The sequence below is a fragment of the Natrix helvetica genome, assembly GCF_964273705.1.
Source record: "Natrix helvetica genome assembly, chromosome: 1".
Taxonomy (NCBI): Eukaryota; Metazoa; Chordata; class Lepidosauria; order Squamata; family Natricidae; genus Natrix; species Natrix helvetica.
In genome coordinates this window covers 251,696,682-251,840,860 of record NC_138548.1, presented here as the reverse complement: position 1 = coordinate 251,840,860, position 144,179 = coordinate 251,696,682, and the positions used below count along the sequence as shown (strand labels likewise).

The following is a 144,179-nucleotide window of genomic DNA, read 5'->3' as shown; positions in this document are numbered from 1 at the left end:
GTACCAACCAGGAGGGGCACGGGTCCAATAAACATGTGGTGGCTCGCAGTCGCCCGCGCAACCTGTCCAAATCTTCGATGACAACAGGGTCAAACTCCTCCCAGCGTGGAATCTCAAGACTAGCCTCGGACGCCCCCCCTGGAGCACTGGAGTGGGTCCACCCCCTCCGGATCTGATCAATTTTATCCTGCAGGTATTCCCCAAACTCCTCTGCCCTGCCCTGCAATGGGGGGTCCAGTTGTCCCTGCGACAGCAGGGAGCGGGTCACCCAAAACAGGGCGGCAGGGCGGTTCTCTGCGGACGCTATAAGGGTGGCACAATATTGACGTTTGGCCACCCTTATTGCCACAAGGTAGGTCCTTAAGTAGGCTCTTACCTGTGTTCGATCGGATTCGGAGCGGGAGGATCTCCACTTGTTCTCTAGGCGTCTCCTGTGGTGTTTCATCGCCCTTAGCTCCCCGTTAAACCAGGGAGCCCGAGTCGATCGTTGCCATCGGAGAGGCCGCAAAGGCGCAACCCGGTCCAAGGCCCCGGCGGCCGCACTGTTCCACGCGGCCACCAGGTCCTCTGCCAGGGAGCGGGACAGGTCTGCAGGAGGTGGCCCAAGCTCCGCCTGGTACCTATCTGGTTCCATCAGACGCCTGGGGCGGAACCATCTGGGACCAACTGGTTTTGCCTCCCCGCGGCGGGGGGTAGCGCCAGGGAAGTCCAGTTGGAGAAGTGAGTGATCTGACCATGACAAGGGCGTGATGACTAAATTCCCTCTTCCCAGATCACTCGTCCACTGGTCGGAGACAAACACAAGATCCAGTATTTTATATAATAATAATAATAATAATAATAATAATAATAATAATAATAATAATAATAATAATAATAATAATAATAATAATAATAATAATAATAATAATAATAATAATAATAATAATAATAATAATAATAATAATAATAATAATAATAATAATAATAATAATAATAATAATAATAATAATAATAATAATAATAATAATACATTTGGTTGACTGTGCGATCAGCCACCACAAAGTCATTTCCTGCAACCATTAGGTTGCATTTGCAACTGTCTTCTGCGCCATTTATGAATTGCATTAGATTCCCCGGGTTGTTTTCTCAGCTCATTTTTCGCTTTGTGGGTTTGGGAGGCGCTGAACTGGAGAGGCTGTGTTTAGGAGGAAAGAAGTTTGATATAAGTAATAAGTTCGACTTTTTAAAATTGGAAACAAGCACTTCAAACTACAGTAGTCTGAAGACCGAGAAAGGAAAGATAGCATAGGTTAATTTGCGACCGGAGTAAGTAATAGAGAATCGAAAGCATTTCCATCGTGGTTCCATGGTGTAATGGTTAGCACTCTGGACTCTGAATCCAGCGATCCGAGTTCAAATCTCGGTGGAACCTGACGCGTAAATCTTTTTAAGATAATTCCGGATTTTATTTTATGGACGGATGGGGGGAAAAAGGAAGAATTAAGAAAAATATATCTGAAAAGTAAGATTACTTTAAAGGTCAATATTCTTTCATTATGACTTAATGATAGTCGAGAAATCATGTTGCAATCCGATTAAAAGGGCTTTTTTTTTTGAGTTACGCTTTTTAAAAGAACAGGGAATAGTTTTTACTGTAGTGTTTCAATTTTATATTGCTCAACAGAGGATTGTCAATCTGAGAAAAGCTTTCTTATATAAATGTTGCACATAGAAAGGCAATCTAGATTTCAAAGGGAAACCAGGAGGACGTGCTAATGGAGGACTTTTCCAAATAGACGCTCGTCTCGTGGTTCTATGGTGTAATGGTTAGCACTCTGGACTTTGAATCCAGCGATCCGAGTTCAAATCTCGGTAGAACCTAAATTTGAAACACAACGTTTTAAAGAGGCTGTTTTGTTTTTAGAAACAGCAATGTCTTGCTGAAGATGAAAATGTGCCTTTATTCGAAAATATCTCTGCAAAAAATGGGCTATCTTGTAAGGTTTGCTTACTTTGCTAGCCACCACTAACCCTACTCAATTAAATACGCAATTGTTTTGGGTGCAAAACGTATCAACTGTGAATTGCTATAGTTTATGAAAACTAACCAGCTGGGAAATTTTGCTGTGATAGTGATTCTAAAACGGCTTTTTGCCAGACAAAAATCTGAAGGGTTTCCTCCAGAGTTCTTAGCTGCTTGATTTTTAAGGACAGGGTTTTTCATAATAAAAGCAAGGACCTTCTGGCTGCGTAACTGTGCCTAAAAAAGCAAATTACAGGTAGTCCTCGATTTAGGACCACAATTAAGCCCAAAATTTCTGCTATTAAGTGGAACATTTGTTAAATGGGTTGTGCCTCATTTTACCACCTTTCTTGCCACAGTTGTTAAGTGAATCACTGCAGTTATTAAGATAGTAACACGGTTGTTAAGTGAATCTGGCGTCTCCATTGGCTTTGGCTTATCAGAAGGTCCAAAAAGTGATCACGTGACCCCAGGACACTGCAATGGTCATAAATATGAGTCAGTTGCCGAGTGTTTGAATTTTGATCATGTGACCGTGGGGATGCCACAATGGTCATAAGTGAAAAACAATCATAAGCCACTTTTTTCAGTGCTGTTGCAACTTCAAACGGTCACCAAACAAACTGTTGTAAGTTGAGGGCCTGTACTTGTATGCCTTAACTCTGGGTGTGTGAGGGCAAGTGGGTGGGTGAGGGCTCTCACTGCGCTAATCCTCAGGATGAAACCTGCGGCAGGGAAGTAAAAGTGTGTATGTTATTAAAAGAGATTTGGAAATCTTCTGGTATAACTGTAATTATTGGCAGGATTAGGGTGGATTTCTTTTTTTTGAAAACACATTTTCTTCTTAAAACGTTTCTTTAATGCAAGGAGAAACATTCTCTCTTTGCAAAAGTGATGACTGAGCAGAGACCACCCAGGAGCAAAAAAACTGGTCTCTAACTTTCTCTAGTGGCAATTCATGTATTTCAATTTAATTAAAGCTTCTGCAATTGGGAAGCCTGACTAAGCTTCTGCCTTTAACTACCAAAATCTGGGTTAGTTACTTATTCATACTACTTGCTTACTCATCAAGAACACCACAAATATGCATTGTAGCAGCCCAAACGGGGCCAGAATGCAGCACAGGTTCTTTTAGTTCAGGGGTGTCCAACCTTGGCAACTTTTAAGACTTGTGGATTGCAACTTCCAAAATTCCCAGAATTTATTTCAGAATTAAACCATGATTAAAACACTGGACTGCGAGTTCAAGTTCAGCCTTGGCCATGAATACCAGCTGGTCACTCACTCTTAGCCCAACTCATCTCACAGGGTTGTAGTTGTGGGAAAAGGAGGAGAAAGGTGTGTTGGATATGTTTTCTACCTTCGACAAAGAGGTCATTGCAGTGGTGGGTTGCAAGCGGTACGCCCCGGAGCTCCGGGTACCGTTCCGGGATGGTGCTTTTGAGGGCCCACCTGGCTGCCCCAGCTCACTGGTCTTTTAAGTCTTCGGCGCTTCCGTGCACGGCACATACAGCACCTGCGCGATGCTCCACTGAGCAGCTGGAGCGTTGCGGAGGCTCGCAGAGGTGGTAAGACGAGTGCACTCCCGCTGCACGCATCCATGTCGATGCTGTCGGGCCCGTTCCAACAGTACTGGTTGGAACGGGATCCGGAACCCACCACTGGGTCATCGCAACTAATTAAGACAGTGGACCTAATGGTTCAGGTGCACAGTTGACAAATGACTAAGATTTCTACAGCCTTGAATGTAAAAATATTTTGTTATAATGCAATGATCAATAAAAGAGCTACAGTCAAATAGGTCCATAAGTCCAATCTTCCAATGCTTCCACTCCAGATGCTTAATGTAAGAAGCTTTCCCTTTAAGGGTACTTGCTGACAATTTCATAGAATGTTATGATTAATAGGTTAATGGTGTAACAGATTTTGTAATGATGACCTCATGCAGCTCATATTTTGCACAACCACAGATCCAGCATTTTAACAACATTTCACACTTGTGGCTTTTTCATAAGTATAGATATCTTTCTGAGATGCAAAAAGGATGATACCATCCAGTTTTCCATCCTGGAAAGACATCAATGTACTGCAAAGGAATCAAGCTTTGCTTAACATACTGTAGACCACTTCCTATCAGGAAAAGCATGAATTGTTAGGAACTATGCTGTATTGTCTTTCATTGAGTAACTAGAGACCCTATAATGAGGACAAAAAGATCCAAGTAACCAAGGAGGCCAGCAGTTTTTAAATACATCTGTTGTTTCTGTGGTGCTTCATTAACCTGAGCGGGGACAAACCTGGGAAACTGTAGTACCATGGATGTGACATGCAATAAGAATTTGCTTGGGTCAGTGATATGACTTTTCCATAACCCTTGATTTACACTGAGCAGCTTCCATTTTTGGCACAAAAAAGCATTTTCCCCCAACCACAATATATGGGAATTTATATTGCAGAGTATTTTGAACACTGGACTTGTTTATTTAAAAATCTTTTACTGATATCTATATTTTCCAAAGCCTACCATGCACATACATTACAAGCAGTTAAAATATGTATAACATCAAGTTAAATTATATAAAAGAGGCTGCATATCCTTTGAAAATGATTCAGAAGACCTGCTAAAAAAGTAGCACCTCTTCGCTATTCATTAAAGCAGCCTGTCTTTATTCAGGTTTCTATATGAACCTGCAAAAAGATGAATTAAACCAAATGACTATTAAAGATCCACAAAATTCTTGTCTTTTGCATTAGTGATATCGCTACTTTAATGAACACCAGAAAAGGTGGATTTTCACACATTTCTTCTGAACTATTGTCAGTGTGTGTAAGCCCTAGTATTTAACATAGGATATGGCCCATTTGTATATACAAACACATTAGAACAGAATAAAAAAACCAGAATTGGGGGGAAAAAACATCCAGGGTAACTCAATGAATAACTCCCCCACCCACAATTAGAAATAAATTACATTGCCACCATAACTTGAAGGTATTAAAAACTGTGCTTCTATGCTTTTGCCTTGCTTCAGAAATTTAGGCAAGCTTGGGTACATTCATCCAAAATTCCTTTTCAATTGCATAACTGGTAAGTGTTGAAGGTATTCTTAGAAAACACCAGTATCTTTCAGTCCCAGAAGAATGTTCTTGTGATAAAAAGCAATCTATGTGTGTAATATGCAGGCCCATCTCTGATACCTTAATGGGCTGATGTACTTGAACACCAAATGCTATGAAAAAGTAGCATGAGAATGTCCTTTTATATTTTAATGTAGTACTATGCCTACACGTACTTCGCCTATTTTAAATTCTTTTCCTCCATGCAGATAAATTTTAGTGTGCATTTTCACTCTGGTATTTATTTTATGTTACTGTTTTCTTGTTTCAAAGATATTATGAATACAGGCATGCAGTTTTATAGCCCAATTCATATGTATAGTTAGTACATAAAATGCACCTCTTCTTCCCAACTTCTCTATGTCAAAAAGCAAATCACTTTATGATCGCTTGATTTCCTATGTCTTTTTCCTATTCAGCTAGTCCTGGGTAAAAATCGAATGACTGTTGGGATACCACTGAACCACCTCACATTTGAAGGTTACATTTTCACAACGTAAAAGTCATAATATCCCTATTTTATGAATTTATAAACTGGCAATTTAAGAACATCCAAGAATTTCCCAGTGAAATCACATCCAACCTTATGCATGTTGAGGTAAGAACATCTAACGAAAAAGAAAACATGGGGCAGGCCAAAGGCAGCAGGGTTTCAAAGGATCTCACAAAACAAAAGAACAGAAATGGAACAAAAGAATAATCTTTGTAGCATTTTTTTTCCTTCCTGAGCAGAGCATTCATGGGGGTAACTCTATATATATGATTGAGATATGCGATTCAGAATAGGGCAAAATGGATTCACATTACTATTTTGGAGCATAAGAACTGCTGATCATTCCTTTCAGTGAGCATGTACTTGAAAGTGCATCTCAATATTGTATAGGCAGCTCTTAAAATATAAACCTATCATATCTACTAAAAAAAATCTGGGTTTACTAGGACATCTCCCAGAGAGAGCAATCTTCTTGGTCAAGTGCTGCATGAACTTTGAGTGGTGTGACCACATGCTAATAAACAGTATTTACATATTCAGCATATGATCCATGGAAAGAAGTCTTACTCTTATTCTCCTTTTAGCAATTCTGCTCCAGAGTGTTAATTTATCCCAATGACTTTGGCAGTGTGATGCCGGGGTAAAATGAATGTTCAGGTTTTGCCTGCTTGTGCACAGTTCTGAATGGAATAGTCCATAATAGGGATAAATAGAACTACAACCTTCCTCCACATATTAATGCATCTCTCTTGGTATCTACTTTCTTTAGAAAGATTATCAGTGACTGATCTGCATGCACACTGCAATCACAATTAAAATTTTAACAAGTCCCAGAAAATCCAAAAACGTAATGGCGTTTCTAGGAAGAAGTCACTGAACCATATTCTCTTAAAACGCCCCTTAGAACTTCAGCATTAGGCAAGCTGAAAAGAATTATAGTGCATCTTAAATCAGGTGAGCCCTTTTCCCCCAAATATTCTGGTTTTATGATGTTCGCCTATTCTAGCTTGACCTTTGCCCATTTGATTTAATGATCTGCACTTACAGTACTCGTTGTCTACTCAGGATTCCCCAATCCATTCCAGCATTGTTGATGATGACACAAACCTCCCAAATATAGTTTTGAACGTCAAAAGAATTTACCAGGTTTGTCTTAAGATACCAGGATCCCAATATTCTCAAGAAGAAATCAATGCCAGTGAGAAGGAGCAAAGGGCCCTGTTCTCTGAACAGTTGAAGAAGCTAAATAAAGCTGACCAAATGAACATTCATTTCTAGCAGAGGTCAATGTTCCTACTGCTCTCTCAGACTAGTGTAAACACAGACATTCTTTTTTGCCATAATTAAAAAAATAGGCCTTACTTTCTGGACACTACATTAGTAGTAGGTGGTTTTTATCATATTTTGGCATCTTACTATGTTTGGTAATAATATGAAGTCTGTAATAAGTGAAACTTTAACCCGAAATCATTCTGAGCACATTCATGGTATTAGATTCTTGGCTCACAGGCCTTGAGTACCGAAGGGGTCAGCATTGAAGCACTTTGTAACACGCCCTGTTTTCCTTCCAATATACCTTAACAGGTATATTGATGATTGGGCTAGAGTTCTGGTTAAATAAAGATGCACCACATTTACACTGAGACAGTTGCATTTTGACTCTGCACAACCCCAATGAGGAAACAAATGCAGTTCCAGTTCCGAGCATGCTTTAACAAGGTTGTGCCGATTTCAGGTGCACAGCATAGTTGTGACAGTGCTGCAGGTCCATCAACCCTGATGCATGTCTTATAATTGGATCGGTCACCATTTGATGTCATAACTGTTGGCAGCTGGTTTTTCCATGCTGTATTTAGTATGCAAAGATTCCTGGGCTTTGTAGGACTCCATCCCTTCTAGCCATTCCTGATAAAGCTTCTGCACATGCCCGTTGGTTTCAGGAATCTGAACAGGAACTGTGGCATATACATCCTCCATCTGCTTCAGAAGGGCTTTATCTGGTTTTCCGTCTTCAGTCTGGGCCTGGCCATTCCCATTTAAGCAACCTACACACCGATGACCAAAACAAGAAGAGAAATTGGTTTACTCAAAAGCACTGAGTGGGTGTATCCACCATGATTCTGTACAGCCTATTTTCACGTGATCTTTACATCTCCATCTTCATTTACCCTGCCTGTGACATCCACAGATGTTCACATAAATACGCTGGACAAATACAGCCTCCCCACCTAAAATCTGCGAGGTGCAGTTTCAGACAGTACTGTCTTAACTAGAATCAGCTTCGGCAATATTAAAGAGTCTAATTAATGTATGTGTGCAGGGTTTTTTTTTTTTTTTTTTTTTTTAACTATATAGGGCGATGCAGAAGTCTCAGGTTTGGTGATTACCTCCAGGACAGGCTAAAACTTCAACAAAATGGTAGGAGCATTTCCCCTTTTTCAACTTCAGAATCATATTCTGGATATTTCGAAAGCCATAGGCTGCTGCGAAACGGAGCACTGTCTCACCATCCTTTTCTAGGGTAACCTCCTGAAAGTCCTTGTTTCTGAAAAGACAGGGGGAAAAGATTTCTGTTTTGGTCCCAAACAAAGCAAACAAGCGAAAGAATATGGGTAAGATTTCCTATTTCAGCCTCTATATCCGATGGCCACAAATGCTTTCTACTAATCCAATCTGCTCCACCTTTTGTTGCTCATTTTTGGAAGGAATATCATCACTCTTTCCAAACGGTTTCATTATTTTTTTCTGAAAGCGATTGCAAATGTAATAAATTTATACATATATGGTAAAGGGGAGTGTGTGTGTTTGTTTATTTAGGACTACATACTGATGACACATGCCCTTAGTAGCTCTCATATGCCCTTAGTAGCTCTCATATGCCCTTAGTAGCTCTCATATGCCCTTAGTAGCTCTCATATGCCCTTAGTAGCTCTCATATGCCCTTAGTAGCTCTCATATGCCCTTAGTAGCTCTCATATGCCCTTAGTAGCTCTCATATGCCCTTAGTAGCTCTCATATGCCCTTAGTAGCTCTCATATGCCCTTAGTAGCTCAGCAGGTAAAAAAAAAATGAGTAGGTGCTCTCCGTTGAAAAAAAAAAAAAAAGGAGAAATGCTGGCAGTGTGACGATACCAATTCTTTATTGTCTGGCCCTGCATTGGTTCTTTGTGTTCTTTTCAACTTAATCCAACATGTTGTTTTACACACTTTCTTATGTAAGTGAAATGCTCTACTATCCCCCCCCCCCAAAATATTTTTTCATTGTGGTTTTATTATGACTGATTTTACTATGATTAATTTTATTTGTATCAATCTAGTCTTCATAAAGAAAGGCTAATAACTGACCTTAAAGAGTTCAGGTCTTGGGATTTTTATAGCACGGGGCAGTCTTTGCCTCTCTAATTCAGAACAATTTTACCCTGCAGGCAAAGGGGCCAGGCTCTGAAGATTCAGAAAGTGGCCTTGTGGACAGACTTCCCCTTTGGAATTCTTGTGCCTAAAAGCAACTTCAGCTCAAGGGTCCCAGCCTTCCAAAGCTTATCGGATGTCTTAAACATTAATTTTTTTAAAAAAAAAACCCAGAAATAAACAATGGCTGCTAAGCAATTGCATGCTTTATTTACAGTGTTTTAGGAACAAATCTAATACTGACCCATGAAGTGAAGGTTTGTATACAAAACAAGTATGTAAATAAGGCTGGATCAAGGCCTTAAGTAAATATTATAGCCAACAAAGTAGCCTAGCCTTCATAAATCTGTGCTGCCTTCGTAAAGCTGCACTGCATTAGCTGTGCTGCCTTTCCAAAGGTGTTCTGAAGATTGCACAGCTTTACAAATAAGAGCTCAGTTTGATGAAGGTTCAGGAGTTCTGCATAGTAAAAGTTCGCCAGAGAAACTGGGTCCAAAAAGGAGGCAGCAAAGAGAGTGAAGCTGTCCTGTTTCGGCTGTGGCAGTTGGGTGCAAAAGGCAAAAGTCGGTGTGGGGAACTGGGAGAGAAGGCAGCTGGGTGAATGAATGCTTGCTGGGGCTTGCCAGGAGCTTGAGGTTTCCTGGGGTGTGGTAAGTAACCTCAGAACCATGAGGTTCTGGGGCTGCTTGCCACCCTGTAAGACAGGATGCAGGGTAGCCAAAATGGCACAGATGCATGGGGGAGATAGGCAGGTGGGGGAAGTTGGAAGCAGTCCTTTAACTAACTGAGGCTCACAGCTGGGAGGGACCAAGCCCAGAAAGGCTTGAAGTGAGTACTTAATGATCCACGATTCTCAGTTAATGACCGCAACAGAGAATGAATGCTGAAATTGGTGCACTCACATTAACATGCTTTATGATCACACTGACTTACAATGGCCATCCTGCTCCCGATTGTTGTATGTTGAGGACTACCTGCATGTGTGGCTTGAAAAGCAGTTCTTGTCTCTTTCTGCTTAACTCTTAGTTAAGCAACTTACTTTAATATTTTGTAGGTGAGCTCCTTCACTTCAGTGTTGAATAGCTCCTTGGCAGCATGTTTAAATATGTGCTCTAGGTAACCATCTGATCTTCCATCATGCCGATTTAACTCTTCTTTTATGCCACCAAACCTGTTAAGCAATAAGGGGGGAGTGAAGAAGTGGAAAACCAAGGTCGCTTTGTATAAATGGCAACTTTGACCCCTTAAACGTTCCTGATTATGTTATCATTCCCACAGGCATGAAATCCTCTTATCGCGCGGCACACCTGGGCATGCGCAGAAGGTCCGTGATGATGTCAGGGTGGGTGGACGGAGCCTTGCGCTGCCACCACTATCGGTTCGCCCAAACCGGTGTGAACCAGCAGAATATCACCTCTGCATTCCCAGGTAAAAGTCTGATGCTGGCTGAGAGTTATGGGAGCCATAGGGCAGCATATCTAGATTGGGGAAAGATGCACTGTAGACTTTAGTACATATTTGTGCATCAACGGTTGCAATATAGTACCTAACCATAAAAAGGTAAACCTTTCCCCTGTCCATTGTATCTGACTCTAAGGGATGATGCTCATCTCCATTTCCAAGCCATGGCAGCCAGCATTGTCCAAAATCCTTTCCATGGGCATGTAGCAAGCATGATTGTATGTTGAGGCACACAGAACACTGTTACTTCTCCACTGAGATGGTACCTACTTATCTATTCGCATATGCCTGTTTTTTAACTGTTAAGTGGGCAGGAACTGGAGCAAGTAACAATTGCTCACCCTGTTACGGGGCACTCAGATTCTCAAAGCCAGGCTGTCAACTTTCCGCTGGCAAGCTCAGTTTGTTTACCCGCTGAGCCATCACGCCCCCACTTAACCACAGTAAGGGAATCAAAAACTTCTGCCACCCATATTCATATTATGTGGATATGTGCATATGTGTGGCCCTTGGATTGGAATAAACAATTGTTATACGTGGATGACAAATCATAGTTTGGAAGAACAGCATACCAATGTTAAAAATAACAGATAACTGCAGCTGTGAATGGTGTTTGTGATCTTCCATTTGATCTTGTGAGCATGTATTTTCTTCCCTAGTTGTTTGGTTTCCTGTAGACTAAATGAAGTATTTATCCTGTAGACAAATATTGCTAAAGACAATGTTTCTAATAAAATGGGAAACAACTGCTCTTTCAGAAGACAAAAGGCTAAAAGTGGCATTTTTAAAGAACACTTAAGTGTTGCTTTAGAATCTAAGAATTATATTATGGTGAAAGTCTTTTAACACCTACAAGAGTTCCACCATAATATAATTCTTAGATTTTTAAAGCAACACTTAAATGTTTTTAAAATGCCACTTCTAGCAGTTTGCTTTTTGAAAGAACAGTTGTCACTGCTTGCAAACCATACAATGTTCGACAGTGAGGAGGCTTCCCACTTATGTATTATGCATCATCTTGTATTGTATTGTATTGTATTATGTGCTGTGATAAACATTCCAAGCTTCTACAGCAAGTGCATCTCAGGATAGGCATGTAGGTCCAATGTCAATTCCACAAAGCACAGCTTATGTGTCCCAGTACTGCATGCCGGGCATGCCACTCCATCATCTTTGCAAATAGCACAACAATAACACTCACTTCTGCACTACAATTCAGAGCATATGGTAGTGTTACTGTCAGGGGTTGTAGAAGCTCACATTAGCAGAAGTCAACCTATCTGGCAACATCAATATTTCACTTGGATAGGAACTGCTGAACACCCATCTGGCTCGTGTCATTTACTCATATGTTGGAGGGAGGGAAGGAGGGAGGAGCTGCTGGCTGCTTCATTGTTTTCTTCTTGTGTCTGATGGTAAATAAGATGAAGGGAACAAAGAAGCTGGTTGATACTTTGGTCCTGCAATGGACAGTTACAGGACAGCCAGCAAGAAAAGTGATGGGGATGGGGGAACAGTCCAATCCATTTACTCAAATATAACCAGGATCTCTGGATACACAAGTATTTTTTTGCAAGGATGACATGCTGAAACAAACCAATTTTTAACAGGATCGTCACTTTATGTAGCATAATGTGACGGCCATAATAATTCATATCTGTCCTTCTGAAATGCTTTCATCTGATGGAGATGCCTAAGGAGACAGCTTTTAGAGAAATCATGAAACAAAAAGCTCATAAAAGCTACTTACAAGGTATCAAAGGACACCTCAGTTATTTCTTTTAATGATATTTTTCTTTGCTCTATCATTTGGAAGACTTCACCTGTAGGGGGGAAAAACTTTGTTAAATATGTAACAAGGTTACTAAGCACAAATTCTCAAGAGAATTCTCTTCTTTTTCTAGAACAGATTTTTTTTTAGTCTCCCATCTGGAAAAAACCTTTCAAGGAGGGCTTCCATCCAAATATTAGCTAAGTCTGAACTTAGTTGGCTTCTAACTGGTTCTTCCCTCAGGTGAGGTAGCCAAAAACATTGTTGTTGTCACTCCGAAACTGAAAGTTATTCTCTCCTAACTCCCAATAACAAATGAAGATTCATTAGTACTCAAGGGCAATAAAGATATTTTGGCATTTGAGATAAAAATTATACAAGATCTCTGTGTTTGCTAAAATCAGAATAAGAATAAACTATGTCAGAAACCTTACATGCCCATGGGCATTCTCCCCAATGATAGGGCTGACTCTGTCATGTTTCAATTTAAAGAATATGAAACACAGAAACATGACAGTCTTCTCAATCACAGCTTACTTCACAGTGATACATTTGTCCCAGCCAGTCTCAGTTTGGGGTCATGGAAAAGTGGCACATGAGATTCTAGGAAGTTAAGTTCCCAGGGGAGAGTGAGTGGATGGGAGAGAAAATTCAGCATCTATATATCCTTTTGGTATTACAATTGCATTCCCCCATTGTCTGTTTTATATATAATCAGGGCAGATCTTAGCAGAAATATTTCCTATTACCAATATGCATATGTCCAACAGACACAAAAATAATGCAATATAATATCAAATATTAAAAATATGACTATTATCGCAATATTTCAAAACATAAACTACCCCGACTTCCACTCCTTCTCCTTTTCTCTTAAAATACCCAATCGTATCTACCCAGCCAACCTTACTGTTACATGACTGTAGGTCCTCATACAATGTCCTTGTTAAAAGAAATTTGAGTAAAAGAAAATGTAGTATATTGTAAAGAAGATATTACCTGATGTTAAAACACAATCTACATCTTGAGAGTTATACAAATGGGTATAAAAGTCTCCTCGTAATGCTTCTAACTTTTTGTCATAGCAAGGGGCCACCACAATATGGAAAATTTTATCAGGGGATAGATGCTAATAGGAAAAGAGAAAAAAAGAAAATACATTACACACACATATATACAGGGCAACATTTTTTCAGAAAGCTTTTCTTACAGAATTTGGATTTGTGGGTATTTTGATACTCTTGAGCTTGACTGTTTGCATACAGATGTTTCATGGCCTAATTAGGCAACATTATCCGTCTGCACTGATGATGTTACCTAGCCGGGTCATGAAACATCGGCAAGCAAATAACAGCTCAGAGAGCACCAAGCAGTCCACGGTTCAATCTTGAACTACAGATATTCTCTTCTATTGGAATATGGATTTTGTAAGATTGGAAATTAGACTCCCTTAGTCTATTCTGGTTGGCGTTCATATAGGTTTCCCCGGGCTCAATCTACAGCTTGCTTGGACAATCATCTACCTTGAAGGGACAGAGTATATATGGAAAAGTGTGAATAAATGAAAACCCTTACTGCAGTGGCTGGTGTACTGGACTGAAGCTCTTTTGATGCAGAATAATTTATGTCTTGTATTTTTAGGCATTTATTAAATGCATATGCTATCCATTCCCCAATAAAGCAGCTCTGGGCGGCTTACATATCGTAAAGTTTTATTATTGTTGTGAACTGTCTAGAGCTGTGCTCTGTTTATTTAAAGGTTATTTAAATATTTTAAATAATTGCAGTCTAAATTCCATTCTAAATTGAAGGGAGATTAGGAAGGTAATCAAGGAGATGTCTCCCTGCCCTGCAACCCAAGCCTTGGCATTACAGGATTTAATGTTAATTGTCTGGGCACCGTCCGGTCCACATTACAGTTCAATTTAGCACTAGCACTTAAACTTATACACCACAGATTACAGACATGGAAATGCTTTACAAGTTGACACACAGTAATTTACAACACTCACTTAGGGTGTCAACATATTGCTTCCAACAATCTGGGTCCTCATTTTACAGACGTCGGAAGAATGAAAAGCTGAGTCAACCTGGAGTCTGTCAGGATCGAACTCCTGGCTGTGGTCAGAGTCAGCTGCAATACTGCATTCTAACCTCTGCCACCAGGGCTCTTTATTTATCGGTGTTTGCTTATACAGGATGTGGGGATTCTGGAATGCTGGCACCAAAATCTTCCACGGAGCCAAAATAGAGCAGACAAGTAAATCACTCAAAACAGTGAATAAACTTACTGTGCTGCTCTTTATCAGGAAGATTTCATATGCACTCTCTAACGTTTCATTTAACGTCAAGATGACTTAGTAGAAGGGATGAGTGCTAGCAGAAGCCCACTTGCTCAGGAGTACAAGATGATGTTAGAGAAAGGTTCCAGGTTGGCTGAAGGCTTTGCAAAAGCTCATATTTACTAGAGCCAGATTCTAAATTCGCTAAATGGATAAAACCCTTTACAAAATGATCTCACGAAGGAGCATCTGACACGAGAATGAGAAAGTAACATTTTGCTCTCAAAACTGTTAGAAGCCCAAATTAGAAGCTGCAAACTCATACCTGTTGCCTGGCAAAATAATTCTTCACAAGGGAACCCATGATCTGCTGTGGTGACTTCGCAGTGCAAATATGTGGGATTACCATGCTGGGCAGGACTCTCTCTGCATACTGGATCCAACCTAGAAGGCACAAACAAAATTAGTAAAAGAGGTGAGTGCGATATTCCTAACCAAAGAAGTTAAAATGTAATCAAATTAAAAAGAGGAACCCAAAGCCATGTTTCAAAAATACTATATCACTATGATGATGAATTGATAATAAAGAAACTATTCCAGCAAGCCATGTGGATATAGTTAGTTTTGTTCTCTGACATCTCAACATCACATCACCGAGGGATCATCAGGCTGAATACAGTATGGATTTGGGGAAAGTTTCCAGACTTGGATTGTTACATGAGAATTGGACTAATGTGTTTGCTCTAGGAACTATTAGCTATAGAAACGATGAATGCCAGATTCCTAGGCAAATCTTACATTTGCACTATTATTCCCAGGCTTGGTGTTTAGAAAAATCCAAATTATTGCCATAGGTTTTCAGCAAAGATAACTTCTTCCTCTTCAATGACAGTAATTAGCATCCTGCAGTTCCTGAAATTACAGGGCGGAGGGTACCAAGCTAGGTGCCTGGATTTAGCAGCCTCAACTATACAAGGCCACACACAAAGCTATGCATGCATGAGAAAGGAAAATAGGCAGAAGGCAGGCTGTCGCTATCAGTGAGGCCATTGTCTTTTGCTTTTGCAGTACCAAATGTTTTCTGCAAATATTTCAGGGCTGCAAGAACATTTTCAAGACATACAATAATATTTCCCCAATTTTTTATAGCCCAGATCTGAAACTTCTGCAACACATTTTTAGATTTTTTTTTTCTCTTCCTACGGTAACACTCTCAATTTAGGGACTATATAATGAACCTAACGACGTGATGATGACACTACGTTTCCAATCATATTTGACTACCTTATGACTTCATAGGGAGTGAACATTGGCCACCACATGATTAGGTAAAGTGAAGCAAAGCATGAACCTCAGAATAATTGGATTGGAACTCGCTGCCTCCTTGAACAATGGTAATATCAATGAAACAGAATTTGGGCCTTCAATGTTAATATATCTTAACATTTGTTTGATTCAAATGTTTTAATTAAAAATCTATTGTTTCAATGGCAATTGCAGTATTTGATTTTAGATTGCTCCAAGGTTTCGTTTAATGAGAAATTGTTTCGAATAAGGGCATAAACAGCCGGGCAGAGCTCCATGCACTGACCTAGGGGGTATCCTGAATGTGCCAAGCCGCAGGAGCTGGGGAGCGGGCAGAGCGCCACGTGCCTTGGCACCTTAGGGATACCCCCTAGGTCAATGAATGGCACTCTGCCCGGCTGGAGAGGGGGTTTGCCGGGCGGTTGCTCGTGAGCGTGGCCACCTCATGGCTGCTTCGCCCCTGAGGCTGTGCCCGGCTCTTCAGGAGCCAGTTTGCAAGGGAGCAGCCGCCTGGCAACTCCCCCTTCCAGTCAGGCAGAACGCCACTCCCCAACCTAGTGGTATCCGAAGGTGCCAAACCATGTGAGAACCTTCCCCCCCAGCTCCCGTGGCTTGGCGGGATACTGCTAGGTCGGTGAGCGGTGCTCTGCCTGGCCAGAGGGGGGGGTTGTCCAGGGGGCTTATTTTTGGGGGTGGGCTTATATTTTTGCCTATGCGAAAAATGTGGCAAGGCGTTAGTTTCAGAACAGGTCGTATTTTCGGGGGAACACGGTAAGACCCTGTGGGAAAGCCAAATAGCTGCCGAATCTTGGTAAGGACTGAAGGATCACATTTTAACAGGGTTTTAAAAAAAAAAGTGGGGTGCAAGGGGCAAAAGCAACAAATTGATGGAGGGGCAAATATTATCCACTGCACTGAATGGCATTCCACTTAGAATTCCAGTTAGGGCATGACATGTAGGAAAAACTATATTGCAGTCTGGCTGAGTTTCCAGGAAGCAAAATTTCAACCGACTTTTCTCCCCCCCAGTCATCACAACCAAATAAGATTCATAGTGAATATGATTCGTTATTCAGTAAAGGCTCTACTTAAGGTTTGGGTGAGAAGAAGCCACGAAGATACTTTCAATCCATCTGGAAAAAACAAATGTCACTTTATTCTTCCCTATTTGCAAATCTTATTAGTTCCCTTCTGAAAACTTAGGGTAGGCCACAGCAGCTGTCTGACACCTCTGTCCAAGCTTATCTGAGCATGCACTTGCTTTTCCTTATCCTCTCTTGTCTTTCTTGGCTTCACCCCCGTCATATCTGCACATACATTAACTCCTGGTCCTGTCCCATTTGCAGATAGAACACAGAGAGTGAAAAAAATGTATTATGTATAATGACTTTGTTGTAATACACTGGTACTATTTTGAAACACGTACATGTTAACAAATTATGTAAACAAAATATAATGTGTAATGCAGCGGTGGCTCCCTGAAACAAAGATGGTGGTCCCCAAAATCATTTATAATAATTCATCACATCAAAGGTGAGCTTCCAGAGCCTCCAAGTCTTATACTTTCTGATCAAACAAGTCTCAGCAAAGTTTAATGAGCTGAGTCGAGAACCAGTTTATAGCATGAGTCACTCTGTAAATTGATTGACCTCCAAGTATCTGTTTTGATAAGAAGTAAAGCAGAGTTCAGGGTATTAAGTGTAGCTTTGCAATTTCACACATTTGTCATTGCATGATCACGCAGACCGCCTTGGTGTATAAAGAGCAGGCTCCTGAAGGTGTTTATCTTTACTGAAACGAGCACCCGGGCCGTTTCTGCAGAGTCAGCTCCAAGGCAGAACTCCAGAAATAGGATTATAGAAAAGCTGAAGACCAGACCCAGAGAACTTCCTGGTTACTGTATAGAAATACAGCCCTTCTGCTGCTCAAAGTCAATGTTTGCCATTCACAACCAGATGTCCTGTGTGCTTTCAACCAAAGCTGGCATTCTTCCCAGCCAGAACTGTTCCTCAGTCCAACTGGAGTGGAGAAAAGTTGGCTGAGAAACAGATGAGGACTCCCAGTGCTAGAGTAGGAGGGGAAGAAAGAAGAGGCTTGGCATAGAGACTTCAGCTATTCTGGTAACAGTCTTACAGCTAAAGTGCAAAATTCAATTGAAACCTCTGCTAGACAAACTGATAACAATCACAATTTGATTCTGTAGAGTGCCAAAAAGATGACTGTTTTGAGCAAATGCTTTATATATATATATATATATATATATATATATATATATATATATATATATATATATATATATATATATATCCAGTTGAAATTTCAAGATGCTTTGCAGTAGTGATGCCTGAAGCATCCATTTTCACCCATTCCAAGCTCAGCAACTATTTATTTCCCTGCCAGCCAAAATGTAAGGTAGAATACTAATTTTATTTTGCAACTAATTGCATGTGATGGTTGTTCTTTCTACACAGTGCACCACCCAGTCTTTCTAGGATTGTGTGGCCTTATAAAGTTCTATACTAAAATAAAACAAAATGTGGAACGGTCTATGAAGTTGAGTGTTATTGCCATATATATCTCATAAAATTGTTTGGCCCTCTTCGATCATTTTTGTCCATTCTGTCTTGGCTCAAAATTTACCTAGAATTTAGCTAGAATGGATATATGTTTTAAACTTCCTTCCTTCCTCCCTTCCCTTCCTTTCCCTTTCCTCCCTCCCTCCTCTTACTGTTTACGATATCCACATTCCTGAAAATTAGTATATAATAGTTTGCCTACATCTGGTTTCTGTCCATATGCTAAAAATATTTCTGTATTATTTTTCTATATAACAATTATGTATTCTGTTCTGTTCTATTTTTCGTTTGAATTGCTTTGGCAACATCAGTGATCTTTGAGGCAAATATAATGCAAATGATTGAAAAACAATGCTTTAAAAAATGGGAAGAAAACTATAGGAAAATGGCAGGAAATCAGCCTACTCATAACCACATTCATTAAATGCTCCATTACAAGAAAGCTAGGGAATGCTGACTTGCTATAAACTGTATTATAGTAACATGAAAGAGTAACATTACGAGAAAAAAAAAAAAGAATGGGCAAAACCCAAATCAAACAGGATGTCCCCTCTGTAAGAATTTGCTGTTTCTATTTGCTACCAGCTGACAAGCACAATTACAAAACTGAAACTGATACCAATCTTCTGAAGGGAAAAACAGAAGTTTCTTTGTTGCTATGTTTTTAAAATAAAAATTAATTTCCCAACACATAGATTCAACCCCAAGGCAAGCCAAATGAGAGAGGCACTTCAGGAAACCCACTGTCTCCATCATTTTCGAACGAACTCATCTCCCATTACAGCAAACTTTGGAAAAGCAAATTACAACATGTCTGGATTTAGATTTCTTACCTGGACAGGCAGAAGAAAACATTGGCAAAACATGTTCTTCCTGATTCTGCTGGCGGTACCGTTGCACAAATTCCTTCTGGCTCTCCAGAAGACTGAAATCAGCAGCTATTGCGGTGTCAAAGACATAATGCACTCCTAGAGAACAGATCAATTACAGAACTGAATTACTTTTTTTCTCCCAGGCAACACTGGCTTTTAGTATGTGTCCTCTGCATTCTCCAACTTTTATTTTCACGTGGAGAAGATTTAAATGGAACCTCTCCATCCACTTATTCAAGAAGCAGTCTCAAAGATAATCTTTAATTCTACAGAATATATATGTTAACAGACCTTCCTTCCCACTATGAAATTTGATCAAACTTTCAAATACATTGTTCCTGAAGCCTACCCCACTTCCTGCTGTTCTACTCTCCTTCCTACCATTCATTCCCTATGTGGATTTTTCATCATTCATTAGGGCAATGGAGGATGAAAAAAGACTCAAAGACAGAGAATATACTTAGTCACAAGATCAACTTTAAAGGGCATGGACAACTATTGTGGATAAATAAAAGCATTTTTCTAAAGTAAGCAAGAGATGCTATGCTCTGAAGGACAAACTGCAGGAAACATTTCGAAGCTGCCCTAGGACAAAGTATACACCATATATTATGCCTTTCGTGCCTAATATTATATTTTGCCTTACAGCAGCTCTTGAGCAAAAGTTTCCAATATTCTCCTAAGAGCCTTTTAAATGGAGATGTGCTTGTTGCTCTTCTCAGTTTAAATACTGAAGAAAATGGAAATCGTGTTGTATGGAAGCCCATTTTTGGATGCTGAAGCTTTTAACACATCTTCAGTTTCGTAACAAATTCCTCTTTTCCTGTGCCACAGCTTTCTAGGATACCAACTTATAGCTGAATTAACAATAGCTTTTGCCTCTTTTCCTTCAAGCTGTATACTAAATATTTTTTAAAGCTGAGGAGACTTTTGATTTATGTAAAAGAATGTCTGTGTATGACATCGGGATCACTTTTGTTCTTGCATTCAAATGATGTCCCTTCCATCCTGAATAGAGCAGGGGAGTCAAACTGGCCACGCCCACCCCCAGTTTAGCAAAAGCAGTGGGCAAGGACCATACAATCAAAGTGGAAGCATGCAGACCTCTTCCCAGGTGTCATCCCAAATGCCTAGAACTTCGGATAAAGACAGAGAGTAGACGCAGTCCTGGTCTTTCCCTTCAATCCTCTCCATGGCAGTTGACTATCTCCAGGGGATGTGCAATTCTTGGAAAGATTTAAAACTCTATACTAGACATTTTTATTTTGTGCAAACGTTTAGATGCCTTGATTATGGACAAAAACATAATGAAAAGATTTGAATGTGTTCTTGCCTTGTCTCTACTGCCTTAACTGCCTAATTATATCCCCATTTATAACACTTGTGGTCATATCCATAAACAGCTCACTTATCTCAACCATTTTGCAATCCTCGCCTGTACTCTGACACACATGCTATAAAAAAATGTCTAAGGAAGCAACAATGTTTTTTTTAAAGAAACAACAACCGTTTTTAATGCTGTCTTCAGCTTTCCTTTCTTTTTTCATCTAGTAGAAAAACTTACCAAGACTTTTGAGGAAGCCACAAAGCCTCCTAGCTGCTTCTGTTACTGAGAGATTGAATTTAGCAGCAAAATAAGGCAAAGACTGAGGACATATAGACACTGCCAATACTTTGTGTTTTGAGGTATCACACTTCTGGAAAGCAAAATAAAACACATGGGTGTGTTAAGTACAAACATTTAGAGACTAGCTTATATAAGAGATGGCTTTCTTACATCAAGCAGTGTTGCTTCATACAGAAATTAATTGGGCATATTACATCTGGTACCAATTCTTATTAAAGCAAGTTAACCTCTGAGTTAGAATGAGACAAAAACAAAACATCCCCATAATAATAAATAGCCAAATCAGGACAATATAACATATAATGCAACAAAAATAATAATAGAAAACAAATAAAATCCCAGCAATGGAAGGTGCGTATCATAAAACATTCAGAAGACACATTTGCATTCAGAAGATACATTTACTATTAAAAACCTGCTTACAAGTTCACATTTAAAGACAGAAAACCATAGCAGAGAGAGCAGAACAAAATGGGGTGAGGGTGGGGAATCAAAAAGTAAAGTAAGAATAGTTTTTGTTCCTTCCCTCAATCTTAAATAAACAATAATTTAACAAGGTTAATCAAATGAGCTTTCTGAATAGAGGTAGGGCCAAAGAAAAAAAATACATCCAATGTAGGGGAGGAAAGGAATTTTTGGGATTAGAAAAGGAAAGAGGGAGTAGGAGGTAGATCAGTGTTTCTCAAACTTGGCGACTTTAAGTCCTGTGGACTTCAACTCCCAGAATCCCCCAGCCAGCATAGCTGGCTGGGGAATTCTGGGAGTTGAAGTCCACAGGACTTAAAGTCGCCAAGTTTGAGAAACACTGAGGTAGATTAATAGAAGCATGTAAGCATGGGTGTGCTGAATGAAAGAAGGTAGGGCAGAGTACATAAATGAAAGGATTTGATTGGGTAAGGCCCTCCACACTGCATCCAGGAAGAAAAAAGGATGCAGGGTAAAGGCTAATAAGGAAAGCAAAATGGTGTGCAGTAACGCATAGAAAGAGAGGAAAAGATTTCAAATGAGATCAATTGCTCGTCTGTCCAATAACTCAGAAGGAAATAAGAGAAGCAGGATTTTGGCACTGAAATAAAAAGGTAGACTTTAGAATTATTCAAAATTTGATGCCAGGAGATTTAGTGGTAAACTGGATGGATAGTATTAAAAAAAAGAAGGGAATTTTTAAAATACCATCCAAATCGTATGCCTAGGGAAAGGATCAGTGGTGGGCTAAACCCAGAAGTACGGTCTTGCCCCGCCCCTGGCGACGCGACAACGCTTGCCTGCGCTCCACCAGCTCGGCTGGGAACGGAGACGTTTCCTCAGCGGAGCGGAGCGCCTGAAAGGGACGCAGGCTCAGCCTGCCAGGCTGCCACCACTCCACTGAAGACATTGCTGAGCAGAGAAATGTCTCCGTTCCCAGCCGAGCTGGTGGAGCGCAGGCAAGCATCGTCGTGTCGCCAGGGGCGGGGCAAGACCGTACTTCCGGGTTTAGCGCCGAAAGGGAGCGCGTGATCTGGGTTTAGCGCCGAAAGGGAGCGCGCGATCCGGGTTTAGCGCCGAAAGGGAGCGCGCATGATCCGGTGCGATCCGGCAGGAACCCACCACTGGAAAGGATGATTGTCATCGGCAACATTGGGTTTTTTTTAGCACTAAGAAATCACTAATTAGAAGCAATGGGTTTGAAGAATTTTTAATGTAAGGAACAAATAACAGATGTTTGGTTATAATATGAGTATGGAAAGAAGTATTGAAGAATTGAGAACAGCTTTTAAGGAAAGATCTCAGAGGATAAAATCTAAAAGTAGCAAACAGGGAAGGCAAAGTAAAGAAAACAAGAAGTTGGATGTGCGACAATGCTTTAGAGTGACATGTTAGGGCAGAAAACATCCTGGGCATGTATAAGCATAGAAACACCATCCCCCTTTACCTTATTAAGGTTCAGTACACGGAAGAACTCATTTGGATTCTGCTGGTAAACTTTGACTGCTTCCTCGGCTGTAATGCAACTGTCACAAGCTAGGCAGTCGCTAAGGAATATTTTAGCATTAGCCAACTTATGGAATTCACTTTTCTAGAAATGAACACATTTAAAAAAAAATTCCATTAAGAAAATGTAACAATGAAATAAAACAAGTAGTGTAGTTATTCTTGAAATAAGAAGTAATAAACGATTAAGTACCCACACAATGGGTAAGTGGTCTGTCTTGTAACACTTGGATTATGGGGAGGCAGGCACAGCCCTTAATTAAAACTGTAGGTTCTCCAATTTTACTCCCTCCACTTTAATCAAATTTAGGTTCCCCCCAGCTTTTGGGGAAAAAGTGACTGGTTGAGTGAAAAGCAAAGTGGAAAAGTTTCATCCTGCTTTCATCTCTGCAATTTGAATACTATTATTCAGATGAAGACAGCAGTGTATCCTATCTCAGTAAGGTTAGTTTCTTTTTCGAAGTAATTCTTTCTCTCTGCTGCATAATCAATGTCTGGTTTGAATAAAATCCTAGCAACTTTTCTCCAATGACAAGTTGAAAGATTCTCTTCCCCCAATCCTTGAATGGGTAGAAACCTTAAATTCATTTATTCAGTTCAGTTCAGTTCAATCAATTCATACTCCACTGGTATGCAATTGGCTATCTCTGTTACCAATCCCTACCCTGTCTCTGTGGGTTTTGTTCCCAGCCACTGCCAATCACCCGACTTCCTTCCAAAACTGCCAAGTTACACATGTTGAAGCTGACCTTGGAAAAAGACCACTTTAACCCTGATACAGCAAAGGAGGATTTAACATTAATCTCACAGTAGGCTAGGGAGAAGATCAAGGCCACATGCCAGAGCAAAGGGAGGCAAAAACTGTAGTTGGCATAAATTTGGGCCACTGCGAGAGGCAAGTGGGCAAAGGCAGCAAGAAAATATTTACTCAGCTCACCTGTCACATATTTCTCCACAACAGCAAATAGTTCTGTGAATGATATTTAGATTATGAAGGATCTTAACAGTGAGCTGAGACTAATTCCTGTGACTTTAAACATTCATTTACATTGAGAATTATGTGAAGTAATTAAGAAAGATTATTTGTACTGCATTAAATATTGCTACTGGATTCTGGGTATGCTTCAGAGGTGGGTTCTTACCGGTTTGGCTGACCTGGGTCACTGGAACCAGCAGCGACCCAGGGCTGCCACGCCTCCAAACCAATTCCCCCGGTAGGTGCAGCTTGTTTCCCCCCCCCCATTTTTTAATGTTCTGCGCATCCGCAGACCTATTTATGGGCAACTGTGCATGTATGCAGAGTGTATGTCTGGTGCGCGAGTGAAGTGAGCCAGTGCAAAATTGCATGCACACTGAACCAGCAGTAATGCCGGCAGCAACCCATTCCTGGCATGCTTTTTTCCAAAGAGCTTCCTTTAAATGCAGAATAATTTCATTAATCTTTAGTGGGCCATTAGAGTGAAATGTATGATTAGGAAAATGAGGATTGTAGCGTGGTGGGAATACTTCAAAATTATATTTTTTTCAACAACCTGGCATTCAGTAATCTGAACAAGAAAAGCATGCTGGCTGCAAACCACAAGAATATGTTGCAACTAAATGCTGAAATTAATGGAGGAAAAGGGTTATCTTCATTTCAGTCACCTTCAGAAATGCCTAGTCAGGACTAATTTAAACTGTCTGGGAAGCAATGCAATTCAGAGATCAATCTAAAAGGAATTTACCTCTTTGTTTTCATCATTTGAATTGAGAACATCAATGGTTGCATTTTGTGGATCATCGCTCTTCTGTTTTTTACTACATTCCTGAAACATAGCATAAAACATAACTTGTTTAGAAACAACACAATCACTGATCAAAGCCACCTGAGGTAGAATAAAAGGAAAAAAAATGTCCATGGGATCACCCAATGGGAACTGTATATACTGTATCTAGCCAAACGTAACCAAACAACATATCTGGCTAATAATTTATATAATACAACTGATAAGGCAAGGTGCACTTAAGGCAATGATACCATCAATTTGAACTCAAATTCTGGTAGGTACGCAGATGTGACCTTGCACTTTTCCTGGCAACATCATGGTTTATTGCTGCCTTCTTCTGGAATGTTTTCTACAGGTCTGGAATTTAATAGAAGTCTCTCATCTAAATACTAACCAGACTTGACCATACTTAGCTTCAGAGCAATCCACTGGAATAAAATAAAGGAATTGCTGCCATATCAGAGGGGGTAACAGAAGGAAAAAAATAAAAGGGAGAAAATCCAGATGATGGGAAATTAGACAAAGTATTTTTCTGTCTCCAATGGCAGTAAATATGAAAACTGAGGTCTAGATCTAGTTACTCCAATATACAAGATTGCCAGTTAGCAGCCACTATGGCAAAAGTCTCCTAAGGTCTTTGGGAGGTGGACAACTTGCTAATTTCAAACATGAAACTCCTTAGTTTCTGTCTTTGCCAAGTCACTAGCTAGATCTCAGGACTGTCACAAAGAAAACATTTAAAAAGTAGATATTACAGCAGGACACAAATGTCAAAAATTATAATTCCTGAAGTGTAAACTATGTTCAGAAACCTAAACAATTAAATAACTCATTATAAAAAACAAAAAAGGACCAGTATAACTGAAAAGTTTTCAAGGGAAGGGAGCACAAATGCATTTGTTCTGAAACCTCTACAAAAATGCATGTATAATATATCCATTATACACTAACACACCTAAAGTAGTTGAAGTCAATGGACTTTGGCAACCTTCCTTTTCTGTAAGAAATAGAATAAAAACATGTACCTTCTGGAATCAGGTCAGATTATCAGTATTTTGTTTTAATTACTACTCCCCTAGAATATTTTTCTGAATCATTCCTTACCCTAGTCAAATTAAATTCAGAGCAAATAACAACACTGACTACAACAGAAGTCTGAAAAAGAAAAGAAATGAAGCACTTTATATAGCCATATACTTCCAAAAATATTCCTGTTGCTCTTGGTTCTAGTTCAATTAATGTTGTACATATAATTCTTTTTAAAAACATCTCAAAGTTACTGGAATGTATCATCCTTCTGTGTTTTAATATATTATATTAATATTAATATTATGGATTTATAATATTAACTGAACTGAAAGATCTATATTTGATGCAGCATTAATTGTTTTTAAGGGAAGCAATGAAAACAGCCTGTGTGCTAGTTGTTTTCTATGGTATTTTTAATGATACAGAAACCACATTTCAAATTTGGTCTGTTGGTTAATGTAACTTTTCCACTTTCATCCTGATAAATAAAACATAGTACACATAAACTATTTCTAATAACATGTCCCACTCATATAAGGCAAAAAGAGGTTTAAGAAAGGCAGGGGGAAAGAAGGGATTTTCTTAACAACCTGGACAAAATGATAAGACCCCATTCACACAAACGATGAGACTGTGAAGGAACAGCATTTGTGATAAGCTACAAGGAGTTAGAACTACAAAAAGAAAGGTGAGCATACAATATGCATAGTATTGAGCTTGTCCCCCTCAACTTCCCCCCTCCCAATAAGAAAAAAGTCTCCAAATTTCTCCAAATAGTATTAACTATTAACTACATGGTCCTAACATCAAAAAGGACCATGTACTGTCCTGGTCAATTACAATACTGAACATTATAGAAGTGAAGAAGTTAACTCATGAAATTCATGAAAATTCTCAGGTTAAACAGCTAAAGCATTGATGCCATTTATTTCTTATTTATACAGAAACTATAAATATACAGCAACTTCCCCTAAGCTGGTATCTCCCAAATCTTCCTATAATTTCCAGCCAGTATGACTGCACCAGCCAAAAACTATGTAAATTGAAGTCTAAGATTCTTGGAAGGTACAGTGTAGGGAAGACAGGTGAACAGAGTTGAAATGCAATATATTTGCTATCATTTCATGCTATAAATGCACATTTATATCTTTGCACCACTTTGAACACCATAGTAATGATAAGTAAAATGTTTCATAATAGTGTTGGTTTAAAATTATTCTCATCTCAGCCTTCAATTACATACCTTTTCTCCAATTAATAAGCCAAGTTTTGGAAATTAAAATAAAGTATTTTCTGTCCAGTCTGGATTCTGTCCAGACGTTTAATTATCACTACCGATTTCTTTCTGGATGGAACTAGCAATCACCACAAGAGCAGAAAGCTTCATGTTTATTTGCAAATATATTTCAGTAAGTTCCATTGGGCTTGTTTTCAAAAGGCACATAGGTTTAATGTATGTTTATGTAAGAATGTATTAGATTTACATCGCACCATTCTTTCAGGAGCTTAAAAGACATACTTAGTGCTCTCTCCTGTTTTCCCCCCAGCATAACCACCTTGAGAAGGCTCAGAGAGAGAGCCTGTTCAGATGTTTTTTGCCCAGTACTTGTGCATTGTAGCACAATATAAATAATAAAAATAAAACTCACCTTTTTGGTGCAATTTTCACACTTCATTGGTAGGTCTGTCTTTGGTACTTTTTATTTTGGCAAAATTGGGTCTCTCTTGAGTTGCTGCCAGGTGTGCTCAGAAAAAGGAGCCAGTGTTCCTGCTTTCCACCTGTCTGGAATAATGAAAAACAGCAGAAGAGCTGTAGAAGATTTCCCTCATTATTATTCCAGTTTTTCAGCCCTATTCTGCACTTTCTTTTGAATGAGACTTTCCAGAGCCAATAAGAAACTTCGAAGGAGGGAACCACCTGACTGCTCAGCTGCCAGTCCAATTTCTGCTGAAAAGTAGAAGTTTTTAATCCTCTCACTTTGCAGAACTAACAAAAATAGCAATTGCCTTCTCAACTCTCGTGATGTGGAAAATCTGTCAAACGAAAATACTTTTTATTTCCTGTCAATGATTAGCTCCAGGATACACAATTTTATTGCTCTGTATACATAAGCACATTTTGCTTCTTTGCTATGGGAACCCAAGCGAATGGTTGTTTTTACATCCAGTTGCATTTTTCAAGCCCAGAGAAGAGAGGGCCAAAGGCAAAAAGGGAGAACTTTTCCACATCTTTTATTTAATAGTATATATCATGAATAACCGTGAGATGAAATATGAAGTTGTGTGCATTAGTGTAAACTAAAGGTTATTTTCAGGTTATTTTCATGCTTTACTCATAGTCCAGAAGAAGTTCAGGAAACCTTTCTTCTCAAGAATGGGAATGAGTGCCTTTCAAATTTCAGATATGAAAACAATATTGTACATACAAAATGCCCGCAAATCATTCCTGAATGTGGCAGAGCAGTGGGATTCTCCTCCAAGAGACTAAAGCACAACACTGCCAGTTTCCTCTCAGCAGTTTGTGAACAATTCTGATACCCTCTTTCCCTGAAAATAAGACCTCCCCTAATAATAAGCCCAATCAAGCTTCTGAGTGCATGTGCTAAAATAAGACGTCCCCCGAAAATAAGCCCTCCCTGAAAATATTGCAACACAGCAACAGCCATGAGGTGACCACGCTCGCCGCCTCCTGCACCTAAAAAATAATAAGACCTCCCCCAAAATAAGGCCAAGCGCTTATTTTGGGGGTCAAAAGAAAATAAGATCCTGTCTTATTTTCGGGGAAACATGGTACTAATGGAAGAAAAGTACTTCAAGATATCCCTAATGCTGCGCAACAGATGCACAGAATAATTTATCATCCCTGATGCCCTTAAGGCCCCAACATTTTTGTTTATGTTATGGGTGTGGAGCCTGTGTCCATAGCATTCATGTTGCTGGACCACAATCCTCAACAAACTTGCTTTCTGGATGGCCCTGAGAGAAGCCAGAGTCTAACAATACCTGACCGCAGGTCCTGCCACAACTATCTTACTTCAATCACAGCTCCACAAAACATGCCCGATCTTTCATTTCAGAACTCAAGTTCTGAAGTCCAAACAGCACCACTCAGTTACCAGGAAGAGTCATTTGCGACCCGTCTCACGGTGTGTACAATCCTTATGAACTGACCAAGCAGGGATGCATGGAAGCAAATGCCCAGCTGAGGATGTAGTCATAGCTTGCATTTATTAAAGGAGCAGAATAAATGGATTTATAACAATGACTGGAGTACAGTGGTGTACTATTGGCCAAGTTATTTTCTGAAGTGAAGAATAAAAATGTTCCAATACCGGAATTCCCTGAGCATCCCTTCCAGGAAGAACATCTCAGACAACTTTACAAGGTGGCACCTATTAAAGATTTTAGAAGTCTTTCAGTCACATTTCCAATATCAGATCTTCAGAAGTACTACAAATCAAACCCTGGCCACTATCTTGGGTCACCTCATTGGCATGAAGGTCCAAGAAGTCTTTTATCAGAACTGAAAGCTAAAGGCTGGGTAAGCACACCTGATTCCACAGAAGCGGGTAGCTTCAGATCAACCCACCCTTCCAAGGGCAAATGCCAGGGGTGCGTAAATAGCAGGGACTGTGCCCAGGCATCGCTCTTCAGCTTACACAACCTGACACGCTAACTATTGTGTCTCCAGTTCCCTTACCGAGAATGTGCAGTGAGGTTTCGCTCCGCTGGCTTAAAAAGCATGGGTTGGTTCCCTCCGCCTGCCTTCCTCCTAAGAGCGAACACCAACAAGAGTAGTTGTCTTCTTCTGCTTTGCTCTGTGAAGGGGCTTCCCTGCCGAAGCGGTTTGGGTTTTTTTTTTTTTAAATACCGTCCCTTTCTCTCTCCGGTTAACAGGGCCAACCCAAGCGGTGCATTTTATCTGGGAGACGACACCCACACGACACGCGCGGCAGGAGGAGCGGCGTCCTCCGCGCTCTCGGCTTCCACAAATGCCACGCAACGAGGGAATCTCCTTTTGGGGAGGGGGTGCCGCCGCCGGTCGCTACTTCTCGCCCGCAAAGAGCAGAAGGTGATGCCCGTGCCCGCCGCGGGCGGGGGCAAATAAAAGGGAGACAGCCCCACATGCAGCAAAGGGGAAAGAAACAAAAGCGGGCACGGTACCTTGCGGTGAATCCCCTTAAGTCACAAAGGGCATGCCTAGGGGGAGCCCCCCCGGCTACGGCCAGCGGAGAAGGGGGTTGGAACGGGGTCAGGAGGCGGAGGGCGTCCTGAAATGACAGTAAACGCGGTGCAAACCGCTCTTCTTTTTCCTCCTGATTTTGGGGTAGTCTCGCTGGTCTTCCCTCTTCCCCCGCCGCTCGCCGGCGTTCATTGTAGACCTGAGAGCTGTCACGTACTCTCGGGCACTGGCGTGGCTCAAGCGAGGATCAGCGCCCCCTTGCGATAGAAAGGTGAAAATCGTCCCGCAATGATGATGATGATGATTTATATATATATATTATATGTATATATATATACATACTTGGAAGTAGCGGTGAAAAAAATACAGGTTCTCCCCAAGATTACATTTCCCCCAACCCGTGAGGCACCTAAAAATGTTCCAGTCTGATTTCTCCCTTCTGGCTTATTAATTATTTCTAGTACCCCTCCCCCCCTTTTAGGGGTGTTTTTCTTGGTCTTCTAACCAATCTTCCAATCTAATTTCCACAGCTTTTTGTGTCCTTTGGAAGTTGGAGGTTAGGGGTACCCAAATCTTGTCCAGGAAAAGGAATTGGACTAAGAGGGACTTCGTTAAGCTTACAATTTTCTTGCCTTTTCCTTGACTGAGTTTATCTGGAACAAACATTATAAAAAGACTTGCTTGGAGTTAAACTGGCATCCTGCCAATGGTAATCATTGGAATGTTCCATACATTTGGCTTAATGGAACTCCAAAAGTTATACAATTGCAATATGCTGCAATAGTGAGTTTGCAAATGTAAATATTACTATATTTCCCAGTTGCTGTAGTCCCAACAGAATTGAAAAGATGTATGTTTTCAGTTGGGTATAAGATCTGTTTATTTTCAGGACCACCTTCTGTAATATTTTTCTGTCTATTCGATAAACTAAATTGTCAATATGTTGATATTCTATTAGATTGTGGAACCTATTCCTTCTTTGTTGCTCTTCCTGTCCTCTAGAATACCATTATCCTTATAAAAGCTTTCAAAACCTAGCTTTTTAAATAGACTAGTGTTTTTCAACTTTGTACAAATTTAAGATAAGTGGACTTTGATTCCTAGAATTCCCCAGCCAGGCTCCTAGATTACAGGCTGGGGAATTCTGGGAATTGAAGTCTACTCATCTTAAACTGACAAGTTTGAGAAACAGCAAACTAGAGACTGACGCAATTGGGATTAGGCCAGGTCAGTAATGGGTGAGTGAAATCTTGTTTATTTCCCCACGAGGCTAGTATTTCTGTATTGACTTGTGTATATTTTACAACATTCGCACCTCTGAATTTTTATTTATTATTTCTGGTTTAGCAGCTCTATAAATCTAAGTAATAACAACTATTAAAAATATTGAAAAGAAATTCAAATTCCATAAATTGAACTAATAGGAGAACATTCCTTATTTTTGCCTTTAGGAGTTAATTTATTTGAGAATTTTGGATATATGAGTTTTTAAATGTAACCTTTGATCCATCAACACCTCCATGTACTTTGAACTCTTCACTAATTGTGTTATGATGTGTTACAATATAGTTTATATTTCCATTGGGCAAACATAGCTAAGCAGTTGGACTGAGGTGTGCAAGATACTGAATGAGATCCTATTTAATGATTGTTTGCCGATTCTAAAGAGAAACCAAAGCTTACAATAAAAAAAATGCTCTCATGTATAAGCTCCCCTAGAGAGCAAGCTTGCAATTTGTAGATTCTCCTGGACTCATGGCTACCGTTAAAAGAGCAGGTGGATGCTGTAGTTAGGAAGCCATTTTTCAGCTCTAGCTGGTGTGTCAGTTGCAGTCATGTCTCAAACAAGATATGTTGAGGCCAGTCACTCATGCATTGCCATTTATTGACTAGATTAATGTTAATTGTTCCCTGTGAGACAGCCTTTGAAGACTATCAAGGAATTTCACTTGCATCACAATGCAGTGTCCATGTGGTTACTGATCAATAGCAATAGTGCTTAGACTTATATATTGCTTCACAGTGATTTCCAGGCCTCTCTAAGCAGTTTACAGGGTCATCTATTGCCCCCAACTATCTGGGTCCTCATTTTACCAACCTCGGAAGGATGGAAGGCTGAGTCAACCTTGAGCCAGGTGAGATTTGAACTGCCAAATTGCAGGAAGCCGATAGTCAGCAGAAGTAACCTGCAATACTGCACTCAACCACTGCGCCACTGAGGCTCTTAATCAAGTCACATTACTACCCTTTTACGGAGCTGTTTCTGGAGCTTCACTGGCAACTGTGTTTTCAAGTGCAATAACATGCTGATTGCTACCTATAAAGCCCTATATGGCTTGTCCCTGGGAATCTAAGAGACCACCTTTTACAGATAGACCCCACATGAATGGTTAAAGGATACCTGCTAAAAGTTCCCATCTATCAAAAGGTGGTCAGGAGAGGGCTTGTTACCAGGGATTTTCTCTCATGATTGCCATCTTTTTGAACTGTCTATTCCACGGGTATCAAACTCATTGTGTCATGTTGCCGTCACTTGACGTTTCACGTTTTTCCCCCCTTTGTGGAGCTGGGGTAGGTGTGGCCTAGGTACGATGCATTGAGCCCACGGGCTGCCAGTTTGACACTCTTGACTCTATTCCATGAATCAAAGATTATGCCCACTTTTATGATGTTGTAGAAGACCCGACTTCTTAAGAAGGCTTTGGGGTATTGATAGTGCATCATTGACACCAAATAGTTTACCGTATTGTATTCCTTATTATTATGATTGCACTATTTTATTAGTAGTACTTGTACCTTGTCTTAAAACTATCTGATTTGAAGCAGTAAATAAACTACATGAACAAACAAATAAGGGTACCAATACTTATATCTGTCATACTGAACATTTCATGACCTCCCCCCCAACATTCGAACCACCACCGACCTCCGTTCCTTCCGTCAAAAGTTAAAGACTCACCTATTTCAATCAGCTGGCCTGGCACTTTCTTAGTTTTACCTCCCGGGGATTTATTTTAATTGGGTTTGGGTTTTTAATTGGGGATGTTTTTAGGGTTTTAGAATATATTTATTTCTTGTACAGCCTATCTCCTCCATCCAAATGTATTTAATTGTTTTATGATTGTATTTTTATCTGCATTGACTGTACACCGCCCCGAGTCCCTTTTTGGGAGAGGGGGCGGGCTAGAAATCCAAGAAATAAATAAAATAAATAATAAATATGTGATGTAACTAGGAACAAAGGGATGGAACAAAGGGATGGAATTGTATAGATCAGTGGGAATGTTGAGACTGGATACCTTTGGTCTAATACCTGTGGTCATAGTGTGCATGTTAATTTGTTAAAGAAATAGTTATTTTTATAATTGTCAATATTCTACTTAATGTTATTTCATAGGTTTTATAGGCGTCCTATATAAGCATTTCCTCAATTTTTTCACTCAAATTCAGAAATAGAGGTGAAACTCAAAAAATTAGACTATCGTGCAAAAGTGTGGCCAGCTGGAAAATGAAGTCAGCATTCCCATAAAGCTCATCTGTGGAAGGAAGCATGAAGTGCTCCCAAATCTCCTGGTAGACGGCTGCATTGACCCTGGTCTTAATGAAGCACAGTGGTCCAAGTCCTCTTTTCTGATGAGCAACTGTTGCATCTCATTTGGAAACCAAGGAGCCAGAGTATGGAGGAAGAATGGAGAGGCCAATCAAGCACAGTAATCCCATGGTCATTGAACAAGGTTTTAGTGCTTTTGGCAAAAGTTGCTCTCATCAGAAAAGAGGACTTTGGACCACTGAGCAACAGGACTTTGGACCACTGTGCTTCATTAAGACCAGGGTCAACACAGCCGTCTACCAGGAGATTTTGGAGCACTTCATGCTTCCTTCCGCAGACAAGCTTTATGGGGATGCTGACTTCATTTTCCAGCTGCCCACATTGCCAAAAGCACTAAAATCTGGTTCAATGACTGTGGGATTACTGTGCTTGATTGGCCAGCAAACTCGTCTGACCTGAACCCCATAGAGAATCTATGGGGCATTGCCAAGAGAAAGATGAGAGACATGAGACCGAACAATGCAGAAGAGCTGAAGGCCGCTATTGAAGCATCCTGGTCTTCCATAACACCTCAGCAGTGCCACAGGCTGATAGCTTCCATGCCATGCCGCATTGAGGCAGTAATTGCAGCAAAAGGGTCCCAAACCAAGTACTGAGTACATATGCATGCTTAGACTTTTCAGAGGTCCGATATTGTTCTATGTACAATCCTTGTTTTATTGATTGCATGTAATATTCTAATTTTCTGAGATGGTGGATTTGGGGTTTTCATGAGCTGTATGCCATAATCATCACAATTATGACAAATCACAGCTTGAACTATCTTGCTTTGCATGTAATGAGTTTTATCTCATATATTAGTTTCACCTTTTAAGTTGCATGACTGAAATAAATGAACTTTTACACGATATTCAAATTTTTTGAGTTTCACTTGTAAGGAATTCTTTCACCTCGCAGTTAAATTATTTTCTTTTTTGCCAACATGATCTTTTTAAAATAAAGTCTGTTCCAGTAATAAAAGAATATTCTCTACTTTGCATTTTTTAAATGTGGCATTTCTCTCTTGTCCTTTTTGTCCGCTGCTAATGATAAAATGTCTTCTCCAAAAATTTTTTGCCTGAAAGACAGCTGAAAAAATTAGCTCAAACTCTCCGACAGGTGAAAACATTTTGATAATGTTTATCCAAATGTTTAATGCTAATCAGCCAAGCTACATTAATTTAGAATAATGCGCTGTAAATGCCTCTTAATTTATAGCAGATACGCCAAGAACGTATTCTACTAAAGATTTACAAGCTTGCCTAATATATACTGTTCTACTCTCGGCGTTTACAGTGTACACACACAATAAATCAAAGAAGAAGAAAAACCCAAAGAATATTATTCAACAATAATCAAACAAAACATAAATACAAAATTTTAAATTATTAGTCTGCCTTGACAAAAACCGCTCCACCGAGCGCTCTTTGCTAGTTTGCTTAACGAGGGAAGACTCGAAGCCGTGTAGGAAACTAGGCGGCAAGATTCACGCTTGTTTCAAGTATTCCCCGCGTTTTCTCGGCTCTCTTCGTTTCTTAAGAACTTCCATTCCTGAACTTCGTCTTGAGGAAAAATAAGCAGAAAAGGAAGTGAGCGCTGTGCGCAACTCTAGACTGCATGCTTCTATTGAACTTGAGGCGCGGTGTACGTTTCAAAGCTCGCTGCCCATGTGAGTATAGCGAGCTGTCTTAGTTCTATGATTCTTCGGCATCGCTTTGGTCGCACGGAAGACTTTGGGAAAGCGCCGGGCGGTCACTTAGGTGAGGTTGGCGGGGATGCGTCTCCCGGGGGATGGAGGCACAACCTGACGCCGCGCAGTTCTCTGAAGGCTCGGGTGGGCCAAGGAAGGGATGCTCCCGGACTAAACTAAGGGGCTAGCACGTGTCCGGAAGAGTAACGTCTGAAGGGCTATAGAGAGAACGAGAGAAGGGCGCTGGACACTTTCACCTACGTAGGATTGTACTACGCAGAATGGATTGCTGGCGGTGCAGGGAAGGGAGAAGGGAGGAAGCAAGCCCATCGTCTTACTTCCCGTTTGATAATTGCACCGTTAAAACGATATATATATATATAAATTTAACGAAGTGTATCCATTTGCTGTCGGTTTGGAGAGTGGGGAACGAGGGTTTTGGTGCTGTTCATATTGGGGGCGAAATGCTTTTGGGTTCGTATAGTGGAAACTGCTGGAAAGCTGGACAACTGTGGGGAAGGGTTTATTTTATTTATTTAGTTTGTCATGTACAAGATAACAGGAATAAGAATAAACATAAATAAGAACACAGGAAATGGGGACAAATAAACGGGGACAGTAGGACAGGGACATTAGGTATGCTGGTGCGCTTATGCACACCCCTAGGTGCGCTTATGCACGCCCCTGTTCCTGCGAAACTGCAGTTTGCTTGAAAACAATAATTTAGTTCTTTATACTATTTATGTTGTTTGTATTTGTTGTCATAAATTGCACAAGTGGGCTAAAACCAATTTCACTGTATTTATTTTGTACAATGACAATAAAGACTATACTATACTAGTTGGTTTCCTGCCTTGTTGTTCTTTAGGCTTTGTGAGTGTTTCCTGGCACTGTAACTTCCTATCCACTGCCAAAGATGTATATGCAGGTTGAAAGTCATTCAAACACACGCCTTCACTTGAAGAGATCCCCAGGCATCAGATCTTGGTCTATCCTTGTAGGTAAGCCTTTTTCTCCCAAACTTCTAAAACAAAGCTCAAATGACATGTCCATTAAAAAAAGAGAGTCAATTTTGACAATTTTTTGCTGTCTCTTCAGGGCTGGGGACTGCAGCAAATACTGTATAAGAACAAGACTGCTTGTTCCCATATCCCAGACAACAATTTGAATATATGAATGGATTTGAATATATGGGTGGATTTTGCATGTTGATTGTAATCAGAATTTTGACTTCAAGTCGTTGACCTGGGATGTATTTATTGAAAGTATCCCTCAGTTATTCTAATACAACTTCTACAGAATCATTATACTATTCCAAACAGTTATTTGAGTTGATTCTGGAAGTCTTTACAGTGTAAGTCAACAAGATAATGCAATAGCTGGCACTATGCTATTTCTAACTCTCATTATTATATATTAATCTTTTACAAAATCCTCTTAGCTCAGGAGGGAAAAATAGATGGAGAATAAGGTCAGAGAGATAATTTTAATGTCTTTTTCTTCTAGAACAAGTGTAATAAAAATTTCACTAGTCTCTGAAATATTAGAATGTATCAGATATATTATCAAATTGATGGAAGTGGGCAAATTCTCAAAGTGATGGTTATATTTTACGCTAACTAGCTCTAAAGCACCAGATACGCAATTTAGATTTCCAGCGTGTTTTTTTATCTTAGTACCTAAATAGCAGCCATTGTATTGAGTTCAAGAAAATAGCTAGAATAAAAAAATTTTTAAGATTCTTTGGAAGTTAATCTTTAAAATGTCTCTAAATGTGATCATAAACTTGTATTTTTATATAGTTTCATCAGATATTTAAATAGTAGAATTAAATTGCAAATTAATTCCTTTCCTTTTTCTCTATAGGGATCTCCTCCATTGGCATAGCTGCTGCTTATTATAGTGAAGGTAAATTTACTAGAAAAGTTTAGTCATTTGTTAATATTTTTTTAAAAAAACATACTCAATTTCTCTCTGCCATTCTTTAAATTATGTTCTGATTTGTGCTGTGCCTTATCTAGTGGGCTCAAAAGGAATCAGTTGCAGTTCTGAACTCGGTAGTGTATATATTTCCATTTTTCCTAGATACCACATAAGGAAAAGAGAAAGTGTGAAAATGTTAAAAAATGTTGATTCAATGAACAGCCCCCATACCATTATGTAGAAAGACATACATACATACATACATACATACATACATACATACATACATACATACATATATAAAATGGCTGTGTGTTTGTGTGTGTGTTCTGCATAACTCTGGAATGCCTCGAGCAACTTTAACCAAACTTGGTACACAGATGACTTACTCTCTGGAAACAAATACTGTGGGAGTAAGACACCCCTAATACCCTTCAAGATGTGTGTATTCTGTTACAATACAGCCTGTTGTGCCTTAAAATGGCTTCTACTGTACTGCTGTAAAATGGCTTCTATTGTACAGCACAGTGGAGTTGCCATGGTAATGGCTTCATAGTACTCCACAAGAGGGCTCCGTCTGGTAAGGGGGAAAATCCAACATTAGAAATTACGTTTGATCCGGACATTTTCCCCCTATAACAGCGATGGCGAACCTTTTTTGGCTCGCATGCCATAAGTGGAGGGAGCGCAGGTGGGTTGTGTGCGGGCATGCCGCACCCATAATGCAATGCATGACCCCCCCAGTATGTATGTGCACACTACAGGCGCGACCCCCAATTTTTTGCATACTTTTTTTGCCCTCCCCAGGCTCCAGAGGCTTTATAGCAGGGGTGGGGAACTGTGGCTCTTTTGCGACTTGTGGACTTCAACTCCCAGAATTCCAGAACCAACATAGCTGCCTCAGGAATTCTGGGAGTTGAAGTCCACAAGTCGCAAAAGAGCCACAGTTCCCCACCCCTGCTTTATAGGATCCTGGGGAGGGCAAAAACAGCCTCCCCCTCCCCCCCGGAAGTCCTCCGGAGGCTTCAGGGACCTTCAGGACGCTTCCCTAAAGCCTCTGGAGCAGTCAAAACGACTCTCTGAGCAAACCGGAAGTCGTTTTGAGCGCTTCCAAGGCTTCAGGGACCTTTAGGACGCTTCCCTGAAGCCTCCGGAGCAGTCAAAATGAACGTCTGAGCAAACCGGAAGTCACTTCCGGCTTGCTCGGAGGGTCGTTTTGAGCGCTCCGAAGGCTTTAGGGACCTTCAGGACGCTTCCCTGAAGCCTCCGGAGCAGTCAAAATGAACCTCTGAGCAAACCGGAAGTCCGGTTTGCCCGTAGGGCTAGTTTTTTGTTCTCCGGAGGCTTCAGGGAAGCTCATGAAGCCTCCAGAGGGCCTCCAGGGGGGCAGGGGGGCTCTTTTCGCCCTCCCCAGGCTCCTATAAAGTCTCTGGAGCCTGGGGAGAGCGAAAAATGGCTTTAAAAAAGGGTGAACTCAGCTGGCCAGCACGCACATGCACCCTGGCCAGCTGACAGGACAGCGCCTCGCGTGCCCTGACAAATGGCTCTGCGTGCCACCTGTGGCACACGTGCTATAGGTTCGCCATCACTGCCCTATAAATAAATACCCAGGCAATGCCTGGTTATAAGCACTAGTTTTCTAATAAAAATGTAGGGCAAATGGCCAATTTTTTGTTAGTGTAAGAGCAAGTGTTTTGGTGTCTTTGCCTTCCTCTTCTCTCTTACATGGCAGCTCATGGTATTTGCTTCAATAGATTCTGCACAACAGTTTCTCCATTGTTTTCTTTTCATTCTGTATAGTGCCAGTTTTAAACATTACCAGTGGGAATGTATCAACTTCTATCATTTTTTAATTAACATTTAGTGAGTTGCTGAAAGCATTTGTAATTGATTTTAACACTAGCTGTTCTTAAATTAGTCTGTACTCTTATTCGTTCTACTTTAAGTTTTTTTAAAAAAGTTTTTTATTGTTTTAATTAAACAACCCCCCCCCTTCCTTACATCTTATAGAAAGCGTGTCGATTGGTTACAAATAGTTTTCATGCGTTTCTACCACAAACATACATATACTTCCTTCATATTGAATAGTACATGTTACATCTGAAATCTTCATGTATTTTACTATCAATGTACCACCATTCTCATTTAACTAAAATTATTTAAACGTGTTTTATCTGAAATCATTTGTATTTAAAAACACAACTACCTACTGGCATTCATTGGTAATTTCAATAAACCTCCTGTAACATTACACGTTGTAACATATTCTAAAAAAGAAATCAATTAATAAAATATCTAAGCATTTCCCCCCCCTTTTCCCCCCAATTCACTATTTAGAGCTTTTATCTAATTGCTTTTACCAATGCCAACACATGTAGATAATAATTAAACATTATCCATTAATGTTTCCTTGTTATAATTGTAGTTAATTAAAAATTATTTACTATATATATCACATCTCCTCTCATCAGACCCAAGAAAGATTCCATTTTTATACATAGTCTAAACAAAAATTTGTTAATAAAATTTATGTCTTTTTCCCAGGTCTCAATTTGCCATTTATATCCAGATAGCTTTTGCTAGTCAAGATTATTATTTCATTATTATTATAATTATTATTATAGGTAACTAGAAATAATTTACTGTTTATATCACTTCTCCTCTCATCAGACCCAAGAAAGATTACCTCTTTATAACAAAATCTAAACAAAAGTTTGTTAATAACATTCATAAAAATTTTTCCCAGGTCCCAATTTGCTATTTATATCCAAGTTGCTTTTACTAGTTAGAGTTATTATTTCATTGTTATTATCATAATGAATTACTTATTAACGAATAAACATTTAAAAACAATCTAAAAGAATCTACAAAGTACTAAAATTCCTACCTATTAGTCACCAAAAGTTAATTAATTTTTTTATCATCAACATTCACTATCAACCTGTATCTTTCCAATAAGAAAACAGTCCCATCTCTTCTGCCAGTTGCTGTGTCAATCCTCTTATTAGTTCCTTTATAAGGTTTTTATGGACTTCTCTCTGCACTTTGTTGCTTGAAAGATCTCTCAGGTAATCTTGTTGCCCTTGAACTGGTATTAAAATTAGCATATGTTTGGTTATCAAACATATTTCTGAGACGGTTTCTCTTCTTAGCTCCATCATCATCAATTCCCCTCCCCCCCCATATCTTGAACAGAGGGATAGAGCTCCAAAATATCAAATTCACTTTTCAATATTCCCTTCTTTCCACTTTCACCCATGTTTACTCCATCAATAAGTTCATCTGTTATCTTATCTTTATCTTCTCCATCTCCATTCATTTCTTTAATTTTTGGGGCTCCAGCCCATCATCTTTTGCTGTAGGAGACAGTAGTCTATCCAACTTCTTCTCAAATCTCTCAAATCCTTGCAATATATTTTGAATTCCAACCAAAAAATCTTGAAAACTTAGGGTTCCCTCATCTGAAAATTGATATGTTTCCAAAAGAGAAAAAAGCAAGGAGAAAAAAAGAAAGATGTCTAATGTCCACTGCCACAATGTTAGGGTTCTAAATACCATGCAGAAATAAATCATTGTCCAAGGCAAAACATCCTTTAAGGTGCAATTTATTCCGCAGGCATGTTAGCACGGCTATGGAAAATTTCAACTCTGGAAGTACATTCTCTAAGTTCAACCAGTTGAAAGTTCATGATCTCTCCCCACACCCACAAATCCATCACATGTTCCAATCATCATCTTCCACCCTGGCATGTACACCGATCTTCTTCCGGCCAGGTGTCGAGGTGCTGAGACAAAAGATGACCTTGGCTTCTACAAAAGAATGTCAACAATCCATTCTACAATCCTACTCCTTTCTATTCCCCCCTCCCAACTACTACACTATTGAAACAGCATAGAAAATTATAAGAAAGTGTGGCAGGCCAAAGATCCAAAAAAGAACATAATTACAGGCCTGACACACTCTAGCCTTCAATATCTCTTTTGTATATATAATGTTATGTTTTAAATTGAATTTAGTACGAGTTCTTTTATATTCTTTGAAGAGGAAGGGTTCTATCTTTTTCTTTTCTTTTCTTTTCCTTCCCTTGCCAAAAGTGTTTTAAAAAGGCACCTGTGAAAACAACCGTGCCCTTGGCTCCTTATCAGGCTGCACAAGTAATCTGCAAAGCTTTCAGTTAGAGAGTCAGTAAGATCAAAAACACAGAGAACAAAGGATACATTGTTTCAAAGAAGAAGAAAACCCAAGTTCTGGCTTCCGAGTAGCAGGTTCGATTTTTCTCCTATTTATCTCAAGCTTGTGGAAAACAGAAAACTTTAAGTATCTTTAATGGAAATTAAGAAGTAGTAAGGAGAATTGTTAGGATAAAAAAGGTTTTAAATGAAGCCAACAAATAAGGCAGCAAAGCATAGGAGAAAGAAAAAAAAAACAGTTTGTTCACTTACGAGGAGAAACAGAAAGCGTTACAATCACTTCAATCCACAAAACATTGTTACAAAGAAAAAGGAAAAAGAAAACCTTCCAAGGCAGTCCAATAAAGATAAATTACGCCGCTTTATTCTTTGCTTAAAGGATTAATTTATCTTTTAAAAAAAGTTTCTTTGGGCAATCATTCTCAAAGAAAAAATCTCACCAGATGGACTCACTTTCACTGCCTTCTTTCTGGAGCCATCTCCGACTTTGTCAGCCTGGGGGCTGCCTGTTTACCACCGGTTTGGAGAGCTTCCCTTGGGTCAATCAGGGACTTTGCGATGTCCCTGAGACCAGCAAGGATTTGTCTCCCTGTTCACCATCTCTTCGGGATGGTTTAGGTCCATATGGACTGTACAGCAGTAAAAGTATCAACTGCAGTCTCGGACTGTCGAGACCGCACATTGTCCCATTGCAACGCTGGCACCTCCTCTCATTCTACTTTAAGTTTTGATGTGATTGTTAATTTTTTTTATTTTCAGCCACATTTTAATGCCTTCAAATAATTTGAACAAAGTGTAAATTGGAAATGTATTCATAATTTGAAATATTATTTTGTTATTCAAGATAGCCTGGGATGGAAACTCTTTTATCTTGTTGGCTGCCTCTTTGTAGCTGCACAAAACCTGGAGGAGTGGGAAGTAAGTACTACAAAGTCTTACAAAAAAAGTTAGTTTTATTGGCCAGATAGTAAATTGGGGAAAGACAAAACATTCAATAATGGAATGGGTTGAATCCAGACAAGATTGTTCTCAAACTTGTCTGATCAAAAAAGCACTTTTGGTTTGGGAAAAGGCATTTCGGTTGCTCTGGAAGTGATTCAACAAATTATAAAGATTTGTTTCAGAGTCAAAACAAGTAAGAAATAGCTCATTCCAAAATTGAAACAACCCAGTTTGAGATTCAGACTTTGAGATTTTTCTGAAACAGAGAGCTAAAAGGAGTTTAATGGGAAATATGAGATTCTGTAGATTTTATGTTTTAAAGAGAATCTGAGACTAAATTTGTTTACATGATCCAGAGGTTTGGCGTAATAGTCATTATATATGGACTATTTTAATTATTGACATTAATTGTTACAGAAAAGAATGTTTACACTTCTCTGACAACTGTGATTATTTTCCTCTCATCCAATAAAGGGCTTCAAAAGATGAATTATTTATTTACTTATTTTACACAGGAAGCTATATTTGAGAAAGATGCAGGAAAGGTTTACTTAAAGTCATTCAGCCTGTACAAAAAGATGTTGACCTTTTCCAGAGCTGGCCATGAACAAGGTAAAGCAACAAGTGTTTCTCTAGTACCGTGTTTCCCCGAAATTACGACATGTCCTGATAATAAGACCATGCCATATTTTTCCTGTGGGCAAAAATATACTCCCTCCCCCAATAATAAGCCCCCCTGGACAACCCCCCCCTCCAGCCAGGCAGAGCGCCACTCACCAATCTAGCGATATCCCAAAGGTGCAAAGCCGCAGGAGCAGGGGGGAGGGGGGCCAAAGGCGCTCACATTGTTTGATGCCTCTGGGATACCGCTAGGTTGGTGGGTGGCGCTGTGCCCAGCTGGAGCGGGGGGTTGCCGGGCAGCTGGTCTCATGAGCAGCTGCCCGGCAACATCCTTTTCCAGCCAGGCAGAGCGGCACTCACCGACCCAGTAATATCCCAAAGGCGCTAAGCCGTGTGGCGCTCTGCCCAACTGGAAAGAGAGATTGTGTGAGCACTTGTTTTGCCTCTAGCTCGCGTGCCTCCCAGCCTCACCATGCCCAGCTCTCCCTGTAGAGCTGGGCCAGGACGCTGCTGCACCCCTGCTGCCGCCGCAGCTGTGCTCCGAGCATAACCGGCTTCCAAACTCCGACGATCCGCTGCCGAGTCTTCCGGCAGTGGCCGCTCTGGGATTACGTTTTATAGATGTGGGCTGGCTGTTGGAAGACTCTGGTGGGACAGAGTCTTCCCGCAGCCAGCCCACAACCATAGAGCATAGTCCCAGAGCGGCCACTGCTGGAAGACTCGGCAGCGGATCTCCGGAGTTTGGAAGCCGGTTATACTCCAAGCATGGTGGCGGCGGCAGCTGCAGCGGGGTGGCGGCAGTGGGACAGCGGCGGCGCCCTGGCCCAGCCCTGCAGGGAGAGCTGGCCATGGTGAGGATGGGAGGCACGCAAGCTGGAGGCAGAACAAGTGCTCGCGCAACCTCTCTTTCCAGCCGGGCAGAGCGCCACGCAGCTTAGCGCCTTTGGGATATTACTGGGTCGGTGAGTGGCGCTCTGCCCGGCTAGAAAGGTGGGTTGCCGGGCAGCTGCTCATGAGCATGGTCACCTCATGGCGGCTTTGTTTACATGATATGGCAGCATTAGGACCACCTTGGTTGACTTTGAAAAAAAAACTTAAGAGAATTAGATCAAATTATTACTTCAAGGGGGATCCCCTGGAATCAGCTGGATAAGAATGTAGAAGAAATATCCTAAAAGAAGGCACTATCCTTGTAAGCACCCATAGCTCAACTCTACTTGAAACAATCTTTATTTTATGCTGTGATTGCAAGAATACCAGAATGGTTGGACAATGGACAAGTAAACTCCTCCGTTTTTCACCAAGAGTTTGCTTATAGCTACTAAGATTATATTTGCTTCATATTCCATTAATCTGTGCATAAGAAAGAAGTACAATTTTATGATGCAATAGTGTACATTGATTTATCAGAGGATTTTGAAGACACACATATTTAAATCTTTAAAACACAGAATTCCCTGTGTAATAGTTGAAAATGGACAATTCTTCGATACTGTTTGAAAAGTTGTTAGCAAATCTTCAAGAAGTCTTAAATCTGTAAAAAAAAACATACATTCATCTTTCCCTAATAATAAATATTAACATCAAAATGACATGCTTGTTGGCTAGTAATCTTTTGTTATGAAAAAGCAACTACAGAAACTTGCTTGTGTTCATGTTGAAAGCGCCAAGGCAATTCCTGGTTGAAAGGATTAGGTGATAACATCACTATTGCCTGGGGAATGCCCAGGCAATCTCCCATTAATGTGCCCACCAAAATGGTACCTATCTATCTACTTGTAATTGCATGTTTTTAACTGCTAGGTCAGCAGGAACTGGGATGAATGATGGGAGCTCATCCCTTCACCCAGCAGCACTCTGGTGAATGTGGGCTTGCTAACCTCCAATCCAGCATCCTAATCACATAGCCACCACACTCCTTAGTACAGAAACTAAATTTATGGTTAGGCTTTGAGAGATTCTTGGAGTCTGTTGTTGTTTTAAAAAGATTTTCACTACATGAATAATGAGCTCCATTCTTGCTCTGGCCTGAAATGTACAAATCGTCATTCAAAAGTGCTGGGAGGAGAAACCTAAGTTGCAGGAGGTAAAAGAGAGCTTATGCTAGTATTTTCTACAGAAGAATTCAGAAAGTCTCCTATCTAGGGTCAGTGCTTGTTAGTTCTGTTGGCCCTAAAATAGGAGGCAGTTGAGGATGTGCAAGGAGATCCAGATACTTTTTACTACTTTTGTGTGTGAATTGTACGTAGTATTGCTTGACATGATTTTACTAATAATTCAGTGTTTGCTCCTTGCAAATAGTGGTTGTTCCGTTGGATGAAATACAGGCTGTAAATGTAGAAGAAGAGAAGGTTCGTTACTTTGGGAAGGGGTACCTAATTGTACTGCGATTTGGCACTGGGTTTTCACACCCTCTCACACAGAATGCAGTGATGGGCTACAGAAGGTATGTATGAACTTTCTCCTTTGTCATTAATTGGAATATGTTAGGAGGTATCATTTAATCTGAGATTGGCAATTCCATTTTCAACAACCCAATTGTCCTTTTGTTACTATTGTTCTTTTCAAATTCTTCAGTTGTGCATTAACTGGTACATTTTCCGGTTAAAATTATAAAGTTATAGTACTAGCAATAGCACTTAGACTTATGTCCCGCTTCCCAGTGCTTTTCAGCCCTCTCTAAGCAGTTAGAAGGAAGACGGAATCAACCTTGAGCAGGTCAGGATCGAACTCCTGGAGGGAGCAATGAGTTTGTGACACCATGGCTCATTTAAAGATATGGCATTTTCATGACTGCAATCTATTGAAGAATAGCAATAGCACTTATATACCACTTCACAGTGCTCTTACAGCCCTCTCTAAGCGGTTTACAGAGTCAACATATTGCCTCCAACAATCTGGGTTCTCATTTTACTGACCTCGGAAGGATGGAAGGCTGAGTCAACCTTGAGCCTGGTGAGATAAGAACTGCCAAATTGCAGACAGCCGGCAGTCAGCAGCAGGAGCCTGCAGTACTGTTTTCAAACCACTGCACCACCACAGAATGAATTTAAGTATTTTATTTTGAAATTTTTAGGTGTAGATGTCAGAAATGTGTCATTAACATTTTCAGTTCTCCAATTAAAATGAGGTTAGGTTTTTAATTATGTCTGCTATAGAACATGCAGCTGATTTTTAGGCACTTTTAAAAACTGTTATACACATCTTTGGAAGAAATAAAACTACACATTTCTGACAGTATTTTAACAATTTTTCCACACATTCTATGTATTTTATTTCCTGCCAGTTAGCCATTAGATCAGTAGGTTAGCAGGAAAAGCATAGTGCTTCAAGTAAATTAATGTAATACTTCTTACTTATATCAGGAAGAGAATTGGCGTCTGAAACCCATACAAATAATTTATTTTGCTTAAATAATTTTGTTATCAGACTGAAACTTAATTCAGTTTGAAAATAAAAGTTAACATTAAAACCTGTGATATTCTTTCAAACAGATATTGGAACAATAAAGGCCAGAGATTTTGCTGTCCATTTTAGTAAATGTTTTATCTTTACTAGATGGATGCACAGTGTTTCATACTTTCGTGACCAGTTCAAGTAGGCATTGGATTCATTAAATCTTGCCTATTATTTTTTTCTTCCTTAGTGATGTTGAGGCTGTGGCCAAAGTCATTGTTGGTTTCCTTGAACTGAACGAGTTACAGATTGATGAAGGCCTTGAAACGAGTAGTGGAACGGATGTTAGTGATGAAGATCAAGCAAAGGACAAATAGTTACATGAACTCTGATACGTGGAAACCAAAAAATTTTCTGAATGGTAGAAAACTTGAATCTGTTACATTCTCAAGTTCTAGAAACATTTTTTTAATTGTTAACTTCCTGTGTATAATGTTTAGCATAGAGATTTGCAACAATCAGAAAGGAGTTTAAAAGTCTTCCATACTTTCTAGAGCAGGGGTGTCAAACTCACGTCATCAGGGCAGCGTCACGTGATGTATCAGGTCTCCCGCCCTTTGCTAAACTGGGCGGAGCAAGGATGTGATGCATCCGGTCCGCGGATTGCAAGTTTGACATCCCTGTTCTTGAGTCTAGACCTATGGATATTTCAACTGAAAGACTTTCAGGTGGGAATACCATTTGGCCATAATTTTGATGAATACCTAATTCCTGATAAGTCTTGAGCCTATTTATTTCTCCTTCTGCACTCGTGATTATTTTAAATTTCAATAAAATCCTCCAGCGAGAGTATCATGAGGCCATAGACTTCAAATGTAGAGCGTGCTATTTGTCAACAACTGCACTTCCCCTGGAGGAGGAGTATAAAAACTTTTGCTTCAGAGCAAACCAGTTTGGTACTACACCCAGATTTGAGGCTGGGATTTTCCCCCCCTAAACAAAAGGAAAAGAACATTCAGAAAGTAGGAACAACTCCAGAGAAGACCTACCTGCAAGTGATTACCAATTGACAAGCTATAGTACATGTTACATAGCGCAGAACCTCTTCTAATGGTCTTAGCAATTAAGGAGGTCTGTAATTGCATGCAAAATTTGCCCTTATCCAAGGTTGTTTTAAACAAAACTGGACTCCTGCTTGTAGTTAATTGGCAGTCTGTAAACTTGTAGTTACCAGTCTGTGATCAACGGTAGTTAGGTTCTTCCTATCTAGAAAAGGACATAAATGGGATTCCAACCAAAGGCTAGCTCTAATCACAGCCCACAGAGGTGATACGAGTCTGTAATGGTAAATCAGTGACTATAATAAATTCTAAAAGTTAGAGAGCTGAAATTGAATGTTTTGAATGCAACTTTTCAAAAAATGCATCTTTGGCTTGATGGTTTGCGGTACATTACTGTTAGCTTTTTCACAGCAACCACATTTGATATTGCATCCTTAAAATTGATAAGCACAATGAAAGTCTGTATGTGTGTGCACATGCTTGTGGGTTTGTTTTCAATTCATGATTCATATTATTATATCCATTTTTCTCATATTAGTTTGATGGTGGTTATATTTAATTTTCTACTGGGGCCAAGTACCAATAATGTCTGTGTTAAATTTACTGTAGTTCAAAGGAAATACCCAGTCTAATAGATAATTCAATTATAGATTTTTATTTCAAAAATGGGAAAAATGGTATATGTCAGATATTCCTGTTTAGAGGGGTTTTTAAAAAAAAGAAAGAAAAAGAAATAGTAAATATCAAAAAGGATTATCCAGTGTATTTTATTAAACTAAAAAGGTGTTGGGTCTGTCATTGGTTTCCAGATATAAAAAGTAAATACCCCACATTCTAGAAATTCTAAAAATATATTGATTGTCTTGATAGTTCTTCCTCTAGTCAATTTTTGAGTAGAACCTTGTTGAACAATAATTGTCAAAAAGACATTTTTGTTCAGATATGTCGGGTTATTTGAAAAGTGTTAAGATGTTTATTGGAAAGTGAATTTGCTTTATAAAGTGGCTTTTCAGTTGTATAATTTAAAAATTATTGCACTGCTTCATACTCAGTATTAACATTTCTTGTCAGATATTCAAATACTATAGTAACACATTTTAATGCTTCCTTTTTAAAACAACTTCTTGCTTTTAAAAAAATAACAATGGTTTAGGAAAAGCTATAAACTCCATTCTATAAATACTTATTTCCTGGTGATAAGAAATTAAAGGTTTTTTTCTTGCACAATTAAAATTAAAAGTTTTTTTCTTGCGCAATTAAGCAATAGAGCTGTGTCTACAAATGTGTGCATTTTTAAAAACTGGACAATAATTCATAATTCACTGAAATTGATACAGTAGAAGAAACATCCATCTACGCAAGATTATAATTAGAACATTAAAATAAGAAATGGTTGAATATCAAATTGAATCTAACACAAACATGTCTTTGATATGGTGAGAGAACCTGAGCTGCGTAAGGAAATTTAGGCATGAGGCTGTCACCTGTTCTGGTTCATGGAACCGAATGCTCATTGCTCATCTCAGAATTGATTATAGATGGTTATTTGGGGTCAATATTAAGATATTCTGTTGGAAGCAATCTGACAACGTCTTGGAAATGTGATTGTATCTCTGACTAGGATAAGACAGGTGCTCTTTTTTTATATAGTTCTGAAAAAAAAGTCTTAACTTCAACATTTATTTGTAAACATTTGGGTTGTAAACTAATCTTAGCAAGGCTATTTAATTAAAGTTCTTGCTTAAAATGGAATGGTTCCTGTTTGAAGTTAAAAGTAAAGAGTGGCTATAACAAAATTGCATATTTTTCCTGTATTGAATATCTGGCAGAGGAACAGTTGGTGCCTTAGTAGCTGAAATCACGAAATGTTCAAATGCATAGCTTCAAGAAACTGTAATAGATGCAAGATTACTTTAATAGACGCAAGATTACTTGCAGTATAAACAGGCTTAGTTAAATGCTTTCTCTTTCTCACATTACAATCCCATGTAAAGTCCTCTATTAATTTGTAAATGCCCATTTTTAAGTTGTCTGTATGCTAATCCTCACTTGTTTTTTTATGAATTGCTTAAAATTTTTGGTTGCATGAAGATAGTCCGTTTGTTATATCCTGAATGTCCCATCTCTGTTCAGTCAGATGATTCCTAACCATTGTAGTACTTAAAAGAGAAAAATTTTATACTTAACTTTTCCCACACTCCAGGGGAAGTATTCTAAGCATACTAATAATATTTACTTAAAGTGTCTGCATGATTTTTAAATTTAATTTTAAATTTAAAGCATGATAGAAAGAAGACTCATATCTCTTATAACCTCAGACTTTCATTATAATGTCAAGCTTATTAAAATTCATCTGGACATACCCTATTATTTATTTGCTTGATTCTAGCTGAAAGTTGACTTTCCAATTAGCAAAGTCATATATCAAAATGCTAAGACAGTTCCTGTACTGCACAGTTCAGATCATCTACTGTTCCTTGAAGTCTTTGAAGGCTTGGTTGGACATTTTCTTCTATCCATTCTTCTATAGCAGTGGTGTAGAAAATCTTTTTCATGGCTGTTTGCAATTCTTCTGTTAGAACAGTCCATTTGGTCAGAAGCCTAAGCAAAAAAAGTGATGCCACATGTTGAATAAAATACCTTGTGCTACAAAGAATATGCACCTAGTAGAAGATGCAAGAAATAAGGGGAGTATAATGTGGCAGAAGTTTTCATTCTCTAGTTGATAGCATTAAATAGGACATAAAAACATGACTTTTCCCATTACTTTTCAATTCTATGTGTTCTCTTCTTATTTAAGCTTCCTTCTTGTCAACTCTATTTCTTCAATTATGCAGTCTTGTTCTCCTTTGTACTGTGCAAGATTTGCTGATCTCAATTTCTCTCTACCTGGTTCTAAAGAGCCTGTTGAGAATTACTGCAGTCAATATAGATAATACTGCCTTGAGGTCCTGATTACATACAATCTATTTCACCATGTTTCCCATCTCTGAAGCTGCTTGTGTTTCTAATGCTTATATAATTCTACTTTCTCTCCTATGTATTCAAGATTCTGAGATCTGAAGCGATTCGGCTGTTTCTTTCTTCAGATCCTATGCATGTTTCTTTCTCCGCAATTCAATTACTTTTATCATTTTCTGACATCTAATATCCAGTCCCATTCCATATTTTTAGTTATGTCTCAGCCTTCTACTAATTCTCTTATGTCTAGATTTTAACATTTCTGCCTAGCTAAATTCACCTTTCAAGTCCCATGAAGGACCAGCACTTTGTCAGCATTCTCTTTTTAAGCCTTTTAAGTTGGAAATTTAAATTTCCACAAATAATTCATGATTTCCAACAGTCCTGTAGTTCGAGGAAGTTCAAAATAGCGGATAAATATATTTGTTTTTATTAATCTCTCTCCCTTTATGTTATTTATTTGATATATACATATACAACCACATACAAATGAATCAATGAATAATTTACTTTTATTAATAAGGTAATAAGGGAAATATTTTGCTATAGACTGTGTCAGCTGACCAAAATTTATAATAACATAAATAAGTGAGCTGATGCACCAAAATCAATGAGATATATTTGTTATGATTAATAATATAAGTTCTATTAACTATCGGTCTAAACCTGATTCAATCTGGATTGAATCCATAAAGAACCTCATTTAGGTCTCAACGTGGGACTGTCTGTATTGATGGGTTTGGACAAGAGTGTAAACATATAGCCATCAGTCTGTCCCAAACTAGTTTTAAAAATGCAGACTGCATGAGATCACAGAACTTGAATTACCTTACGGCATCTGGCTGAAAGTGATGAATCATTATGGGATGGATCTTCTTTCTTTTTCTGTGGTAGGGACTAAACCAACCTGTAACATATCTAAAAATTCAGACTGATATGAACGAACAAAAACAATGAATTGAGAGACGTCACATGTCCATTTATTCTATTAAAAATTTAGAAGGCATTTATTTATTCAGGACCATTTAACACTATATTGATACTGTTTAAATGCCATGTAACCATGATGTGGTATTTATTGGGTAATTTAATACATAACAAAATGATACTGTATTTTATATAGATACAAATTCAATTATATATAAGAATATATAGAAATCAACTTTTTTGGGCAGGGGGGATGGGGACGGACAACAACACAATTTCTAACCTGTTGTTTTCCAAAAGTTCATCTACTGAGGATTTGAGGCAAAACGCAATTTGAGTCACAAATGAGAGAATTTCATTTCCTGGGAAAGTCCCTGTGATATCACTGTTCAAAAAGAGAATCTGCATCAGCTTTCATAATAAGTGACTAGAAAAAAAACATTTTATTCATTATGTGACTAGATATTATATTGTTCATTTGATTGTGAATGACTTCAGGCAGCCTTTTTAAAAGGAAATTTAAAAAAAATATTAGTAAAATATTGGGAAAGAATGAGCTTCCTATTAATACATTTACATCATCTTACATCATCTTTTGAAATGATGCCTGAGCCCTATTCAGGTACGTATTAAACGAGGGAAGAGGATAAATCTTGGTCTTCTCTAATCAGTAGAAAGATCAATCTTTATAGATAGAAAAAATGTATAGTTGTTGACGTCCTCACAATTAAGAACTTCAGTAGCAAAAACCTCACTTGGCACAGATGTCCTTACCATATTTGCTTATCTCTCTGCTAATAAGCTGTCATTAGTATATCCTAAGAGGAAGAATGAATGAGTGCTAAATGAATTGTTAAAGCAGAAATGGATGGCAGTTTTCTATCCAATGACAATAAAAAGATTTTATCAAATCTTCCAAAATGGAAGACATATTTTTGTCTTTCTGCTGGCTTCCTCACTGATATGGAAAGTCAGCAGGAAAGGTCACAAATTGTAATCACGTGACCATGGGTACAGCAATGGTTGGAAATTCGAGCCAGTTGCTGAGTGTCCAGATCCCAATCAAATGACCATGGGAATGCTGTAATGGACAAAATTACAAGGACCCATGGTCAGTACCATTTGTTCAGCACTGTTATATCTTTGAACGGTCACTGAACAAATTAACGTAACCCAAGGATTACCTCTAATTTAATTAAACTTGATTGTATTGCTAAATATTTAACATAAGGATGTCAACTTGCGGTCCTATACCTCCTTTTTCAATGGCCTCACTATCCCTCCGAGATGCTATTATCCTTGGAAATCCATTCCATGTAATTTAAAAAGTGCATTATGCAGCTTTGCTTACTTCCAATTTAGGAGAAAGGATATGCAAAACTCATTAACTTGATAATGGAATGTTTCAGAGAAATCTGGAACATCTCTTCCTCAAATCATGCCATTTGGGGTGTGGTTCAACAATTTTATTACCGTGTTTCCCCGAAAATACGACATGTCCTGCTAATAAGCCCACGCCTGGTTTTTGCCTGGTTTTTGAGGTGGGTGTAAATATACGCCCTTCCCCGAAAATAAGCCCAAGTGAAAGGGTGCCATGGCAAGTACAGAAGGAAGCCCTTCCCTTCCCTAGTCACCTCAGCGCTTCTCGGCTCCTTAATCGGATCAGTTGAGCTGATCCGGCTTCCATTAAAAAAACAGCTGATTTGCGGGTGCTGCTCAGGCCGTGGCCTCCGGCAGGTGCGGCTGCCTTTGCCATCGATTACGGCCACAAAAGCAGCAGGAGGCCAATAATGCACCCGACGCTCCTCGCCCCGGCCTTCCGAAGGGTACTGTAGAAGCAGCTATCCACAATTTTTAAATCATTATTTCGTCCCGACCCACGTGGCCCAGTGAGCCACGTGGATCGGGACAAAATAAGGGTAAAAAAATTGTGGATAGCTGCTGCTACAGTACCCTTCGGAAGGCCGGCTTGAGTCTCCTGCTGCAAAAGTGGCTCCGCCCGAGACTGCTTTTGGGAGAGGAGGCAAAGGGGAAGCAATCAGCTTCATCTCGCCCTTGCCCTCAACCCCCCCTTCGGCTGAGCTCAAGCAGAGAAGTGGCCCGCAGGGTTTCAGGAGCAAAGTTGAGGCTGACAGGAGTCAGGGCAGGGGGGAAAGTCCAGTGCGGCCCCAGCGCTCTTCTTTCCTTGGAAACGGAATCTTGGGAGTGGGAAACGGCATTCCCAGGAAGGGTGGGTATGTCGGTATGTGTATAAAAAACACAAAGCGAGGGAGCCAACAGCCGCGGATTAAGGAGCTTTGTGAAACGTTACGTCTACACTCAAAGTTTGGCAAGGAAGGGAGAAGAGATACTTCCCTCTCTTGGCAGTGTTTTGCTTGAAAATATATGAGAATCGGCCAAAGAGAAGGAAGAATGAGACCTGCGAGGAGATATTGCTGCCTGCAGAGGCACAGACAGAGCGAATTTCATTGAAGACTTCTCCGGCCAGCCCACAAGACTATCTGAAGGGGGAGGGGGAGGAGATTTCCTGCACGTTGGCAGCAGCGTCTTCTCACAAGGCTTCTTCTGACATCCCCAGTTGTATGGATTTCCATGCCTTCCTTTATGGGATGTTGCTTCGCCCCTGGGACATCGGGAGAAGCCCTGTGAGGAGACGCCACTGCCAATGTGCAGGAAATCCCCCCCCTCCGCAGATCATCCTTTAAAAACGTAGTTTCACCAGGATGAAGAGGTGGCGTTTGCATCGGGTTGGGCTTTCTTTGCAAGGCGGACAATCTGGGGAGCAAGAGATTTAGGAAGCCTGGGCTGGCGTGTGTCCGTTTCTCCAGTGAAGCATCTGATTCATCCCCAGGGGTGAACGTTTCACCCTTCGTCATCTCTCTGCCCTGGCTTGGAAGCTGCAGAGGAAGCCTGCTATGCCCGGGGAGGGGAGGGAGAAATGACAGCAAGAGGAGCACATCTCGCTCCACACCTCTCGCTTCTCCCCCACTCCCCTGCCACCCGTCTCGCTAAAAAGATGGTGGGGAAAGGAAGCAGCCTGGATTCTGTTAGCATTGGGGCGGGGTGGGAGGAGTTGGGCTGCGAGACATGCGTCCTGCCCGAGACTTGCAGCTCCGTCGTGTTCCTTGCTGTTTTGTCCAGGGAAGTTGAACTCGCGAGATTTTTTTTTACAGGGTGCTTCCCTGGACAAAACAGCGAGAAACACGACGGAGCTGCAAGTCTTGGGTAGGACGCGTATGTCGCAGCCCAACTCCTCCCACCCCGCCCCAATGCTAACAAAATCCAGGCTGCTTCCCTTCCCCACCGTCTCTTTAGCGAGAGGGGTGGCAGGTGGGGTGGAGGAGAAGTGAGAGGTGTGGAGCGAGACCTGCCTTCTCTTGTCGTCTCTTCTCCCCCCCTCGCCGGGCATGGCAGTCTTCCTCTGCAGCTTCCAAGCCGGGGCAGAGAGGAGGCAAAACGCTCACCCCTGGGGATGAATCAGACGCTTGACTGGAGAAACGGCCCCACGCCAGCCCCGGCTTCCTAACTCTCTCACTCCCCAGATTGTCCCCCTCGCAAAGAAAGCCCAGCCCGACGCAGGGCGGTAACAGGACACATCAGAGCAGTGCCGGCCACTCGCTCGGCTGGCGCAAATAAGACCCCCACCCCACCCACCCCCGATAATAAACCCAAGGCCATATTTCGTGGGTCAAAATAAAATAAGCCCCTGGCGTATTTTCGGGGAAACACGGTAGTTGTGATATTTCAAACCACTTCTCCTTTTGGAGGATTACTTCCAGAAAGAGCCGAACTGTTCCTGAAATGTCACGGTCAGGAGATTTTGGCACAATTTTAAGGCCAAACAAAGTGTCGTAGTTCTATAGAATGTTCCGCTCCCAAATCCTTATTTTGAAGATAAGTAAGAGTAGATTTAATTTGTAATAATAATTCAGTAATAATGAAAAACTTACCTCATGAAGCTGTCTATTTCCAAATGGGGGAGCCCCAGTAATTTTTCTACATCTTCTCTCACTTTTTCTGAATAGCCACCTTAAAAGATCCAAAGAAGAGCTTTTTTAAGCATACAATTTGGAAAAGGAAACAAAATTGGGTAATTATCTTGTACAGCAATTTATTACTATGATAATAGAAAATTGAGGAATGCCAAAATATCTCATTAGTGTTCACACATGCTCCTGCTACATTTCATGTTGGTGATAATTGCAGTAAAGGTCCTGTTCAAATGTTCCTCAGTTGGACATGTGACTGTATCAGTTCTCTGGATACATCTTGCCCATCCCTCTCATGTTGAACATCTGAAAAGATGTTGATCCTATAAACACTTGAACATTTGGGATCTGTAATCTCCTTCAGATTAGATCTGTCTCTGAAGTTCTAAATAAATATGTAACTAGCTTAAAATTATATGATAATCTTTTCTATTTAATGCTATATAGCTATTAAGGCAAACCTATGGCACGAGTGCCAGAGGTGGCAAGCAAAGCCATTTGTCAGGGCATGCGAGGCATTGCCCTGTCAGTTGCATGCCACATGCGGCGCACTGGCCATCTGACTTCGGCTTTCTTTTTCAGCCATTTTTCGCCCTCCGGAGGCTTCAGGAAAGAGGTGAAGCTTCCTGAAGGCTTCAGGAAAGAGGTGAAGCTTCCTGAAGGCTACGGAGGGCGAAAAAGGACCCTACGGACAAACTGGAAGGCACCGTTACCAAACTATGGCTGTTTTTCACCCTCCGGAGCCTTAAAGGAAGCCTCCTGAAGAGCTCAAGGGGGGGGGGCTGTTTTCACAGAAAACCTCTGGAGCCTGGGAAGGGCGAAAAATGGATCCATCGTGGGCCAAACGAAGGGGGGGGGGATTGCACGGATAGCACTATGGGTGTGGGCATGCCCACGCATGACCCTCATGCGCTCTCCCCGTTTTTGGCATGCGATCTGAAAAAGGTTAGACATCACTGCTATATAGGGAATATCTAAGATAGAGCTCAAATATTTAAGAGCAGTATTTCCCTGGAGTTACAAACCATTTTATCACTACCCCAAGTTCCAGTCTGTTATCTCACATATTCATACAACAATTATCCAAATAAAGTACTTAAATGCAGTGAAAGAACACAGCTGCCTATTATAAGTTACAAACCTAAAAAGTATGGGTTAAATTAGAAGTGAAAAAGGTATTTCAAAGGAATCCAGAATTTTTGGTATTAGTAATCCCAGTTTCCTTGAAATGCTGATATGGTTTAATCCTAGTGCGTTATTGGAACTTTTGGGAACAATATTTTAATACATATATCATTCAAAAAAATGTGGAAATTTACTGTTTTTAAGAAATTTGGTTATCAGGCATGGGGAATTGTTAAGAGCATTATTTTGAGATATTAGAAAAGTAATAGTAAGGATAATAGTCAAGATGTGTAATATATCTATTTTTGAAAAGGCATTCTACTAGTAAATTTTTTTTTCTTTGACAGAGATTTGAAGACACTTTACAAGTTTTTTTATTTGAAATGTTGATACATTGTTTAAAACTTGATACACAGAGGGTATGCCTAGATTGTTCATGGTTTTTGTTGTTTATTGTGTTTTGATTATTGTATTTTTTATAATTTGTTGGCATTTTTTTTTAGTTTTAAGTGTATGCTTTATTAAACTTGTAATGAAATGAAATACAAAAATTGTGTTTTTACTGTGATGCTGTTTAAATGGCTGTGAGAATAACTTTGGAAACAGGAGGAACACAGGAAATAGAGGTGAAGGAACTATCTCAGAAAGGACTCTTCCTAGTTCTCTTGAAAATAAAGGCGGAATGCTATTAGACTTGCAAGATTCTGTTACTCTAATGTTACAACAAAGTTAGTGTTAGTACTCATGGTTGTGAGTTCCTGTTTGGATGACCTCAAAGAGCTGATAGATCCAAAGCATGTGTTTAACTGACTGAAGAAAGAACCATACTGTACCATTCTTTAATGCTTGGAGACATATGGCTAAGGATGGAATTCCCACAGGCAGAAGTTCACACAAAACGGAGAAGTGATCATACCTAAAGAAGAAAATGCAGGCCTAGTGAGGCAGTATAGCAGTAGCCCCTCAGATTGCCAAACCAATTTAAGAGTGCTCTTCCAATTTTCAATATACTAATAATGCTATAATATCTATTAATCTGTATACCATGTAGTTCAGTGGTGGGATTCATTTTTTTTAACTACCGGTTCTGTGGGCGTGGCTTGGTGGGCGTGGCTTGGCTTGGTGAGTGTGGCTTGGTGGGCGTGGCAGGGGAAGGATACTGCAAAATCCCCATTCTCTCCCCATTCCTCGGGGAAGGTTACTGCAAAATCCCCATTCCCTCCCCACCCCACTAACCTGCTTTCCAGCTCTGTTCTCCTGTCAAGGGCAACAAAAGATGATTCAGCTAGGATGCTGGGAGGCAGCGGGGGCGGGGCCCGCCTATTTGCCAGTTCTCCGAACTACTCAAAATTTCCGCTACCAGTTCTCCAGAACTGGCTGAATACCACCTCTGATGTAGTTACCTTTGCCAGCCAGTCAGAGTGATTCCTCTTATGATACCAGCAGGACAGCTCTTAGCCACTTTCAGCCATTGCTCCTGGTTTTTAAGATGATGTCCAATGAGTGTCAAGCACTGGTTTACTCCAGTGGCTCCTTTAAAGGCACTAGCAAACCAGAATTTTGAGAAGTTACACCTCTGGTACTTTTCAATGAGATTGGCTGCATAAAAAAGAGACAGCAATGACACAAGTTGCATGAATTATTAAAAGGCAAGGGAAAATTTATGGGGAAAATTTATGAAAAATTTGGGATGTTAAGACCCTGTTCTTACAACTGATTTGCAACAAGTACAAACCTAAATCCAGATTAATAATAAAGTATTACAAGCTAGTGATTCTATGGCTCTGTCCACAGAGCTGATAAACTCAGTTAAAATGTAGGATCTGAATTTTTTCAAAAACATACCTCCAAACACTGTTGCTGCTGCTGCTGCTGCTACTTATTATTATTATATACTTTATTCATTAAACATGAAACTCAGTCAATTGAACATTCAAAAATGCATCACAAATACCATTGATTTGTGCTAATGGTTGATACGGGTTGCTGCCAACATCCTAGGTATCAACCCAGTACCTTCTTAAAATATACAATGTTCTGAGTAGCACAACTTTTTGCAGTTCTGCTGGTGTTATTGCAGGAAGCTGCAATTTGCTGATGTATCTTTAAAAATTCTTGGACATGGTGCCAAGTGCCCTGATGACAATAGGTATCACTGTTACATGCTTCATCCATAGCCGTGTAGTTTCGATGGCCAGGTCGCGATATTTCATTATTTTTTCTAGTTCTTTTTCTTTGACTCTGGCATCTCCAGGAACAGTGATATCAATAAATTGTACACTTCGGCCCTCTACAACCATGATATCTGGCATGTTGTGCTCCAAATGACGATCCGTTTGTATTCTAAAGTCCCACAAGATCGTTACCTTCTCATTTTCGATAACTTTTTCCACTTCATGTTCCCATGGCTTTCTGGATACAGGTAAAAGTTCAAAGTTTTTTCTTTACATGGGTGAATATTAGTTTGGATTTGTTTTTCATCAAGGGACTGGTAGAAGAGATGTTGGTTTCTTCTGAACTAGACATTTTCACGATATTATTTTATTCGTCCTTCGTATCTTTCAATTTTCCTTGCTATTGCACGTTGTTTTAGTTCTTCCATAATTTCTTATTGTTTTTTCCTCCAGGTTGTATTTTTTGTGTAAACTATTTTTCAGCTTTTTGTTCTTTAGTTTTCCTTCTTTTAAGAACTTCAGAATGCTGATATCCTCTCGTAGTTTTTAAATTTTATTTTCAAGTTGAATTTTCCACTTTTTTTGCTGCATTCACATATTAAATGTGAAACAGTTTCAACTTTGTTGTTGCAAAGTCAGCAGTATTATTATTATTATTATTATTATTATTATTGTTGTTATTATTATTATTATTATTATTATTATTATTATTATTATTATTATTATTATTATTATTATTATTATTATTTCACCTAATAATAAATTTAAAACTTTTAAAATGAGTTGGGCTTTCTCTCAAAGATATTTTTTTCTTTGCACGGTTACATTTATTATTAAAACATGCTTACTTCCTCTTTCCAAGATCTTTTTAAGAATAATGTACAAATTGTACCTGCTGAAATGAAACTGTAAAAAAGACGTACAAGCAAAGACCTAATTATTTCTTTACTTTAACATATAACAAATGAAAAAAGCTTTCATCTCTATCTTATATCTCTTGTCCATGAGAATAATGATGAGTTTTAAGATGATAGAACATATCTGGTTCATACATGCTAAGTCATGGAGTCCATTGGTTTAGCACATTGTGCAAATTCAGACTGTCAGATCTTAATCAAAATCTGTAATCATGACTCGATCCATGTCTTATCGCAACCAAATAAATGGCTAGCTTATAATTAGAAGCCAATAATCTTTTGGGAAAATAGCAAAAAGGGCAGAAGCACCAGCAAATGGGTTGTTTCTGTAGCAATATTTCTGCTGCTTCCACCTTGATTTAATTCTAGTCTGTGTGTATGTTTCTGTGTGAGTCAAAAGCACAAAGGGTATAAAGAGAAGATAAGCTTTTTCCATTCATGTTTAGTGCCTCCATACCCAATCAGCCGATTGCTGGTTATTGTTAAAAACTCGAGCAAAAGGGGACTGTTGCTAAACAAGCATATTCTGGCAACATCCAATGACCTTCCTGCCTAAATGGAGATTTAATCCCAATTTTAGCATAACATACTATCTGCTGAATGCAGGGCTTTGGGAAGCTGTATTTACTCTGATCATCAGGACTGTGTATTTTACCATTTTTCAAGTACAAACCTTTACTCTCCACATCAAGATCAGGAGCATAATCCCAAATCATCAGCTCTATCATTTGTGCTAACCCAGAATCTGGAAAGAAGCAGAAATGCAAATGATTGTGAAGATCAAACTTTTGTGATGTTTGTTCTCAGTTTTGTACAAACAATTCTTCTTTCTGTAATTTAGAGAACAGTGGCTAAGATTCTAAAAAGAAAGTTCCTGCCTCTCTCAGAATGGATCGATGAAGCCAGAAATAAAGTGATTTTAGCAAAACAAGTTATTTTAGCATTCACTCATGAAATAGTAAAAGATGTGGTGATTTAACAATGTGTTTCTTTTCTAACTGTTTCAAATTATTTTAATTTTAAACCAGTTCTGGATAATTATGGAAAATGTGGAGGTATACATCAAATTCTTGATCCCAATCCCAAAAATGATTTCTGAGGGCAAGACTGAAGAAGATACCTGGCAATCTCTCAGTTCTGTATCAAATCAAAATTTTATTTACCTATAATTCAACAGTATATTTAATATTTTTCCAATTCATTTCATTAAGGTATTTCTATATTTTGAAATCATTTCCTATTTGAAGCAGCAGCGTTTATATAGTTTTGGGATTTTTATTTTTAAACCATTTCCTGTTCACAATAGACATTCTTGTCAATGCTAATTCTTGTCAGTGCTAATTATAATAATTATAGGTTTAAATGCCTTAACTGTGTATTTTCTGTGTATGTGTCTTTAGTGTTCCCAAAAGAACCCCACTTCAAACAGTTTAGCAATAACTTTATCCATCTTTTTAAAAAATTACTAGGTTTAAGTGCTTACTTTTTTTTAATGATGTTCAGATAACAAAAATGTTGGCAGACATAGTTATTGAACATTGCATTTTTATGAAAAATGCAAAAGGCTTTCCCAAATGGTCAAAGAACTTCATTATACATTTAGAATAACTATCTCCGCCATGAAAAGAAAGAAGGGAAATTTCCTTTATAGTTGTAATTGGGCTTTCTTCTGCAAAAGTACCTCAAACTCCTTGAGAGATTATGGGATTATATATAATGTTTATATTCCCAATACAGTGCACAAAAGAAAGTTTGGTTGATATTTGTGTGCCCACTGGCTCTCGTTTTCAAGCAACACAATTACCAAATGTCCATACAGTATGTAGGTTTCTAAACAGCTGATCTTACCCAAATGTAGGGTGCATTTTCCTGCTCAATTTAGCTATAGACACTATCCATAATTTATTTATGACTATTTCATACAGATAATTTCAAAAGTAGATAGTGTGTGTGAGGGACCCCAAACAAATACGGATAGGAGATCTGGTAGTTAGGCTACTCTTGTCAGCAGGGACTTTCTCATTAAGCAAGGCTAATGGCTTATTATTTAGTGCAAAAGTGACTGATGAAAAGTGACTTCTCAGAAACCATTGGGTTTGCTCCAATATTCCAAAACTGCAGCTGGAATTCTCCTGAACTGACTACCTACCTCTCAGAGTTTCTTTACTCGTTCTCCTCAGCATGTCATCCCACACAATTGGTTTCACTGTGGGATGGGTTGAGACTATGTGACTGGCCACTGCTTTCATGTGGTCTAGGCACAACTTTTCAATAGTATTTTCTTCTTGCTGCAGCCATTCCTTGGATTCTTCCCCTTCACCAAGGTAATACACCTGAAGATAGAGAATCCATTTTTTTTCCTTCAATGATATTTTTCCTTTAGGGCACCTTTTATATTGCTATGTCATTTGGAAACAGGCTTTCCCAAATGATCAAAGAGCCGCTTTTCACATTCAGAATGATTATCTTTACCATGAAAATAAAGAAGGGGAAATTTCATTTATTACTGCTATTCCTTCTGTCAAATCATGTTAAAATGGACTAATAAATGTGAAAAGCAGCAAAACCCAAAATTCTAAATCTGGAAAATTGATGCAGACAAGGAAGAAATCAAAAGAAATCTGGTTTTAACACACATCTCAAGTATAAAATTAGTGTACTATTTTGCCCTAACAGCAGGCAATCAACCACTCTGTGTGGCTTCATTCTTGTCAGAAATAAAGATTCTAATTTAGCAAAACTGCATCTGGGAATCATGTCACAGTGAGGAAACAGGTTCAACTTTTAAGTTCGTAGAGATCTGTGATTTCCCGCACTGAGAAATCTGACAAAATCCTGCAGGCATTATTAATTGTATCCCAATGTTTATGAAGTAGTAAAGTTAAATTATTCTGTGTTGTTTGTAAAAAAAAATCTCATGATATCAGACAATTGCAGGATAGTAACAAGGATGGATAGGCAAAATTGTTATTATTAATCTAAGTATAGGTATGAACACAATGGAAAATACATTTTCTTCCAAATATGAAACAAACCATCATCTTCCAAAGCTCTGCCCATCAATTTTACATCAACCAGTGTTTGGTGGAAATAAACCATGAAATTACTCTCGGTGTTGACTGAATTATGTTGTGGAATTATGTTGTTTTACAGGGTGACTAGAACAATGTTAGTGTGCTGTCTCATCTCTCTGCATGGACTTTGTGATGACGTGCTTGTCCATCTTTGCACTGTCTACCCTTTCCTTTTTCCTCTCAGCCACCTCTGCTGTCCTAATTTGGCCTATTCCATCAGCCTATGCGTTCCCTGAGCTGTTGCTATTGCACTTTTCCACTCACCCCACCCCCACTTGTGCTCAGAAAAACACTTTTCAGTCAGTATCTGGAACAAAACAGCTTTTGTGTTTTGTGTAGACCAAAACAACTGAAACACAGGTAATTTGTTTCAGGAAAGCAGCTAGCTGAAATATATGGTTTTTTATGTTTTCATCCTTGTCTTGCAAGGAGGTTTCTTTATTTTCCTTACACCAGGGTACAATCAAAATAACAGAAAAGTAAATGGCAAGTGGCTAAAATAAAAGATACAAAAGTATAAGTTTTGATGCATAACAAAAGCTGATCAGGAAGATGGCATGAAGAGAAACATTAAAACAGTCTCGAGTAGCCTCAGGGCGAGACTGACAACAAATAAACTTAACAAATAAATAATTTAACAACAAAAAAATCCTACAAGGAAACAAAATAAAGTGCCAGACGGCTATGACCACTGCCAAATGGCCCTGTCTTCCCTGATAAAATTCAGGTTCATGTTTCCAAGCATTACCTCATCACAGCCAATGTGAAACCATCGGAGATCGTCATGTAGTGCCATTACTTGCTGTATCATTGCAATAACCAATTTCAAGGAATCCTCTTTATGGGGGTTCACTGTGTTGGGGAACATTGCCACTTCCCGGAGGTGGCAGAATTCTTTGTGCTTCAAAACAAACTGCAGGAGAAGCAAGAACCAGAGGCAGTAACCCATAAACCAAAGCAAATATAGTAGAGTAATCCAGAAAATTGCATAGCTACAAAAGCAAGTCTGTGTAGGTAAACATATCAATAAAACAACTCAGAATTACAAAAAATAAAACAAACAGTGGTGAAACGTCCCTAACTAGGAGCTGGCACTTACCTCCATATGTCCAAATGTCTGTATTAAGGGGATAACCTCTAAATCATGCGACTTTGCCAGCTTTAAAATCTCTTTAACCTCAGCGGGACTAGAAGGAGAAACATTTATTAATAAATTATACATTTGATGCCAGGGTTTTTTTGTTTAAAATTCCATCTTACATGGATGTGTTTCCTTTGCATGGTGGACAGATTATATCTACATTACGTGTCCATACCTGCAACAAATTTAAACTAAATATTAGATACTCTAGATCAGGGCTGTCAAACTCCCAGCCGTGGACCGGATGTGTCATGCGCTGCCTAAGCCCGGTTTGCTCTAGATTCTAAACCACTATCCAGTACATAACAAATAGAAGAAATTAGCACTAAATGGAATTGTTTTTCAGGGATATTCGAAAAATAAAGAGTTTGCCCCTCAGTAGTAAATTTACATAAGTTCCAATTACTTGGTACAGCTCTATAAAAGCTGAGATTTCAGTGAAGCAAGAGAACCAGAGACTATGTCTAAATGTTGGCTCTCCTGAGATGACCGGCTGGCTAACATACCTGTATGCATCATTTGATCGGAGTGGCTTCAGTTCTCCATCATAAGGGTACATATCCTCATATTCAAGGAGAATACCATTTGCACCCAGCTCATGGAGCAATGGGAAGATCTGTTGGTTACATGAAACATCTCAAATCTCTAGTCAGTGGTGAATTGCTACATTTAATTTTGGAAGAAAACAATGGCCTTAGAAAATGCCTCCCAGATATATTGATCCCTAGGCTTAGATCTTGGGAGATAGCATGTTTTAGCTCCCTTGTTTCTGCCCTGTTTAAAAAATAAAGCAAGCAAAGAGCAGAATCTACCTTGGCATTCTCCTTTCTTATTGAGAAACTATAAACCTTATGCATACAGAACAAAAATGGGGAAGCAGCAGCTTTCTTCTCTCAAAATGCTAGAACCCAGGTTCATACATTTCAAGTGAATGTGGGAGATTCAGGACAACTAACAGGAACAACACATAGGACATATTTAATGGATGCAATGGAAAGATGATCTTTGGAAAACATGATCCCAAGGTGGGAGGGATTAGATAAATTCACAGAAGATAATGGCTAATAGTTATGATGGTTACATAATACAGGTAGTCCTTCTTTTATGACCATTTGCTTAGTGACTGTTAAAAGAGACAGATCTCTCTGGAGATTATTTATCAACCAGATACCCAGTTCTGACGGTCATCCCACTGTATTACTTCACCAGACTTCAAGAGCTCAGCAACTGGAATGCATTTATGGCCATTTGCAATCTCCTCTAGTCATTTGACCATGTTTTATAACATATTTTGTCAAAAACTGGCATTTATTTCAGATTTTTGGCAAAGACACAACCATAGCAAACTAATGATTTGCTTAATGACTGTAGCATTCACGTAGTGACCACAGCAGAAAAAGTTATAAAAATCTGCTTAGTCATATGGTCGACTCAAGTTACAACCATCGTGAATTACAACATGATGGGCAGGCCCCATTGCGATCATAACTCAAGGATTACTGTACTACCAGCAGGTGAGACAATAAATCGCTGGGGAAAATAGGTGCAAAATGCTGCCAGAGACATTTATTTATTTAGTGTGGTATTAGAAAGATGGCTATCCTAATCCAGCACAACTCCCGAGTTCTTCCTAATGTCACATTTCAAAGCCAGTTGTAGCTGACTTAGAAGCCATTATTTCTAAAGTATTATTTTCCAGGCCATTGTTCTTTTTAATTGCATAGTTAACTGAATTGTAGTAACACTGCAGCTACAAAATAAATCTAGGAATGTTACTGTAATTGGTCGACTGATTGATTACACTTATCTGCCACCAGATTCCTATTGAACTCTCCTCGGCAATTATACAATGTATAGATTGAAGACTACTTTTTTTGAGCTGGGTGGGGCTAGAAATCAGTTCCTCAATTATACACATAAAGACTGTGTTACCTCTGCCAGGTATGAGACTCTGGGTGGAGCCCCCTTGAGATCCAGATGCACCAGGCGCAATTCAAAGGGAGGTGAAACCATCATTATATTTTCTTCTGTATTTGCTGTCGGCAGTACACCAATCAACGATATACTGGAAAAGAGCAGTAGCATTACCATTTGCCTCATTTGCCCCATCATTAATTAGGATAATAGAAAGTTGCCGCAAAGCCACATTTTGTGAGTCTATTCTTTCTTACAAGAGGGCAACATGTCAAAATAAGCAACATTGGTATTTTTTTCATGGCTTTTACAAAGCAAATACCATAGGTGATATCATCCTATTAAGTGGAAGCACGCTTTCAATCACTTCGCCCTTACAACATGGGTCAGAAAAAGGAATGTTAAATTAAACCTTGGATCTTAAGTAAATGTGGTCTGAGTCTTATTGTTGACAATCACTAGCTTTTTGTTTTCTTTTTAAAACCTTGTAATATTTTATGCCTTTACCTGCAAGCATTTTTTTTTCCAGTAATGGTTTGGGAGAAACATAATGCTACTAGCCTGAGAGTGTTGCCACACTGATTATCCTGCCTCATAATAACGAGGCCATTTAGTTACATGTTGTGGGCCAGCAGGAGCCGTTGGCGCTGCAACCAGACTCTGACAGTGAGAGGCCTTATGACTCGGCTCTGGAAGATGTGGAGGACCTTGGACAGGGTTCCACCTCCGAGCAGGGATCAGAGAGGCTGGTTGGCCACCAGGAGGCGCCTGAGGCATGAAACAGTGGTGAAAGCCAAAGGGAGTGTGCTCCTGACATCATGCATTGGAGCAGTGGGGAGGAGACAAGGGAGGTGGTTCTGGATGCCCGGCAACAGAGGGCTAATAGACGTAAAGAACAGCTACACAGTTACGGGAGATAATTGGACCCAGGTGGTTGCAGTTAGGCTCCTCTCAAGACTGTATAAAAAGAAATGACTTTGCGCAAACTGTTTGCAGGAATCAACTTATTTACCAGAGCTGGAGAAGCTATCAGGCCTTGTCTTATCTTGGCAGGCTGGATTGCTGCTAAGGTCTAGTCTGTGCTGGATTGTTGCCAAGATCTAGTCTGTGTGTTAATAAATCATCGTGCAGTATCTTTTGTCTCGGCGTGTTTGGTGTATGAAGGGGGGGGGGGGGTCAGAACAGTTACATAAAGCTCTTCACCCCAAGGATGTTATGATAAAAGACTGATGTTTTGAAGCTGTCAGAGAAGAAATAGTTCAGCCTCTTGTTATATGCCTAACTTTTCCCACATACAGGTAGTCCTCAACTTACAACAGTTCATTTAGTGACTTCAAAGCTCCAACAGTATTAAAAATGCTTTATGACCATTTTTCACACTTATGACTATTGCAGCATTCCCATGGTCACATGATTAACACTCAGGCATTTGGCAACTGACTCATTTGTAAGATGGTTGCAGTGTCCCGGGGTCATTTGATCCCCTTTTGCACCCTTCTGACCAGCAAAGTCAATGTTAAGCCAGAGTCACGTAACAACTGTGATTAACTTAACTTGATTAACTTAATAACCGTGTCAAGAAAAGTCATTAAAGGGGGGAAAGCTCACTTGACAGATGTTTGGTTTAACAACAGAAATTTTGAGCTTAATTGTAGTCATAACTTGAAAACTACCTGTATTCCTATTTCCTTCTCATCTTCCAGCCATAAGCCTCAATCATCTCAAAGAGCAAATTTGTCACTTAGGTCAGTATAGGATGACATAAATTTTCCATTACAACTGAAATGCAGGTTTCTTTGAAAAAAGCCACATCACATTCAGAGAGTCTTCTCTCCAAGTAAAAATTGCTGCTTTATAGCTTAATTTTATTTATTAGCATTCCATTAAAGTTACTGAGCCACTTTATAATAATTTAGAAGAAAATAGATATTAGGGAAACAGTTGTACTAATATTTTAAAATTTGACATATTGCTAAATCTAAAAGCTTCAAGACATTTTACAATAGACAGCCATCAATAAAGGAGGATATTTGATATTTGATGCAGGAAACTGCTTTATGCCAAATTCAGAACATTGATAGCTCAGCTCAGTCGCTTCTGAGTTAAAATCCTGGTGATTCATATACTTTTTTGTAGCATTATTGACCAGTTTGCTATGAAATTTTTCTAGAATGTTTTCAGATTTCCAAGCCTAATGTTTTTTTTATTGTCTCCCATTCAAGCAGTAACTAGATATTATCCTACTTTATGTTTTGAGAATCAGTCAAGAACCTGGCCATTAACAAAATGCTCAACATATCTGGAATACCATATTAACTGAAGCAGCTTGATGTTCTCTCAGCCCTATCTAGAGATGCCAAGGGTGCAACCTGAGATTTTATGCATGCAAAGTATATCATATACATTGCAGTTATATAATATGCAATACATGCCAAATTATTGGGAATTATTGAGGAAAACCCTATTAAATAAATCTATTTCTGCATACACATGCTTTAGAACGTGTTTATATTTATTTATTTATTAGATTTACAAGCCACCCAATGTCAGAGTAACTCTGGGCAACTTACCTTTAAAATAGAAAAACATTAAAAAAAAAAAGAGCCTAAACATCCAATCTGCACATCAAACCTTACCCACAAGGTCTAGGAGAATAACCACATTCTGAAGACTTCCTACGAGAACTTAAGGATCTTTAGAAGTTGTTAAAATTAAGAGCAGGTCACAAATAGTAATAATAAATACAACAATCAATTTGTCCTCAAGGACTTCACACGTTACCCGTGTTAAGATAACAGTGTGAAATGGGTATATGTCTTCATATTGCAGGTGACTTTCAATTCTGGGACAGCTGCAACTCGGACTAGCAAAACCTCCACGCCCTTCTCCAAGAGCAAACCGGTGTCCTGAATTCACCCCTTCGCAGGGTCCCATCTCCTTGCAGACAAGACAGCAGAAGCCACAGGAAAAAAAATATAAGCAGAGTAAATGCAACCTTTTAGATATATTGTTCGAGGCTCAAGCCCCAGCCCCTATTCGGCGATCTCTCTCTCTCTCTCTCTCTTTTCTTTTAAGCTCTACACCTGCTTCCGAATAACCTTATCTCAGCGGACGCCCCTCTCCAACAACTGCTCACCTTTCCACCGCCTCTGGCTTGTGTTCGGCTGCTCTAGGCTGGATTGAGCATGCCTGACCGCTCGCGTTCTCCGAGCTCAATAGCGCCTCCCTGAGCTTCCGGGTCGGGTGCTGTGAAAAACCTATTGGCCGATGCTTCCCTCCGCCCCCGCCCCCTCCCACCCGCGAAGGTAGCATCCTCTGATCCAGGTAGAGCGGCTTCATTGGAACCATGGCTCCTCAGCGTCGGCCAGCCGGGAGGGCACCGGAGAGTGGCGGTGCAGGCGCGGCGGTTCGAGCGGAAGAGCGTCGTCACTGCAGCAGGTACGAAGGGTGACTGGGTGCTTAATAGCTGCCCATTACGGCTCAGTGTTGCGCATGGGATAGAAGGAGGGAGCTCTTTGCGCTTCATCTTTCCCATCCCGCCTGGCTTGTTTCACTCCTCCTACAGCTCTTTGCCCAGCCTGGCGCTCTCTCTCTCTCGAGGTGGACAACGCTTTCCAAAGTCTGTCCACCTAGGAAAGAGCTGGCTGTATTTAGAAGTCCTTGGGGGCCGGATTGAGGGCTGCCTCAATAAATCACACAAATCCAGAGGGTGTCAGTTTGGGGTATTTTGTGTTTTGAAGGCTCAGGACTTCTACCGACATGATGGATCTAGAACAGTGGTCACCAACCAGTGGTCCGTGAGAAAATTTTGGTGATCCGCGAAAAATTATTTGCATTTTTTATATTGCACTAAATACTAGTTACCTTAATATATATATATATATTAGTGGTCCATGGGATTTAAAATTATGAATTTAGTGGTCCCTGAGGTTGGAAAGGTTGGTGACCCCTTATGTAGAATCTATCACAAGGCAGCTCTTAATAATTTCTAGTTGGACTGAGTTGGATTCCTGCACTAAGATTCTTATTAATAAGGTTAATAATAAGGTGACAGGTTGGAATCTGCTTATGAGAAAAAAGGTTTCTCCTTCCCCTTCGTTTAAGGTGGTATCGATAGCTGGATTCTAGACAAACTACTTTATACAGGTAGTCCTCAACTTACGACCACAATTGAGACCAAAATTTGTGTTGCTAAGTGAGGCATTGAGTTTTTTCCCTATTTTACGACCTTTGTTGTCACCATTGTTAAGTGAATCACTGCAGGTGATAAGATAGTAATTCGGTCGTTAAGCAAATCTGGCTTCCCCATTGACTTTCCTTCGTAGAAGGTCGCAAAAGGGAATCACGTGATCCCGGGACATTGCAACAATCATAAATATGTGTCAGTTGCCAAGCGTCTGAATTTTGATCATGTGACCACGGGGATCCTGCAACGATTGTAAGTGTGAAAAATGGTCCTAAGTCACTTTTTTTCAGTGCCATGGTAAAAATGAACGGTTGCAAGTCAAGGACTACATGTATGAGTTCCCATGTTGAGAATATGCTGCAGGAAAAGTAGGGAAAATTATAATATTTCAGCAGTGCAGATAAATACTCATGAGTCACATTCATGACATGGGTAGCTGAATAAAGAAAGAACTGAATGGAATAGTTAAGTTCATTAAAATAACTTCCGCTTCCTTTTGATGCTTGTGTTGTTACTTGGCCAATATTATCTTTTATGAAACTTTTATGTTTCTTCTAGATCATGGCGTTCCTCTGTCCTAAAGAATTGGCTTAATGACTTATGCCTAGTATCCTTACTGTACTAGCAGAGCACTGGATTTAGGCCAGAAATCCCCTATTTCCTTACTCAGCCACATAAGTTTTTTGGATATTCTTGAATTGCTTACATGCGGACCACTTAATATTTGGAAGCCCTTGTGAGGATATAAATAGGAAAGGCCATGGGGGAAGAGCTAGATAAAGATAACATTAAGTGCACATTTTGTCTTCACAACAATTCTTTGAGCTAGGTTGACTAAGACTGAATTGTCTCCCAAGTCAAACAGTGAATTCTCTTTGTGTGAAACCTTGAACCTGGGTCTGTCCAGTGCAAATCCAAAATCTAAACCCTACACTGTTCTAGCTCTCTATAGCAGTTTATACTAATACTTTCTGCAACTTACTACAAATCACATAATTTTTTTTAAAAGGTAGAATTCAGGTGTTTCAGTTCTGTTTGATATTCCAGAAAACATGTTTTTTTTAGTAAGCCATAACTTATTAAGTGTACAGTATTGGGAATTTTAATAGTTAAAGGCTATTTTTTCCCAAGCCCAAGATTCAGAAAATGATGTTTCTTACTTGATGTGAATGAGGCCTTTATATTAAAGATGCAGTCATTGGGCCCATGTTATTGAATACGAGTATATTTCACTAGTTTTGTGTTTAAAGAAGTGGATATTGCATGAATTATTTTTCGCCCTATAAGGCGCTCCGGAATATAAGACGCACCCAATTTTAAAGGAGGAAAATCTAGAAAAAAAAGATTCTGAACCAAATACTGTAGTAAAATATTTTATATCAACTGTATAAAGTTAACAGCAGTTTAAGAACAATTTTATGTCAACCATGTAACATATTAAGAACTATCTTTACTCTCATTAACAGTCAGTAAAGTCAGTAAACAGTGAAAGTAACAAAAATAAGGCTGTAATGTTTTTATTCGAACCCCAAGAATTCCTCTTCTTCGCTGCTATCAGAAATGAGGAAGGACAGATCCACGCAGTCATTGTCATCACTTTCTTCCTCACTGGTGTCAAATAAGACGTCGTCTTCTGTTCCATCCAAGGCATTACTAATGCCACACTTCTTGAAGGATTTTACAACAATGTCCTCCTTCACGGAGTCCCATGACCTTTTAACCCATTCACACACTTGTGTGATAGTGAGCCTCTTCATCCGCCCAGTAGATGTCAGATCATGGTTCCCAGCTGCCATCCAGGTGTTCCACTCCTCTCGCATCAGAACTTTGAACGGTTTGTTAATGGAAACATTAAACATTCGGCGTATAAGACGCACCCAGATTTTCACCCTCTTTTTTGGAGTAAAAAAGTGCATCTTATAGGGTGAAAAATACGGTATATTTATTGCTTTTTAAAGTGCATGTTCTGTTCTTCAATATAGCATTTTCCCAGATCAGCTGATACTATATAGTGTACTATAATCAAAAGACAGACATTTTAAAATTAAAATAATGATGAAAAAAATAATACACAGTGAAAGTATGAAGCCCAAGTACATAGGTTTTAAAATTTCATTGTAAAATCCAAAGTCAAAATATGTATTAAAGAAGAGAATAAAAGCATCTTGTTCTCTTTTCAGTGGCGTGAAAGATAATATTCAGAAAGATTCACGGCGAAAATGGTTAACAGCAGCTTTCCTTCTCTCATCTGCCATGCTGGGTTATCTTTTGAGTAGAAGCTACTTGTTCATTGAAGATGGAGTTACAGAAGTATTGGCTCATCATGGTGAAAGCATCCCAGACAAATTCATTGAAGTACCCTGCTCAGAGGATTATGACAGCCATAAACGGTTTGAAGGTATTGAATAATATGACCTGCATTGATGCTTTTAATAGTAATTTTATTAAAATTAAATTAAATAACTTATTTATTAAAATTATAATTACAATGATTAAAAAATTAATGCAAACTAAAAGAAAAAGTAGAAAAAGAAAGGAAAAAAATAAGAATATAGTAAAGTGTGTGTGTGTGTGTCTATGTATGTACGTATATATGCCATACTTTTCGGAGTAGAAGACACTATTTTTCCCCTAAAAGAGGGTGAAAATGTTGGTGTATCTTATACACCGAATGCAGCCATTTTTGGCCTCTGGTAACTCTGCCCCGTGTCTCCCATTTTCACCAAAAACAGGCTTGTTTTTTGCACAGAGGTTTTGGGAGGCCTGCAGAGTGCTCCTGGGAGCTGGGGAGAGCAAAAATGGCACTCCTCGGGGGTTAGGAAGGCCAAAACCCCATTTTTTTGCCCATTTTTAGCAAAAAAGGGGCATTTTTGCCCTCCCCAGCTCTCAGGAGCACTCTGCAAGCCTCCCAAACCCTTTGCATGCCCTTCATGTTGGCTCAGGAAGGAAGGGAATGGGACCGCGTGTGCAGGAGGCTCCTCAGCGCGAGCAGCAGTCCCCTTCATGTTGGCTCAGGAAGGAGGGGAATGGGACCGTGTGTGCAGGAGACTCCTCAGTCCTAGCCTCAGATCAGTGTGAGCCGCGGTCCCCTTCATGTTGGCTCAGCAAGGAGGGGAATGGGACCGGGTGTGCAGGAGGCTCCTCAGCGCTAGCCTCAGATCAGCGCGAGCTGCGGTCCCATTCCCCTCCTTCCTGAGCCAACATGAAGGGGACCGCGTCTCGCACTGATCTGAGGCTAGCGCTGAGGAGCTTCCTGCACACATGATCCCATTCCCCTCCTTCCTGAGCCAACATGAAGGGGACCGCAGCTCGCGCTGATCTGAGGCTAGTGCTGAGGAGTCTCCTGCACAGCATGGCTCTTCTCCACAGCGCAGCGGAAGGAGTTTCTGTCCCCGCCACCGTGATCCCGGGGTATTTTGCTTGCACGAGCAAGAAAGAGATGAAAGAGAAAAGGGGAGAAAGAGAGAGAGATAGAGAGAAATGAAAGAGAGCTGGAAGGAGAGAATGGGAGAGAGGGAAAAGAGAGAGAAACAAATCAGAGCTAAAAGCCACCCCTGTCCTTCCTCCCTTCCTCTCCACAACCTTCCCCCACCCCCGAAAGCTTTTTCCCAAATAATACCAGCAGCCATTTCATCTCCACCAAAGTAGATACATACACACACGCGTGCGCAAACGAGAAGGGAAGAAAAAGGGAAGAGTTGAGTCACAGGAAGAATGAGCGCCCTCTACTAGGAGGCAGGAGAACTGCATGCCTCACTTACCTCGGGATTTTTTAGGCTTTTAACCCTCACTTAACAAGCGAGGGTTAAAAGTCTAAAAAATCCCGAAGTAGGGGAGGCATGCAGTTCTGCCTGCCTGCTAGTACAGGGCCCTTTTTTAGAGGCTTTTTTAAGCCTCACCTCAGCACTCACCTTTTCCGTTTTACATTTTTTTTCTTTTCATGATGAGAGCGGTGAGGCTCTGCCTCCCCTGATTGCACGTCCCTGGTATGTACCATGTTTCCCCGAAAATAAGACAGGGTCTTATTTTCTTTTGAACCCCGAAATAAGCACTTGGCCTTATTTTCTGGGAGGTCTTATTGTTTTTGAGATGCAGGAGGTGGAGAGCCTGGTCACCTCATGGCTGCTGCTGTGTTGCAATATTTTCGGGGAGGACTTATATTCAGGGGAGGGCTTATTTTAGCTCATGCGCTCAAAAGCCCAATTGGGCTTATTATCCAGAGAGGTCTTATTTTCAGGGAAACAGGGTATTTGTGTGCACGCACGCGCACACACACACACACATACACATATACATTCATCACAATTGCAAACAATAGTAGTAACATCACCTTCTCTTAAAATACAACAAGTGATCTTTTCTTCCTGTATTCCATCTGTAAACAAATTCTTAAAACCTTGTCATTCCAGTCCTGATGTCAGCAAAACTCTATTAAGAGGTTACCGGAAATAATAACATTTCTATTTTAACCTAGTGATGCAATAAACCAAGTCTATTTTCTTTCTTTGCTTCTAATAATCTTTTATTTGCAGCACCGCATGGTTACATGACTGATTTATGACAGTTTTACTGAAAACCAGCGTTTACTTCCTTTATTGCAAAAACGAGCCATAGCAAATAATAGCTTTGTTTAACAACCAGTGTAAAAAAGATCATTAAAATAGATCTAGTCACATGATAATCCACTTTACAACCATCATGATTTATAACCATGATTGCCAGGCTCAATTATAGTTGTAACTCAAGGACTATCTATAATTCAGTGTTTTATAGTGGCACAAAAATATTTTTATAAAATAAGATGCCCGTAATTTTTCATGATTTCTACACAATATCCTACCTTATGTCCAGAATTTATATTCGGGTTTAGAGACTTCTAAAAGTCAATGACAATGTTTCTAGGTACCACCAAAGTCCAAAACTAGATTCTAAAAGATCCTTACATGGGATTTCCATAAACGGAAGTAAGAAAGCACATACATGGGCATTGTTCTGACCTAGGCTTCCTGATACAATAAAAACATACGATTAAATCCCCAAAACCTCTTTTTATTTCAAAGGCTGTCGATTCTATTCATTCACAGCCTGTAATTAGTTCCAAATAGTAGTAAAGAGTTCTACAGCAGGCTACCAAAGTCCTTCAGGATAAGGCTGCCAAAGACTTAAATGGCAATTAGCTTGGCAAGGCCACACAGAGCAAAGAGTCCAAACGTATTTTCAAAAGTTAAACTGATCAGCATGAACCAAGTTGCTTCCTGAAAAGGCTCATGTGCCTTTGCTCCTCCTTTCTGTCTTATGGGAGGAGCTAATCTAGAGGTGGGTTCCTACCGGTTCAGACCGGTTCGGCCAAGTAGGTAGTAACTCGGCTGCCCACACCCCTGAACTGGTTCTATCGGTGGTGCTGTAGGCACCGCCATCTTGTCTTTTGCTTCTGCGCATGCACAGAAACAATTTGTTTACTACTGCGCATCAAGCACACATGAAGCGCATCCCTGAGCGAACTGGCAGTAAAAGAATCCAGAACCCACCCATGGGCCAATCAGTTCCAAAACTGACGACTGAGTCGTCCCTTCTGTTTTAACTTCTTGCTTTCTGGCAGCTCTGCGCATGCGTACACTGGGAACAGGTGGAGCCTGTTCCTCTGCCTTGCTGTTGTCCAACTCTTGCAGCTCCAGAGGCAGTACATAACTCCCAGATAGCCCTGGCCCCCACTCTGCCTCCGATGTAGAGCCCTTGTCCTAGCCTTCCCCAGATTGCAGGACTGGTCCATGTTCCTCCCCAACCTCCTTGCTGTCCAACTCTGCTGTGAGCTCCGCAGGCCGCTGGCGGACCACAACAGGCAGAACTGTATGAATCACAAAATGTATTATGATGATGCTGTTGAGCCATGGATCAATGCCAGTATTGGATTGGATTTAGATTTAGGTATGAGATTGACCCCAAGCCCAACCATTAAGTATATTTCTGTCTATAAACCACACAGATAAAATTGCTGATCTATTGTTACAAACTACTGGCATGAAGCATGGATCCTCCATATTTTTACCGAAGATTTCAATCAAAATATCCTTTAAATTACAGATCATTTCTCTAATATATGCTGCAATGGGGCAAAAGCATAACTGTGATTCACTGATGTTCATAAATCTTATATAGGATCCTTTCCAGCATGGACAAATCACCTAGTATGATTGATGTAATTAAACCAAGTTTTTTTAAAAATTACACAGTATATATTGTACATTGCAAATATGGCAGAAAATTGTACATCGATTATGAATCATGGACTACATCCATGCTGTGCCATCACATGGATCTTCTTAATGTGTACAAAAAACTAAAGATCAATTGTCAGTGTTACTAATTCAAGCTATGGCTCTTCTGGTTTTTCATAGGAGTTCAAAGGCTGTTTTTTCTAGTATCTGGGAGAAGCCTCTCTATGACTTCTTAGTGTTCCCTTTGGAGAGTCATAGGATATATTCATGCAGAGATGTTATAATAAAAAGCATGTACTATTAGCAATACGTAAGTGCAAAAACCTGAATTTCATTATAGCCTTATATTTTGGGGGGAGGGGGGATTTTACAAAAGATACCCCTAAAGGAGTGTCGTCTCACAGACTACATCTATATCTAAAGGATGCAGAAGGAAAAGAAAACTATGCAGTCAGTGTTGCTATGGCATAAAATGGGAAATGTATAAAGCAAACCTGAATCTATCCCAAATATCCATGTTGCTGAAGTTACTTTCCCGTTCTGTTAAGTCTCTGGAGTGAGATGGGATTTTATGGGTGCATGGGGAAACTTTCCCATAAAATAAGCATGTAAAATTTAAAACTTCACGACCACCTATCGTATTTTTCTGAGTATAAGATGCACCTTTTTTCCTCAAAAAAGAGACTGAAAATCGGAGTGCGTCTTATACACTGAATACAGCATTTTTTTGCCTCCCGAAGTCCTGCCCCTTCACCAAAATGGCTGTGCATATCCTTATGGAGGCTTTCAGACAGCTCCTGGGGGCTGTGGAAGGCAGAAATGAGCAAACAACGGGCCGTTTTTTGCCCCCCCCCCAGCCCCCAGGAGCATTCTATAAGCCTCCATAAGACTATGCATGCCATTTTTTTGACGAAAAACAGGCCCGTTTTCACAAAAAACGGGCTGTTTTTTTCTCATTTTTGTCCCACCCCCCAGGAGCACTCTGCAAGCCCCCCCAAGGCTATTCATGCCTTTAAAATCGGGCCATTTTTGGGAGGTTTGCAGAGTGCAAAAACTTTTTTTTTTCCTTTTGGAAAAGCTCTTTAACTGATTGATGAGAATTACATTGATCAAGTGCTGTGCCAGCAGAAACAAAGTCTTAGGTGCTGCAGATTGTCGGCGATTTCCTTCTCCAGCACATGGATAAATATACCTGGAAACACCTACCTACCTACTCTCTCTCTCTCCCTCCCTCCCGCCCTACTGTATTTCTCTCTCTCTCTCCCCCGCTCTATCTACCTACCTACTCTCTCTCCCTACCTATCTACTGTATTTCTCTCTCTATTTCTCTCTCTCTATCCCTCTACCTACCAACCTACCTACTCTCTCTCTCTCTCTCTCTCCCTACAGTACCTATCTACTGTATTTCTCTCTCTCTTTCTATTTCTCTCTCTCTCTCTCCCTACTTACCTACTATATTTCTCTCTCTTTCTCTCCCTCTCTGTCCCTCTATCTATCTACCTACCTACTTTTTTTAAAATTTGCCTCTTCAAAACCTTGGTGCGTCTTATACTCTGGTGCGTCTTTTATACTCTGAAAAATACAGTATGTCTTGGATCCATATTTATATGAGTTCTCTTTAAAATTCAGGTCCCATGATTCTTATAGTTGCCTGCTTTTGCCAATATAATCTGATTCAAATGTTCATCTTCTGTAAAAACAGGAGTTTTCGTAACAGTTCATTACTTATAATTGTGATTTTGTACCTTCAGAATCACTAAGTTAAGATTAGAATTAAAAATCAGAATAAAAAATAGTGTTTATAACTGAGGAGCTGGATATTTGATTTCATACAGAATGAAAGAATGTATAGGATATATGTCTCACATTTGCGTTTTTGGGCTTGTTGGATGCATGCTCAGTTTGGGGGATAATGTTTTTAGGTTCATTTATTTGTGGGGTTCCCCCCCACTTTTTATTGGTTTTTAAGGGTGAAATTACAGTTTTAACATGCTTTCAAAGGGGAGGTTTGCATTTTCAATACTAAAATGAATTTAATTTTGAAGTATTTTAACTTTTTAAAATATTTTATTTTGACCCAGTCTAATATATATTCTTAAATGAATATATTCTGATCATACTCTGCTGGATTAATTCAGTCTGTTCCTGAATGGCTGCTCTTTTTTTTCTTTTTTTTTCTTTTTTTGCATTTCTGTTGCAATTTTCATATTACCAAGTTTCCACTTGGGGGCACCTGTGAGTTATATTTGACAGGGTTCCCTATTCTGTAATCTGACAGTAAAGTTTCTTAAATATATCAAAATTCAGTTTGATGCTTGCCTAAATCACGTCTAACTGTAACCTTGATGAGAATCATGGGAGCTGTAATTTATCTCTAGCCTTTTTCAGAATTTATCTATTACTTTGGTAATTTACTGCAATACTATTTCTTCCTAAACTTGGGTGATGCTGCTTTGTTTTATCTGCTTTAGTTTTGAGAATGCTAAAACCCTGTCCAGGATTCCTCAGAGATCTGTATAAAGTACCATTTGCTCCTAGTTAACATTTATATGGACTCACCAGGTGGGCTCACCTGTTGTCATGCAGCTAAGCATCATCAATATACTGATGATACCCATGTATGAATCTCAATTCATGGCCATTCAAGTGATGGGGTTTTTGTACTGGTATCTGGAGGCCATGGGAGCCTGGATCTGAAAAGAAACTAAATTGAGTGGCAATAGATTCTAGGGGTCCCTGGATCCTGGGACCTCTATTTGGGGTGTTGGGGTTGCATTTCCCCAGACAGAACTGGTGTAGATTTTTGGTATCTCTTGGACTTTGAAGAGCAGATGGCAGCTATGGTGAGAAGGGCTTTTTCATAAAACCATCTTGTGTACTGCTTGGACTTCTCCCTGGATTGGTTTGTTCATGGTCACTTATGCCTTGGTCACTTTCAGTTTGGACTATTGTAATGTGCTGTGCATAGGGCTGCCCTTGGAGGCTATCAGGAAGTTGCATCTGATCCAGAATGTGGCAGCATAGGTAGCCGTAGTATGCAAAATGCACTTGCTCCCAGTAGACTTCTAAATACTTCAAATTACAGGATGCTACTTATAAACCTCTATATGGCACAGATTCAAATTATAGATTAGATTTCCTGTCTTCAATTCTTTCTGCCTGTCCGACAAGATATGACAGGATGGACTTGCTTTGGATAGCCTCCATGAATCAATACTGTCTAGTAGGGATTGTGCTTTCTCTGTCACAATGCCTGCTGTATGGAACAGCTGCTCACTCACTCCCTGATTCAGATGGCCCCAATCCTGCTGTCCTTTCATAAAGCCTTGAAAACCTGGTTCATCCCCAGGCATTAGACCATGGGAGTAGATAAGTTCAACTTATTGGTATGATTTCAGCCTTGTTTTATTGTGGTTTCCTATTGTTTTTATCTTGCTGGTCTTCTGCTTGGTTTTTAATCTTGTATAAGCTACCTAGATTGCAGACTGGTCCCCCCCCAACATCTTTTTTAGAATCGAACATAAAACGCTGCAGAGTTCTCTAATATACGTTTCAATATATATTTTTCTTAAAATACCATGATTGAAGTGTCCACTGAAGATACATCATTTGTTTTCTCCTGTCATTTTTACTCTTTAAGAGCGCAGGAAAAGTTGGCCTCAAGAGTCTTAATTTATTTTGAAAGATCAAGCTTGTAACTCAGTATTTGTTTATTTCACTTGAAGAAGTTGAATCAATAGTTGTTCCCCAGATGCTCCTTGAAATGTGATAGTTTTGTAAATGTCCAAGAAGTAAAACCAACAGGATAGAATATTAACTTCAGCTACTTGAAGCTCGTTACAAAGATATAAAGATTTGCAAAATTAGAGATAACTGTCTTTTACATTCAAGTGACATTAAAAATTGGCATCAGTGGATTCTTCAAGTGGATTTTGCCTGATGAATTAGGCAAAAGAACTTTACTTAGATTTGTTACAATGTTTATTATTATAGCAGGATCATTTGTGGGGGGGGGGGGAAGAAATACAGACTTTTAAACAATAATTTAATAATTTTGAGAATTAGAATGTCAGATTCTTTAGCTAATGCATGAGACCAAAAAAAATGGCAGAGGAAATTGAAATGGACAGTTGTTTTTTCATAAGATGCAATAATTATTGTGAGAATTAAATAAAAGTATGAGGTATAATGATAGCAATGTATAAGTTGTGATGGATCTGATCTACTATGGATGGATCAATCATTTCAAGTAATACAGATGTCTGCAGGGTGGGTTTGATTTAAATCAAGTCTGTTTAAATCACGATTTAAATCACTAGTAAAAAGGCTTGATTTAAATCAATTCGACTTGAACCATAATTTTTAAAGAGCAACTGTCATCTCTGTCCCACAGCAGCTTCTCCTCTGACCTGCTGTTGACTCACCAATAGTCCCAATATTGCAAAATATACAGCCTCATACTACAAAACTAAGCTCCATTTCATGCTGAATAAACTAAAATATTAATGTATCTTAAATAGAAAATTATATTTAGATAGATGTTTACTCCAGAAGCATTTTATTAAAATAAATTTGATAAAAATAAAACAATTCTGTTTTAAATTTTAAAAATCCGATTTAATTCTGATTTTTTTAAAAAAAATTCATCGATTTTTATCTACCCTGGCTGTCTGTAATACCTTTAAAAACAGGTACAGCAGTGAAAAATATTTAGTTTAGTTTACTTTATTGTCATTGCACATGGTACAACAAAATTAAATGCTGTCTTCGGTGTACATTACAATTATAAAAATAAAATCATAAATATACATCCTTTATATTCTATATAATTGAAAACCCAATATTGCACTACACTGTAGAATTCAGTATGGCTATTGCCCTGGGATAGAAGCTGTTTTGCAGCCTGTTTGTCCTTGTTTTTATTATCCTGTACTGTCTGCCAGATGGTAATATTCCAAAAAAAAAAAAAAAAAGTGCCCAGGATGAGATGGATCTTTGAGAATGTTTTGAACTTTCTTAAGGCAGCGGGAGCTATAAAGCTCTTCCAAAGAGGGGAGAGAGCAACCAATGATCCTCTGGGCAATGATGTTGACCCTCTGGAGTGCTGTCCTATCTGCCACTGTGCAATTGGCAAACCATATACATAAACATACATTTAAATACTGTCTTCTTTTTTTCTTATGCATTATCTAGGCTGTACCCCTCAGAAGTGTGGAAGAGGAATAACAGATTCCATAATTAACAGGGAAGAAGCTGAGCAAATCCGTAGGTAAGAATTTTTTTTCAGAATGTCCTTGTTAAAAACTTTAGAATAGAGTGGTGGTGGTGTTTTCTGTTTGTTTTCTAAACAGTAGACAGATGCCCCCTTGTTGAGTGACTGTTTGAACTTACGATGACTCTGAACTAGTGGTAGTTATGACTGGACCCTATACTTATGGATGGTGCAACATCCCCACAATCACGTGATCATAATTTACAACTTTCCTGCTGGCTTCCCACAAGGAAGTCAGTGAGGATATTGACAGGAAGTTGGAAGTTGCAGTCATGTGACGTCCTTCTTTAACAACCTGCACGGTTTTTTTTTACAGTGACATCAGGAGGGTCGTCACTAAGATGGGACAAAGTGATGCAGTCCCATGATAGTGACATCAGGAGGATCATCACTAAGATGGGACAAGGTGATGCAGTCCCGTGATTTTTCAGTTTATGACCATTTTACTTAACAACAGAGTTGCCAGTCACAATCACATTTTTAAATGAGGACTTCCAGTATAAATTATTAAACATGATTTACACACCATTCAAAAGACACAATTAAAAAGATATATCCTCTACAACAACAATAACCAGATAAGCTGGAATGAGCACCAGGCAAAGGATCAAGCAGAAAACAATCCCTAATCAAGGAAATATCAAGGAAAAACCACATACCACTAATACTGACAGGGCAAGCTATTGTATATAAACTGGGAGCAAACCCCATGCTCACTTCCATTGATGATTCTACCTAGGTAGATAATGAAATGTCTATAAGAAGACAGCCAAGAGAGCACCAAAGACTCCCCATTCCACTAATTTTCCCAGTCCTAATCAAGAGGACTTTTGGTGAAACATCAGGGAATTCTTGTTCTGTAACATCTAAAATGTCTTCCATCCTTTCCCCAGATATAACATGAAACATACTTTTTGGTCTGCATTCTATTTATATTCAAACATGCTTGTGACATAGGCCGCCGTTATTATTTGATTTAACAGGTATGGAATTAAGGTAGGGAAGGCCAAAGAATCAAATGTTTCCTTTTAAAACAGGAGATTATACCTCCTCTCTAACTGTATTAACTTGTTGACTAACAATAAATAAATTATTGGCCATAATTTTGAAACCAGGTTTCCAAATTGTCTCCGTTGTATTTTCATATTTTGGAATTTGGATCCGGAAATCCAGAAAGCCTGTCTACACTAGTTTGCTCTATTTAGAACAGGGGTGTCACACTCAGGTTGTCATGGCGGCATCACGGGGTGTATTGGAGCTTTTTCCCCCATCGCTAAACTGGGTGTGGGCATGCCAGCAAGTGACACATCCGGCCCATGGGCCGAAAGTTTGACAGCCCTGATCTAGATATGCCTTCCATGGACACATGCTGTATTTCTACAAATGAGTATGTGTGTTTGTGTATATAAACGTGATATTTATTTCAAGTATATGCAGTTTTATACTCTGCACTATATGCCTCTCTTTCAGCATGTGATATTCCTATGACATATTGATTAGCTCAGCACGAATATATATATATTTTGGTCTTGTTACAAAGTATGCTGCTGGGAATATGAGTCGCATATACTATTTTTTCCCCTTGCCAGCCCTATTTCCTGGATAGCCTAAATCAGTGATGGTGAATGATTTCTGCTTGGGTGCCAAAAGTGCACGCGTGTGCACAATAGCGCACGCGCACATGCCCATACCCATGTGGGGGGAGGGCATAATGCAATTACCACCCCACCCCCCGCATGCATGCGTGCAGGCCTTACTGAAGCCTCTGGAGTTCCGGTAGGCCTATTGGGACATTTTTCGCCCTCCCCAGGTTTCAGGAAAGCGTCCTGAAGCTTGGGGAAGGCAAAATATGGCTTCCCCCACCCCCTGGAAGGCCAAAAATCAGCTTGCCAGTGCGTGATGTGTGCTGGAGTTGACATAGGGCAACTCCTCGTGTTCCCTCAGATATGGCTCCGCATGCCACCTGTGCCGCACGTGCCATAGGCTCACCATCACGGGCCTAAATTGTTATTCTTCCCATATTCACCTCTCTAAACTTTAGCTGGAAAAGTACCCCTTGACCAGCCCTAAGGTTAGTGTTCAGTGGTAAACACAGAAAGAACTGAAAACTTTAATTAGAGGCTTTATCACTTTTCTCAATAAAGATCACAGAAGGTACTTCACCCGCTCCCTTTTCATTCTCTCCACTGCATCTTTAGACTCCTCTATTCAGCCTATAGAATCCCATTCTCCCACAGGACATTATTTCATTGATAATAAACTAGATTTTTCTATCCTTTGCTCACTTGCAATTCAAAACTTGTTGCTGACCTTTGCAGTAATCCTGCCTGGAAATGACTGGGTAAGCGCTGAGCTTTGGATTTTGCCATTTGTACTAGCAAATGCTTTGCCTCTTTCTGAGTAATGTGTGTGGCACAGGTGTCCCTCGTTATCTGCAGTATTTTATTTCAATAATTGTTAAACGGAGTCCAGATCATGCGAAAAAGTTTATGTAACTGTAGCTTGGAGCTCCCCTCCCCTTTTTACATGAGCAGAATATTCTAGATAGCTTTTCTCTATGCTTTTCTCTATCTCTTTTTAAGGTCACATTTACAGTTTTTTTAATCTGCAGTTTGAACCCTTGAGAATGAAGCTCCACAGATAATGAGGGCCACCTGTTATGCTGATTTACCTGCTATGAATCCAAGGGGGATGTTTCTTTTCTGTTTCTTCCTTATTAACGGTGACAGGTTGTATTTCAAAAACATCTGTAAACAACTGGGGGAAAAGCTATGTTTTGAGATTGTTGTTTCGTCCACAGAATAGCAGAGAGGGGACTGTCCCTGGGAGGATCGGATGGAGGGGTGAGCAGTGTCCTGTTACTTTCTTATGTTCTTCTGGTATTCAGGCAAGATTCTTAAGATTATGTTTTACACTGTCTTTCGGGAAGAAGTACCAGTCAGACAGAAACGGGAGTCCATTCTCATCTTCGTTTATCAAAATGTTCATTTTAGTTACGGATAGGAATCTCAACTGTCTGTGATCCAGTAACATTAAATCCCAGATTTTGCCATTCAATCTTAGTGCCTTTTTTATTAGGAAATGTACAGCCTATTCAATAAGAAATCAACATATCATTGCTATTGTTTGAAAGCCCCAAAGTCTCTTCATCTGGATGAGTGAGAAGGAGCCTCTTTCAGTCTGCCTTTCTGTTCTCTTAGAACTGTACATTGCCTGTTCTTTGTTTGCCCACTGTCTGTCAAATACATTTCCATTGGGATATATTACTTACTTAAATCAGTCTGCTCATTTTCTATTATGCAATATGTGTTCAAGTGCAGAATTTGAAATGCACCTGTCAACGTCCAAGACAACGCGCCTTTCAAAGTTGCCACAACGTGCCATTTCAGAGTTGCCACACATGCACAGGGAGAGGGGGATGCATGGGGGCCCCAGATGAGTGTTTGGTGATGGGACTCATGCTGGGAGAAGAGCCAGGAAGGCAAGCCAGCTGTGGTCAATTCACAGAAGCCATCCAGGCCTAAAGAGTACTTGCTCGAGCTGGCCAGAGAGCAACCGGGCTCGAAGAGTACTTGCTAGAACTGAGCCCAAAAAGGAACCAGCCTGGGAGCAGCTGGACTGCAGCAAGAGTACTTGCTGGAGCCATCCGGGAGCAACCGGGAACAGGAGGGCAGGGCCTGCTGAGTCCGAATAGCCAGCTAGCTAGCAGAAGCCAGTAATGCTGGCTAGAAACCCTTTTACTTGTATTGTTCACCACGTGCCAAACTGAGAGGCTAGTAAAGAGACCCGTTTTGCTCACAATGTTTGCAACCATGACAGCACTAATGATCGTGTGATTAAACTTGACTGATTGTCTTAGGAGCTTTCGTCCATAAAAAAATGTTATTGGTATGCTTATATTGTAATACTTTAATAGCACAATCATAATAAAAAAAGAATACTTTTTTTAAAAAAATCCACACATAAATAAAGCATTTCAAAATAATATTGGGTTAATATTACAGTAATCTTAATTACTGAAATCCAATCACATATCAGTAATTAATAAAAATAAGAACTGTTTATCAGAATAAAATGTATAATATTTTACCAAATTTAGATGATTTGTCTTCGTTAGACAGAAGAGACAAGATTTAGTACCTTAAAAGAGAGCCAAACTTTGCATATAGTACAAGTCCATGTACAGAATAACAGTTCAGAAAAAAGTTTTCAAGTTAAATAAGAACTGTTAATCAGAATAAAGTGTATAACTTTTTACCAAATTTAGATGATTTGTCTTAATCATCTCATGTTAGACTAGAGGCAAGATTTAGTATTTTAAACAGTACCTTAAAAGAGACCCAAATTTTGCATATAGCACAAGTACAGAATAACAATTCAGAAAAAGTTTTCAAGTTAAATACAAAATTATTTTTAAATATATAATTTTGACATTGATGCATAATCCACAACTTAGTTTGCTAAGTCTTTTTTGTATGTACCTCATCTACTATTATGGTGGCTTCTAGCTATTTAATTGCACAGTAAAAATCTAACTTTCATTATATCTGCTGATATTACCGATTTTGGATTCCAGCAATAGAATCCTTAACTTGTTCATATTTCAGTAACAACTTAGAAATAAGCCCCAACAAATGTTTGAGTTAACAAGAGTTTAAAATTCAGTCAAGTCTCTTGAGTATTATCCCTTGTTTGAACTATACTACCTATTTGGAGATATTGAAACCAATCAGACAATTCTAACCATTGGAGAGAATCTCAGAAGATTTCATCTTTATTTTATCTATTTGAATATCTACTAGTCAACTTTTTATATATATTCACCTTCAGGAAAATAAATACTTAATAATGAAGCAATGGATTCAGATTAAACAATTTATGTAATAATATAATTTAAGGTTCGATGCTGCTAATCTATCTCTTTCACATCTTGCAAAAGCTTAAATTTTATTTCCAGTTTTTTTATTTCATCAAATAGATTTAATTATTCATTTCTGATACACATTTAGTATCTTTTCTTCAATTCTTTTTGGAATTATTTGAAACAGAAAGTTAATTCTTGGTAAAATATTCATTTTTTGCTGCACATATCTGCTATTATGTTTTGTTTCCAAATATGTGAATAATTATTCTTAAATAAATCTTTTTATATTTTGCTAAGTAAAATTCCCAGATACCTAATTGGATTAATTAGTATTACTTGCCTTTTTCTGATAGATTCCATATAATTCTTTGTGTTTTATTCTGATTAATCTGATATCCTAATATCAAACTATAATGTACTATATCTTCCTGATTGAATGGATTGAATGTAGGAAGTCTGTTAGTTGAGTAACTTAAATACAATTTTCTGGAACACTGAAGATTCTTGTAATGTAGCTTTACAATAAAATAGGATTAGCTTATTGAGTCATATTTCCTGCCCTATCTCATTCAGGTGGAATGGCTGACCTTAATCTTACAATTCTGTAAATAGGATTCTTTCACAGTCTCTTTTACAGCCCCCAAAGCTAGATGGGTCTGAATCTTTGCCCACCCATTTTGCATCTGCGAACAGTGCTGCCTTTTACATGGCTGTTTGCTGGACAAAATCTTATAATATATTGTTGAATTATCATCAGGTCCTGGAGTTTTACTCATTTTTAACTTTTTAATTGATTCTTTAGTGTTGACTTCTGTTATGGGTTAAGAGCTTTTTGTTGATTAGTAATATTTAAAATAATGTGCCATTCAAATATTCAATTTTTGCTGGGTCAGGTGACTGCTGTATATAATTCCAAAAATAATTGATGAATTGATGAATAATGTAATTTGTTTTAGATATGTATTGGGTTGTGCCCCAAATAGAACTTATCTTTCCTTTATGCCGTTCTTCTAAAATTGATAAGTTAACAATATGTCTGTGGTTTATAACTTTTTCATAATATTTCTATACAGGATGATTTTTATATATTTCACATACATCCAATAAATCAAGTTGATTCAGTATTGCTTTTATCTTTTTCTCTAAATCCTAAATTGAATGTATGACTTCTTTTCGGTTGTTTCAGATCTTTCAGCAAGAAATCTCTGCTTTTGCATGGCTTTCAGAGAAATGGACAACCTTTTCATAAATGCTTTAAATTATTAGTCTCATATATTAGTTAAAGGCACCTAGGGGCTAGTCCTACTTGCCAAAGTGAATATTTCTATAGTCCGATGTTATCACAAATAAGGTGATAAGTATCATAGTCCAAACTACACTGAGTGTAATTGATGAAGGATGATTGCTGCTCTAAAATTGGTAGTATGAGTTTAAGATACCTTTACATGCATGTGTGATCTGCATCATTTACAAACTGCTTTGACATTCCTGCAGATTAAGGATCAATAAAGGAGAATATTTAGTTTAGGATTGAAATGGGAGGTCCTTGGTACTCTATGAGCTTGGCTGTTTTCTTGCAGATATTTCATTACCCAAATTATGTAACATAAGCAGTGCTCAAGCTCAGAGAGCACCTAGGAATCCTCAGATTAAGGATTATAATATTCACCTACTATGACATAAGAATACCTTTCATACAGATGCTTTCCCTATTTTTTATTTACGCTGGTATACTAATTCTTCTGTATCGGAAGCACCAAAGTGCTTCCATGGTGAAAGGATTTGCCGGTAACATCACCGTTGCCCAAGGGACGCCCAGTTGGGGAATCCTTTTGGGTGTCCATGAAGTTTCCTACTAAAGTACTACCCATTTATCTACTCGCGATCACCCACTTTTGAACCACCAGGTTGGCAGGAGCCATAGTATGTGACAGGAGCTATCCCCACCTTGGGGCAGCAACGGGTTTCAAACGTGAATCATCAGCCCAACGATCTAACCTTGTGAGCCACTGTGCTTCTATTTACGCCGGTGAGCAGATTCTCATGAATGAATGACATTTCCTGCCATTTTGTTTTTATTAATTCCCTTTGTACAGTGAGTCACTCAGCATGTTTTGTAGAAACTGAAAATATCGTTTTAAAAGCTAGTTGCATTGTCAGCATATTGTAACGCTATCCTTGATTACTTCCTGAACAGGGTCCTATGTAATCTGACCAAGGTCATGAAAGAGAATATTACTGCTGTTGCTCCTAATGTTAATTAAAAGAAAATTAAATAAGATATTCTATGGAGAATATAAAAGCTGAATAAAAATATGCCATGGCTCTACCTCATTAAACAACCTTAGTTTGCATTTTATTTCATATATAAATTCAGCTTAAATCCAAATATATTGTCATGCAATTTTTCTTGGTCATGTATACTTTAGTGGGATTCTTTCTGAATCCCTTCTATAAGATGCTAACGTATTTCTTTATACTATAATGTGAAAGCACTTCAGAGGACTGGGCATTTTCTGTCTGAAGGTTTACTCTGAAAAAAAAATGAAGTCAGGGAAAAATTCAGACCTGCCTAATTATAATTGTTATGATCTCTTCCCATCTGTCACATTCAAAATTACAATTCAGTAAAAAGTCAGGGTTTGTGGAAAAGTTGTCCGTTGCTGCTATAGGGTTTAGTTTGCTTGTTCATTTTATCCAGACAGAAGAAGCAGAGGGATAAACAATAATCTAGAACCAACTGAATTGGCTAAGTCTTAGAGGGGTTAATCATTATTAAATATTTTTAGTTATTTAAGAAATTGTGATTTAAATCATTGTTTCTTAATAGTGATTTTTATCATGGTTTAAATCCACTCCACTTGACAGTTCATAACTTTTTCCCCTCCAGAAATAATGGTAAGCTTGATGGTAAGCTTGATATGTATAAATAAAGAATTATTGGGAAATAATTCAGAGTAAGTTTGAGTTTCCTTGTTCTTGGGAAATATTTAAAATCAACACACTTTTACATTAAGTTCTCAGAACATTGTAGAATAGGAATGTGACTTCCAAACAGTGTAACCTGTCTTCTTTTTAAAGAAAGCAACATGCCTTAAATATTTTCCATTGTCTGTATTTGGATACTGAATGCATTTATTTATTCCTATTTTAGGCTTCAATTCTAGATTTGCACTCTGGAGCCCTTTCTTTGGGGAAGCATTTTGTTAATATGTACAGGTAAATTTAGAATTGCATTTTAATGTATCCACCTTTAGAATGGTTGATCTTTGTTCTTTTAGCTCTCAGTCTGTTAAATAGGTTTACACAAGTTACTCTATTTTCAGCAACTTCTCTTCATTTAGCAAAGAATATGTGATAACCGTTTTGGGGATATTGGATGTAGAAATAGGCTCTTGTTCATTTTAGAATATTTTTTTAAACAAGCTTTCAGTTTTCCACAGCAATTGGTATTTACTAGAATTGATCTTGTGTGTTAGACTTAATAAGTACTGTTCTGAAACTTTAAAAATAATTGTGTATTAAAATTGTGATCTGAGTAAACAATTTAATTGAAAGAATATTGAAAGTAATTGGTTAGTACAAAGATTTAATATACATAATCTGTGAATTGATTTTGTGAGTCATTTATTTCCTTTCCCTCCAGATACTTTAATGATAAAATCCATGACATCTTCACAGAAAAGGATTTTCAGTTATACCGGTAAGAAATTCCAGGTATTGTAATATTTTACTTTTGCTTTCTCCAGTCAACTGGCTAGTATAACTTTGTTATGCTAATGCCCATTATTTATTACTGTATTTGAGAAAAATTATATTGTAGCATAATTTTTGAATTGATCAGTGCTTTAACTTGTTATGTAGCAAAGAAAGATGAAACATTTTGCATTGTAGAAATAGAAATATTACTTCAGGAAACATTTTAATAGCTTGAAGGGAAGAATCTTCAAGATATCACTGTTGTTTTACCACTAATGAATGGAGGGGTAGAGTACAGAAAGAATTTGGTTAAATGTATCTTGAGGAACCCTAGACTTTATTTAATCCCAGCATTTGATTTTGGTACAGTCCACTACTTAAATGGCAAAAGGAGAGTGTCTCTTGTGCAGCTTTCTTTTTAAAGATTGATAATACTTAAGATTAGTAAAATTAATATGAAGTTGCTATCATGTTTTCCCCTTAGTAATCAATTTGAGAAGTAGGTTAGGCTGAGGGAGAGTTAGTGTCCTAAAATGAACCTGTGTACTTCTATGACTAACGATGGACTAGAACCTGTATCTCCCTACTTCTGATCCAGCATCTTAACCACTGCACCACATTAGCCTTGGTTGTTATCAGCTGTTCATTGCCATTGGAGAGGACTAGAGGGATGATGCTTGAATAGAAACTCAGAGGGGAGTATGCTCAGTGAGAGCATTCTGGATCTGTTCTTTGTTTGTCGGGGGAATCTTTTGTCAGTCTGATTGTTTTGGGAGGGATTAATTGTATCCCCATGTGGTATTTTGAACCAGAAAAAGATGTGGTAGTCTTAATTATATTAATCTGATTCATGAATGAATTCTAACTGTATAGATGTAATGGTCGCAATTCAGTTTACATTGTGTATCTACTTCTTTTACTGGATACTTCTAATGTAGCTAGTTGTAGGTAGAAGATTCATTCTGAAAAGGCAGATAAACACAAGTCTAAATGGTGGGTTGATATAAAAATAACCTTTCATTTTGGATTATCATCTCTGAGCATGGCTCTGCATTAAAGAGCATCTGATGCCTTTTCGATATAATCACAGCTATTGTGTTAGAGAGCACAGAAGAAATTCTTAAAGGATTTTTCAGTACAATTCAGCATGTCGGATAGCTTTCAGAGTGGCAGCTCAAGGGAATAGCTAAAGAAAAGCCTTATTGTCTACTTAGAGTACCTGAATTGATTTTTGTCAAATAGACTATGTGAATAGAAACTAGTTATTGAGGAAGTTTTTTAAATAATGGGCAAAGTTTACTGGAAAAAAATAGAGAAGACTTTCAAATTGATTTGGTTTGGATAAAATAAGTTTCCTGAATAAACTTTTTCAAATCTGTTTCTTTAAAAGATGGATGTGAAATATGGAAAAAAGCAGTGTCGATAATGAAAGAACACAGTATTTGGGTTATGTGCAAGTTTCTGCTCTTAGATCAATGTTTCCCAAACCTGGGTCAATTACCCAAAATTAGGTTAAAATGGTCTTTCTTTGAGGAATGACACACAAACCCCATTATCCATCATAACAGGGAGTTTTAAATTGACTTAAAAATTGCATGTTTATTGAAATATATTCAGAAATCTCCCAAAGTATTCCTATGAAGATGAATATCAATCAAATTGACAGTGAAATGATTGTTGAGATGATATAGAAATACTTTTTATAATACAGGTAGTCCTTGAATGATTACCATTTGTTCAGCAACCATTCAAAGTTATGACTCAAAGTTCAATAAGACTTTCTGATAAGCTGTTTTGAGTTATGAAGAAAAAGGCTGGGAAGCACAGTATTAGATAGAGAATTTCTTTTCTTTTAAATCTTCCAGTGTTGGGAAAAAAAATAGAATATGGATACTGGATATGGAGAAATATTCAATGCTCAAATGCTCAATGGGGAGGGTAAGAAGGCAGTGTAGGTCAGTGGGGTGGGGCAGTAGCATGCAGGACAGCAGGGGCTAAAGAATCCAAGGGGCCAAAAGGGCAGAGATGTGGGGGAGGGGGAGGGAGTTGGGGGAAGGAGTTGAAATGCACCTGTGGTTTTTAAGTGCAGGTGGGCTGCCAAGCACTCAAATCCTGATTACAGAATGGGCTGTAATGGCTATAAATTTGGTGATGAGGTACCATTCATTCTCAGTGCAGCTGTAACTTTGAATGGTTTCTGAACCCAAGAGTCGTAACTCAAAGGCTACTTAGAGCAGCAATGGCGAACCTTTTTTGGCTTGCGTGCCATAAGTGGGGGGAGTGCAGGGGGGTCGTGTGCAGGCGTGCCGCACCCATAATGCAATGTGCGACACACACACACCCAGTGCACATGCGTACACTACAGGTGAGACTCCCCCCATTTTTGCATGCTTTTTTCGCCCTCCCCAGGCTCCAGAGGCTTTATAGGAGCATGGGGAGGGTGAAAACAGCCCCCTCTGCCCCCCCGGAAGCCCTCCGGAGGCTTCAGGGACCTTCAGGAGGCTTCACTAAAGCCTCCGGAGCAGTCAAAACGACCCTCCGAGCAAACAGGAAGTCTGTTTCTGAACTTCCGGTTTGCCCGTAGGGCTGTTTTTTTGCACTCCGGAGCCTTCAGGGAAGCTCATGAGGCCTCTGGGGAGGCGGGGGAGGCTCTTTTCGCCCTCCCCAGGGTCCTATAAAGCCTCTGGAGCCTGGGGAGGGTGAAAAATGGCTTTAAAAAAGGGTGAATTCAACTGGCCAGCGCGCGCATGCGCGCTGGCCAGCTAACAGGGCAGCACCTCGCATACCCTGACAAATGGCTACGCATGCCACCTGTGGCACGCATGCCACCTGTGGCCCTCGTGCCATAGGTTCGCCATCACCGACTTAGAGTTTTACAGCATTTAATTAAATTCTATGTCTTTTCTTTCCACCTGTTTGAATATTAACCAATTCTCTTCTGGCCTTGAAAGCGGGAAATAACTGTCTTGTTTTCAGATAAAAGTTCTGTCAATGCTTCCCACTCTGCCTGCTTCAGACCTTCCACCCAAAAGTGACAGAATTTCTCTTGGCCTCCACTTCCATTAACAAAAGTGTTTGTTGGGTGAAAAGCTTTTGCATGGGAAGATTGAATTCACCCGTTGGGATTTATAAAACTGATTTATGACTTATGTGATGTGTGAAACTGAGGACAGTTAGAAAAAAAATGACAGATTACACTTTTTTCAGCTTGTAGGTTATAGAAGTAGAGTATAAAGTGCAGGTCTTACATAGTATTTGTATATTGGAAGCTTCAGAACTGAACTAAACTGAACTACAAACAAATTAATGCAACTCTATTCTCTCTAAGGCTGCTATACATGATGTATTTATAATTAACTGCACTACACATATGTTATAGAATTCTTGAGACAATGTGCATGGATTTCTTTTAATATTCTGTGTATGTTAGATATTGTGAAATAAAAGAATGTATTTAAAATAAATCCAATATTTTGTGCAGAGTTTTACTCAGTTCTGGTGTTCTTTTCTCATTTGTAGTGATGTGAGGCTAAGAATTCAACAAAAAATAGCTCTTGCTTTTGGCATCAGCTCATCTTCCATGTATTTGACAAAACCAACTTTCTTCTCTAGAATAAATAACTCAGAAGCAAAGACAACCCATGATGAATATTGGCATCCTCATATTGACAAGGTAATGATATATTGAATTAATATTTTCCTTACTATTCTTCTAATTATCTACTTTTGGCATTGGTGTCCTGCATATATATGTGCTAGCACTCTAATTAAAGAGTCACTGTAATTGTAGCATGTAAGCACCATGTGTGCCTTCTCAGAAGTAACTCCTGCTGAGCTTAATGAAATGTATTAATGAGTAAATGGATGTAGAATGACTTTTAAATTTGTAGTGCTCCCTTTTTGGTGAGTCAAAATTTAGAAGTTAAAAACCTAGGGTTCTTTCCTATTAAGTTACATAATCAGTCTGACTATTCGGTTGATTCTTCCTGTACTTTGCTAGATAATATGAAAATACAATACAATACAATAGTAGAGTTGGAAGGGACCTTGGAGGTCTTCTAGTCCAACCCCCTGCCTAGGCAGGAAACCCTATACCGTTTCAGACAGATGGCTATCCAACATCTTCTTAAAGACTTCCAGTGTTGGGGCATTCACAACTTCTGGAGGCAAGCTGTTCCACTGATTAATTGTTCTAACTGTCAGGAAATTTCTCCTCAGTTCTAAGTTGCTTCTCTCCTTGATTAGTTTCCACCCATTGCTTCTTCTTCTACCCTCAGATGCCTTGGAGAATAGTTTGATTCCCTCTTCTTTGTGGCTACCCCTGAGATATTGGAACACTGCTATCATGTCTCCCCTAGTCCTTCTTTCTATTAAACTAGACATACCCAAAATGTAGGAACAGAGTAAAGTTCCTAATAAGCAAAGGTAATTAATAAAGCTAAAATATTGTTAGTATACAACTTTGAGAATCTTATTTTGGGGGTATTTTTAGTTTCTTATTTTTTAGAATTTTCTTTTATCATGTTGGCTTTCTATTGCCTTTTATATTTGTACTATGGAATCCATTATTTATAAAGTTTAAATTCTGCTTTTCTGCTCAGAAAAGTATTAAGGAAGTTAGTAGTAAAAATATTTTACCAATGTAAGTTTAAAGACTATAACATTCCAATTTATTTTTTACTGTTTGAATGAGGCTATTGAGAGTAACTTCAACATTTTCCTCCACCTATTCATAAAATAAACAAAATCTTTTTTGCTGTTTTTCTTTGCAAATTGTCAATCCTCTTCAAATAATATGATAGAAATAGTTTGATTTGATTCAGTATGACTTGTTCCAGTAAATCATATCATTTCATAAAAAGTTGCATTACAGTTTTCCACAAAATGTTTATTTTTTTCAGATATTATCTTGCTTAATTTTAGTTGAGAACATTATTTTTCTAATCTCTTCCAGATTTGGCAGTTCCAAAGGTTTTTTTTTAAAAAAAATAATCTATCTTAACTTTATTTTTTTTAAAAAGCATTTCATCCATCTTATTTTATTGAATTAAACATAGCTCTTGTAATAATTATAATAATAGAAGGATTGCATAGATGGATAAAAATATTAAATCCAGTCTCAAGGTCTGGCTGGCTATGCAACAAATCATTTTTTGAAACTTGTTTGTTGCCCAGCATTCAGTGACTCTGGGCATTTCACAATAATCAGACACATTACAATAAAATCAATAAAACATAAAATAAAAAGATAAAAGATGTTAAAGACTAATCCTAGTAAACAATGTTTTTTGAGGGATTTAGTAATAATTAGTAATAATTTGCATTATACACACTATCTGGAAAAATGAAAGGAATGAAACCAGTTTAAATGGATAGAGTTTCCCATCATTTGAACTTTCACATGGAGCGTGGTCTGTTTCATTATATTCTCTTCCTTACTTTTAGGAGGAACTCAGAATTAAATGCATAGTTGGGCAGTTTTTTTTATCAGTGCCTCTTTGTATCAATATTCTTTCACATTTCATGGACTAAAATTGTGATAAAATAACTCATTGTGGGGATTTTTTTCCCTTTGAATAAAAATTGCAAATCTTTGGTACAGATTTCCAACTCTTGTCTGGAGATTCCTGTATAATTTTTAGGTTCCAAAAATTGTTTTCATTGTATGACTGGGGTAAAATCTTTTTCCATGTTGTTCTTGCACCCTGTCATTTTTACATTGACTGTCAAATTAGTATTGATATTGTCAGATTGAATTTGTTCCTTTCCATAACATCTTTTAAATAGTCTATCTATAGAGGCAGATACTCTTAAAATGAACTTCTGCATCCATTGTTCAAAAATATCTTTAGTTATTGTCTAATGTCAAAATACTTTGCTTAATTTTGTAATTGTGAGTTTGCACTTTTATTTATAATGTTTAGTTCGCTTTAGTAACTAATTTTCAAAGTCTTATTACCTTAAAGAAAGAAAGAAAACAAACGCATTTTCCCACAGGAAGGATTCTATATAATTAATTCCAAAATCTTATTTCATATTCATCTGGACCCCTAGTTCATTTGTAACTTGCTAAAATAAAACTTTTAATTGTCCTATTGCTGTTTATTTAAAAAAGTGTTTAAATTTTTAAACTTTTAGTTAAAACTTATTTGGCTAAGGATTGAAGGAAACACCTGGTGTTGTAAAACTTGTCAAGCTAAAGGTTCATAATAGCTGAAAAACAGTAAGCAAGTAATTTCTGAAAAGGATTACAAAAGAAAATTTGTGAACTTAATGTCCTTTGTGCCCTGCTGTAGCTTCAGCCACACAAATGCATGCACACTTTATTGGGTAATTATCAGTTTACTAGGCTGAAAAAGTTACAGAGAAACAAGAAACGTAAACAAAGCTAAAGCTTGGCTGCAAGGTTTTCTTTGAAAACTGGAGCATGCAAAACTCTTAAGAGCAGGTGGTGGTCATGGCCAGGAGGGCCTTTGTGCAACTGCAAGTTGTGTGCCAGTTACACCTTTTCCTGGACCAACAGTCCCTACTCACAGTCACTCATGCCTTAGTCACTTTCCATCTTGATTATTGCAACGCGCTCTACATGGGGCTGCCCTTGAAGGGTATCCAGAAGCTCCAGTTAGTGCAAAATGCAGCGGCCCACGTGGTTTTGTGCAAACCCCAGTGTGCACATTTATTACCTCTCCTGCGGGGAGCTGCATTGGTTGCCGATTTGGTTCCAGGTGCAATTCAAGATGCTGGTTGTCACCTTTAAAGCCCTTCATGGCTTGGGACCAGGTTATCTGAGGGACCGTCTCTTGCCAGTCACATCTACCCGATCCATGAAAGCAGGGAGTTAGGGAATGTTGCAGATCCCATCTCCGAAGGAGATACACCTGGTGGGACCCAGAAGAAGGGCCTTCTCCGTGGTGGCTCTGGAACATCATTCCCTCAGAGATTAGAATGGCCCTCACTCTAATACTCTTCCGAAAGGCGCTGAAGACCTGGTTCTGCCAACGGGCCTGGGGAATCCAGAACAGGATGGCGCCCATTAAATGGCTTGTGTGATCTGCTGTCGTTGGGACGGGGGCGTGGGAGGTGGGGGTGATTTTGTTATATTGTACTATATTAATTTATTTGATTCTTTTTGTTAGTTTTAAATGTGATTTTATATTCTATAAGCCGCCTTGAGTTGCCATGGGCAAATAGGCGGCAATATAAATTCAATGAATAAATAAATGCCAAAGAATCACCCAGAATCAGCTCAGTGTTTCAAGGTCAGGTCAAGGTTATCAGCTAATCCAAATGCTAAAGGCCCTAGAACCAAAATCACACACAAATTTGTACATGAGCTGGGTGGCAGATATTTCCAACAAAGTAAACAGGCAAAGTAGATGTTTTGATAAGTTGTAGCCAGCTGTCACCAATTAGAAGGTTTTCTTCTTTGCTTGGTGAGGAGTCTAATAGATCTTCTCTGCTCTTGTCACAGGTGTGGGCTGGGAGGTCTATGTCATTTTCTGACTTTTCCAGCTGCTCAGGTGGTGCCTGTGTTTGATCAGCCTCATGTGATTCCCCTTGACATACCACCAGTTCAGCTGAAGGTTGTTCAGTGTCAGACTCAGAATCTGTATGTGAGTCCTAAGCCTGGGCCATGACAATTCCAAAGGCTCTCACTGCAGTTTGAACAAGATGGCTATTTCCTCATCACCCAGAGCTGTAATCCCGCTGGAGAATGCTGTCTTGCAGTCATCTCATGAGTGGCAGCTCCCTGGAGCACTTGTAATTTCAAATCTACTCCTTGTCCGGAGAAGCATTATCAAAAACCCAGTCTACTTGCCCGTTGTTATCCTTTGGTGGTTAGCTCCTCAGTCCATCATTGCTTCTCCAGAAATGGTAGGGCTTGGAAAGATCCTGAAGTTATATTTATCGGGAGGAAACTGGGCTGTTCTGTCCTTGATCTAGCCAAGATCTTTTTTCTGAACCTTTCTGGTGATTGAAAGAGAGTAATTTATTATTTTCCACTCAACCGAATATGAGTGACAGTGTCGCACTAAAACGTTTAGCTCAGCATTCTGCAACACATTTTGCAACTGAGATTACACTGATCTTTAAAACTGGAACAGTGGTAGATAAGGAAAAGAGGATGAAAAACCACTTTTCCTAGGTTTTAAAAGTTCCACAAATATTACATTTGTAACCTTCAAAGCTTTCATTCTAGTAAAAATATTTTTTCTCAAAGCTGTAAGATTAGAAATACTGATTATTCAGTAACTTATAGAAAATTGGTTTTGAAACACTATATGGACATTTCACTCTATATTATTGATTGAGGAAATTGTGGATTGCTGACATAAACATTTCTATGGATTTTTCCTGTATTGTTGGAATACATTTGCACTTGTCAGCAGAGGTTAAGTGGTGCTGAAAATAGTTGCAAGTTATTGACATCATTTTAGCTTCTTTTATAAAGCACTTTAAAAGCAAATATCTCAAACCTCATATTTGAAGGCAGTCCTATTCACTTTACTTCACAAATTAATTTATGGTAGAAGCAGCTGGAATAAAAATATAGCAGAAGGCTCACTTGGGTCTTTCAGTAAATGATTAGGAAATTATGCAAAATAATTGATCAACTTTCTGCAAAATATTCCCACTTGCATATGCTACTGCCTGATCATTTTCTTTCATTCTTAAAACAAACGGATGAAGGATATTAATTTGGGGAAGAAAATTATTTTTGTTTGGAACATGCCTCACATAACAATTTTCCTTCTGAAAAGTGATTGTACATAAATCTGGATACAGTATATTCTTTTTAAAAAAACAAATGGAGAAAATACTGTTTGCTGACAAGTAGAAAATAAATTATTCCTATATGTTCAACATAAAAAGGAAAGAAACGCAAATTAGTATACTAACTGCTTAATGAAAATGAGAAAAGGCAAACAGGAAATAGCCTTTTTCTTACCTGCTGTTTGGTTCAGTCTTCTCCCACAAGGATAGATTTGCTGTCTAAGGAAATTATGAAGGATGAAGGGGCAGAGCCACAATTTAACAAAACATGATTGAGAGGATACTTCTTTGCTTTAAATGAATCATACGTCTCCGGGGTCAGAGGAATTGCATCCTTGGATACTAAAGGACGTAGCTGATGGCTTGACAAACCCTTATATGTTATTTTTAAGAACTCATGAAGAACTGGTGAAATGTCATATGATTGAAAAAGAACGAATGTTCCTATCTTTGAAAAGGGGGAAGAGACCATCCAAGAAACTATCCACCAGTCAGTAATTATATCTCTGATCTCTATTACCATGAAAATAATGTGATCAGTACTAAACATAGGCATGTGTCATGGGTAAGTCTTATTAGAATAACCTTATTTTTTTGTTCAGTAATTTTATTAGATTATGAAAATGCTGCAGCCATCTAAATTTTTAGGTCATCCTAGATTTCAGAAAACCGTTTGATCAAGGATCCCATAGTATTCTGATTAGCAACGTGTGTGTTAAATGGATGACATGATAATTAAGAGGTTGGCTAATTGACTTTTTAAAAATCCCATTCAAACAGTGCTCATGAATAGCTTCTCTTTAGAAATGAGGATGAAAATAGCTAGTATCCTTGGAACTGTTCGTTTAATCCATTGAAATTTGCAGAAGGAAATTTATTAGAGACAGATACAAATTGTTTCATAAAGTGAAAAAAATCAGATACAAAGATATAGGATTGAGATACCTAGCTTAGTCATAGTGTTTATGAACAAAATGTGGCAAATAGCTGATTGCAGATGGAAAGTCTAGTGTGATGTGGCTGAAAAAGAAGCAAATTCAGATTGAGAACACTGCAAAGCAATGGGCCCCACTCCTTCTCTTGTGGGCAGTCCAGGAAGATACTAAGTTTGATAGTATCAAAAGCCACTGAAATAGCATTCAGTACCAGGAGGGATACATTCCTTGTCTCACCAGAGGTCAAACACAGATGAAATCAATAAAATCTCATTGCCATACTCTGACTTGGAACCCAACTAAAAGGGATCCAGATAACCAACTTCTTTCAGGGCCTATGCATCTGCAGACCCAATACAATCCCCGAGCTTTCTTTTGATATTCAGTACTTTATCTTTCCTTTGTAGGTGACCTATGGCTCCTTTGATTACACATCACTGCTCTACCTATCAGACTATGCAGAAGATTTTGGTGGTGGACGGTTTGTCTTTATGGACGAAGACGCAAATAGGACTGTAGAACCTCGAGCAGGTAGAACTTTCTTTGCTTTACAGATCTTATTACTTCGTGCTCTGTTTTTAATATCTTCCTTTGTACACAGCTCCCTAATTTGTGTATCCGTACCTTCAGGATAGAAATAAATGAATTAGAACGTCAGTATAAATAAGTGCAAATAAAACTGGCAGCTTTTGTCTTAAGAGTTATCTAATATTTGCATTTATCTAACACTAGTTTTAGCAGTATCACACCTTTCATCATTAAAATGTTATACAAGTAAGAATTGTGATTTCTAGCTCCCTTCTATTACAAGAATAAATGAGAGGTAAATATGTATTGTAACTTGATGACGTTACATGAGGAAACATGGTTTTGAAAAGCAACGTTAATTTTTTTAAAAATATGTGAATTGTGAATTGTTAATTTTCAAACTATTTTGTTGATGGTAAAAAAAAGGAGACTGAAATATAAAGAGGCATACATGGCTAATAATCTATTAGTATGCTTTGAATTATTGCAAATGAAATATACAGTCTGAACATTCAGATAGATAAACCTCTATCTGTTTTGACTTCACAATCTGAATGACTGAGTGAAAGAGACAGCCAAAATGACTCAGCGGACGGCCTACATAGAGGTTTCACTATCCTATTGAAACTTTATAACAATGTAATGCTACAAAGGGTCATCTAGTCTATCCTTCCGCAGCCTGGAATCCTTTAGATACATTCCATTGGCCATACTGGATTGGAGTTTTGGCAGTTGGTCCCAAGATATCTGGAAGAGCCTGAGTTACCAAAAGCTAATCTGAATTATTTCATACCTCTGGTTGACCTGGGCCAGTCACACTTTCTCATCCCTAAGAAGGAGGCATTGGCAAACTACTTCTGAAATCTTGCCAAGAAAACTGCAGAGGCTAATTGAGGTCTTTGCCAGGAATCAAATGATTACCCCCTCTCAAGTAAACATTTTACTTGAAAAACATTTCATGGGAGAAAAATTTCCCAAAATTTTTAAAGGTATATATGCACAGGTACATTATAGGTGGTACCTTCTTCAGTAGTAGTAACTGTGAAAGGGATCTTGGAGTCCTGTTGGACAACCATTTAAATATGAGCCAGCAGTGTGCAGCAGCTGCCAAAAAAGCCAACACAGTTCTAGGCTACATAAACGGATAGAAGAGGGAGTCAAACTATTCTCCAAGGCACCTGAGGGTAGAAGAAGAAGCAATGGGTGGAAACTAATCAAGGAGAGAAGCAATTTAGAACTGAGGAGAAATTTCCTGACAGTTAGAACAATTAATCAGTGGAACAGCTTGCCTCCAGAAGTTGTGAATGCCCCAACACTGGAAGTCTTTAAGAAGCCATTTGTCTGGAACGGTATAGGGTTTCCTGTCTAGGCAGGGGGTTGGACTAGAAGACCTCCAAGGTCCCTTCCAACTTTGCTATTGTATTTTATTGTATTTTATTGTATTTGCAGAGGAATAGGAAGTGACTTCTTTAAGTGACATGCCAAGAAATACCTGGAACTGTTCTGCTGTTCTTCAGTATATTTTTTTAACCAAACCATGACAAAGCAAGAAAAAGAATTATCTTTCACTAAAGAGTTCTGATTTTTTCCCTACCACCAACCTCTTTTTTGAGCTCTTTAGGTCAAGGAAGGTTCCAGAAAAGGACTGGGTTTTTTTTCTTGAACATATGTAACAAAACATGTCTTCAAACTTTCCTTTCCCCCTGTTTCTATGAGATAGGTGAAATAAAGCTCAGCCTTTCTCTTAAGCCCTCTTACAGGCTCAAGGAATTTGGGAAAAAAAGAGAAAGGGAAAAGCTGCAGAGAAATTCCTGTTCGCCCTTTTCTGAATTGAAGCTTTTGAAGAACCTTGGGAGTCCATTTAGCCCCTGGGGTTCTTCTGGCTCTTAATTGTGAACATCTAAGTTTAAGCATAATTAATTTTGTGGTAAATTATGGCCAAGATCTCCAAGGGATTCTTAAGACTCTCTAAATCACGGAGGCATCAGTGTTATAATCATGTTGACATTTGTGTAGCTTCATGTGTTGCCTTTTTAGCACAATCCCAATCCCCAAGCAGTCATTCTAATGTGTATATTTTTCCATTTCAATTCGATCTATAATGTTAACTTTTAACAATATTTTTTTAAACAAAAGAGGGTGTAATATATTGTGGCAATACCTAAAAGCATTAATAGCTTGAAAAAAATGGCATATTGGTGGTAGGTTAAACAAAGGAATATGTCCAGAAAAAATGGTGTAATTTATAACTGTTGGAGGGAAATGAAATAGAAAAAAAAGGAAGACACAGGGAAGAAAGTAGGTGCAGAGTAAAATTCTTAAATCATCATAATCATGTTGCGCATTAACAATGTGCAGTTAAATAACTTTGTAGTTTTCCTGTAGAAGGAATTTTAATAATTTGATCGCTTGGTCTCTGGAAACTATGTCTTTTGCTGGATATAATTGCTTTTCTCCACGTATGCATTTCCTTTATGATGAAATTTCTGGTTAATCTGATCCTTTATTTTCCATGAACATTATTTTAATAAAGTAAAATCTTTCTCCACTCATGGGAAACCATTTTGTGCTGAAGGGATGGCATATAGAACATTCCACTTGGAGAGGTCAGGTCTAGGGGCCCTTTCCTAATGATCTGAAGCTGCTTATTCTGTCACTTTAAAACAAATCCTTTGTCAGCCCTGGGGGCCATCTTTTTCTTTGGATCTTCAGGGCTGCCACACTTGGTGCTGTGGAAAACTGGGAGGGGAGATAGCCATAATAACATTACTTTCTCTGAGAGCAAAGGACATTTGGCTCTACACCTGGACTGGTGTGACTGGGAGGCATCTCCAGTTGCGATGGTGCATTGATTGGACCATGTGATGGACATGTGGGTGCAGGGGAAGGGACTTGGGCTGTCATTTGGGTGGAGAAAACCTGGAAGCTTTCAGATTTGGGTTTTCCCAGATGGGCCAATATGACCTTTCTAATAAAATGGAACTTTGAGGAACCTAAAGCCTTGGAGTCTTCTTGCGTTGGAGATGTTACTTGGAACCCTGACATCCTTGGGAAGACTCAGATGTGTGATCAGCAAGGTAGCTTCTTTCTCAGGTGATATCTGGAAGAAGTTCATAATCTCTCCACTATAATTCATGTTGGAAACTATTAATTGGCACATGTCCTTTGATTTGAAGCTTCATTAAATAAATTTTATTAAGATTTTGAAGATGAGCACACCTTAAGTGAAATCTTAAAGAGGTCAAACCTTCCACAAATGCCCTTTGGATGTACGTTTAGGAATCAAGTTATGCCCCATTTCTATGACTATACAGGAATAAAGAACAACAACAAACATTACCTGGAGAAAGAAAAAAATATTTTTGTTTTAGTTCAACAACAACGATCGTTTGTTGAATAGTTCATGTTTCAGAACTATTTGTGGAGGCAAAACTAGAACAATCATTATCTTTTTTGCATTCCAAAAATGCAATTAAATTAAATCCCATAAAATTTAAGAGGGATGAAACTATAATTCAACAAGAATTGGAAGACATTTATGTATCAGTGCATGACTTTGTTATTTGAGGTGCTTTAAAAGCATATGTTCATGGTTGTATTATTGCTTATACTTCATAAAGAAAGAATAATTGAAAAACAAATATTCAGTTTTCATTGAATCACATGAAACAGAGAGCCTGGGAAACCTTGTAAACTATTACCATTTTGGTTCAAGCAATCACCATAGACGTATCAGGTTCTGAAAAGGCATTATCCAAGAGGAATTAGACAGTTTGCTGAATTAGAAGCAATCAGGTAAAGGTCTTAGTTTTCTGCCAAACACATTATCCCTCTTAAATTTTACAAGATTTCCTTTAAAATATCTCCTATAAGTCTTCGGTGACAAAGATGTATTTTGTTGCCAGTTTTTCGTACCCATCCATTTAAACATCCAGTGATTTTAGGGAGGATGTAATGAATTTTTTACCACAGGTTTTTACTCATTAAGTGATTCTCAGTCAGGGGAGAGGGGAGAAACACTGCATATTTAACTGGAAAGATGTATTGCTTGATAAATACTGTCTTGAGGCAAAAATTACCTAAAGTGCCAAAGAATAGGAACTAGTTTGGCTTACTTACATGCCAATCTGATTTTGTGACATTTCCCAGGGGTATCCCTTCAAAGCAGAGCCCTTTCTTCTTTATTTTGTTTGGGCATTTGTTTTGAAAGAAAGTAAGACTAAGGGAACAAAGTCCTCTGCCTTTAAAGTAGAGTCTTAGGCATGAGATTGACTCATTCTGTAAGGCTAGTTCTCCAAGGGCAGCCTTCAGAGCAGCATATAAACCCAGAGGTCGGTTGAGGTCCACTTCGAAGTGAATTTCCATTTCCCCTCAGCTCAGTTGAACTCACAAAGCTTATGTCCAGGTCAAATCCATCAGACTTCCTCAGATTTATACCGTAGGTAAAAGTACTGTTATTTTAGTTTGTTTTTGTGTGATGCCTAGATCTTTTTTAAAAATAAGGTTTTTAAATATTCTTACATAGAAAATTGTGGTAAAAAAGCTCCCATTTCAGAATCTGAATTTTTTTTTGCATTTGAACATTAATCAAACTCATTAGAAATAATGTGGTTTTTTGGGGTGTGATTTACAATGTTGGGGTTCTCCCCTTACCCTCACCCATGTGATCTGAATAATAGGTTTGTAGTTGCTTTTTACTTCTGGGGCATTTAGATTTGTTCAGCCTTCTGTCTTCCCAGAGAAGGAGCAATAGGCAAGCACAGTGATGGCGAACCTATGGCACGCATGCCACAGGTGGCACGCGGAGCCATTTGTTAGGGCATGCGAGGCGCTGCCCTGTCAGCTGAGTTCACCTTTTTTAAAGACATTTTTCGCCCTCCCCAGGCTCCAGAGGCTTTATAGGAGCCTGGGGAGGGTGAAAAGAGCCTCCCCCGCCCTCCCAGAGGGCCTCCGGAGGCTTCAGGGATCGTTCGGAGGCTTCCCTGAAGCCTTCGGAACGCTTAAAACGACCCTCCGAGCAACCTGGAAGTCACTTCCGGTTTGCTTGGAGGATCCTTTTGAGCACTCCGAAGGCTTCAGGGAAGCCTCCGGACGGTCCCTGAAGCCTCCGGAGGGCCTCCGGGAGGGAGGGGGAGGCTCTTTTCACCCTCCCCAGGCTCCTATAAAGCCCCTGGAGCCTGGGAAGGGCGAAAAAAGCATGTAAAATGGGGGGGTGCGTTGTCCGCGCATGCGCACTGGGGGGGTCGCACATTGCATTATGGGTGCGGCACGCCCGCACACGACCCCCCTGCGCTCCCCCCACTTGTGGCACGCGAGCCAAAAAAGTTTCGCCATCGCTGGGCTAGCACAATCCTCTGCTATTATTCCCAATAGAAAGGTCTGGCTAAGGGATTCAGGCATTTTTATCTCTGGATTGTTATATTAACTAAGAACTTTGGAATGAGAGTCAGAAGTCTGGGTTTTGCTCTTGCTTACTCTGAGTGGAACTAATGTTCTTGGTTTTGATGGGGCAATGAACCATATCCAGGACTGGCTAGGTTTGATAGCCATTCTTACTGACAAGTGAATGTTATGATGTTCATTCTTTGATAAGCTAGAATTTTAACATACCCTTCCAAGCGAATACAAGTAGTCAGACGTGAGCTAACGTCAAGTGTCATATCTAATCATATGCTTTCATTTCATAGCTCTTGTAACTTTATTTTTTACTGTCACCTGATGTAGTAGAAAAAGTATTATTTAAAGTTATCCATTTTTGAAGAAAAGCCTAAAGTATTCTGTCATAACTAGAGTACATTTACATCTTAGTAATGTGGCAATTTGAAATTGTTTTTATTAGTGAAGTCTCATCACTTGTGTAGTTCTTAACATAATTAAATGACTTGGCTTTCTGTTGAATTCCAGTAAATTGAATGGATCTATATTAAACTTGAACATTGGGCACTATCTAATAAAATGAAATTCAATGGTGAAAAGAGTAAGGTTCTACATTTAGGCAACAAAAACGGAATGCACAGGTACAGTATAGGTGATACCATACTCAGTAGTAGTAACTGTGAAAGGGATCTTGGAGTCCTAGTGGACAACCATTTAAATATGAGCCAGCAGTGTGCAGCAGCTGCCAAAAAAGCCAACACAGTTCTAGGCTGCATCAACAGAGGGATAGAATCAAGATCACGTGAAGTGTTAATACCACTTTATAATGCCTTGGTAAGGCCACACTTGGAATACTGCATTCAGTTCTGGTCGCCACGATGTAAAAAAGATGTGGAGACTCTAGAAAGAGTGCAGAGAAGAGCAACAAAGATGATTAGGGGACTGGAGACTAAAACATATGAAGAACGGTTGCAGGAACTGGGTATGTTTAGCTTAAGAGAAAGAAGGACTAGGGGAGACATGATAGCATTATTCCAATATCTCAGAGGTTGCCACAAAGAAGAGGGAGTCAAACTATTCTCCAAAGCACCTGAGGGTAGAACAAGAAGCAATGGGTGGAAACTAATCAAGGAGAGAAGCAATTTAGAACTGAGGAGGAATTTCCTGACAGTGAGAACAATTAATCAGTGGAACAGCTTGCCTCCAGAAGTTGTGAATGCCCCAACACTGGAAGTCTTTAAGAAGATGTTGGATAGCTATTTGTCTGAAACGGTATAGGGTTTCCTGCCTAGGCAGGGGGTTGGACTAGAAGACCTCCAAGGTCCCTTCCAACTCTACTATTGTATTGTATTGTATATTTAGGAGCAGACCTGATAAAGCAGACCTCCACCATCACTTGTCTCTATATTTAAACTTTCTGCATAAGTTAACAATTAATAACTTTACTGCTGTATATTTCCCATGTTGGGCTGAAATGAGAATCTGTTCATATCCGTATGCTATAAATGCTAAAGTAACATAGATATGAGTAGAGCTAAATAACTACATTGTTTAAATTATTGGGGAACCCTCCGTAGATATAAGGCATCGGAAAGTCCTATTATGTATTACACTCGCATTTTAAAAAAACATTAGCATGCAGAGTTTATCCATCCCAAATCCAAAGTTTTTACAGCTTTCTGGATGGTAGAAGAGGAAAGAAAGCTACATCTTTTGGGGGGCGGGGTGGGGGAGTGCATGCATAGTAAGTGACTTTCTGGTTTCATCTACTCAGCTTGAGGTTAGAAAAAATCTTGTTCTTTGTCTTCCAATTGGGGCAAATTATTAGAAAGTGAATAATATATTTTACTTAAAAGCTTATACTAATTACAAAGTTGGCAAGAAATGAACTATTCAGTAATTTTAATTAGTAGTTTTGCACAATAAGAGTAATTTTGTTTCTTTATGGGCATCAGTTACATCAAAGCATTTGTATTTTTTAAAATCACTTTTAACAGCTCTTAAACTGTTTTAGAACAAGAGAAACATTAAAAATAGTTTCCAAATTCAGATACTAGAATCAGGTAAGATTAAAAGCCCTCAACCGTGGCTGCTCATTCCCACAAAATGGGGCCTCTGAAGTTTCTCACCAGTTTTCTCGATGTTCTTCCCATCACTGGCAAATGTATGTATCATAGCACAAACTCCTGCCAATGCCTTCTACTAGTGATCATTCATCAAGTATAATCTTTATTGTCATTGTACTTAAATACAACGAAATTGGAAGGAGAGCAATTTTCGCAAAAATTCTCAACTTGATGTATTAATGTATTTAGATGCATACGCATGACAGTTCCTGGTCTTGAGTCTTAATCCTACTAATCATCGTGATATATTAAATTGCTCAAAATGCAGTCCCTGTAGAAAAAATGAAAATGACCTTGATGGACTGTAATTTGTAGGCACTAATATTCATATTTTAGCAATTTCCACACTCAGCTTTGCTGCTTAGCTGACAAGAAAAGACAAACGGTGCTGCCACCTGCTGAGATAGCAGTTCATTAATTACTAGCTTGCATTGCCATCCTTCAGTCTCAAAAGACTATGGTATCGTGCTCTGGAAAAAGGTAAAGCTGGAGTGTCCTCTCCAGAGCACGAGGCCTGGGTAGATTAATATGGAGGATAGACTGTTAACCAAGCAGCAGATCCCTCCCTCTCCACATTGCTGAAATAGTCCAATGGGACTGCAGAGCCAATACAATTGGTTCCAGCTGTGTCGCAGGAGTTATCAGAACATGCTTGTACACAATCACGAACTGCTTCCAGGACTCCGGCTCCGGATTTTGCCTCTAAGTTGACTCCTGAAGCCTTTTCCAGTAATGGATATAGGCACAAGGCAGTGGAGGTTTGTAATCAGAGTCTCCCTTCTCCTAGAACAGTGATGGTGAACTTTTTTTGGCTCGCGTGCCAAAAGCAGGGGGAGCGCAGGGGGGTTGTGCGTGGGCGTGCCACACCCATAATGCTATGCGCACGACCCCAGTGTGCATGTGCGCATGACCAGTGCTCCCCCACCCATTTTTGGCATGCTTTTTTCGCCCTTCCCTGGCTCCAGAGGCTTTATAGGAGCCTGGGGAGGGCAAAAATAGCCCCCCAGAGGCTTCAGGAGCTTCCCTGAAGCCTCCAAAGCATGAAAAACTGGCCCTACGGGCAAACCAGAAGTTCGGGAAGGAGTTCTCATACTAGTGATATGTTCTCAGCAAGTCAGAAAATAAGATCCCTTCTTGTCTGTAGTTTGTCGTTTTAAGAAACTATATGTTTAGAGATGGCAAGTTCTGAAAAGGTTTGCACTGCAGTGGTGTTACTTCTCACAAGTCATTAATTTAGAGCATAAAACAGCAGGATTAGAAGAACCTTGGAGGTCTTCTAATCCCCTGCTCAAGAGGCCTTGTACCACCTATATATATAAACTAAAAACACTCATACAGGAATCACAAAATCTCCAGAACCGTAAACTTGAAATTTACAAACTTGAAATTTGGCACGTATGTTCCTCTTGGCTTCTAGGTGCTTGGTAACAAAGGATTTTTCAAAATGACTATCAGAGCATTATTATTTCGTATATTATTATTAACACGATGTGATGCTTAGGAGTTGGACGTTCTACGCTTCTTTATTTTTTTTAAAGCAGTCATTTCATGAATAAAAAGGTATCTCTTTTACTATGGTTATAATGTTGTTGTTATTATAAGTCTCCCCACAATGATACAAGTGGGGAGAAGTGCTCCCATTACTTTTGAATTGCAACCCTTGAGCTGGCAGAAGTTGTACATCTTCCTTGCAGAGGCTCACTTACAATGCCTCTGCCTTTTTTTTTTTTTTTTTGCATTGTAAATCTGTATGGCTTCTTGAAAGCCATTCATTGAACCTTGCAGGAGAGTGAAAATAACCGCTGTTTCTTCTATTCTGGAAAGACCATTTGTGAAAGTTGGGCAACTAAAGTAAAAGATAATGTTCACCTGTAAGTCCAATTTAATACTGTAATATGAAACTGCTGTTCAGTATCACATTTACTCCAACCATTGAGAAGTTGCACAATCAGAAATTTAAGTGATTGGAATTCTGGTTTCTATTCTGGTTACTGACATTGCATTTCCTTTTCATAATGTGATGATTTTATATAAGAGTAGGAGGTGGTTGGGAGTTAAAAGGGTGGTGGCTAGAAAGACAGAGCTGTCGTAGCTAGCATTTTCCTACCCCAAAATGTTTTACACATGTTTATTACAGCCTAATGTGACTAATATTATAAAATAACATGCAAAATTTAAATATTTATTTTAAATATTTAATTTTATTTTGTGCTTGCTAAGTATTTTCTATTTTTTTCCGGGGGGAGGGGGTTGTTTATTCCAATTAAGTTATGTGTTGAATAATGAGAGACTACCCTGTTGAACTATGTACAAGCACCTAAAATGTTTGTCATATAACTTCATGCTTTTCATAGGAAATTCATTCCTTACAGTATATTTTATTTAGGAAAACTGTAGTATGACAATATGGTTTGTGTCTCTTTGTCTAAACATTTTAGTGCTTATTCTTATGTATACGAAGCAAGTTTCTATTTATCTTCACAACATGATGCAACATTTATCTATCTACCGGTAGTGGCCCATCTGTTTACAGTTGGTGCAGTAGTCTTTTTATCATTATTGTCTCCCTTGTATGCTTGCACTCTGATAAAACTACTAAAGACTGGACACACCTGAATTGTTGATTGCACCAGTGTGGTGCTCAATACATAAGCAAGCAGTTCAAGCATGTCACATAGCCCACACAAATAGACTAGTAATCCATTTTAATATGAGGTGTTAAAATTATTGATATGCTAAATGTTGGGTATATGTTGGGTAGCTGTAGTGCAGAATGTAAGAAAATAGATAAACCAGATCTCTTCCAGAAGGTTTTATTCTAGAAAAAACACTGAATCAAGAGAGAGTTGAAACAAGGGAAAGTTATGCAGCCCTTCAGATTGTACATGAAAAAAAAATGTAGGATCCAACTTGGACCAGAGGTTTTGCCTTCCGAGCTTCTAGAGTCGTGCTGGCGCCCATCTGGTGGAGGAAACTAGCCACCAGATTGTAAGAATACAAACAAGCAGTCAGACAAGGAGACCTGAACTTATTGGTAGCCTCATGCTGCAATGAAAACAAGGAGACACATTCAATTTTTCAGCTACTAAGATTGTTGGATGAGCAGGCACAAAAACAGCCAGGGAAGTGATTGAAGCCTCATAAACAGGCCCCTTGTCAGTCAACAAGAATGCTGATTTACCACCATCCTGTCAGGTACTTAGAAGGCGAGGGCTGGGCAGCACAAGCAAATGACAGTTAAAAGCCACCCATCAACACACCCCAATTAACATCTAAAAAGCCACTTACAACAGGCACTATAAATACCACATACAGAACAGCACACACACTCTGTTAGAGAGTAGTTTCCTGAAGATGGGCTCCAGGATGAGTCTGAAAGCTTGGAAGACAAAACCTTGGTCCTGGTAACTGGCCCAGATTGGACTGGCAACATTATCCTGGGATAATATTTCATCCCTTCATTCATAACCTTCATATGGAAAAAAATGCTTGGGGTGTTCTATTTAGTACTAATTTGCCTCTTTTTAAATAAGTTGGGTGTTTTCCCAGAATCCCCATCTATAGTGGTTGATTCCAGGATAAAACTTTACTCGCTTTAAGGTGGTGTTGATAGGGGTTACTTTTTCCTCTTCAAAACCAAAGCTGTGCACAACCCTAATCAGAAGTCCTGTTCACTTAAGACTATCTTCGAAGGTTTTCTTTCTTTCATCTTTGCTCCCCTGCTGAAACCTTTCTTTTAATAATTGTGGAACTAAGAATGTACATATTAAAAAAAAACAGGCTTTCTCAAATCCTGTTAATTGCATAATGATATTTTGATCTGGGAACAGGGTAGCTTTACCATTAGGTAACAACCAAATCTTGAATGATTGAAGCTGAGTAGCTAATTACAGAATCCTAGGTATCGGCAATCAGGTAAATGATTTTGCTCTGTTCCTGACTGTACATTCTTGTTTTGCAGGACGGGTTTCGTTTTTCACATCTGGCTCGGAAAACCTCCACCATGTTGAGAAGGTCCACTGGGGCACTCGGTATGCCATCACCATCTCCTTTACCTGCAACCCTGACCATGGTATCAGGGATCCTGTTTTAACATGACAGATGGTAACCAAATGGATTGGCAAGAGAAACTCTGTATGGGAGAGAAAAGGAAAACAACTTTTAAATTACCATATAAATTCCACTGAATTTTATCTAAAGTAAATTGTGTGTGTGTGTAGTTTTTTTTTTAACTCTGCTTCCTTCTAAATGTTGCAAAAACAGTGCCTTAAGGCCCCTATTTCTAAGTTTCTCATAACATTGCTTTAATAAGATAGTAATTAAAATGGTTTGGGATTTTCCTTTCCAACTCTCTTGGGTATTGAACAGGCCTGGGAAACAGTATTATTCCATCATGCAATCTCTTCAAATATTCCTTTTCATCAGTTGTTTTCAAAATTACAATTTGTGATGTCCCATAAAATATGTTCATGGACTCTGGAATATACTGCAAAGAAGGAGTTTCATCATGCCTTATTCCAGATCCCATAGAGTTGTTTATATTTTGGAAAATAAAAACCTGGAACACTTGTGAGCCAACTGATTTATGGCTTTAATCACTTGCAATTTTACACAAGTGTACCCTACTCTTTTACACAAGAGTATCAGGTTTTTGTTTTATATCCTTATTTCTATATGTTCTTCCTTGGAAGAAGCCATGAGCTGTGATGATTGAATTTTCTCTGTAGAAACCAGTTGTATATGATCTCAGCCATGATTTCGTATAATCAGCTAAGAGGAAGCTTCTTAGAATAAAATAAAACTACTAAATAATGTGCTTAATAGCGGTTCAATTTCTCTATTTGCCTGGGGAAACAGACCCATTACCCTGTTTAATCTTACAATCTTAGATTATAAATATTCAAGTGATTTGAAAATCCATTAAAGTTTGTGTTGGAATAAACTTGGTCTTGGCTGCCTCACTTATTCAGTTGTTGAGTAAGTGTAAAATATCGTCAAAGTCCTTTAAGTAAAATTGGCAGAACTTAAAATGTATTAGAAATGGAAACAATAGGTTTGATTCATGCAAATTCCACTGTGATTATTAGAATCAATATTTCAGTGGCAACCTTCTACCAAAGGAAATCTTAAGATCAACCTGCTTAGGCTGTATATTCTAAAAATTGTGGAAAAGTTTTCCAAGCAAGTTATATAGCAAGGGTGCCAAACTTAAGGCCCGCAGGCCGGACTTGGCTCACAGAGTGCTTAGATCTGGCCCACGGGGCTGCCGTGGAAACAGCAAAGGACTAGCCCGCAGTGCTTTTGCTGGTGAAAACGGTTGCAAGAGGATGTCGCAGCCGGAAACAGAGCCCATTTTCGCTGGCAGAGCACTTGGGCCAACACAGGAGCCCTGACATGAGTGATGATGAGTTTCCATGCCCGCCCTGGCCATCCCCACCCCAACTCCTCGAGGTCAAACACAACCCTAATGCGGCTCTCAATGAAATCGAGTTTGATACCCTTGTTATATAGGAAAGTACTGTGAGTTAAAATTATTACTTTGCATTCTGTCATATTTATGAGTGATATTTTAACTTTTTTTTGCATTTACAAAGTTTACTTGCTCCTGTGAGACATCTTTTACACAACAATTCTTAAATATTAGATGTTTGCACACTCATCAGTTTTAAAATTTGACAAATATGGCATGATCTGACCCAAAGAATTCTGGTTGGTTGCTGCCAAGAATAGTTAGGTGAATTTGTGAATGAACAACAGTAGTTCTGTTAAGACAATCTGGGAAATCATCTCCAGTACATACATTCTACGAGAAAGCAAAACACACAATGTGCCTTTTTGACAAACCCTACCTAGCCCAGCAAATAACATTTTTATTACAGCAAAAGCTGCCTGATTTGATTTCCATTGGCTGTAAGAAAGTTGTCTTCCTTTAAAAACCTGACAGGTTTTTTAAATTTTTGTAATTTTAACTGAGGGTGTTTTAAATAGCTATTTTAATTTTATTTTTATATATATATTATGAGTGTTACCTCCTCCAGGTACATGTATGTGTATGTGTTTATTTGTATTTGTATATGTATTGTATATATATGTATATTGTATGTGTTTTATTGTACGCCGCCCCGAGTCCTTTTGGAGAGGGTGCGGCTAACGAATTAAATTTCATTTCATTTCATTTCACTTTGAAAGTGTATTCTAAGAATTGTATTTGTTTATTTTCAATATTAGCTATTTTATTCTCTCCCTATCCCATCTCTGACTATTATTTTTATTATATTTTTATCCCACCTTGGTTACTTTATAACGTCAGGTGGCAAAACATACCTAATATTCTTTCTTCCTGTTTTTCCTATAAAAACAACTCTGTGAGGTGGATTGGCTGAGAGAAAGTTGTTGTCTCAAGTCACCCAGATGGCTTTCATGCCTAAAATGGGACTAGAACTCACAGGCTTCTAGTTTCTAGGTCAAGATTCAAAGTTAAACTATTTATAGGTATTCCTCAACTTATTCATTTGTGTTTGTTCAAAATTGGAACAATGCTGACTAGTACTTGTCCTTTTAATCATTGCGGCATCGCTACAGTCACATGATCAGAATCCCGACAACTGGCAACCATCTATTTACAATGGTTGCAGCAGTCCAGGGTCATGTGATCACTACTTACAATGTTCCCAGGGGTTTTCCAACAAGCAAAGTCAATGAGGGAAGCTGGAGTGACTTTAACAACCGCAGTGATTCCCTTAATGACAGTGGCAATACAACGGTGTAAAATCAGGCACAATTCATTTAATGATCATATTGCTTAATGGCAGAAGCTCCATTCCCAACTGTGGTCATAAGTCAAGTATGCAGATCACTCAAGAAATACCTTCACATTTGCTAGATCAGTTCAACCTCTCAACACTTCAACCTTCATTTTAGTCAATAAGAATGCAGAAGAAAAGTGCTTCCACCTTGCAGCTGCTTGAAAATAGGCTTATAGCCGCCTCCTTCAAACATAAAATGCAATTGTTGGGGACAGTGATTTTTAATCAACACCTTTCGGTCAGCAAATGCAAAATCCTTCATAAACATCTTGTCAAGCTATTGAGGGGGGGAAACATTTTACTGGCACTTAAGCATTTTCTTCCCACTTGGTTCTTCACAGCTTTTATTGTCTTGTCCAGTTTTTTCTGCCTGCAGTAAAACATCCAAATATCAAAGAAACATACATTATATATTCTGAATGCTCTCTCATTTTCTGACAAGATTAGGGCTTCGCATTTCACTACAGATCTTCCACTCAAGCACTTAATGAGAAAATTGTTTTCTAAACAGAATTTAATTTGCTTTCCAGAGAAGAATTAAATTGTCTCATAATTATCATTACAAGCATTCATGTCTGATTGACATAAATTCCTTTGGCATATGCAAACCACCACAAACCTATTCCAAGATCTATGTATACATTTAAGCAACTCTCTTACTATTGATTCTTTATAGAATACATTTAGTGAAGAAAGCAACAATGTTTATTTTCATTCACCATCCATTATGGGAGCAAGTTTGGCCTAGTGGTTAAGGCACTAGACTAGAAAGTGGGAGACTGTGAGTTCAAATCCCCCTTAGCCATGAAAGCCAGTTGGGTGATTTGGGGGCAGTCTGGCTAAGATGCTGAGCTTGTCAATCAGAAAGGTCAGTGGTTCGAATCCCTAGTATAGGTCTCCTGTGTGAACGGGTTTGGACTAGATGACTTCCAAGGTCCCTTCCAACTCTGTTACTGTTAATCTCAGCCCAACTCTCCTCACAGGGTTGATGTTGTGGGGAAAATAAGAAGAGGAAGTGTGTTGGGTATGTTCTCACCACTTCAAGTTATTTGTAAAAAAATAAGGTGTGATAAAATAAATACAAAATGCATGTTGCTGACTTGAAGGGTCTTATTTTTACAGGCTACAATTCTTTTAATGGTAAAATGTTGATATTTGAAAGTACACCCAATCGGATGATTTGCTCAGTCTTTGCAATTCTACTGTGATGTCATTGATACATATGGAGAGTAAGAGTATGTGCTGATGGCTTGAGTCAAATGCCAGAGTGAGTAATGACAATGAAGCAATATCTATCTTTACTTGCATCGGAAACCGGATGGACAGAGATGCTATCACCTGCCTAGGAGAGAACCCCTTTCACTTCAGTCACTTTTAATCACTAGGAAGAAAGACCGCCCCCTTTATCTGTTGCCTTGTCTCCCTCTCCCTACCTACTATTTGCCCTGTATCTCCCACTGCATTTTTCGCTCTGCTTCTTTTATCTCTTACTGTCTTTCTTCCTCTATGCCGAAACACTGTAAAAGTGAGAGCATTAATTTTATGCGACAGGCTGTACTCCCGAAACTGACTGCCCTGTTCATGTCTACTTTGGCTCTGGGATCGCTGCAGGTCCCTTTCCTGTTCACGCTGGCATTTTACATGAAGTTATTTTCTCCAACCTATTGTCCTTAATACAAGAGGAGAAAAGCTTCAAGTGAGGAATGGCAAATTGACTTCCCACTGAACAGCAGGCGACCTTACAGTCCACAGGCAGTTGGATGCCGCATCCAGACTGCCAAATTGTCTCTGGAGGAAGGGGAGATGTATTTGAAATCACCCATAAGTAGTCCAGACAGATGGGGTTGTTTTGTGAACAGAGGGCAGAAATTGATGTTTTTGCAATCTCTTGCAAACAACTGGGACTCCATTAAGCTCAGACCTATTAATGTAGCTTTATATAGAGTCAAGGTTTGAGCAAATCTCATTTTTTAAATCACACTTGCATTTCCTCCCCCCCCCCCATTTACTGCTTCTTAAAATTTAAAATTCTTTTAACATTTTTTTAACTGCTTGCTAAGATTGGAAATACATACGTGCATGTAAAAAATGCAAGTAGAAAAATAGGGACCACTTTGATGGGAAGGTAACAGGGCTCCGTGTGCCTTCGGCGTTTAGTCATGCTGGCCACATGACCACGGAGTTGTCTTCGGACAGCGCTGGTTCTTTGACTTTGAAACGGAGATGATCACTGCCCCCTACAGTCAGGAACGACTAGCACATATGTGCAAGGGGAACCTTTACCTTTACCTTAAGATAGAAAACATTCAGAACTGCAACTTGGTTTGTATTTGCTAGGTAAAAGAAAATTATAAGTTTTGTAAAAATCGTTTCCCCAAAATATACAGCAGAAGGGTGATCAGAGTGCCAATTTTAGAAAGTTTTAAACAGATTAAGGGTTCAGATGGATCTGAATTAAAGAAAGATTTTGAAGTTAATTAAAATAATCCTTTCTCATGGGAATTTTTTTTAACTGCTCATAAAATGACTTTGAAGATTGGACACTAGAGGGCACTAGTGTAAATATATCAATGGCCTTGTAAAGGAAATTTATGATGAATGGTCTAAAGCTGTAATTATAAAAACTATCTGTTATCAAATTAGAAGATGACATTGATGAGGAGAAAATTCCATCGAATAAAACCCAAATGGATTTGAATATGGGATTTTAAATTGATAGCTTATAACAAAGAGATGAAATAATGGATTTACAAATGGAACTGGATGCTGACTTATTATAATTACAAAAGACTTATAAACATCAAACCAGAAGAGTGATGGACTAGTTGGAACTGTCAAAGATTTTGTGAGAAGTGACAGTGAGAACATGAAGAGTGACAAGGATAATTTTTGTTCATTGGAATCACAAAAGAGACATGAAAAGGATGCCAGTACTTCTGAGAGAAAAGATTCAGAGAGTATGAAAAATTAAATGTTTGGACTTTGTGGGAGTTAAAAGATTTTTGGAAGGAAAAAAAAGAATTCAACGTTGGTTTATTTGGTCAGGATTAATATAAGTGAACTGCTAGTTTCAGTGACATTTAATGGATTTTAATTGATTAATACAAGGATGATGTTTTAATTGTTATGAAGATGGTTGTTAATGATTGGATGTGATAATAATTTATTTTTAAATGATAAGATGGGGGATTTGTTTAAATAGAAAATGAGACATAAACTTAAAATGAAGGATTCAAAGTCAGTTTATTAATGTAACTTTTATAGTATGTTGTTATTTCTTAATGGACTCTTGCTATTTAAGTTGGAGGAGAAGATTTTTTTTAAAAAAGAGATTATAATAAGCTGTTAATATCAGAGTGGGAATTCAGCAGGTTCTGACCAGTTCTGGAAAACTGGTAGCAGAAATTCTGAGTAGTTGGAGAACCAGTAAATGCCACCTCTGACTGGCCCCGCCCCATCTATTCTCTGCCTCCCAAGTCCCATCTGATCAGGAGGAAATGGGGATTTTACAGTATCCTCTCCCTGCCATGCCCACCAAGCCACACCCACCAAACCAAGCCATGCCCACCAAGCCATGCCCACAGAACCAGTAGTAAAAAAAATTGTATCCCACCACTGGTTAATATTGATGTTACTTGCAGGGGAGGAAGGAGGATTCTTCTTTTAATGGACCTTTATATTTTTTCTTCTTTTAAAATGTATTTTAACTCAAGTCTATTACTTTTGTTGTATAACATAATATTTAATAAAATTTTTGCAAAAAGAAGAGGCATGGCAGTGGGGAATTCTACAAGCTTAGTCCAACAGTTTCGAAAGGCTGCATTATCAGTTAGACTTTATCCTAACATATCAACTATTCATATCCCATGTTTCCCTGAAAATAAGACCCAACCAGAAAATAAGCCCCCGCATGATTTTTCAGTAATATGAGCCCTACTCTCAAAATAAGCCACAATTAAGATTTTTAGCTGGACAGATACATTTAGTACTGTATTTCCCCCCAAATACAACCTAACCAGAAAATAAGCCCTAATGCATCTTTTGGAGCAAAAATTAATATAAGACTTGGTCTTGTTTTCAGGGAAACGTGGTATATGCCCACTATTCTCCAGCACACATCCCTAAGAACAATTAGAATAAAAATACAGGGGTTACCACACTAGATATATGCAAGGTTGAAAGTATATTTATTTTTAAATTTCATGGAGAAGATCACTCTCCTGTGGAAAACCAGACCTCAGACGATCAGCATCCTTTCTCTTTTGTTGTTAGGAAGAATAACGATGAGCTGTGCATGTCTTTATGTAAAAAGCTGTATTATCAGGCAATTGCCGAAACAAGTGAAAAAAGAGGGTTGTTTGTGTGTTTTATGATGGAACCACACTGGAGTTTTTTATTTGAGCATGCTCAGGTTATTACCCAGAGGAAATTAAAGTAGAGGCATTCTGTTCTCTGTAGTAATTTGGTACCCACTGATAATTTGCTGCTCAAATGCCTGATGCTGATTTACGTCACTATGAAAATGTTAACAAGATAGTTGAAATTACACAACCCATTTCGGATGCTTTTTTTTTTGCATTTGTTTATGCTCTCAGAAATGCCATATATCTCTCCTGTCATGCTGCCTAAGATCAGGACCATTTTATCTGTGTAACTGTGATAAAATAAACATATGGTTTTACATACAGATCCTTACAAAAAACATCTCCGGATTCTTTTAAACCTCATTCTGCATATAATCCATTTGAAATGGTAGAAAAGTTATAATCACCTATTAGTATAATCTCCCTTTAATGGGATCAAATAGGACCCTTTTATATTTACAATGTTAAGTATTAAAGGACTTAATAGAGTAAATTGTGTCTTTTTAATCAGCACAATAATAACAGTGAAACTCCAAAGCTACTCAAGCTAATCATGTAAATTTTCTTTGCTATTTTAGTATAATCACTTGTTGATTCTGGCATAACCCTTTGGCACAGAGTCTAATCAGTTCAGAATTTCATTTGGATGTAAGCCAACAGTGCAATGTGTCTGTCAATAACAGTCAAAATGAGTGGAAAGGATAAGGAAGAAGGAACTTTCTGAGTTTCTCGCAATGTTTTGATGCATTCCAAAAGCTTGAAAATGTTTTGCATTGAGCCAAAACTAATAGTATAATAGACATTTTATTCTAGCTTTATTTATAGGAGGTTACCATACATAGCAGTGGTTTCTACTGGGTCTTTTCCCGGATATTTAGAATATAGCCTTTATACTTCTTGGTGCCTAAGAGGCAGAATCTGCACTCAGGGCCTTGGCATGTGTCACAGGAACAAGTTAACCTATCTGTCCTGTAACAAGGCTAAAAAGAAAAGAAAAAAAAGCATGCACAAGCTAAATACTGAAATTTGGGTTGCTTCTATAGAGACAGCTCCTTGGCAAAGTTCCTTATCAAAAGACTTCGTATAGCAATCCACTTTTCTCTCTGTAAGAAATGGGGAAAATTCAAATCCAAGAGCTTCAAACATGAAAAGACCGAAGGCAAAGGTAGCTATTGTGAATGAAAGTTACCTGTTTACTGGACAGGCTCACACCCTCAATATACATTCAGACTGCTACCATGCCACCCCCAATCCTTCTCGTCATTAGACTAGACACACCCAGTTCCTGCAACTGTCCACCATGTGTTTTGGCCTCCAGACAAAATCATCTTTGTTGCTCTTCTATGCTCTCTTTCGAGAATCTCAATACCTTTTTTAAAAATCATACAGTAATTCAGTAACAGTAATACAGTAACAGAGACGTCCTTTGTCCCATACACTACCAAGATGTCCTCACCGCCATCATCCCTCTGGGAGACAATAAAAAAAGTGTGGTTGTTTTAAATCTTGATACAGAACTTATTCAGAAACTCTAAATGATGGGTGGGAAAAGCACAACTTCACCTACCATTTTCAGTTCTGAACTAGGAATTCAGAAAGCTCTGAATTTCTAGGAAAAGGGGGCAGAATAGCTAAAAGGAATCAAAGAGTTTTTCCTTTAAGAAAAATGATTTGTTCTGCAGAAAACTGCAGAACAATGGTCTGAAGAGGATTGGCATTCCGATTGTTTTATGTTTTATCATGGTACTAAGTCAATTTTTTAAAAATTTCTCTCTACAAGCTAATTAATTCTGTATAATTTCGACTTTCACCTATTTTTCAGGATGGACCTGAGGATATTGCTTCTCATCATAATGTTATTATGAATTGTAACAAACTGAAATCCCTGCAACATCCCTTTGAAGATTCTGCTACAAAAATTGGTCCTTGTAGCAGACCAGCACCTTAATATAATCTGCTTGGAGCGTTATATTTTCTTTTTGTTTTTCGGATATTTAAAATTTTAAAGGGTTTTTTTTTACAGTTTATTTTTTAAAATAAATTTCAATCTGGTTTATCTTCTGTGATGTTGTTTAATTCCCCATAGGGCAGAAATAAAGGCTGAAACCTCTAGTAGCACAGATATATGTTACAAGGCCACACATTTGTATCACCAAAATTACTTACATTATATTGAAGTGTGCATTATTTTTCATTAGAGCAATAGCATTTAGGCTTCTATATTATCCCTACAGCGCTTTACAGCACTCTTTGAGCTGTTTACAATGTAGAAGCATTGCTTGTACATTGCCCGCATCAATCTGGGTCCTCATTTTACCAACCTCAGAAGGATGGATGGATGGATCAACTTTGAGCCGGTCAAGGTCGACCTCCTGGCTGTGGGCAGAGTTTGCCTGCAAATTGCCTGTATTTTAACCAGCATGCCACCATTATCTTTACAGAGTCATGCATTAATACTTCCTTTGAGTAGTACACCTTTTCTTGCTTATTATATCAAATCTCTCAGCACAAAGAAGCTCGCTCTTTCTGGACATCGTGAAACCACAAGATTTCCAAATCTGAGATGTGGCAATATGTTGCAAGTACACTTCTGCCCAGATTGGCTGTCATATCCATTTCACAGGCCTTCTTCATGCTGCTTCTAGGCATGGCAGTCACTGGAATGCATTTCCTCTCCATATGATTGTCAGTTATTGTAGAGGCGACCAGCTGCTTGAGAAGACACCACATACCTCATCCTTATTTACCAGTCAGCGAAACTGGAGCAGTGCTGCAGCATTTGTCCAATTTGTTATTTTGATATTATCTTGGCAGACATGAACCGTGTTACAGTCAATTTCATACCACAAAAGTAAAAAAGAAATATTGGCAACTTGTTTAAACCAAAACCAAAGAATTCTGTCTATGTATGCATAGAAACCAGAATATAATGCTCCAAGCAGATTACACTATGGTCTTTTAATCTGCTACAAATATGAATGCCACAATGGACTGATGCAGTTCTATTCTTTTCTCTTTTTTTAAAAGGTCAGTGTTAGTTTTGGTTCTTATGCTAAGCTATTTTTCTGGCAGGGCTAAACAGCTTTTGTAATACTTTGCTGGTTTGGTACTTAAAGTGCTGGACATTTGCACAAGACAAAATTTCTTCAGGTGAAAACATTTTGTTTATCCTTAATTATGTGGATATCTTGGGACTACCAAACTGTAAATGGTTCTCAACAACTTCCCCTTCCCCCTCCTCCCCCTCCTCCGTTCCCTGTCCCCTTCCCCCTTCTCCTCCTGCCCACATCCTCCTCTTCCCCCAATGTATCCATTTCAATGGCTAATGACATCAAAATTAAATTTTCCATTATTTTGGGCAAAAAATGTAAAAAGTGAAGACTTTATTTAAGAATGAAAATGCAAGAATCTTCCCAAACCCCAGAAAATGACACCAACTTTTGAATGACACCAACTACATCACTGTCTTGACTGCTGCAAATAGAAGGGCTCTCAGTCAATGTTGTCATCCTGACCTCACACTGCCTATTTCTTCTATTAAGTGTTAAAATCATAAGAATTATCAGTCTTCAATTTAAGGATGTAAGTAAAATGGCTTCAGATACAGAACATACCTTGTAATGTATTGTGCGCAAGAATGATCTATATTAGTATTTCTCAACCTTGGACGCTTTTCGGTGTGTGGACTTCAGTTCCCAGCATTTCCCCCAACCAACAAGGCTGGCTGAAGACTTCCGGGAGTTGAAGTCAACACATTTGAAAATGGCCAAGATTGAGTAACACTGGAAATAAATGTCATCCTAACTCTGCGTCTCTTTATTGTTCATGTCCTGATGGAAGTAAATATTGAACACCTGTTCCTTAGAACATCCCGCTTCATGTATTAATGAACAATAATTCCAGAAGACAGTTTTTGCTTTATGAATTTTAATGCTTGGGTTTGCAGCTAGGAAAGTAAAGCTCTTATTGGACATTTCCATGAAGATCTGAGGTAGATTCTAGATAACAGCAGTGGAAAAATTCTGCTGTGTGGCCCTGATAGGCACTTGCCCCTGGGTCCTACGAGCATAGGAGACCCATACTAATCTGTGTATATTAACTGTTCAATGCACCTTGTATCATATAAATACAGCAACATATTTATTACATTTTACTGCTTTTTATTAATACTAACATGCAAATATATGTTTAATTTTATCAACCACTTACATTTTTATTCCTGTGAATACCAGTAGTTATTGTAGGGGCCCCAGGACACTGCTTTGCCTGGGGCCCATGATACTGTTAAGACAGCCCTGGCTGTGTGTTAAATAAAAGTGAAATCTGGCATACAATTATTGGAAAATAAATTTTGCTAAAGTCAGTCAGTGGGATTTCATGTTGAGTGGATTGCACCAGAAAGCTTTATAGTTTTGTGTTTTATTTATATATTGGATTTATAACCCAACTTTTATTTGTGAACTTTAGGCAGTATCCCTATTTTTCCCTACAGCAGTACAATAAGAAAACCACTGTCTGGGACTCCATTCACTCTATTTGTTGTGGATATAGTCCAAGTAAGAAACAACCAACAACCAAACAACCTACATAGAAGCCTGTTTAGTTAGACACTCCTCTACTCTCCAAAAACCATTGCTACCCACTGGGAGATTAAATTTTTGGAGATTTTTCAAATGTTTTTCTCCAAATGTTTTTTTCTTTGTTTTTATTCTTGCTGAAATTCTCCTAAGTTTCTTTCGTAGAACTTATGTAATAAAAAGCAGCATATACATAATTCAGATAAATATATGAATAAATAATAAAGGCAATGGAACGAATATATTTTGTTGGAAAATTACACAGCTGCAGTCTTGAGGAATTTCAAATATCAAATTAACAATGAGCATTTAAAAGGGAGGAGAGGAGCAATTAATATGCAAGGCAGGAAGACAGGGACTGCAGGGAGAGCTAACAGAGAAGCAGTGGTAAACTCAGCAAATGTCTTTACCAGGTGGTTTATGTGCTATTAATTATAAACATGGCCATTCACTCTTGTTGAGTGGATTACCATAAACACTTGTGTTCCGATAATTTTTTAGTTTCATTTACAAAGCTAGACTAAAAATATTAATGGAGCAGCTGGGTTGATGACGCAAGATGTATGAAAAAAATGTCCCTATTTTTTTTTTTTTTTTGCTTTGGTTGGATACAAGGTTATTTTCTTCTTTTTTTGTAAATTATACTCACCCTATTTTAGGATTTACGCCCATATTTTCGTTTCATTCATTCCCTTATTCAAAGAAACCTTAAGGGTAGGGTTATCAGTTTTGGCCTGCAGGTATTTAAACAATCACTTGGACCCAACAAGATGTTAGAGTTTGGGGTGTTTCTCTGCTGCCATCTATTGGGCATCTAGAGTTTTGCTCTCCAGCAGGCTTCAATCTTGCAGATCCCTATCCAAAACATCCCCAACTGTTTGGAGGCTTCTTTTGATCAAACACAGAATAGGAAATCATAAGGGAGGGTTGTTTCATCTGGCTCACAGCTGGCCCAAGCAGATCTTCATGAACATAATGCTTTCTTTCTGTGGGAAGAAATATCCATCTGGTTCCGTTCCAAGCTGGGAGAAAGGCACTGGAGACAAAATGGAGGCTGGAGGCTGATTGGAAAGAGGACCCATTTATTGATGAACAGGACCAAATGGGTTGCGGTTGTGGTGCAGCTGACCCCGTGGAGTTGAGAGTGGGGGGGTATGTATACTTTCTCTTGGACTTTGCATTTGAACCTCCTGTTCCTGTGCAAGAACATGTATTCTATTGGCTGTTGTCAAACTCTGATGGTGCCATGTATAAATCCTAGGAGTTTGTCTGAGCTAGGTTTGGTTGAAGTTAGGGCTGATGCAATAAAGAGGCTTATTGGGCAATTCCTATTGTGGCTGAGGGCTAATCCTACCTTTGTTCAGACCTTGCTGCAAGGAATTTGCTTATGAATAATGTTATTTATCTCTTTATCTCTTAAGTGCTGACATCTACTGTGGGTGCTGCTTTCCAAGAGCATGTTTCTCCATTTCTCTCTTTAGGGAAATATAATATTCTGCCTTTTTAATATTTCCTAAAATATTTCATTCTTCTAGGAGAGGAGTGGGTGCTAACTTTCTACATTTCAAGTCACTTCTGGTGAGATGGGCAACCATATAAAGTCAATCAATAAATCAATACATTCTAAAATATCATGCAATCATTAAAAATGTATTCTTTCTATAATCAGTTACGGATAAAATATTTTACGTTAAACAAGCAGGAAAGAGAATTCAAAGTGCCTCCCTATTTTTATTTTTAAAGTATCAGGAGAAATGCAGTAAATTAAAAGGTGTTCTTTTGCAGATCAAGATAAAATATTCCATATGTACTAAAAGAAATTTTGTTGTATTTTCAAATGGAACAGGGGACAAATCAGCGGTGTTGGTAAAGAAGAAGTTTCAACCAACAAAGGATCGTACAGGAAGAAATGTAGTGAATATTTGAAAAACCTATCCAAACCATTTATTTTTAAAATGAAACAGATATTCTTATAGCTAGTTATTACTTCACACCTAAGAAAAAAGGAATACATTATGTTTTGTCTACATGCACAAATACGATGAATAAAACGACTGCAGGCATACAAATATCACAACTCTCTCTCTTTCCATCCCTGGAGGACTTGTGGATTGAGACTGTTTTGGAACCACTTCTCCTGAATGAGCCAGTGCAACTTGGGAAAACCCTTCAGCCTAAGCTGTAAGCGGATTTTCAGGCAATGCTATATGTCAAGAAGCACTTTTGCAGAAGTACATCAGATAGACCAGCTGCAACCTTTCTGGAGCTGTTAAATTTGGCAACAGGTTTTTTTTTTAATACCTAGGATCAGCCTCTCCTTGGTGAATGTAATATGTTTGATATGAGGCTACCCTTGACACGTTTCCAGAAACTGTTATTGGTGCAGTGTGTGGCAGCTGGACTGTCAGTTGTGCTGAAAGATCTGTATATTTGTATTTTATAAATCTGCAAAACAAATTATGTTTAGTTATCAATGCATCTCAAGCCATGTCCCTGAAACAATTGATTCCAAGTCATATTCGACAATCTCCATGCATGACAGCGAACACAGATGTTCCCATTTTCTTTCCAATACCATTTTAACATAGTTTGGTGAACTGTCACATATATCATAAGCAAACCAATTTCATTGTTTAAAAAGGACTGCTTCAAGTATCACGAAAGTGACTTGGAAGATACATGATAGATAGATTGATAAAATAGATAGATAGATAGATAGATAGATAGATAGATAGATAGATAGATAGATAGATAGATAGATGATAGATAGATATGATGGATGGAGGGATGGATGGATGGATGGATGGAGAGAAAGAGAGATATCTTCAGAGTCAAAAAAGACATACTGTTGTGCAGTTCATTTGTGAACTCAGAGATTGTTCTGCAGTCTGGCAGCACAGAATATAGCATAAAAGGGGCACTTGAAGTCCATTATAACAGCTATGAATATTATTGTTTGATGCCACTAATGGTTGTCTATTCAAATACGGTGGAGGCTTCATAACACAGAGCTCGCCAGCAAGTTGTGTCAGCAGTCAGTACATTGAGTTCTCTTGGCTGAATGTGAAAGCAGTATAGGGTTTCTTTCACACAGCATCTTTGTAGCACATGTTTAATGACCCTGAAGTCTCTTCCCAGTCTCTAGTAGACTAGAGAGCAACTAGCAGGATATATGGCAGATGTCTATTCTGATGACATATCCCACCCACCATACCGAGTCAATGCTGGTGGACTCCCTGTGATCCAAAATCTCCAGGCTGGAGACATGCCTTCCAACAAATTTATCCAGATGTTTGATCTGTCATCGATGCAGAATCCTGGATTCATATCCATATAGGAGAGCATGGATAACCACAGCTCTGTAGGCTTTCAGATTTGGGGAGATAAGGGTATTGTGTTGATCGAGAACCCTGGTACAGAGTCTGGTTGGCCTTTGGAGTCTATTTTTTCTTCCAAAGACCCATCACTTGCTTTCCAGGTATTTAAAACTTCTTACATTTGTCAGCTGTGTGTCATCAACAGTGATTTTTTGGATCAAATACCAATGTGGTTGGTATTTGGCACAGGTTAATAGAACCCCCAGCTCTTTTTCAAGCAGTCAGGCCAAAGAACAAAGCAGTGTCTGATAATTGTTCAGTATCAACTTCCAGCCACTGTCTTTGTGCACTAGGAGCACAGTCATCAGCAAAAAGGGTTTCTTGAATGACCATATGGAGGCACTTCATATGTGGGTTCAAATAGTGAGGTCAAGGAGATCCTGGATGGCATGTAATAATATGCAAGTGAAGAATAGATTGAACAGGATTGTAACTAACACACAACCTTGCTTCACCCCATTGGAAATGGCAAACGCAGCTGATGCATCACCATTGTAAAGGATGTGTCCAGTTATTCCACCATGGAGTAGCTGAATCAACTTTATGATTTTCCTTGGACATCCATGATGATTCAGAGAGCCTTCCTATTTACAGTGTCTAATGTCTTTGTCAGGTCAATAAAGACAGTCAAGAAGTTTGTTTGTTCAATGCACTTTTGATGGATTTATTTCATGGTAAATATCATGTCTGTTGTACTTTGTTCTAGCCCATCACTGTGTTCCTGAGAGGTTCCTTTCCAAGAAGTGACACGTTTGTAGAGAGAATGTAGGCAAAAATCTTGCCTGTGATGGACAGCAGTGAGATACCCTGTACTTTCCACAGTCTGATTTGCTTCTCTTAGTTTTATAGAAAGCCACAATGAAGGCATCACGGAATCTTCAGGTATCTCTTCTATGAGCCAGGCCTCTGCCAAGATGTACTGGGATATCTGTAAAGAGTTTGGGGGCTCTGTAGATCTCAGCAGGAACACTATCCTGCCCTGTTGCTTTATTTGAGTTCATATGTAAAATCACTTTCCTGATCTCATCAGTAGAAGGAGGCAGATCTAGGCACGCAAGACTGGCAGCAGAGGAATGTCAGGATTTCTGTTGCAAGACATCAGGATCAACTTATTCAGTAGTTTGGAAAAGTGCTCAGCCCAGTAGTTCTCAGTTCTTCCTGGTCAGTTGATCTGGTTCAACTCCAGCAAGTGGGAAAATCCTGATTTAGAAGCACCATAAATTGCTTTTATGGTGCTGAAGAACTTTCCAGAGGCATTCCATCTGCTCAGCCTGCTCAAGCAGGCTTTCTCAGCTACCGCCCAGCTTGCATTTCTTGCAGTTTCTCCTGTGCTTTGGACTGCAGGTATTTTAAAATGTGCATCTTTGAGACAGATGATAAATAGCAGTTTGCATAGCTTTTGTTTTGGCCTGGAGGGCTGCTGAAATGGTCTCATGGTTTTCATCAAAAGCAATCTCGGTGCACCCAGGTGCTCAATACAACTACCGTTGTTGCAGTCTGAGTGATGGCATTTTAAAACTGCATCCACTTTTCAGAACAGGTTCCAACAAGTGATAAATTGTTGGAGAGTTTTTTTTTTTAATTAACTACATCTTGAAAACATTGGACTTGACCTGGGTCCTGCAGTCTCATGATGATGAATGAGGTACTGACAGTCTTTGGTGGCATACTGTGTGAAGGGCTACATGCAGGTTAAGGATTGACCAGACCAGTCTGTGATCGATCAAATACTTGACTATGTCACAGTTCGTCAGCACGACCTCAAAGACATCGCCACGACCTGGAAAACATAATATAGTAACTTTATGGTATGGTGTCACCCTACAGTCAACACACTAAAGGGATACATCCTTTCACAAGGATTGTTTCGACAAGGTTCTTCTTGGTAAGACACTTTGAAAACTGCTCACCGCAAAGGTCAATGTTATTACAAACAGACAGAATTATCTTTAAAATTGTCTCTATGTAGACTCCAGAGTAAACAGCACAGATCATCACAGCCAGGGTTGCCACTTCCCATCTAGCCCCATGCAGCTCTATATTTCAGTATAAGAAGATCAGCAGGTGATCAGGCATTTGACTGCTGTGGCCTTCCATCAGGGAAGAAAAATCTAAATTGCTTCTTCTTGATTTCCAGTAAGAGAGGAGCTTAGCAGCATGGGGCTAGTTGGAAATGGTCATCTTAATTCACTGGGCAGCTGCTGGCAAAAAGGGGAAGGGAATAGGTTCAAATTTATACCCTTTCCAAATGGATCATTACATAATTAAAATAATAATAACAAACACATGATGGATTATTAAAAATAAACACATAAGAACAGGTCCAAAGGCTTATAAATTTAACTCTTCAGAATACACTTGTGAAATAAGTTAGCACTAAGCAGGCTTTAAAAGAAATATGGCTATGACTCAGTGATTTCAAAGTATTCAGGACTGCTATGTCAGAAAACAATTTGCATCATTAAGTCTAATTTCAGGAACTCGATATAAGTCACTTATCAATTTTCCTGTTCATCAAAATCTGTATTTTACTAACTTTCTTTTTTTAAATTGTCTTTGATTCCCCTTAGTGTTTTAGAGTCTCCAGAAAAACCAAGCTGTGTAGCACATCTATAACTGAACAGAACATAAACCATTAAAGGACATGATAGCAGTATTCCAGTATTTGAGAGGCTTTGCCACATAGAAGAGGTGGGGGGGGGGGGTGTCAATTTATTTTCCAAAGCAACAGAGGGCAGGACAAGAAACAATTGATGGAAACTAATCAAGGAGAGAAGCAACCTGGAATTGAAGAGAAACTTCCTAACAGTGAGGACAATTAACCAGTGGAACAGCTTGCCTTCAGATATTGTGGGTGCTTCATCATGGGAAGTTTTAAAGAAGAGACTGGACAGTCACATGTCTGAAATGGTATAGGATCTCCTGCTTGAGCAGGGGCCTGGACTAGAAGACCTCCATGGTCCCTTCCAGCTCTATTCTGAAATTATAAGTCAACAAAGAAGAAAAGTTATCAGCACCCTTGTCTAATAAGAGTACCGGAGGGGATGGGGAAGTAGTGTGACAGAAAGAAAGAGCAGTGGCAGGATAAGAATAGAAGGAAACAGGAAAATTGGTGACATGTCCAAGAATATGTATGAAGGATCCAGGTGGGCCCTTCAACCTGGCAGTCTCTTGCTTGATGGTAGACAGTAGAAGCTATGGGCACTTGGTAACAAGGAATGAGACCTTCACCTACACTTTGATATGATTGGAATTTTCTCCTTTGATTGTTCTATAAGGAAACAGGGCCAAAGAAGAAGAGCAAAGCAGAGAATAATGAGAAGCCATCAACACGTTCTTAATAGTTCAACTGTTCCTATAATCTGTGAAGATTTAAAATTTGATTTAGGAGAATCGGTGGTAATGAAATGACTAATAGTTAAAAGGTGAACTATCATCTTTTAATAAGAATAAAGATATTTGTTGTTAAAAGTTCAAAAGATCTTTATTGGTGATGGGGAGAACTCTGGATTTAATGTGAAAGAATCCTGGGAAGTAGGGAAATAAATAATTCAGAGGCCTTGGGCTGAGTAAAAGCAGCATAGAAAAATGCAGAGAGAATTGCAACTGGGAAAAAAAGGCCTGTGAACATGTTACAGGTATATGGCAGGGGAAAAAAATCATCATGCAAAATTTCAGAAGTAGGAAAAAAGTTTTTAAAAACTAGGGAGGGAGGAGTTAGTTGAGAATGAAAAAGGCAAAGTTGGGGTGAGGGGTGGGGGAGAAGATGCAAAGGACAAAATTGTAATAGGCAAGGCTTGGACACCTTAGCCAAGCAGCAAATGAGTGAAAAGATTGTTAGCTTTCTGTTCCTTTAAGGTGACGATGGACAAGCTTAGAATCTGCAGGGCCAGATACAGCCTAAAAGCCTTGGACACAGCTGCAAACCATCTTTTAAAAGCTGCCACCAGGTTGTAATTATTAATGTAACAGAAAAATAAGTGTGAGGAGAAAAATGACATTAGCCTCAGCACAAGGCAGCACTTGCATAATCTTGTCTAGGCTGGGGAGCTAAGTAGGTTGGGTCCTGGATGGATGGAAGAAATTAAAATAATACATGAGTTAAAACTGCAGGAGGGAAAAATCCTATAAGGAGACAGGAGGCAAGCCAGCTCTGTACTGTTGCCAAGGGACTACATGGATCTATCCATGAAATCACCAAAGTGGAGAGCTCAGTTTGGAGGACACTTTATCTTTTAAGAGATGTAATTAAAAATCAAATGTAGCCCTGCAGGCTGCTTAAAGACCAAGATAAGCATTAACTTTTTAAAAAGTGGAACCTTTGTTTTTAGATAAGCTTTGTTTCACCATCATAGTTTGATGAATGCTATGTTAGCTTGTATAATAAAGCTTATCTCATCCATGACTTGATAGTGAACGAAAAGGTCAACCTGGCATTCTTTGCTAAAACATAGCTGGGCGGGGACTCTCTCTTGAAGATGTGCCTTTCCAGATTTCAGGTGTGGCACCAATAGTGATTTCAGGGCAGGAATGGGTATGTGGCTGTGGCTCTCTGGTAGTCTTTGGTGACTCTTAAGGATACTGTCACAATAAAGCCAGATGAGAGATCCTGTTCATAAAACTGGGCCGTTCAGTTGGAGCTGCTGCTTGCCTACCTTCCTTGCTCCAATAGAAGGGTATCCATGCCTCTTAAACTATTAAAGTGTGTGATTTGTGCTAGCACAGTCAACTGAGAAGGGATTCATCTTGCAATGAACTGATTTAGGACAATACAACTAATATTGCCTGCAATGACATTCTAATGTAATTTTTTGTTGTTTGGGGACATGAATATGCATATATTTTCATATTTAGCTGATATTGCTGGCTGAGAATCAAAATGATTGAAATAAATGTTAGCTAAATTGTATGGAACAAGGAGTAAGGATCTGAAAATTAATGTATCCAAGACCAAATAATTTGTTTTGATAGGGAGAATTGAACTGTTGCAAGATACATAAATGGTGTAAAACCAGAATGAAGTGAAACATATGTGTATCTTGGTAAAATGTTTACCAAAGATATTGAGTTCTTGAAATATTACTCTTTTAAAAGATTAGCAAAATAATTTACCCTGCAATAACCTTTGCCTAGCCCATTATCACTGCATCATTAAAGTTAATACAGCTGTTGGTTTCAATATATTGACAAAAGTTTTTTTTAAAATTATGATGCACCAGCATCAGCCTTCAGAAAGATTAAAGAACAAATCAACAAACATGTAAAATATTAAACCCTGCCATAAAACCGAATCATATATATTTAGAAGTAAAAAAGTACTTAATCCCGAGTAACTATAATATTGCAATTTAAATTGTGGATCTTTATTATTACCTTATGAGCCTTAAATTCAGCTAAACATTCATGTATAAGAAAACAACACAACCAAGACTTATGGGATATAACCTTAATAATATCTGTGAATAGATAAGAGTGATATTTAAGTATTTATTTGCAAAGATTTGTGCCAATTCATATAACTCCAAAGTTTTTTTTTTTAAAAAAAAACTCTGCCTAAATTAAGGTATTATAATAGCTGTTCTCTCCAATTTTCTACAATCCCAGAGCTTACTGCACAGGTAAGGCTTACTAAGAATTATCTTAATGAATAAAATAAAAATTTCTTGATTTATATTGTTTAAATTTACCCCAAAGACTTGGAGTAAATTTGTGTCACTTTTAAGGTTAACACAACTTCTGATTTTGAATAAAACATAATTCTGTGTGTATGCTTAACATGGAAGTAAGTTTCACTTTAAAGAAGTTTGTTATTGAGGAAATAAAATTGCTCTCTTGGTTCACCCTGAGAAAATTTCCAAGCAGACCACGCACATGGCAAATCTCACCTTGCTCCGGCCCATCTTGGATGGTCTTTAGAAACGGTTCCCAACAAGCAAGAGGGAGGCGAAGTTCATTTGCAGTCCTTCAGTGCAGCCATCCCCAGGCCTTCTGTCCCAGACTCATACTGGGTGCCCGAGGAGGACGATCGTCTCCAAGAACAATGCAAGTTGGAGCCCTTCTTCCGAAAGGAAGAGGTGAAGCGGTAGAACTTCCTGTGCTGGTTCCGAAGGTACTCGCGGTAGTTCCTGGTCAGCAAGATATAAAGAAAGGGGTTGATGCAACTATTGCTGTAGGTCAGGCAGGTGACCAGGTAGTTGATATACTTCTGGATGTGGAGAGGCAGCCCCAGGGGCCCGTGGTAGAGAGACACCAGCTGCCAGATCCAGAAGGGCAAAAAGCAGGCCCAGAAGACCAGCACGATGGTGAAGACCAGGATGAGGACTTTCTGGCGGGGAGAGCGCTTGGGCCCCGTTTTGCGCGGTGGGTTCTTCTGCGACTCCAAGTAAGTGGCGGCCAGGCGGGCGTAGAGGCAGCCAATGAGCAGCCCGGGGGCCAGGATGCTGGTGGTGAAAAGAACCGTCAGGTAGAGCCGGAAGGCGTCGGGGCTCCAGGTCGGGGCACAGATATGCTTGCCGTCGCGGTTCTGGCTGAGGGTGACCATCAGCATCATGGGCAAGGTCAGCAGCAGCGAGATCCCCCAGACGGCGCCGGCGGTGATCCTGCGGAAGCGCGGCGCCCGGTAGCGGACGGCCAGCGGCCGGGTGACGGCCAGGTAGCGCTCGGTGCACATGACGGTCAGGGTGAAGATGCTGGCGTGCATGGTGAGCAGGTCCAGGCTAAGCAGGAAGCGGCAGCCCAGTTCGCCGAAGTACCAGTCCTGGGCCACCGACGTGCCCACGATGAATGGGATGGAGCAAAGGTAGAGCAGGTCGGCCAGCGCCAGGCTGGCAATGGAGCCGGACAAGGGCGCGCCCCGGGCGCCCCGGCCCGAGCGCCAAAGCAGCGCCAAGGTGTACACGTTACCCGTCACGCCAGCCACACACATGACGGAGAGGACCGCGCCAAAAACCCAGGTCGCCGCCGCTTCACCGCCGCTTCCCCCCGCTGCGGCCCGAGAAGACGCGTTGCCAAGCCCGACGCTTAAGTTGCGCTCCATTGCGCGCGCGGAGCAAGTAGGGCCAGTCGCCTTCCCCCACTCCAACTTGCCGCGCGGTGGCCACCGCCTCCCGCTCCCCCGGCGGAGCTCCAGGCGGCCAATGGCTGGCTCCGTTCCCGAGCCTTGCTTGCCCCGAGCTCCGCGGCTGCCGCTGCTCCAGCGGCCGCCTGGGACCCGGGCTTCTCCTTCTTCTTCTTCAGCGACTTGACGGTCGGAGTTGGGTAAAAGCTACTCAAGTAGTCGAGGCTTGTCGGGAACGCTCGTGGGAGGGCGTTTGGATTCGTGGGATTGCCTTGTGCATGTTTTATGGGGCTGACCTGCTTCTTCTTCTGGAAAGCCTCGGAAGGAAGACTTAGACCAACTTTATTGTCACTTTGAATATACACTAATTGGCATATATTAAAATGAATTTTCGTTGCATACAGCTCTCAAAGGGTCACCACCGTCAATATATATTACATAACCACGACAGAATGAATAAATACATACAAAATTATGCATATACCCACATATAATCACACAGTGAAACAACACAGTCTAGTTCTGATGTATACATGGACATGGCAAGAAAAATGAATCTTGCGAGTTTGTTAGAAATACTTCGAAACCTCCTCCCAGAGGGGAGCAACAGAAACAGACCGTGAAGTGGGTTTTGGGATATCTAACAATGCTTTGAGCTCTAAGCACATAGCGCTTATAAGCAATATCCTGACTGACAGGAAGCGAGCCATCTATAATCTTCTGGGTTGTCCTTACCACGCTCTGAATGGACTTTGAGGCACTGCAGCCACCAAACCAAATAGTGATGATATTTGTTAAAACACTCAATTGTTCCTCTGTAAAAAGTGGCCAAGACAGAAGGCGAAAGATGTGCTCTTCTCATTCGATGCAGGAAATGTAGATTCTGGTTTGCACACTTCACTAAGGATGATGTGTGGAGAGACCAGTTCAAATTGTTAGTTATCTGCACCCCAGATACTTAATACTGTTGAATACCTGTACAGCTGTATCCTTGATACTGAGTTCAGTATGACTATATTGGCTCTATGTAGGTCTACCTAGGAGACTTTAGGAATTTACCCCCAGTTTATCAATTACTTAGGAGGCGAGAGCTTGGCAGCACAAGGAAACAATCAGAATAGAGCTGGAAGGGATTTTGGAGATCTTCTAGTCCAAACCCCCCAACAACCTAATAGCTAGCCATTAGCTCCCCAATCTACATCTAAAAAGCTACACACAACAGGCACCATTTAAATACCACACATATTATTATTATTATTATCAGAAGTGTATCACAGCGGCCAGTTGTTTCGCCGGATTTGGCATTAATTACTAGTCGGGCCCCACCCAGGGGCCTAGGACGTCGTAACGTATTTTCTTAATATACGTGCAGATCCAAGCAGTGCGGCCTTTTGCATTTGACTGATGGTGATTTTGTCAAGTTTTAACTGTTTTAAATGTAATCCCAGTGCTTTTGGAATAGCACCCAGTGTGCCGATTACCACTGGAATTACCACTGCTGGTTTGTGCCATAATCGTTGGATTTCAATTTTTAAGTCCTGGTATTTCGCGACTTTTTCATGTTCCTTCTCCTCAACCCTGCTATCACCTGGTATTGCGATGTCTATGATTGTAACCTTCTTTTTCTCAACCAGTGTGATGTCTGGTGTGTTATGCGCTAGTATTTTGTCTGTTTGTATACGAAAATCCCACAGGATCTTGACCATCTGATTTTCAGGCTTATGTTCCCACCAGTTTGTTGTTGTTTTAATATTATAATTTTTGCACAAATTCCAGTGGATCATTTGTGCTACTGAATTGTGCCGCATTTTATAGTCAGTCTGCGCGATTTTTTTACAGCAGCTGAGTATGTGGTCAACAGTTTCATCAACTTCTTTGCAGAGTCTGCATTTGGCATCATCAGAGGATTTTTCGATTTTGACCTTAATGGCATTTGTGCGGATAGCTTGTTCTTGCGCAGCCAGGATTAGTGACTCTGTTTCTTTCTTTAATGTACCTGTTGTTAACCATAACCAAGTTTTTTTACTGTCCACTTTATCTTTTATTTTTTCCAGAAATTGCCCATGTAATGCTTTGTTCTGCCAACTCTCCATTCTTGATTTTATCACATCTTTTCTGTATTCTTGTTTCGTCTGTTGGGCCTTCAATAGATTTTTGTTCTTTACTTCGATTAATAGATGTTCTTGACTTTCTTTTAAATAATCTGCCAGTGCATGTTTTTCTTCTTCAACTATTTGCTTCACTTGTAATAATCCTCTGCCACCTGATTTTCGGGGCAGGTATAGTCTATCAGTGTCACTGCGTGGATGTAAACTGTAGTGCATTGTCATTAGTTTCCTGGTTTTTCGGTCCAAAGTGTCCAAATCAGCTTGTGTCCAGTTAACTATACCAGCTGTGTATCTTATAACTGATATTGCCCAGGTATTTATGGCCTTGATTGTATTTCCACCATTTAATTTAGATTTCAAAATTTTCCTAACTCTGTTGGTGTACTCTCTCCTGACAATAGTTTTTGCTTCTCCATGTTTGATGTTATCCAACTGCAAAATGCCTAAGTATTTGTAGGCTTCATTTTTGTTGCATTTAATTAGTTGGCCATTGGGCATTTCAATTCCCTCACATGTAGTGATTTTGCCCCTTTTTATGGATACAGTGGCGCATTTTTCCATGCCAAACTGCATTGAAATATCGGTGCTGAATACTCGGACTGTGTTTGTCAGTGATTGGATTTCTATTTCTGACTTTCCATAGAGTTTCAAATCATCCATATATAATAAATGTGAATTTTTTTCAGCTTTTTTGGCTGTTTGGTAGCCTAATTTCATTTTTTTTAAGATTACTGATAGTGGGATCATCGCGATGATGAAGAGAAGAGGTGAAAGTGAATCACCCTGGAAAATTCCTCACTTGATATTAACCATTCCGTAGTTCTCATTCCCTACTGCCAACTCAGTTCTCCATTGTTTCATCGCCTTTTCAGTGAAAGATGTAATATTTTTACTAATGCCAGTTGTTTCTAAGCATTTTATGATCCAACTATGTGGCAATGAGTCGAATGCTTTTTTATAATCAATCCAGACCATATTATTATTATTATTATTATTATTATTAATTGGATTTGTCAACCGCTCCCTCTCCCCAAGGGGACTCGGGGCGGTGTACAGACAGAATAAAAACATTATAAAAAACATTATATACAACAATTACAAAACCCCATAAAAATAAATTAAACACAGGTCTGTACAATAGTGCAAAGATTAATTAATGATTAAAACCAAATTAAAATACCCCAAAATTTAAAATAACCGGCCAGGAAAGTCAAGGGATTAGATCATGATTGCGATTGGGTCAGGCCAGCTAGTTGGAACAGGTGGGTCTTGAGTTCCTTACGGAAGGAGCGGAGATCAGTAATGATTCTAATGTCAGGGGGGAGGTCGTTCCAGAGGGTCGGGCCCATCACAGAGAAGGCCCTACTCCTGGGCGTCGCCCGCTGACATTGTTTGGCGGACGGCACCCGAAGGAGTCCCTCTCTGTGAGAGCGAATTGGTCGCAGGGATGTATGGGGTAGGATGCGATCCCGCAAATAACTAGGTCCTGAGCCATGGAGCGCTTTAAAGGTGAGAATCAACACCTTGAAACGCACCCGAAAAGCCACAGGTAGCCAGTGCAGCTCGCGCAGGAGAGGTGTTACATGGGAGTACCTGGTACTCCCCATAATTGCCCGCGCGGCCGCATTCTGGACCAGCTGTAGCCTTCGGGTGCATCTCAAGGGGAGCCCCATGTAAAGAACATAGAACAGCAACACTCTGCTAGAGAAAGGTTTCCTGAAGATGGGCTCCAGCATGAGTCAGAAAGTTCAGAAGACAAAACCTCTGGTACTGGACTGCAGAGATTCCCAGTCATCCAGATCATGGTTGTCCCAGGAGGCAACTAGACTTTCTTGCTTTTTTCTTTGAAGACATTTCACTTCTCATCCAAGAAGCTTCTTCAGTTCTGGCAGGATAGTGGATAGACAGGATAGATCTTCAAAGAGAAAACCAAGAAAGTCCAGTTGCCTCCCGAAAAAGCATCTTTAGGACTCTGATTCCAGTAGCTGATTCAGACTGGATCTTGCAACTTTAGGAATAGCCCTTCTTCAGTTTCATTATTTCACTATTTGCCATTCCTTTGAGATCTACCGGAAGATCTTCGCTTCACTGTCATAAAAAACTTGTGAGGTTTGTAATTTGCTTGAGAGGTAGTAGATGGCCCAAATCAGATATTGTAGGAGGAGAGGCTATGGTAGCCAAAAATTAGAATGAGTCTGTCAGCACCCTTTTAGACTAACTTTGGCTTATGACTTATAATTTGATTTTTGAAAGGCTCTACATCACCTAATGTTCTTCTCCGTCAGCTCCATAAGTATGAGAAAATAGCTCTGCTGGATAGGCCTTGGCTCATCTAAGTCCAAAATTTGGTTTCTCACAGTGGCCAACCAGAAACAAGCAGGAGCTTTTGAAATACATTTCCCTTACTGTTACTCCCTTTCCCTTATTATTTCCAAACATGATATCTGGCACCATCTCAGAAGTATTTTTAAAATAAGTAGCCCTTAACATACCAGGAATCTATCCAACCCTCTTTTTAAAGCCATTCAAGTTTTGTTTCTTTGTTTTTGCACTTACAAGTCAGTCAGCATTAACTTCTGGTGACTGCCTGGAAAAGTCCCTGCAAGTTTTTGTTTTCAGATTTCAGAAGTGGTTTGCCACTTGTCTCCTTCTTAGGGATGAGAAAGTGAGTTACTGGCTCAGAGTCACCCAGCTTAGGCTTCTTACAGGACTTGAACTCGCAGTCTCCCAGTTTTCTAGCCTGATGCCTTAACCATCATATTAAACTGACTCTTTAGTGGTCTTCGCCTAACTTACTTCTGATAACGAATTTATCATATAAAGCATGCCTGTCTCCTTCCAAACAGCTTTCATGGATCACCTTGGCCCTTAGCCTTTTAAGCAAAAGAGAAAAGCTTCACTCTGCCCACTTCCTTCATGCTGAGAGTGATTTTATATATTACAATCGTGGCTTTGCTCAATCATCTGATTTTTATACACTGCAATCATGTCCTCATTCAGTCATCTTTTTTTTTTTTCTAGGCTAAAGAGTCCCAAGTGTTTTTGCCTTCTCTTGTAAGAAAGGTATTTGGTTGCCTGCTCCTGTGTGTTTTTCCACTCTGTAATATCCTTTTTCAAATTTGGTGACTAGAACTATACAGAGTTTTACAGATGTGGATATACATTTGAATAAGGGCTTTGAAACATCAGGAGTTTTACTTTCCATCTCTTTCCCTAATGCTTGCTAGCATGAAATTTGTCTTTTTTAAATGCTTCACGCACAGTAAGTCAGTATCTCCAATGATCTATCCACCGTAGTCCTGAGATCTTTCCCAGGTTATTTACAGAAGTTCAGCTCCTAAAGCTGCATGCAGAAATACCTTTAGCTTTATATGTCAGTGGTGTATTTCATCTAGACCAGGGGTGTCCAAACTTGGGAACTTTAAGACTTGTGGACTTCAACTCCCAGAATTCCCCAGCCAGCTGGCTGGGGAATTCTGGGAGTTGAAGTCCACAAGTCTTAAAGTTCCCAAGTTTGGACACCCTGATCTAGACTGTCTTCTGAATTCTGAAAGAATCTCAGGCAGAATTACATTTTTTGTTTAAACTATGACTACATTGTTATGCAAGTTCAAGCTTGCAGTCATAGAAAACAAATACAAACCTTTTAGGGCAGACTATATGACAGGGCTGTCAAACCTGTGGCCTGTGGGGTAGATGCATCATGCACTGGCCATGCCCACGCCTGGTTTAGCAAAAGGAAAAAAAAGTCCTCATACGTCATGTGACGCCACCTTGACGACACCAGTATGACACCCCTGATACATGAAAAAAAGGGAGTGAGAACTTGGAATACCAACAACATTCAAGACTCATTTTTCATGACTATATACACATTAATCCCTTAGATCTATAACTTTCAGAAATCTGAAGTGCAAATTAAACATTTGGTACAAATGCATTTAAAAAGCTTCCATCAGATAGAGGCATTCTGACATTGCCCTGTTATTTTAGACTGCTTCTCCCACAGCTCTTTAATATTAACCAGGCTGATTGGGTCCCATGAGAGTTGAAGTCCAAAATATTTTATTCCCCTTATTTCTTCAAGTCACTCTTGGCTCCTAGGAGCTGTTTGGATTAATCCCTGCAGTATTCTTGGCAAGATGGATATGGTTTGTTCCTATCTTTTTCCCAGGGCTGAAAGAGAGTGGGTAGCTCAAAGTCACTCAGCTTGTTTCATTCCTAAGGTGGAACTAGAACTCACAACCTCTCAGTTTCCAGCCTGGTTCCTTGATCCTTAGACCAAACTGGCTTTCCAAAATGTCTAGCATGCTCAAAAGTACCTAAACCTAATGGCAGGCCTGAAGACCCAATGTAAAAGATTTTGGGTGGGGAAAACCTGGAACTTTTAGATTCGGGTTTTCCCAAATGTGCCAATATGACATCTCTAATAAAATGGAACTTTGAGGAAACTCAAGCCTCGGAGTCTTCTTTTGTTGGTGGTGTTACTTGGAACCTGACACCTAACTTTGTCAATGAAAATATCAGGAAATTAAAACGAAATTACATAGAAAAGTATTAACTGTTTTGACATGGATCCTGTTCTGCTCACTATCTGTCGTAAAAAAATTCAAGATATGCAAACATTTATCCACAGAGAAATGTTCAATAAAGCAATGTCTTTGGACTGTTTTTCATAAAACAAAATATCCTGGATTTCTTACACAGTCTGATATGTCACTGAAATAACTATACAAAAATATTTCTTCCCTGAAAGTATCTCTTTCAGTATTTTAGAGAAAGATGTTCCCTCTCTATATTTTAAGGCATATAATATTTTATTTCTTTATTCTTTTTTTTTTCCAAAAATTTTTATTGGTTTTTTAAAACATTTATAAGGAAAAGGGTAGGTGGAATGGTATACAAATTTTGGCAGTTGCAAGTATGACAGATGCCCCCTCACTCCAAACTCATAGGATACATCTATGTATAAAACATTAATACAAAATCGTATAAAATCAGCATATTAATTCTATAAAAAAAATTCAATCAGCTTATATATTATAATATATAGTCTAAATATAATTTCATTATTACTTTCGGTCTGTTTATAACAATGTGATTTTCTTATTCATTTTTGTGATCTGAGCTTTCTTAGTGTTGCCCCTTCTCCCCCCACTGGCAGAGCTCCGGCCCCTCCCGTGTCCTGTGTGACCGTAGAAGAGTCTTCTGTTTTTTCTAGGTTCGCTTTGTTTTTTTCCATAAAGGCCTGTGCCTCTATGGGTGTATTGATTCTGATTCTTGTCTCCTCCCAGAATATCAGCATCCCTTCAGGCATCAACCATCTAAACCACACCCCTTTCTGGTATAATTTATTCGCCAATTGCGAATAATTTTTCCTTTTCTCCCTAATTTTTTTTGGGATCTGCTTCAAGATGGTTATCTCCCTGTTGTGGTATGTCAATGCTTGCCCCCTTTGTACACCCAGAATTATGTCTCTTGTGCTTTTCCTAAGAAATTTGATATGGACCTCCCTGGGTACATTGTGTGTTCTGGCATATGCTGAGTTCACTCTATAGACCAGGTCTATCTCCCATTCCATCTGTTGTTTATCTTTGTGTATATATTCAGCTAAAATATTAGTCATGATGTCCCTTATGTTTTCCCCATCTGCTTCTATAACATTTTGAAATCTAAGATAAAAGGACATTCTCTCAAATTCTGTTTTCATTTGTTGTATATCAAGTTCTTTGTTACCCTTCTGCAAAGCTTCTACCCCTCCCCTCGCCTCCGCCACCCCACCCTCCACAAGGTCCAGTCTCTGTGAGTTCTTATAGATTTGGACTTGATTCTCTTTAATTTATTCCTTCATTTCCTTTAATTGTTTCTTAATTTCTTCCTGGCCCTGTATAAGTTGCTGAAGCATTTGTTGCAAATCCATCTCTGTACTCTTGGGTTGCATCAGTTCTGTAATCTTTGACTGTGTGGCAGGACTGGATGTTGCAGATGTCGGTGCAGAGGTAGCAAAGCCAGGTTTTCCAGGTGGTGGTCTTTTTGGAGACATAGTTTATAAAGCAGAGAGATCAGTCAGTGTAGAGACTGGACAGGTGAAGAAGTAGAGCAGGCAGATGAGTTCAGGAGGCAGAAGATCCAAGCAGCTGGGAGTTTCTTTGGTCAGTCTAGCAATAGAGAAAGATTTTCTCTCCAGAGGGTTCAGGAAATAGCAATCCACAAGAGATTCTTCTGGGTGACACGGAGACAAAGACCGGAAGCCTGAATTTTAAAGGTGGAGTCAGGTTTCACAGTTCATAAAGACAACGGAAGTGTGCCATCTTGCCCTGCCAGCTTTGGGCTCAGAAGCATAACAAAAATTTTAAAAGTTCATTATTTCTTTATTCTTACAGGCAGTGTCCTTAGTATTATAAAATGTTAGCTTAAAGATATTATATCTCCTTGAAGATTTTTTTTTACACAATTTAAAATTTGAATTCCCAATGATAACCAAGTGTTTTAGTGATTTTTCTTCATGGCCTTTAAACTTTGGACCTAAACTAGTATTGTATCCACATAAAAAAGTTTAATGTCAATTAGAACAAAGTACACGATATACTCACAGCCCTTAAGAGTGGGTGGGTGATTTATTTTATATTTATTCTCATTTATTAGGTTCTGGGGATATTCCTGATTATGGTAGATAAGTGATAATTGACCAGCCACAATCAACTCACATTGAATTTTTGATCAATTGATGCAGGTTTTATCACTGTAAGATGTTTGTCTCTATTTTCTCTCTTCATTAAATGTAACATTGGTGTTATTTTAGATAAGAATAATTGAGAGAGAAGTAAGTATCTATAGAACCTATTATAAAATAACTCAGAAACAATACCCAATATTTACTCTTGATCCAATTTTATTAACCTTCATTCCTAATATCAAATCTTATCAAATTCATTACATGAGACTTACCAACAATTTTTGGCTCCAGATATTGGAGTTCTATTCAATTATAAAATCCATCAAAATATGGCAATGTCTTCACACTATCTTTATAGTCATAACATCACTTCCTCGGCTCCTGCTTTTTCTTTTAACTGGCATATAGAGGTGTCATCTTTATTATTTGGATTTAAACTGGAGGTCTTGAGCAAAGATTTGTCAAAACTGCTCAGGACATTCTGCCACTTATGTATCCTTGAGCAAAGGAATTACAAAGACCGCTTTCATTGTGAAGTAGCTATGCTAGAATGTATTAGAAGTTTGAACAACATTTATTATGGGTTAAACAAAGCCAAGGGACTTCTATATTCTGTGCATTATATAGCTCATCAGTGCATGCAGGTCTATCACATCCAACAATTTTTTAATTAATAGCCATTATCGATAGATTATTTGTACTGTTTGTGCTTTCTACATTTTATTGCTGTCTGACATTCTTTTTATTATTTCTCCCTCCTCCACAGCAAAGTACAGTATATACTATAATATACTCCTCATTCAGGATAGTATTTGATGTATTTTATGAAGCAGATAATGATCCATAAAAGTTTATGTTGTGATCTTAAACATTGCAAGTATGTTCTTTGTCCCTTTTGTTAAAAAAAAATGTCTAGCAGAGTTCTGATACCAAGTTTAAGTTCTCCCAGCCACAAAATACACTTTTTGTTAACAATTTCCTTTCAGCAAATTCATTAAGCATTTGGTAATAAAATGAACTAACTTCTAGGGTTATGATTCATTTCAGATTTGAGAGTAAAAAGATGCTTCTGAACAGGAGGTTCAGGGACATATTTGTAGCTCCTTGGAAGAAAAAAACCTGACTACTTTAAAAAGTTTTAAGGTAAAGAAGAAAATGTTTTAGTTTTAGTTTAGTTTGTAAGAGGCAGGCACTTAACATTGTAGTGTATTATATTAAAATGCTCTTCTGTGTTGTTCAATTGTCCTCATTCAATTTTATCAAAAAGAAATAGCTATTCTAGAAGAGTGTTTCAAGAAAATGTTTATGAGTGGTTTGTGTCATTTTTAACTACAAGATGACCAAGGGACATGTCTCTATCAGTGGTGGGATTCAGCCAGTCCACACCTATTCGGGAGATCTGGTTGTTAACTTTCTAAGCAGTTCGGAGAACCAGTTGTTGGAAGAAATCTCCTTTTGTTTTTTCCCACTTTACAGGGCTAATCCTGTAAGGAAGGCAGGAAGGAAACATTCTGGTGTTGTTTCTAGCCTAATCTTTATTGCCCTGCTTACAGAAACTGCCTCTCTGGTTAACCCTTATTACATTGTAACAGCTAAGGCAAAGCACCCATCGACCTGAGTGACGTTGAGCTGGCCATGCCCACCCAGTCACGTGACCACTGAGCCACACCTACCCAGCTGGTCATTAGGGCAGAGGACCGGTTGTTAAATTATTTGAATCCCACCACTGGTCTCTATG

The 144,179-nt window shown here is 39.0% G+C and overlaps 5 protein-coding genes across 18 annotated transcripts; 2 read left to right on the top strand and 3 right to left on the bottom strand.

Annotated features, from left to right (window-relative positions):
* Positions 1-7,307: 7,307 nt before the first annotated feature.
* NARF (nuclear prelamin A recognition factor) lies at positions 7,308-30,104 on the bottom strand. 4 transcript variants are annotated; one of them, XM_081933958.1, is made up of 13 exons: positions 29,847-30,104; positions 29,383-29,454; positions 27,332-27,465; positions 24,612-24,692; positions 22,829-22,972; positions 20,854-20,986; positions 19,251-19,385; positions 14,862-14,980; positions 13,254-13,383; positions 12,234-12,306; positions 10,062-10,193; positions 8,003-8,160; positions 7,308-7,660 (listed from the first exon to the last, which is right to left on the bottom strand). In XM_081933958.1, the coding sequence occupies exons 3-13, from the start codon at positions 27,356-27,358 to the stop codon at positions 7,419-7,421; spliced, it is 1,374 nt and encodes a 457-aa protein (XP_081790084.1). In that variant the 5' UTR covers positions 27,359-27,465; positions 29,383-29,454; positions 29,847-30,104; the 3' UTR covers positions 7,308-7,418. The 4 variants fall into 4 exon arrangements, with proteins under 4 accessions (XP_081790084.1, XP_081790082.1, XP_081790085.1 ...); XM_081933956.1 differs by lacking the exon at positions 29,383-29,454; XM_081933959.1 differs by lacking the exon at positions 29,383-29,454 and having other exon boundaries at positions 27,332-27,461.
* A 4,619-nt stretch (positions 30,105-34,723) lies between these two features.
* On the top strand, positions 34,724-47,843 carry CYBC1 (cytochrome b-245 chaperone 1). 4 transcript variants are annotated; one of them, XM_081933972.1, is made up of 7 exons: positions 34,724-35,123; positions 36,013-36,145; positions 37,011-37,052; positions 42,103-42,176; positions 42,716-42,812; positions 45,123-45,267; positions 46,468-47,843. In XM_081933972.1, exons 2-7 carry the CDS (start codon positions 36,061-36,063, stop codon positions 46,592-46,594), a joined length of 570 nt encoding a protein of 189 aa, XP_081790098.1. In that variant the 5' UTR covers positions 34,724-35,123; positions 36,013-36,060; the 3' UTR covers positions 46,595-47,843. The 4 variants fall into 4 exon arrangements, with proteins under 4 accessions (XP_081790098.1, XP_081790097.1, XP_081790095.1 ...); XM_081933971.1 differs by having other exon boundaries at positions 34,724-35,219; XM_081933969.1 differs by having other exon boundaries at positions 34,725-35,214.
* HEXD (hexosaminidase D) lies at positions 45,855-68,745 on the bottom strand. Of its 5 annotated transcripts, XR_014173673.1 has the most exons (14): positions 68,637-68,745; positions 65,519-65,651; positions 64,093-64,202; positions 63,545-63,632; positions 63,194-63,358; positions 61,521-61,704; positions 60,045-60,116; positions 57,684-57,879; positions 57,114-57,196; positions 55,117-55,195; positions 51,450-51,551; positions 51,068-51,157; positions 49,642-49,879; positions 45,855-46,537 (listed from the first exon to the last, which is right to left on the bottom strand). XR_014173673.1 is itself a non-coding variant. In XM_081933952.1 (13 exons), exons 2-13 carry the CDS (start codon positions 65,600-65,602, stop codon positions 49,711-49,713), a joined length of 1,422 nt encoding a protein of 473 aa, XP_081790078.1. In that variant the 5' UTR covers positions 65,603-65,651; positions 68,637-68,745; the 3' UTR covers positions 47,996-49,710. The 5 variants fall into 5 exon arrangements, 4 of the variants coding, with proteins under 4 accessions (XP_081790078.1, XP_081790079.1, XP_081790080.1 ...); XM_081933952.1 differs by lacking the exon at positions 45,855-46,537 and having other exon boundaries at positions 47,996-49,879; XM_081933953.1 differs by lacking the exons at positions 45,855-46,537; positions 68,637-68,745 and adding an exon at positions 68,496-68,620 and having other exon boundaries at positions 47,996-49,879.
* Positions 68,746-68,797: 52 nt separating this feature from the next.
* OGFOD3 (2-oxoglutarate and iron dependent oxygenase domain containing 3) lies at positions 68,798-113,658 on the top strand. Of its 2 annotated transcripts, none has more exons than XM_081969637.1 (9): positions 68,798-68,938; positions 71,867-72,084; positions 81,095-81,170; positions 83,974-84,016; positions 89,192-89,256; positions 89,684-89,740; positions 93,349-93,409; positions 99,854-99,977; positions 111,438-113,658. In XM_081969637.1, the coding sequence occupies exons 1-9, from the start codon at positions 68,847-68,849 to the stop codon at positions 111,572-111,574; spliced, it is 873 nt and encodes a 290-aa protein (XP_081825763.1). In that variant the 5' UTR covers positions 68,798-68,846; the 3' UTR covers positions 111,575-113,658. The 2 variants fall into 2 exon arrangements, with proteins under 2 accessions (XP_081825763.1, XP_081825762.1); XM_081969636.1 differs by having other exon boundaries at positions 93,256-93,409.
* Positions 113,659-114,435: 777 nt separating this feature from the next.
* Positions 114,436-133,736, bottom strand: LOC309383627 (urotensin-2 receptor-like). Of its 3 annotated transcripts, XM_081936411.1 has the most exons (3): positions 132,486-133,736; positions 131,974-132,056; positions 125,959-128,380 (listed from the first exon to the last, which is right to left on the bottom strand). In XM_081936411.1, exon 1 carries the CDS (start codon positions 133,634-133,636, stop codon positions 132,551-132,553), a length of 1,086 nt encoding a protein of 361 aa, XP_081792537.1. In that variant the 5' UTR covers positions 133,637-133,736; the 3' UTR covers positions 125,959-128,380; positions 131,974-132,056; positions 132,486-132,550. The 3 variants fall into 3 exon arrangements, with proteins under 3 accessions (XP_081792538.1, XP_081792537.1, XP_081792536.1); XM_081936412.1 differs by lacking the exons at positions 125,959-128,380; positions 131,974-132,056 and adding an exon at positions 114,436-114,652; XM_081936410.1 differs by lacking the exon at positions 131,974-132,056.
* Positions 133,737-144,179: the final 10,443 nt, after the last annotated feature.

What these genes read in the sequence shown, in the direction of transcription:
- NARF (XM_081933958.1), bottom strand. Translation starts at nt 27,358, where the DNA reads ATGAAGTGTGAAAATTGCACCAAAAAG. An exon ending in GTGTACTGAACCTTAATAAG is followed by an intron (nt 20,987 to 22,828) that starts GTAAAGGGGGAT and finishes TTTGCTTTCCAG; the next exon opens with AAGTGTGATACCTCAAAACA. An exon ending in GAGGTGTCCTTTGATACCTT is followed by an intron (nt 10,194 to 12,233) that starts GTAAGTAGCTTT and finishes ATTGCTTAACAG; the next exon opens with GTTTGGTGGCATAAAAGAAG.
- CYBC1 (XM_081933972.1), top strand. Translation starts at nt 36,061, where the DNA reads ATGTATATGCAGGTTGAAAGTCATTCAAACACACGCCTTCACTTGAAG. An exon ending in TGCTGCTTATTATAGTGAAG is followed by an intron (nt 37,053 to 42,102) that starts GTAAATTTACTA and finishes TTGTTATTCAAG; the next exon opens with ATAGCCTGGGATGGAAACTC. An exon ending in GCAGTGATGGGCTACAGAAG is followed by an intron (nt 45,268 to 46,467) that starts GTATGTATGAAC and finishes TTTCTTCCTTAG; the next exon opens with TGATGTTGAGGCTGTGGCCA.
- HEXD (XM_081933952.1), bottom strand. Translation starts at nt 65,602, where the DNA reads ATGATGGTTTCACCTCCCTTTGAATTGCGCCTGGTGCATCTGGATCTC. An exon ending in CGATCAAATGATGCATACAG is followed by an intron (nt 63,633 to 64,092) that starts GTATGTTAGCCA and finishes TTCTCCTTCTAG; the next exon opens with TCCCGCTGAGGTTAAAGAGA. An exon ending in GAAATAGACAGCTTCATGAG is followed by an intron (nt 51,552 to 55,116) that starts GTAAGTTTTTCA and finishes CTTTTTGAACAG; the next exon opens with TGATATCACAGGGACTTTCC.
- OGFOD3 (XM_081969636.1), top strand. Translation starts at nt 68,847, where the DNA reads ATGGCTCCTCAGCGTCGGCCAGCCGGGAGGGCACCGGAGAGTGGCGGT. An exon ending in GAGCGTCGTCACTGCAGCAG is followed by an intron (nt 68,939 to 71,866) that starts GTACGAAGGGTG and finishes TTCTCTTTTCAG; the next exon opens with TGGCGTGAAAGATAATATTC. An exon ending in CAGCCATAAACGGTTTGAAG is followed by an intron (nt 72,085 to 81,094) that starts GTATTGAATAAT and finishes TGCATTATCTAG; the next exon opens with GCTGTACCCCTCAGAAGTGT.
- LOC309383627 (XM_081936412.1), bottom strand. Translation starts at nt 133,636, where the DNA reads ATGGAGCGCAACTTAAGCGTCGGGCTTGGCAACGCGTCTTCTCGGGCC.